At 38.8% G+C, this 144,179-nt stretch overlaps 4 protein-coding genes across 15 annotated transcripts in view; 2 read left to right on the top strand and 2 right to left on the bottom strand.

The window, feature by feature from the left end:
* Window positions 1-7,520: 7,520 nt before the first annotated feature.
* Window positions 7,521-64,068, top strand: rad50 (RAD50 homolog, double strand break repair protein). Its single transcript, XM_079835672.1, has 26 exons — window positions 7,521-7,627; window positions 7,893-8,047; window positions 11,117-11,200; window positions 11,379-11,530; window positions 11,873-12,058; window positions 12,682-12,886; window positions 16,519-16,647; window positions 17,331-17,496; window positions 20,555-20,748; window positions 22,184-22,390; window positions 22,479-22,661; window positions 27,922-28,079; window positions 30,730-30,905; window positions 31,392-31,629; window positions 32,879-33,068; window positions 35,149-35,275; window positions 37,121-37,314; window positions 45,452-45,562; window positions 45,729-45,821; window positions 45,916-46,029; window positions 47,494-47,621; window positions 47,808-48,032; window positions 62,757-62,842; window positions 62,955-63,097; window positions 63,195-63,328; window positions 63,452-64,068. Exons 2-26 carry the CDS (start codon window positions 7,919-7,921, stop codon window positions 63,636-63,638), a joined length of 3,939 nt encoding a protein of 1,312 aa, XP_079691798.1. The 5' UTR covers window positions 7,521-7,627; window positions 7,893-7,918; the 3' UTR covers window positions 63,639-64,068.
* A 2,286-nt stretch (window positions 64,069-66,354) lies between these two features.
* On the top strand, window positions 66,355-67,449 carry il13 (interleukin 13). Its single transcript, XM_079835110.1, has 4 exons — window positions 66,355-66,543; window positions 66,650-66,700; window positions 66,875-67,030; window positions 67,112-67,449. Exons 1-4 carry the CDS (start codon window positions 66,409-66,411, stop codon window positions 67,214-67,216), a joined length of 447 nt encoding a protein of 148 aa, XP_079691236.1. The 5' UTR covers window positions 66,355-66,408; the 3' UTR covers window positions 67,217-67,449.
* Window positions 67,450-102,399: 34,950 nt separating this feature from the next.
* Window positions 102,400-105,101, bottom strand: pou4f3 (POU class 4 homeobox 3). Its single transcript, XM_079834403.1, has 2 exons — window positions 104,804-105,101; window positions 102,400-104,542 (listed from the first exon to the last, which is right to left on the bottom strand). The coding sequence occupies exons 1-2, from the start codon at window positions 104,897-104,899 to the stop codon at window positions 103,637-103,639; spliced, it is 1,002 nt and encodes a 333-aa protein (XP_079690529.1). The 5' UTR covers window positions 104,900-105,101; the 3' UTR covers window positions 102,400-103,636.
* A 28,773-nt stretch (window positions 105,102-133,874) lies between these two features.
* Window positions 133,875-144,179, bottom strand: part of rbm27 (RNA binding motif protein 27) — a 53,389-nt gene continuing 43,084 nt past the window's right edge. For all 12 annotated transcript variants that reach the window (XM_079835652.1, XM_079835653.1, XM_079835650.1 and 9 more), the window contains 4 exons: window positions 142,135-142,332; window positions 136,285-136,368; window positions 136,030-136,170; window positions 133,875-135,894 (listed from right to left, as the gene is read on the bottom strand). In XM_079835652.1, the coding sequence (XP_079691778.1) occupies window positions 135,805-135,894; window positions 136,030-136,170; window positions 136,285-136,368; window positions 142,135-142,332 (513 nt within the window). In that variant the 3' untranslated portion in view covers window positions 133,875-135,804. The remainder of the gene's footprint in view (window positions 135,895-136,029; window positions 136,171-136,284; window positions 136,369-142,134; window positions 142,333-144,179) is intronic.

Consider the following 144,179-nt stretch of genomic DNA (forward strand, 5'->3'; position numbering starts at 1 on the left):
GTATGTCCCTCTTTGGCTAATGTACTTTCAAGATGGAGGGGCAACATGGCGACCACCGTTAGATCCCATTACCTTATGTATTTTCAATGGCATATTATAAACTTACGAGAATACTTTATTACTTGAAAGAAGTAAATATATACATTAATGAGCACATATATTTTTGAAAGAACTAAGTGTTTTTAGCTAAGAATAGACTAAAAAAGTTACACAGTGTAGCTTTAAAGTGTGTAAATAAATTAATCTAGTGCACCAAAATCACATCAAAGAGAAAGCTTTTCAAGTTATGGTCACACATTATTATTTATTGCAACATTATTAAATAAATCACTTAGTAACATGAGGTCAAAAGCACTTATCAATATTAGATTTCAACTTTTAGGTTGTCCTGTAAAGCCATTCACTGTATAAAAGCATTAGATAGACATTTAAACAGTTATTTAATGCAATCATCTAAATAGAAGTCAAAGTAAAGGAATCAAAAGTCACTGCTGGTTATACATTTGGACATCCAGTCCTGGAAAAATGTGAAACATCGACGGATGAACGTCAACTCTTGATTAATCAAATTAATCTTGCGAACCATGACTTTGTCTTTTAGACAGTGTTCTCCCATCTTGCAAAACAACATAAAGGGAAGAAAAATACACGTACCTGAATACATCATTGGGCCAAGTTCAAGACATATATGAGAGAGAGAGAGAGAGAGAGAGAGAGAGAGAGAGAGAGAGAGAGAGAGAGAGAGACTTGCTTACCGAATTCTGCAGAAGAAATCTGATATTGTGCTGTAAGAGTCTGAGGGCAGTGCGTGATTCGACAGCTCCGTCTTGATCAGTGAATTCTGCTGAAACTAATGTCTTCAGAAGCTCTTGAGCAATGAACTCTTTACAGCTGCACATCTGAAAGAAAGCAGGCCAAGTCTTGCTCATATAGGGTATGCATGTGATGTCACCGTCACTGCGGATACGACCATTGAGTGGCAAGCATTGGTTTTCAGCTGCGAAAAACACACAAAACACATCCAAAAAGGGAAAGAACTTTGAGATTGACCGTATAAATAAAGTTAACAAGAAATCCGAGGTATATTTTTACAGACTGCTGAAAGTTATACGGAAAAGAGACGCAAATGGATCGCTGCAATTCACAGAAGCAACTGGACTCCATTTTGTGTCAATATGCTGAATTTTGGGGTAAATCATACAATATATAACAATACAATATATAGGCTATTGACAACTCATCATATACATATTTACCATCATATATTTTGCATAATTAGATGTTTTTAAATAAACGCTTCTACAAACATTTGTGAAAGAATGGGTTGCTCTCAGGAGCTCGGTAAATTCAAGTATGATACCGTGATTGGTTCCATTTGTGAAATTTCCTCACTGCTAAATATTCCACGGCAATGTTCCCTCTAATTTCTTTTCTCGCTGAGCAAAACTTTTCTCTATTGGGCGGACATTTTGGTCACCTTATCCAAAACATTCTTTATGCTTTATATCTCCAGACCTGTAACTTTAATGTGCCATTTCTATTTCATTTAACCCTTGATATAACGCAGTGATAGGCTATATTAAATAATTTTGAATTACATATTATTTAGAAGTCACGAAATTAAGCACATTTTAGTTTTTTTACAGTGCTGTCAAACTTTTTAATGGCAAGTATCCCTAAACGATCCCCTTGTGAGATAAATTCTTAATTAGACTTACAATACAATATAATAGCCTATAATATAATATAAAACTAATTGAAGTAGTTAAACTTATATATTATCAAGGGAACATGTGACCTGTTTTATAGTTATCTAAACATCCCTGAAACCCAAACCACACACAGATCTATTTCAACTGACGTGTGTTATTGAGGTGTTTAGAGTTTGCACACTACACTTGTGGTGGGCGTGTAACTTTAAATGTCTTTTTTGTTACCGTGCTGTGCCCATCATCCATTATTTCCGGCATTTTATTGTTTCTGCGCGGCTGAGGCATCACAAGTGCGCAGCTTAGAGGGAACATTGTTCCACGGTCAACTGTTAGTGGTATTATAACAAAATGGAAGCAATTGGGAACAACAGCAACTCAGCCACGAAGTGGTAAGCCACGTAAAATCACAGAGCGGGGTCAGCGCATGCTGAGGGTCAGTGCGCAGAAGTCGCCAACTTTCTGCAGAGTCAATAGCTACAGACCTCCAAACTTCATGTGGCCTTCAGATTAGCTGAAGAACTGTGTCTAGAGCTTCATGGAATGGGTTTCCATGGCCGAGCAGCTCATCCAAGCCTTACATCACCAAGTGCAAAGTGTGGGATGCAGTGGGGTAAAGCACACCATCACTGGACTCTAGAGCAGTGGAGACGTGTTCTCTAGAGTGACCAATCACGCTTCTCTGTCTGGCAATCCGATGGACAAGTCTGGGTTTGGCAGTTGCCAGGAGAACGGTACTTGTCTGACTGCATTGTGCCAAGTGTAAAGTTTGGTGGAGGGGGATTATGGTGTGGGGTTGTTTTTTAGGGGTTGGGCTTGGCCCCTTAGTTCCAGTGAAAGGAACTCTTAATGCTTCAGCATACCAATATATTTTGGACAATTTCATGCCCCCAACTTTGCGGTAACAGTTTGGGGATGACCCCTTCCTGTTCTAACATGACTGCACACCAGTGCACAAAGCGTCGGTCCATAAAGACATGGATGAGCGAGTTTGGTGTGGAGGAACTTGACTGGCCTGCACAGAGTCCTGACCTAAACCCGATAGAACACCTTTGGGATGAATTAGAGCGGAGACTGTGAGCCAGGCCTTCTCGTCCAACATCAGTGCCTGACCTCACAAATGCGCTTCTAGAAGAATGGTAAAAAATTCCCATAAACACACTCCTAAACCTTGAGGAAAGCCTTCCCAGAAGAGTTGAGGCTGTTAGAGCTGCAAAGGGTGGGCCAACTCCATATTAAACCCTACGGATTAAAGCTACACTGTGTGATATTTTTCCCCATCTAGCGGTGGACTTGTATATGACCATCCAGTGAATATTAGTTTCTGTTCCTCTCAGTTCCGATTTCGTTTTAACTCCTACGGTGGCCGATTTAGCCCAAGATTAATATGGCTTCCAGTTCGACCTCGTCCACATTCGACACGGTGCTATCGAGTGTTAAAACGCGAAAGGCGAAGCTTGAATTTACGGGTATGTCCCTCTTTGGCTAATGTACTTTCAAGATGGAGGGGCAACATGGCGACCGGCATTCGAACCCCTCACCCGTATGAATTTTCAATGACATATTATAAACTTATGAGAATACTTTATTACTTGAAAGAAGTAAATATACATTAATGAGCACATATATTTTTTGAAAGAACTAAGTGTTTTTAGCTAAGAATAAACTAAAAAAGTTACACAGTGTAGCTTTAAGAATTTAAGTGCATGTGCATGTAAAAAGGCAGGCGTCCCAAAACTTCTGGCAATATAGGTAAGTGCTCATCCGGATTTAGACCTACCTATATTGTATTTAAAAAATTCACAGGCAAATTTGCATTATGTATTTCCCCGGCATCGAAATCCGGCTCATCTAAATGTCAGAAAACACGATTCCTGGCTGCATGTCAGTCTCCATGGATCACTGGATCTTTTGGATCTTCAAGTACAACCTTTAGTTTAAACTGATAATACATTTACTCGTGTTTTTGCAGTTTTCTCTATTAAATCCAGTCATGCAGCAGCTCTTCTGTCTCTCAGTCTGGCTGAGGGGTCGTGATCCGGCGGGAAAGTGACGTCAATGCATACCCTCTATAGTCTATACAGTATGTGATATCTCAAACACTTCAAATTTCATATTTCAGCCGAAACTCACCTCTCCGCTTTCAATATGCACATTCGGCATGTATATCGGGTTCATGTCCTTTAAAAAAAGCAGAAAATTACAGTGTGGGTCTTTAAGAAAATAAGGTTTGTGTATAATGTAAATGCACAAATTTCAAGGGACGACTGACAATCTTTTTTAAGTGTGCGTCTAAATCTGCTCCCTAGTTCAGTAGTCAGGGCACTGATCAAGGAGTCGGCCATTTTAAAGGCTGTCTTTCCAGTGCACTGAAATGTTCGCTCCCTACAAAGTCCCACAATGCACCGTGAAACCAGAGTGCATCGATGGTCACTCTTTCATTAATGAAAGTGCTGAAGCGCGAAACATAAATCACATGAGCCAACTCACTACACATAATGACACGCGATAGATGTTTTTAAAATACAAACCATTATTAAATTATATTTCAGCACAAACATACATCACTAGACAGGTAATGAGCATATTCTAGCTGAATAATTTATGAACGTCAGAAATGTTTCACATATCAAAGTGTTAATCATAATTTACTTTAAATTTCATTAAAAATATAAAGATATCAGCTCTGCTTTTGTTCATAATTGTACAATGAGGGCGTTGTCACATCAGTGTCCCAATGTGTAGTGAGCCAGTGTCCTTTACTGTCCTTAGTGCCCCAATTCATGTACACAATAAACTGATTCACGAGCTCGGGAGCTAGGGAACCGATTGAGACACACTCTGAGTAAGACTGTCATGTTTATGTTCATTAAGCATGTTACTTACAAATGTGAAGAGATGTGCATAATCCATGAGGTCTCTGAGGTGGTAAAGTGCCTCACGTATAGTGTCATCCCCCTTACCCATGTGCTGCAGTGCTAGAGAGAAAAACAGCACAGTACGAACAGTTTTTTGAGACCTATATATATGTGTGTGTGTGTGTGTGTGTGTGTGTATGCTATATCTATCTATCTATCTATCTATCTATCTATCTATCTATCTATCTATCTATCTATCTATCTATCTATCTATCTATCTATCTATCTATCTATCTATCTATCTATCTATCTATCTATCTATCTATCAACTACTTTAAAATTAATTTGGTCTTGGCAAACTTATATATATATATATATATATATATATGTGTGTATGTGTGTATGTATGTATGTATGTATATATATAATAATTATACACCATACACACACATATATTAATCACAATTAATCGTTTGACAGTAATATATATATGTGTGTGTGTATGCATGTATGTATGTATGTATATATATATATATATTTCTGTCAAACGATTAATTGTGATTAATATATGTGTGTGTATGGTGTATAATTATTATATTATATATATATATATATATATATATATATATATATATATATATATATATATATATATATATATATATATATATATATATATATATATATATATATATATATATATATATATATATATATATATATATATATATATATATATATATATATATATATATATACACACACACACACATATATATATTACTGTCAAACGATTAATTGTGATTAATATATGTGTGTATGGTGTATAATTATTATGTATATTTGAATACATACATGTATATATTTAAGAAATATTTGCATACGGTATATATTTATATATATTATAACTTATTTTGGATGTGATCAATCATATTATATATATATATATAAATAAATATATATTCTTTATTCCTGTGATGGCAAAGCTGAATTTTCAGGGTCATTACTCCAGTCTTCAGTGTCACATGATCCTTCAGAAATCATTCTAATATGCTGATTTGCTGCTCAAGAAACATTTATGAATATTATCAATGTTGAAAACTTTTTTTGTGGAAACTGTGACACACTACCATTCAAATGTTTGAGGTAAGTAAGATTAAAAATAAATGAATAAATAAATATTAATAATAATAATCATTTTATTCAGCATGGACACATTAAAAGTGATAGTAAAGACATTTACAATGTTACGAAATATTTACATTTCAAATAAATAATATTATTTTGAACTCTGTTAATCAAATAAGTTGTTTCCACAAAAATATTAAGTAGCAAAAAAAAAAATTCCAACATTGATAATAAAAATAACCAGTTTTAATAAGTGAGAACCAATAATAATTGATAACAATTAAATCATCTACACTCTAAAAAATGCTGGTTTAAAAACAACCCAAGTTGGGTTTAAGATGGACTAACCCAGCGATTGGGTTGTTTTAAGCAAACATTTAACCCAACCACTGGGTTAAAAACAACCCAATTGCTGGGTTAGTCTATTTTCAACCTAATTTGGGTTGTTTTTAACCCAGCATTTTTTAGAGTGTATTAGAATGATTTCTGAAGGATCATGTGACTGAAAACTGGAGTAATGATGCTGAAAATTCAGCTTTGATCACAGGAATTAATTACAATTAATTAAATAACAAACAGTTATTCTAAATTGTAATGATATTTCACAATGTTAAATTTCCCCCCCAGCAAATATATGCAGCATTGGTGAGCATAAGACACTTCTTCATAAAAAACATTTACATAATCTTAATTCTTCCACTGTGGGTTCTTGATTTTATCATATCCTCAACCTCGTGACTCTACTCACTCTCTTCAGCTGGAATCTCATTTGAGCCTCTTCTTTTCCACATTATGTGAGACTTGATGATCTCCGTTTTCTATAAATCTACTTACAAAGCAGCAACCAAAGTCAAAACTGAGCATCCTTATATTAAACAGCAGCAAAACACCTCCACCATGTGGACGGATTTGGTAATGACGACGACAATAATCGTTAAATGGGAAAATGTGCCTGCCGAATGAATGTGAATATAAACAAAATATGCTGCTAAATATTCTCAGTTACATTTTAAACAAATATATAACTTCAAAACCGATATGAATTTTCCCATGTTGTCGTTTGGTCGTCAAATGTGACTCCACACACCAGAATATGCACTTCTCACCTGTTTCACATGGCCAGTAAATAAATATGAAATGATATTGACCCTACTTTGGAGTACTTACAGACAAGAAACATCATGAGAGGGAAGATTTGAGCGATTGTGGGTGGAGGTTTGCAGGTCTCTGAACACCGCGAGCCTCTGAAATCCTTGAATACGCAAACACGATTCGACCCTTTCACACACACACATGCTTAATGCTCTTCAGCCACATCTACAACCAAACTTTGGTAGTGTTCATGTTGAATCTGTTAAACGAACTGACAGTTTCCTCAGGAAAGTTGCATCTCGTGACATGAGCATTTGATATGGTTTGAGAATGTGCTGCTAGTAAACCACTAGGCTAGTTCTGAGGCGATTCATAACTACTAATCTAATCTTGCGTTGGCAGTGTTTAAAACAGCACACTACTTCAACAAATCCTGCTTTAATGTAGGCTATAATATGAATAATACTACAAAGTTCCCGTTTTGATAATTCAGCTGTCCTTAAAAATCTAAATAAGTGCATGAAATTGTATTTTTGTAGTCATTGCTTCGAGGGAAATATGTGAATATAATTTATTTTTCAATATTATTTAATTATAAATACAATTAAGGGTATTTTATGTATTCGTTATTAAATTAAAATAATCGCCGTTAACATTTTTTTTAAAATCATTATTAAATTGCATTGTGGGATATGTAGTTTCTAGATGATTCTCGTGACGCTGAGTTGAATGCGGAAGCACGTCACTGCGCCGACGCGGGAAACACACGACTACCTGCCTGCCTGCAGTCAAAACAAACTAGTACAGTTTACGCGGAGTTTACTGCGTTGTTTATCCTGTGTGAGTTATACTAATAAAATGTCATGCTATTTTATAGCTGTGTTAATGTATTTATTGTATTTTTGATAGCCCAGCTGCACTCTAGAACGACCGTGTTTTAAAACCACATATATTCCTTTTGCCCAAGTAATAATTTTTACTATTTTATTAACTTCACCGGCTTTCAGGACGAAATTGACCATATCATTTTTAAGTTCTGTTTTTTAAAATGTGAATTTTTCATTTTGTGCACTGATAATTAATTTGATGTTTATATAATTTCAAGGCTACAAGTCAAAGCACTGGTCCAAAATGTCAAAGATTGAGAAGATGAGTATTCTGGGAGTGAGGAGTTTTGGAGTTGAGGATAAAGACAAGCAAGTGATCTCCTTCTTCAGCCCTCTCACGGTGCTTGTGGGACCTAATGGAGCTGGAAAGACGGTTTGTATATTGCTGTGTGTGTATAATTTAATTGCAGGTAAATTTAGAAGAGATTTACACACGGCTGCGCACTAATTTGACAGGAGTGTTAAGTCACCATGAAAGCAAAATTGCCAATTATTATAAATAATTTATCAAAATAACTTCCCCCTCCCTCTTGCAACAGCATCTCTTCTCTGATGATGTGGTTACTGGCGTGAGGGCGGGGCAACCTGTCACTCACATGTGATCCACCAATAGAGACAGAGCGACACACGTCACACGAATTTTGTGAAGTGGTTTCCTTGTCATTTCTGACTTATAACAAAAAACAGAACAATGTCTAAAAGCTGATGTGTGACAGGGTGTACAGCATACATCCACTTTTGTCTCCTTAAACGCTCGTTTTTTTGGGTCGACAGCTTATAAAAATGTAGTTCTGGTTGTTTTTTTTAGCTTGTTTGCTGTACACCCTGTCACATAGCAGCTTTTAGACATTGTTCTGTTTTTTGTTATAAGTCAGAAATGACAAGGAGACCACTCTTAAAGGGTTAGTTCACCCAAAAATGAAAATTCTGTCTTTGAAATTTATGAAATGAAATTTACTTACCCTCATGTCGTTCGACACCCGTAAGACCTCCGTTCATCTTCGGAACAGAAATGAAGATATTTTAGTTGAAATCTGATGGCTCTGAAAGGCCTCCATTGGCTCAATGCACGGTTCACTCTCAAGACCCTTAAAATGTACTAAAGACGTCGTTACAAAGTCCATCTCACTACAGTGGTTCTACAATAACTTTATGAATCGGCGAGAATAGTTTTTGTGCGCAAAAAAACCCTAAATAACGACTTACACAGTGATGACGATTTCAAAACAAGGCATCATGAAGCTTCGAAGCGTTATAATTCAGCGAGCCAATGTGCCAATGGAGGCCTTTCAGAGACATCAGATTTCAACTAAAATATCTTCATTTGTGTTCCGAAGATGAACGGAGGTCTGACGGGTGTCGAACGACATGAGGGTAAGTAATTAATGACAGAATTTTCATTTTTGGGTGAACTAACCCTTTAACGCAATACAAAGTCAATGGAGAGGGATTGTTTTCCCTCCCTGGGTGGGCGTGGCCTAAATGTGCTCTGTCTCTATAGCAAACCGCAACCGTCCAATCACGCCATGTCATAATTACCATAATTAGGAGAAATTCTACTCTGAGCTGTTTCTGTGGCAACACTATATGTGATATAACATATTACATATGTTCCATATCACAGCTTTCAGAATATTCAGATTTTACACAATTATGGTTGGGTATCGTTTGGGTTTTTTACGATACCGGTGCCAAAACGATGGTGGATGACATTAAAGAATGGCTTTTTAATGAATTGTTTTATTTCATTATTTAAATTGAACAATTTATTAAAAGTTTAAAGTATAATTAAATATGTAAATATAAATAGATACAAAACAAAATTTGCTAAAATTCACAGTAAAACTAAAGCCACCTTACCCAACTACAACAGGCCTAAATTAACACTAAATAACAGTTGCAGTAATAACAGCAGTAGTCTGTATTTTGGTGTGCTACAAACTAGCTTCAAGGTTCAGCTTTATTTTGCAGAAATATGAACATATTCTTTGGCTAAATATTTTAGAACGCATCGCCTTATTGTTTCCATGGCAACATGTCATGCTTCTCACGTGACACACAGCATCCGCAATAGCACTGTATGACAGATGTATCGGGGTTATTTCCTTTTTTATTCAAAATATTCACAAACTTGTTAATTTTGTCATGAACTATCTAATACTCTGATTTTCAAATATGTGTGAGTGAATGTGTGTTAGTTGATCTATAATGCGCGATGAGCAGCGCCATGTAAGTTGAGCCGCAATTGACCTATCGGTAAGCCCCGCCCTCCTTAGTTACTGTTGCTAACTTGGACAAACAAACGGAGTTGCTATATCTTACAATGACAGCTGTCAGTGTGAAAACCTTATCCCAAGATGTTTTTGACACAGAATGTAGTGTATATCCCGTCCGAATGAAGACAAAACTTTACTGACGGTTTATCAAGTTTATTATGTCCGACAATATTAGCGACAATTCTAGCGACTTTTTGGACATCAGCTACTTTGCAAATGTCGCCAGTACTGTCCTGCGAGCGCGAGGTCTTGTTTTCTCCCTGCCATCACACCTCTCTCTGCGTCTAACCTGTTCAGTGTTATTTTTTTAAACAAAAATTATTATTTAATGAAAAACCGAAAAACCGCAATTCACAAGCGCGTATTGAACCGTGAATGCCGTACCGAACGGTTCAATATTATATTGAGAATTGTGGCATCCCTAGTATTTATATATTTATTTATATATAGATTTAGCTTTACCCGTTATGATTTCCATTCTTCTCTTGTGTTTATCACTTATTTTACTCACTATCACAGAGCTTTAGTTTATCCAGTTTCAGACATCTCTCAATTCAGATTATTTTACACATATACAAATTTTGTAATTCACTATATCATACTAGTTCTATTGTATGACAAAAAGATATAGGAAATCAGAACATATTTACTGGACAGTTGGCTGTATTATATTAGTTTAAAATACAGTATGTGAGCGGATTTGGAGAAAAAGCACATTGGGCAGGCAGAACGCAAGGATGACGTGGTGACGTCACGGATATGCTAATTGACACACAATCTAGCAACATTTAGCGACTTTTTGAGCAGGCTTTAGCTACTTTGCTTGGAAAATAGTTGGCAACACTGGTTCCTAGCCATATCGGCCAAGAAAATCACAACTTTTCATTTTCCTTCGGTCTTAGTACACGATGTCACTAAAGAAGAGTCAAGTTTTAAATAGGAAAAATATCAAAACTCTTTGGTCATTTTTTTGAGGGAGATGCTAACGGTCTAATCAGATTCAATGATCTATGCTAAGCTATGCTAAAAGTGCTACTGCCAGACCCGGAGATCGGCTGAATGGATTCGAAAATGGTAAAACTCAACTGTTGAGCTGGAAAATGAGCCTATTTTCAAAAATAGGGGAGTGTTCCTTTAACAGACTATTTATTTTTATGAATTTCCAGACCATCATTGAGTGTCTCAAATACATCACTTCAGGAGACTTTCCACCAGGAAGTAAAGGAAACACCTTTGTCCACGATCCCAAAGTAGGTCCCTGACGGGAGTGATTCAAGTAAACAAATATAAGCTGTTAATGAAATCTTCTGAGTTGCAGGTGTTTTTGCTGATCTTATTCAACTTTTGCAAACTTGGTTCATAATGTCCATGCAAGAGTATGACACTTTGTTTTTATAGAGTTTTATAGATAATGCTGGTCTGTTGTAGGATGCTCATGAAACGGATGTACGGGCGCAGATCAGACTCCAGTTCAGAGATGTGAATGGCGATGCTGTGGCAGTCCAGAGGTCTATGCAAAGTACACAGAAGGGCAAGAAAACTGAGTTCAAAACCCTTGAGGGTGTCATTACCAGAATCAAGTAAGTTGTCTCTTACTAGTCTCGTATGCTCACCAAGGCTGCATTTATTTGATCAAAACTACAGTAAAAATAGTAATAATGCAAAATATGATTTACTGTTTTAATATGCAGGGCTCTAGACTCAATTTTGTTAGATGTCGACCTTTTTAAATCTCTTTCATTTGATTGATTTATGTGAGGAGGTTGTAGACTGTTGTTTTAAATTAGTTATTGTGGAATTCATGAGGTTTGCAAAAAAAAGAGACTCCCCCTTGAGCCTTGAAAAGTTAGCATTATGGTCCCTGTGTGAATAACTTGTTTGTTTGTTTGATATTAATACGTCTTGACCTCTCTTGATGTCAGGCATGGGGAGAAAGTGAGCCTGAGCTCTAAATGTGCTGAACTAGACCGTGAGATGATCGCATCCCTGGGCGTCTCCAAAGCTGTTATCAGCCATGTCATCTTCTGCCACCAAGAGGAGTCCAACTGGCCTCTCAGTGAAGGGAAAGCCCTCAAGCAGAAGTTCGATGAGATTTTCTCAGCCACAAGGTATTTTTATCTGGACAACAGCTTTCTCACAGAAGCTTCGTCATTAAAAGGGTCATATTGTGCGTTTTATTGTTGTTCTTTTTTCCCCTGAGGTCTGCATATGACCCTTTTGGTACAATTTGCATTATATTTTAGTTTTTCATTTTACATCCTCTCTGACCCGACGGTCTCCTTCACATGCTTAATGGGCAACAGCACTGAATGCTTTCTTATTTTTTAGTCTTGTCAGCTTTGTAGCAATAATGCTTTTGGTGTGCAAAGGATGTTTTTGGTTTGGGTTCATCAAGCCATTTTATCTCAAAAGAGCTAGGAAAATTATTGTCCACATGACAGCATTTAAATTAAGTTTTAATCATTAATATGGGTTTAAAAAAAATATATATATATATATGTAGAGTAGATTGTCAGTAGATTGCGCATATTGTCAACTCCCATCTGCGCTTTTTTGGAATTGCGCTCTCACACTAATTTGCCCTGTTTAGTAAATCTGGCCCTAAATTTGTAGTTATTCAGGGGTTTTTGTTCAAGGATTTGCACATTGGCTTGTCCTGTGGTGCATTTACTCATATTAAGCTGGCATCACAAATGAATGGCTCAAAATAACCACAACCTTTTGCTTGAAGGTACATTAAGGTATTGGACACCCTGAAGACGTTGAGGCAGAGGCAGGCCCAGACTGTTACTACCTGCAGGATGGAGCTCAAGTACCTAAAACAGAACAAAGATAAAGCCCAAGAGATTAGAGAGCTGCTGTCCACTAAAGAGGCTCAGCTGTCTTCCTCCAAAGAGAGTGTCCAACGCATCGAGAATCAGATTGACCCTATGGAGGTGAGATGCCAAGACACAGATGCACAGATGCATCTGTGACGGCAGTTTGTAGGCTGATACAGAAGTCTAAAAGCCAGGGGTATTTTCTGTGGTATTTCAGAATAGATGTTTTCCATTTTTGGCAATTGATTGTTTTGTATAATGAATATTTACCATTTTGTGGTTACACTTTACAATAAGGTTGTATTAGTTAACATTAGTTAATGCATTAGTTAACATGAACAATGCCTGTAGCTTTACTGTTTTTGTAAGGTTATCTTACTGTATATATTTACATTAGTTTACGTAGCAGTTGACACACACTAAGGATGAACATTTCTAACTCACCATCTTACTCTAAAGATAAAAATGCTGTTGTGTACCTTATCGACATTATTAAAGGGATAGTTCACCCAAAAAAGAAAATTAGCCCATGATTTACTCCGAGGTGGTACTATTTAAGCGAACTATACCGAACCTTACCATGCAGTGGAAACGCACCAAAACAAGCTCTACCGAACTGTACCTTGCAGTGGAAACGCGTCAAAACAAGCTGTACCGAACTGTACCTTGCAGTGGAAACGCGCCAAAGCGAGCCGTACCGAACTCTACCTTGCAGTGGAAACGCACCAAAACAAGCTGTACCGAACTCTACCTTGCAGTGGAAACGCACCAAAACAAGCTCTACCGAACTGTACCTTGCAGTGGAAACGCGCCAAAGCGAGCCGTACCGAACTCTACCTTGCAGTGGAAACGCACCAAAACAAGCTGTACCGAACTGTACCTTGCAGTGGAAACGCGCCAAAGCGAGCCGTACCGAACTCTACCTTGCAGTGGAAATGCGCCAAAACGAGCCGTACCGAACTCTACCTTGCAGTGGAAATGCGCCAAAACGAGCCGTACCGAACTCTACCTTGCAGTGGAAATGCGCCAAAACAAGCTGTACCGAACTGTACCTTGCAGTGGAAACGCACCAAAACAAGCCATACCGAACTCTACCTTGCAGTGGAAATGCCCCAAAACGAGCCGTACCGAACTCTACCTTGCAGTGGAAATGCGCCAAAGCGAGCCGTACCGTACTCTACCTTGCAGTGGAAACGCGCCAAAACGAGCCGTACCGAACTCCACCTTGCAGTGGAAATGCGCCAAAACGAGCCGTACCGAACTCTACCTTGCAGTGGAAACGTGTCAAAGCGAGCCGTACCGAACTCTATCTTGCAGTGGAAACGCGCCAAAGTCAGCCGTACCGAACTCTACCTTGCAGTGGAAACGCGCCAAAGCAGGCCGTACTGAACTCTATCTTGCAGTGGAAACGCGCCAAAGCGAGCCGTACCGAACTGTACCTTGCAGTGGAAACGCACCAAAACAAGCTGTACCGAACTGTACCTTGCAGTGGAAACGCACCAAAGCGAGCTGTACCGAACTCTACCTTGCACTGGAAACGCACCAAAACAAGCTGTACCGAACTCTACCTTGCAGTGGAAACGCACCAAAACAAGCTGTACCGAACTCTACCTTGCAGTGGAAACGCACCAAAACAAGCTGTACCGAACTCTACCTTGCAGTGGAAACGCACCAAAGCGAGCCGTACCGAACTGTACCTTTTAGTGGAAATGCGCCAAAGCGAGCCATACCGAACTGTCACATGCAGTGGAAATGCGCCAAAGCGAGCCATACCGAACTGTACCTTGCAGTGGAAATGCGCCAAAACAAGCTGTACCGAACTGTACCTTGCAGTGGAAATGCGCCAAAGCGAGCCGTACCGAACTGTACCTTGCAGTGGACATGCGCCAAAACAAGCTGTACCGAACTGTACCTTGCAGTAGAAATGCGCCAAAGCGAGCCGTACCAAACTGTACCTTGCAGTGGAAATGCGCCAAAACGAGCCATAACGAACTGTACCCTGCAGTGGAAATGCGCCAAAGCGAGCCATACCGAACTGTACCCTGCAGTGGAAATGCGCCAAAGCGAGCCATACCGAACTGTACCCTGCAGTGGAAATGCGCCAAAGTGAGCCGTACCGAACTGTACCTTGCAGTGGACATGCGCCAAAACAAGCTGTACCGAACTGTACCTTGCAGTGGAAATGCGCCAAAGCGAGCCATACCGAACTGTACCTTGCAGTGGAAACGCACCAAAGCGAGCCATACCGAACTGTACCTTGCAGTGGAAACGCACCAAAGCGAGCCGTATCGAACTGTACCTTGCAGTGGAAATGCGCCAAAGCGAGCCATACCGAACTGTACCTTGCAGTGGAAACGCACCAAAGCGAGCCATACCGAACTGTACCTTGCAGTGGAAACGCACCAAAGCAAGCCATACCGAACTGTACCCTGCAGTGGAAATGCGCCAAAGCGAGCCATACCGAACTGTACCCTGCAGTGGAAATGCGCCAAAGTGAGCCGTACCGAACTGTACCTTGCAGTGGAAACGCACCAAAGCGAGCCATACCGAACTGTACCTTGCAGTGGAAACGCACCAAAGCGAGCCATACCGAACTGTACCTTGCAGTGGAAACGCACCAAAGCGAGCCATACCGAACTGTACCTTGCAGTGGAAACGCACCAAAGCGAGCCGTATCGAACTGTACCTTGCAGTGGAAATGCGCCAAAGCGAGCCATACCGAACTGTACCTTGCAGTGGAAACGCACCAAAGCGAGCCATACCGAACTGTACCTTGCAGTGGAAATGCGCCAAAGCGAGCCGTACCGAACTGTACCTTGCAGTGGAAACGCACCAAAGCGAGCCATACCGAACTGTACCCTGCAGTGGAAATGCGCCAAAGCGAGCCATACCGAACTGTACCCTGCAGTGGAAATGCGCCAAAGTGAGCCGTACCGAACTGTACCTTGCAGTGGACATGCGCCAAAACAAGCTGTACCGAACTGTACCTTGCAGTGGAAACGCACCAAAGCGAGCCATACCGAACTGTACCTTGCAGTGGAAACGCACCAAAGCGAGCCGTATCGAACTGTACCTTGCAGTGGAAATGCGCCAAAGCGAGCCATACCGAACTGTACCTTGCAGTGGAAACGCACCAAAGCGAGCCATACCGAACTGTACCTTGCAGTGGAAACGCACCAAAGCGAGCCGTATCGAACTGTACCTTGCAGTGGAAATGCGCCAAAGCGAGCCGTATCGAACTGTACCTTGCAGTGGAAATGCGCCAAAGCGAGCCGTACCGAACTGTATCTTGCAGTGGAAAAGCGCCAAAATACAACCTTTATTGTAAAGTGTTAGCAAAATACAAGCGGTGTGTAGGGGGTGAGCGATATACCATTAGACATGATTAATTGGTAGAAATTTGTCAGCTGGTAAAGATTTTGGACTCTGCTCACGTGACATTGCTGTGCGGTACAGTTGCGAAAACTTGCCATTTGCATGCGTTTTCAAGCATTGCGGTTTACAAACAAGTGACGGTTTTTTGTATTTTTTACATTTATGTATTTACATAGTATTTTTAAATAATCCAGTCATTTTTTCTTTTTATTTGATTAGTCTGACACCAAAAATGCACAAATAGAAGATAGATGAGCCATGCTCAGAGCTGTTGTAAAATACTCAAAATATGTGCTTGTAACTGACATCACTTGAATTTTAGCCCATACTCTTGTGCGGTCATGTTATGTATATTTACCAAACACACTTTTCAGAACCGACTGTATGACATAGACAGCAGCCTCAGCAAAGTAATGAAGTTGGATAATGACATCAAAGCTCTTGACAGCAGGAAGAAACAGATGGAGGACGATAACCAGGAACTAGAGGAAAAGATGGAGCAGGTAAACAATGTTTATAAGAAATAAAACATCAGTCATCACTGCTCTCAGTATTAGTCATAGTCTCTCAGTCTTTGTTGATAATGATCATGTTAAACCAGAGGAAGTGTTTTGCACAGAAAACGTACAGGATGTTCAGTAATGGATGGTTTTGGTTTATTTTCTGCTGCTGTTTTTAATCAGATGTTGGAACAAGGGATTTGTTTCTTATATTTGTCATTTGTTTTATATTGTTTAAAAATAAAAGAGGGGTCCATCTGCTACGTTTTCTTACTAAAAGCCATTACATTTTCTTCATTTATCTAAAGATTCTTCTAGACCACCAGGGATGTGTTCGTTCTCAACTGTATTCCCATTGAAGTAACATTAATGTTGATGCTTTGGTCCAGTGGTTGTGAAAGATTTGAGTTCATGTCTCAATTGATTCCTCCCCTATTTCTCTCCCCAAAGATTTCTTCTTAAATTGTAATAAAAAAGAGACAACCTTCAATATAAAAAAATTCCTCTGGTCTGGAGAAATATAGAGTTGTCTGCATAACAATGAAAAGTAATACCCTGTTTCCTAAAAATATCACCTAAAGGGAAGCATTTAAGGATAGAAAAACAAAGGGCCTATGACAGAGCCTTGCACAACACCGTTTGTTCATTGCTTGGGGAGCCTTGACTCTGTGTTGTGTTGTTTTTAGGTGTTTCAGGGCTCAGATGATCAGCTGCAGGACATGTATCAGAACCACCAGCAGACTGTCAAAGAGAAAGAAAGGAAACTTACGGAGTGCCAGCGAGAGTTTGAACGGGCCGGCCGAGAGTGCCAGAGGACGAACCGCATCAAATCTGATCTTCTAGTTGAGCAAGGTAGCCCAATGCTCCTTTGCTCTTAATTTATTTTTATGTGGTGGTGGATATTAGGGATGCTCTGATCAATCGGCCGATAATCACATTCTATGACTCGATCAGGAGTCTCTAAAATAAGTCGATTTCACCAACCGAGGACAAATTGATGACGTCAGACTTTAGCGCCGCAGTCATGTCAACGGTCACAAGAAACAATGTGCTTTTAAGCCTTGCGATTGAAGAAAAAGTGATTTGAATTTGCTCACACGCAGTAAGCAGCTCTATCGAGTGCTCATTCAACATATACGTTGAATGAGCACACACCTAGAACACATGCACATTATACATCGCTTGAGTGCTTATCTTACTGGGCTTGGATGGTCAAATATACACACACACACTATATTGCCAAAAGTTTTGGGATGCCTGCCTTTACATGCTAATGAATTTTAATGACATCCCATTCTTAATCTGTAGGGTTTAATATGGAGTTGGCCCACCCTTTGCAGCTATAACAGCTTCAGCTCTTCTGGGAAGGCTTTCCGCAAGGTTTAGGAGTGTGTTTATGAGAATTTTTTACCATTCTTCTAGAAGCGCATTTGTGAGGTCAGACACTGATGTTGGACGAGAAGGCCTGGCTCACAGTCTTCGCTCTAATTCATCCCAAAGGTGTTCTATCGGTCAGGACTCTGTGGTCAGGACTCTGTGCAGGACAGTCGAGTTCCTCCACACCAAACTCGCTCATCCATGTCTTTATGGACCTTGCTTTGTGCACTGGTGCGCAGTCATGTTGGAACAGGAAGGGGCTGTCCCCAAACTGTTCCCACAAAGTTGGGAGCATGAAATTGTCCAAAATGTCTTGGTATGCTGAAGCATTAAGAGTTCCTTTCACTGGAACTAAGGGGCAAAGCCCAACCCCTAAAAAACAACCCCACATCATAATCCCTCCTCCACCAAACTTTACTTTTGGCACAATGCAGTCAGGCAAGTACCGTTCTCCTGGCAACCACCAAACCCAGACTTGTCCATTGGATTGTCAGACAGAGAAGCGTGATTGGTTTCTCCAGAGAACACGTCTCCACTGCTCTAGAGTCCAGTGGCGGTGTGCTTTACTCCACTGCATCCCACACTTTGCATTGCACTTGGTGATGTAAGGCTTGGATGAGCTGCTCGGCCATGGAAACCCATTCCATGAAGCTCTACACACTGTTCTTGAGCTAATCTGAAGGCCACACGAAGTTTGGAGGTCTGTAGTTATTGACTCTGCAGAAAGTTGGCGACTTCTGCGCACTGTGGCCCTCAGCATGCGCTGACCCCGCTCTGTGTTTTCACTTGGCCTACCACTTAGTGGCTGAGTTGCTGTTGTTCCCAATTGCTTTCACTATGTTATAATACTACTAGCAGTTGACCGTGGAATATTTAGTAGTGAGGAAATTTCACAAATGGACTTATTGCAAAGGTGGCAACCAATCACGGTATCACGCTTGAGTTCACTGAGCTCCTGAGGGCGACCCATTCTTTCACAAATGTTTGTAGAAGCGTCTGCATGCCTAGTGCTTGATTTTATACACCTGTGGCCATGGAAGTTATTGGAAAGCCTGAATTCAATTATTTGGAGGGTTATCCCAATACTTTTGGCAATCTGGTGTATGTGTCATAATGCCCGTCTTTGCGATTATCTTCGTAAACACAGTATACCTTAAGTGAATGTAAACAGTGCATTTGGTGTGAAAGTGAAAGCAGGCTAATTACCCTGCTGCCTTCCTTGCCATTCATGTTAATCAAATAGTCTCTTATTACTCTTAACTAAATTACTTTTGTGAAGATTATGCACTTTTTTGTACATTTAATTAATTTATACAACTTGTGTTGTATTTCTAATTAATAGTTCTTGATGTTTAAGGCTCAAGTGTTGTTGGGGAGCAACTATTCAGTACAGCCGCATAAGTTTTAGATGAAAAGAGGAATAGACTCCCTCACCAAAATGCAGAAAAGCTCTAATTTATAACGAAAATCCTGCCTTGCCTACTTTTTTTTACAGTCTATCTGAACAAATATTCTTGTATTAGACTTCTCATTTTGTTTTAGGAGTTGCAGTGTATTTCTATTTGTTTTTGTTCTCAGTCACATATTGGACAATGTTTAATTACACATTATGGGTTGTAATTATGTTCAGTTTGACATTAAGTCTTGCAGGCTCTTTAATAAGCCAGAGTATCATAATATGGATAGTGTTTTGCATAAGACCTGCTTTTAAAGGCCAATTAAAATGTTCATTGTAAAATTATATTTGATGTGCTTATTTATTTGATTCTTAATTAAAATAACAATCCATTATTGTAAATAACATCTGTGGTATTACTTTCACTCTGGAAAAAAAGCACTGACATTCAACAGAGAGCTTAAGTATTACTTGTATTAAGCTTGAATGATTGGTATCGGTCGATCGGTCAAAAATTCTGATCGGAGCATCGCTAGTGGACATGTTCTCTATATATGCTTGAATGGTTGTTATTTTAGTATTCAAAAGAGTCAATAGAATTCCTTTAATAAAATAATGTCCTTTTTTAGTTTACATCACAACCTGATTTGCCACAGGAATGTGGTACTGGCCTACTGGGGAGATTCACTAGGATCTGCGGATCTGTTCATTTCTTCTTTGATTAAGTGGGAAAAAATATTTTAACCCCATTAAAGAACACAAGCACTTGATGTGGGAGCCTGCAGGCCACATGAAAGCATGCTCATGAACATTTTAGAAGTGCTTATATAAAGTGTTCTCATCTCGTGCTTTGGACAAATTTTTTTTGCTTTTATCTCACTTTTGGGCCTTCATTATTTGTTCTTTTTTTCATAGAAATTGATTTTCAGAGATGAAATCCACATTAAAGAATAAAATGTATTGTTGGCAAATTTTGATTTTATAGATTTGTTATTGCAGTCCTAAAGTACACCATACTTATAGACATGCACTAAAAACGAATAATTTGACATCGGAACGGGATTAAACATTAACATTAACGGGGAAAAAAAACGTTTCTCAGAGCTGTTCATCATCATTGTTTCTGTTCATTTGAAGGCCGCCTGCAGCTGGAGGCTGATAGGCACACACAGAACATTAAAAGGAGGGACACCCAGGTGAAGAGTTTAGCATCTTTCCTGGAGTTGGAGGGCTATGATCGGACCCCTCTTAACGAACGACAGCTCCAGAGCTTCCACAAACAAGTCAAAGAGAGACTGGACCAGGACACTGAAGCCCTCAACCAGACTATGGTAGATAATTAAACTGCAGGACATGTCATTCACCACCCAGGTCACACTTTTGCTTCACAATCATTTGATAATTACATTTATTAGGGTAGGGAAAAAGGTGTATGCTAATATATATATATTATGAAGGGGTCCAATATAGAGACCGATCTATCATACAGCCTATCATGCACCCGGCGCAATGCGACGCCAGGCTCAACGCAAGTGTTTTTTGCTAGTTTCAGCCCGAAACAGTTATCATTTTCACATCCAGCGCCATGTTGTTAAAATAGCAAATGCACTCGCGCCATCGGTTCACCCATGGGCGAGCTGGTCTGAAAACCAGGCGCATTGTTGGCGTGTTGCTATTTTAAGGAACTGAAAACAGTATTTATTTTGTTATTTAAAAGGCGTGTTAGTAATAGGCACCTATAGGCAGGTGCACAACGCGTGTACACTCTGCTTGTTACTCACACAGGGACGCACAACAGCACACAAAAATGCCAAATATTAAAAATAAAAGTGTACATAAAGATAAAAATGCCTACATATCATAATAGATGTAAGAGCCATTATGCTTTATTTATATGTCTGCTGTAGTTCCACTGTTAGACACCGGGTGGAGTGTGGGTTTAATGGATATAGGTAGCCAGAGAGGAAGTGAGGTCAGGTGTAATGAGGGAAGCAAACAATTTTTGACAAAATGAAGCGACAAAGGACCATCTTGTCACTTAGGCTAGAGGTGTTGTAGGGTTATCTGACGCGTGGGATCCAAAACATGACGCTTCCAGTCCAGTACTGCAATTATCACCTTTATTTGTCACAGTTACGATGCTCAAACACATAGTACTCTTCATACCCACTCCTGACACGGTCAAAAATTGTTTGCTTTCCTCATTACACCTGACCTCACTTCCTCTCTGGCTACCTATATCCATTAAACCCACACTCCACCCGGTGTCTAACAGTGGAACTACAGCAGACATATAAATAAAGCATAATGGCTCTTACAATAGATAATCATTGCATGTATTAGAATGACCTATTTGCAGTAATGACAAATGAAACAGGTTGAGGGTGTCTATATCCCGCCATGTAAATAGCGAATCCGCCAAGCTCAACTGGCTTTTAAAGGGAATGGGAGATGAGACTCTGATTGGTTTATTGCACGCTACACCCAAAACACACCCATGTCTCATTAGGAGAATACCAACAACCCTTTTGGACCATGCGGCAAGTGAGCAGACCGTTTTTTCCATCGTTAAACTAGCAAAAGTGGATTCGGACACGCCCTAACACCGTGTTTACACCGGACGCGACCGTTGACACGCCACAGCAGTCGTTGCAAAGCATTTGTCCTTCATGTTAGTACGTCATAAATAGAACGAGGCAACAGTTTACTGTCGGGATTTGTCATGTCATTTGTCATTTTTAATAATATATATATTTTTTTTTTTAGCATGATATGCAGGAGAAAGAGGCACAAAAGCAGCAAAGCATCGATGATCTCCGTGATAAGAAGACTGGTCTAGAGAGAACCATTGAGCTGAAGAGAGACATACAGGCCAAGAAACAACAGGAACTGAAGAACATCAAATCTGATCTCCAAAAACTGGAGGGCTCCTCTAGCAGACTGCAGGAGCTGGACACTGAGCTTCAAAAAGCGGTAAGACCTACACCACAGGCGACTTGCTTTGAGCATTAAGCCCAAAGTATACTAGCGTATGTTTGTGTTAATGTATGTGTGCCCATAGGAGCGTGAGCTTGATAATGCCACGCAGGCCTGTACTGTGGACAGTCTGAAGGCAGAAGTAATTGAACTACAGCGTGAGAAGACTGAACTGGATCAGGCCCAGCGCAGACTGGACCAGGAGATGGAACTGCTCAACACACACACCAGGGCACATGCAGAGATGGACATGCTCAAGAAGACCAAAGTGAGCTCACACATCATTCTCACCCACAGCTAGGGATGGGTATCGAAAAACAGTTCTATTTTAGAACCGCTTCCAAATTTCCCAGAACCGGTGATTCGATAACGCACATTTCGGTTCATGTGTGCGCATTTTAATGTGATTTTAAACCATTAAAGCTCAAAAGACTCGCGCAGAGTTTTCTTTGCTCTGCACACATCCAAATCGTGCACACAGAAAATGTGATTTTAATTTGATTTTAAACATTTGAGCCAAAGTTGACTCATGCGCTGTTTTCTGTGCTGCAGACACACACACATGCGCTCACAGCGGCTTCTCTTAGTGACTAGTGCGCAATCTTCCTTGTCTTTTTGCACAGCACATGAACGGACACATACACACAAAAATAGATCAAAATATTCTCGTAAACACAGTCGGTTATATCTTAATACAGTTGAAAAGAAAATATGAAAAAAATCAATTGATCTGTAATCAGTAACCAATGTAATGTGTAACAGTATATTGGATCTGTGCAGCTCTTAAAGTGATTTAATTAAACAAAAGACAACGAAATTCACTCGCTGTTCTAGACAAAATAACTTGTGTAATTATATTACTATATTAATACTATAGTAATAAAATGTAGGCTATAGTAATTAGGGGTGTAAGGGTACACGTATTTGTATCGAACCGTTTCGAACCGGTTCTGGATGCAATCTTTAACAGTTAACAGTCGGCTTGTTTTAAGTGCGGAACACACTTCAATCCGAGTTCCCACACGAACATATTAAGTATTCAGTCCATTTTATTACGAAATATCACGTCAAACGATAAATGCCGTTTTGACGCTCTTTAATGTGACGTGACTGTATAGGCGCTGTATAGACACGTCAGTTCAACTTCAAACGGCGGCGCGCGAGTGAACACTATCATCTCTTCCTAAAGAATAAACATAAATTAATATCTAAGGTATGCTGAGGATACATTACAACTTACTGAAATGTATCATATGTTGTATAATCGCTCAATCTGTGTTTCAACCGCGGAAAGACAATAAAACAGCTTGTAAACAATGTCACATAGCATCACATTTAACTGTTACCTCAGAAGTCAGTCAGTGTCCACAGGTGTTAGTTAGAAATCAACTCTTTTGCTAAATATATGCACTATATTAGCCTATATATTCATTATATTCTACTTAGCCTGTTGGTGATGTCTTGATTATTTAATGTATGTTTAAATAAATCTGTCATGACAGTGAAAGCCACTGTTTATAAATGATTATATTTCAACAACGAATTTGAGAAAAAAAATATATAATTAGATTTAGAAGTTAATGCAAAAACTGCCTTATGTGAAGCTTATGAGTGTTGATTATTATATCTAAACATAAATAGCAACTGAATTTAGGCTAATAGTTTGGGCTCTGTTGTTAACCTTTAATAGTAATGTGTAAGGGCTCCCTATATAGTTTCCAGCATTATCTTTAAGAAACTTTTAGTTATAATTGAATTAATTTAAGGACAGACACAATATTTTCAGTCAACCACTGTTTAATAAAAATAAATAAAAAGCGATTTTGTAAAACTGCTGTACCGAACCGTGACTTCAAAACCGAGGTACGTACCGAACCGTCAGTTTTGTGTACCGTTACACCACTAATAGTAATGTATAGCCTATTTTTTATTAATAAAGTGCAGCGTTATTTTACATTTGATAACATATTCTGTACCTTAATACCTGAAAATGTATTTCAATCGTATCTTTGTTCAATTGTATTTATTTGTGCAATTGCTAATTTGTTTATTTGTTCTTTTTTAATAGTATTAATAGTATTTTTATAGTATTTTTTTTGCTATGGTATTTTTAAACCATAGGCAAAAGTTCATAACCTGTTGATATTTGTTCATGGTATTCAGCTGCAGTGAAATGTTTTGCAATAAGACTTAGAATAAATGTGAATGATATCTAAGGTTTTTTTCTACCTTATTGGAATCAAAATTAGGAAAAGATAAGCAGAATTTAAATCATAAAACTTCAAACGATGCCCAACCCTAGTGTTGTGCATTTTTCTTTACCACTATTTTTTTATTAGTTGTTTAATCATAATCGAAACGGAATCGTTAGGTGGAATCGGAAAATCTATTGCGATTCCCAACCCTACTCGCAGCCATATCACCCTGTAGCCCAAGACTGGTTACCCACTGAAGCTAAGCAGGGTTGAGCCTGGTCAGTACCTGGATGGGAGACCTCATGGGAAATTCAGGTTGCTGCTGGTAGAGGTGTCAGTGAGGCCAGCAGGGGGCGCTCACCCTGTGGTCTGTGTGGGTCCTAGTGCCCCAGTATAGTGATGGGGGCACTGTACTGGAAAAAGTCCTGTGGTCATTCAAAATCCCATGGCACTTATCGTAAAGAGTAGGGGTTTAACCCTGGTGTCCTGGCCAAAGTTCCCTCCATTGGCCCTTATCAATCATAATCCCTATTCTTTTGAATTGCTCCATCACTCTGTCTCCTTTCCACGGATAGCCAGTGTGTGGTGAGCACTCTGGCACCATTATACTGTGGCTGCAATCCAGATGGATGCTGTACACTGGTGGTGGGTGAGGAAAGACCCTCTGATATGACTGTAAAGCACTTTTGGTGTACATTAGAAAAGGACTGTATGAATGCTTCATTCACTTATTCATCATCACTCATAATGTCAATTAGCAGCCCATCCATTTTGATAACACTTTTATGCCTAATTCTGAAACAAATGCAGGCAATATAAATAAAACAAATGCCTTCGGACAATAGAGGGGTGCAGAGATGACATCAGAACCTGGAGACTAATTCGCTGCTGGTTCCTTTAAAATTATATCCAATGGGGATTTATAATGAATAATATACATTTATGAATAAAATAAAACATGATACTGAACTGCACATATGAACAAGACATAAACATCCAGGATTCAGCTAATAATCTCGAGAGACCATAATATATCCTACAAAAATTGTTAAAAAAGTTATAGATGTGCATTAGTTTGCCAGCGCAATGCTTGCAGTATATAACTGTAACAACTAGATGTCAGCACAGTCTTATTTTGATTTCATGACCACCTGATATTCTCCAGTCTATTATTAACACTTCAGGTCGTCGTTTTTACATCACAAAAAAATACTATTTATAACAATAGGTCTTTTTTAAATGTTTTCTTGAGACATCAAAATAATTTATAACATTCCATGCTGTCAATGATGCGAAATCAAAATTTGAAAATGAAATTGTGAATCAAACATATAATCCATTACAAACATTGGATTGGATGATCATTTTTCAGATACATTTCTTTAATTTAATGATTTCTTTAAAATAATAATTTATTTAGGTCATATGCAATCTATAAAATAGTTACTGAAATTTTGTTCATACGACTTTTAAAAAGCAAAAGTGTCTAAAATTGTCAGCCCTATTTTGTTCATACTTTCATTTTGAAACATGCTATATATATATTTATATATATAATTTCCAAATTTTTTTTGTATGGAGTTGGGCCAACCTTTGCAGCTATAACAGCTTCATGTCTTCTGGGAAGGCTTTCCACAAGGTTTAGGAGTGTGTTTATGGGAAATTTTGACCATTCTTAAGGTTGAGGTCAGGACTCTGTGCAGGCCAGTCAAGTTCCTCCACACCAAACTCACTCATCCATGTCTTTATGGACCTTTGTGCACTGGTGTGCACTCATGGAACAGGAAGGGGCCGTCCCCAAACAGTTCCCACAAAGTTGGGAGCATGACATTTCCAAAATGTCTTGGTATGCTGAAGCATTAAGAGTTCCTTTCACTGGAACCAAGGGAACAAGCCCAACCCCTGAAAAACCTCACACCATAATCCCCCCTCCACCAAACTTTACACTTGGCACAATGCAGTCAGGCAAGTACCGTTCTCCTGGCAACTGCCAAACCCAGACTCGTCCATCGGATTGCCAGACAGAGAAGTATATGTATACAGAGAAGTGTATATATATATATATATATATATATATATATATATATACCAAAGAGTATTATATACATAGAGAGATATATACATACAGTGAGGAAAATAAGTATTTGAACACCCTGCTATTTTGCAAGTTCTCCCACTTAGAAATCATGGAGGGGTCTGAAATTGTCATCGTAGGTGCATGTCCACTGTGAGAGAAATAATCTATAAAAAAAAAAAATCCAGAAATCACAATGTATGCTTTTTTAACTATTTATTTGTATGATACAGCTGCAAATAAGTATTTGAACACCTGAGAAAATCAATGTTAATATTTGGTACAGTAGCCTTTGTTTGCAATTACAGAGGTCAAACGTTTCCTGTAGTTTTACACCAGGTTTGCACACACTGCAGGAGGGATTTTGGCCCACTCCTCCACACAGGCCAGAAACCTGACTGATCTAGAGAAGATCTGTCGCTGAGAAACACGGAGTTTGAGCTCCCTCCAAAGATTCTCTATTGGGTTTAGGTTTGGAGACTGGCTAGGCCACGCCAGAACCTTGATATGCTTCTTACAGAGCCACTCCTTGGTTATCCTGGCTGTGTGCTTCGGGTCATTGCCATGTTGGAAGACCCAGCCTCGACCCATCTTCAATGCTCTAACTGAGGGAAGGAGGTTGTTCCCCAAAATCCTGCAATACATGGCCCCGGTCATCCTCTCCTTAATACAGTGCAGTCGCCCTGTCCCATGTGCAGAAAAACACCCCCAAAGCATGATGCTACCACCCCCATGCTTCACAGTGGGGATGGTGTTCTTGGGATGGTACTCATCATTCTTCTTCCTCCAAACACATTTAGTGGAATTATGGCCAAAAAGTTATATTTTGGTCTCATCTGACCACATGACTTTCTCCCATGACTCCTCTGGATCATCCAAATGGTCATTGGCAAACTTAAGCCGGGCCTGGACATGTGCTGGTTTAAGCAGGGGAACCTTCCGTGCCATGCATGATTTCAAACCATGACGTCTTAGTGTATTACCAACAGTAACCTTGGAAACTCTTTTCAGGTCAATGACCAGCTCATCCCGTGTAGTTCTGGGCTGATTTCTCACCTTTCTTCATTCGTTCTTCATTCTCACAAGGCATTCGTTCTAGGCAGTATACGGAATATAGAGCACAGTAATATCTGGATAGAGACATCTAAATACTCAAATATAGCAGTTTTATGATCAGTGCTTATGCCAGACAGGGGCTTACAAATTGACACTTTTATCCAACTATAAAATCAATAGTTAATCTCTGCTTTGGATTCCAGATGGATAAAGAGGAGCAAGTGAGGAAGATCAAGTCGAGACACAATGAAGACCTGGTGTCTCTGCTGGGACACTTCCCAAGCAAGAGAGAGCTGGAAGACTGGATCTACTCCAAATCCAGAGAGATCAACTCCACCAGAGAACGGCTCAGCAAAATGAAGTCTGTGACACTTTTAGTGAATTTGTTTTTCCACAAACATTTGTATAACAGTAGGTGTTTATTAGAATAAGATAGAGAATGCCATAAATTATGTTATTCATTGAGAGGCTCTAAAATGTTTCATGCAGTTTTAATCAGAACCTAACACCCGGTTTCACAGACGAGGCTTAAGTCTAGTCTCAGACTAAAATGCATGTTTGAGCTGTTTTAACTGAAAGCAACTTGCACTGATTATCTTAAAATATGTCAGTGCCATTGTTTGGTCTCAAGATGCACACCAGTAATACTGACTTAATCTAGGCTCTGTCTTAAACTAGGCCTATATGTCTACATGATAATTGACACGCACGCATGCATTGACCCTGGTGTAACAGAAAACACAGACCAAACCACCCACAGACTTAAATCTTGTACATATTCAGTTTCGATTCCGGAGCAGGTCATTTTCAGGTCAGTGGGACATGCAGTGTAGTATTCAGACAATGACGTTTAGCGCCTTACACAGTCATGTCTAATAGTGCTGTCTAGACAAATATGGCGAAAAAAAAGTCATATTAAAGGGGTCATGACCTGCGTTGTTTTATTGTTTTATGATGTTTCCTGGAGTGCACTTATAATGTTAGAATGCTTTTTACACCAAAAATTGTCATCATTTATAAATAAAAGGCATTTTTCCTACCCTGATTTTAGCCCTCTGCTCTGAATGCTCTGTTTTAAGGGGCGTGTCTTCTGTGAGAGTTTAGTGTAAACACCCACTGCTGTGATTGGCTAACGTCTTGCCATTTGAAATAGTATTAGTCTCTCTTTTAGAGCGTTTTTACTATTACAGCTCTCATGGTTAACTAATCGTGAAAAGTGTTGCATTATATTTAGATCTAAGGCATTATATTTAGGTCTATGACATTATAGATCTATGGCATTATATTAAAGGGTTAGTTCACCCAAAACTGAAAGTTCTGTCATTAATTACTTACCCTCATGTCGTTCGACACCCGTCAGACCTCCGTTCATCTTCGGAACAGAAATTAAGATATTTTAGTTGAAATCTGAAGCTTCGAAGCGTTATGAATCAGTGAGCCGATTGATGATTCGGATCGCGTGTCAAACCGCCAAACTGCTGATTCGACTCGCTGATTCATAACGCTTCGAAGCTTCATGAGGCCGTGTTTTGAAATCGTCATCACTATATAAGTCGTTATTTAGGGTTTTTTTGCGCATAAAAACTATTCTCGCCGATTCATAAAGTTATTGTAGAACCACTGTAGTGAGATGGACTTTGTAACGACGTCTTTAGTACCTTTTAAGGGTCTTGAGAGTGAACCGTGCCATTGAGCCAATGGAGGCCTTTCAGAGCCATCAGATTTCAACTAAAATATCTTCATTTGTGTTCTGAAGATGAACGGAGGTCTTACGGGTGTCGAACGACATGAGGGTAAGTAATTAATGACAGAATTTTCATTTTTGGGTGAACTAACCCTTTAAGATCTATGGCATTATATTTAGATCTAGCATTATATTTGGATCGATGGCATTATATTTAGATCTATGGCATTATATTTAGATCTATGGCATTTTATTTAGATCTATGACATTATAGGTTTATGGCATTATATTTAGATCTATGGCCTTATATTTAGATCTATGGCATTATATTAAGATCGTGACATGAAAGGTTGCAGTGATGAACATTGGAGCCAATCACAGACGTGTTGAGCGCATGAAAGCGTCATTGCAACTCAGTTTGTGTACACTAACGAATGCTTTCATCTTCACTAACAGTGCAAACGTGATATAGTTAAGAGATTCATTGAATAAAACGGGAGTCACTGATATACTCTCGCTGTTTGATTGACAGGGTCAGCGCGCACCATCATGATAATTGTTATTATCAACAATAGCAAAGGGAGCTTTCTTTGATCGCTTTCTTTATAGAATTTAATAACAATTAAAAAAACAGATTATTTTCATCCTATTAAGAGAAACAACGCAAGTTGACGTTTAGTCACTGGTCTGATTTACTGACACACAGACAAAGAACATCTGACTACATTTCAGATCAGGCATTAGAATGAACAGTTACTTACATGTTGCATTACTGTCAAGCCCAGGCACTGCACAATATTTTGTAATCCTCAACGGCATGTTTATTGCTTGGTAGCTCGATCTGGTTTAGCACCATGTGGCTTATGTTACTTAGGCTACCTTTTCTATTGCATGTCATGTGCGAATGGTGGGCGGAGCTAAACAGGCAGTGATGAAGTAGGCGTTGATATTCTTCTGCAGAGGCTGTGCTTGTCTCCCTTTGACGTCATAGATCCCCACTTTGAAAAACCTGTCGTTTGCTGGGCCTGGTGTCAATAAAAGCTTTTATTGGACTAACAAGAAAGTTTTCACTTCTGAAACTTAAAGGATATTCTTATAGTATGATGACCGCTTGTATGTCAAAAGCTCAAGGAAAATTAGATTTCTCAGTTCATGACCCCTTTAAAGACTTCACACATTCAATACAATATTAATACATACTTTATTAGGATTTGAACCTACAGCCTTGGGGTTTTAATTCGATGTGTTTCGGACTTAATGATAAGTAAACTAACCATTATTGCTAGACAAGACGCTTGAGTTAAATTTCCATTTTTGTTTTTCATAGTAAGGAGCTTGCATCTGGAGAACAGAAGAAGACTCACTTAATGGCAGAAATCAAACGTAAGGAAGAACAGCTGGCCAGCTATGAAGAGAGGTTTTTCAACGTGTGCGGCAGTCAGGACTTCCAGTCGGACCTGAGCAAACTGCAGGATGAGCTGGAGAAGTGTTCTAAACAGAGAGGTACGGAAGTGTGTTCGACATTACAAGACATTTCAGATCCACACAAAATACACATTCTGTGCTGATTTTGGAGGTTTAAAATCTTCAGAATAATGCAGAATTCATATACATTTGGCAGAAAATGCAAATATGAGGACAAACCATACATGCATACATGAGGGATGCGTTTTGTGTTTAATGGCGTTTGAATTCTGCTGAAGTCTGAAGCTTTTCAGATGTAGATTCTGTGTGGGCCTGGTTGATGGTAAGTTATGGTTTGATGGCAAACAGGATATAGCCGGCTTTATGCCAAGTATAGCAATGACTGTGATATGAAGTAGTAAGCAGGGAGCGCTAATGTGGTAGCTGACAAAATGTTACCCACACAGATGTAGTCTGCAGCAGTTACATAACCCAGTATGTGTGCTAACTTTGAACATCCCTAGTTTCCTTTGTCTTCCATGTTTTTAATGTGATTATCAGTGTCTTTTTCTCTCCTCTGAGCAGCCATGCTGGCGGGTGCCACAGCCGTGTACAGTCAGTTCATCAGTCAGCTTACAGAAGAGGGCGAGCCCTGCTGTCCCGTATGTCAGCGTGTGTTCCCGTCCGAGGCTGAGCTCCAGGACGTCATTAATGACATGCAGTCCAAGCTGCGGCTCGTCCCAGACAAACTGAAGAACACTGAGCAGGACTTGAAGAGAAAAGAGCGCAGACGTGATGAAATGATGGCACTGAAGCCCATCAGGCAATAACAGTTTTTAATCTATCTGTCTGTCCATTCATTCATCTCTCTATTTATCTACCTGTCCAGTGCTCAATCTGTTTATCACTTTAACCATCCAGCCTTTACTTACTTACACCTGGAGCTGTGTAAGTAAGTAAACCGTCCATCCTCCTGTTTACCCCTTCATTACCCTATCCATCCATCTGTCCACTTGTTTACTCTTTCATTCCTCCATCCTTCCATCCATCCGTTCACCTGTTTACCCCTTGATTCTTCCATCATCCATCCATTCACGTGTTTACCCCTTCATTCCCTAACTATCCATCCTTCATTCCCCCATCCTTCCATCCACCTGTTTACCCCTTCATTCCCCCTTCCATCCATACATCTGTTTATCCCTTCATTCCCCCATCCTTCCATTCATTCATTCATCCATCCATCCATCCATTTTTTGCCCCTTCATTCCCCCATCCTTCCATCCATCATCCATCTGTTTATCCCTTCATTCCCCCATCCATCCATCTGTTTACCCCTCCATTCCCCTATCCTTCCATCCATCCATCCATCCACCTATTTACCCCTTTATTCCCCAATCTATCCACCTGTTCACCTGTTTACCCCTTCATTCTTCTATCCTTCCATCCATCCATCCATCCATCCACCTGTTTACCCCTTCATTCCCCCATCCTTTCACCATCCACCCATCCATCCACCTGTTTACCCCTTTATTCCCCATCCATCCATCCATCCATCCACCTGTTTACCCCTTTATTCCCCATCCATCCACCCATTCACCTGTTTACCCCTTCATTCCACACCCACCCATCCTTCATTCCCCATCCATCCATCCATCATCCACCTGTTTACCCCTTCATTCCCCCATCCATTCATCCATCCATCTGTTTACCCCTTAATTCCCCTATCCATCCATTTGTTCACCTGTTTAACCCTTCATTTTCTCATCCTTCCATCCATCCATTCACCTGTTTACCCCTTCATTCCCCAACTATCCATCATCCAACCGTTTACCCCTTCACTCCCCATCCTTCCATCCATCCGTCCAATTGTTTACCCCTTCATTCCCCCATCCTTTCATCCATCCATCCACCTGTTTACCCCTTTATTACCCCATCCATCCGTCCACTTGTTTTTACCCCTTCATTCCCCCATCCTTCCATCCATCCATTCACCTGTTTACCCCTCCATCTATCTATCCATCCATCCATCCACCCAATATTTTGATATTGACAAATAATTTTTGTACTGACAGAGAGTCCATAGTGGAGCTCCAGGAGAAAGAGCTGCCAGAGCTCAGAAATAATCTCCAGCGTGTGAATCGAGACATTGAGAAGCTGAAAGGAGACACTGAGGAGCAGGAGACCCTGCTGTGCACACTGATGTCTGAGGAAGACACAGCCAAGGCCTGTCTGCAGGACGTCTCCCTCATGGATCGCTTCCAGGTCTAAGCTCATCTCCAGTCAGCCCAAACACCACAAATAAAATCCATGTCAAAACAACACAACATATGTTTAAAGTCTTATTTAGTTAGCACATAGAACAGTCAGAATACTGCAGTATTCTTATTAAATACTGTAAGTTTATTATTTACTTAATCTTAAGTTTTCTGAAGTCATATGGTAGCTTTATAAAGAATAGAGCAAGAGTTAAGTGGTTATAAAGGTGGACAATGCAGGATTTTCACTTGCTATTTGTAAACACATTTAACTCGCGGCCAGAACACAAATTTGCAGCTGTTTTGCAGTTCATATTTTTTCATGCATAAATCATGCATAAATAGCATTGTGTATACAAAATAACAGTTACAGTAATAGTTAGATGACCGCTTGTATTTGCGAGCGTGTTTAGTCATAATCAGTTTAGCTCACTAATAAGCAATAATTACATGTGGTCATAAAAACATAATTACAATGTAACTACAACTATTTTGTGTCGAGACTGGACAACTTGGCCAAACTTCCCGAGCTTCAAACTCATATATTATAAAGTCCCGCCCTCACCTGTGCCACGTATTATTATTGGCTGGGGGTACACGAACACACTCACCGACCAAAGGGTGCAGCCTAGAAATGTCCCAGGCACAAGGCAGGGTAACTGTAGACACAAACACCACTGCACACTGCTAGTGGACCATAAATAATTACTGATAAGCATTGTTTTTGTATTAGTCTATACATTATTTTGTCAAAAATCCTGCATAGTACTCCTTTAAAGGGTTAGTTCACCCAAAAATGAAAATTCTGTCATTAATTACTCACCCTCATGTCGTTGGACACCCGTAAGACCTCCGTTCATCTTCGGAACACAAATGAAGATATTTTAGTTGAAAGCTGATGCTGAGAAAGGCTTCAGATAGGCCTCCATTGGCATTCAGTACATTTACACTCACAAGATCCATGAAAGGCACTTAAAACGTCGTTACAAAGTCCATCTCACCACAGTGACTCTACAATAATTTTACGATGCGACGATAATAGTTTTTGTGCGAAAAAAAAAATCAAAATAGCACCTTTATCCAACTTGTTCTTGTCTTCCGTGTGCCTCCACGACGCATGCGCGAGAATGTGACGTAGCGCCGGCGTTCGGGAATCCATGAAATGCACACTTTATCCCCATTTTGAGAACTACGGCGAGACCTAAAGCACGATCAATGTAGAATCCAACAGCTGAGATACGCGCGTCTTCCTCTGCTTGTAAACAAATCGCTTCTGGGTCATGTGTCTGAACGCCGGATCTGCGTCATATTCTCACGCATGCGTCGTGGAGGCACACACGGAAGACAAGAACAAGTTGGATAAAGGTGTTATTTAGATTTTTTTTTTGCGCACAAAAACTATTGTCGTCGCATTGTAAAATTATTGTAGAGTCACTGTGGTGAGATGGACTTTGTAACAACGTTTTAAGTGCCTTTTATGCGTCTTGGGAGTGTAAATGTACTGAATGCCAATGGAGGCCTATCTGAAGCCTTTCTCAGCCATCAGCTTTACACTAAAATATCTTCATTTGTGTTCCGAAGATGAACGGAGGTCTTACGGGTGTCGAACGACATGCGGGTGAGAAATTAATGACAGAATTTTCATTTTTGGGTGAACTAACACTTTAAGTCTTTCCAGGTCCACATGCTCCTTTATATCCCAAAAGCAAACAAACTGTGCTAATATACACTCATGGTGTGCTGTACTACTACCTGAAAAAAATCATGATCCTAACCTTTATCTCGATAGAAATCTTAGTTGGCCAGACAGTGATCAATTTTAATATGAATCATTAAAAATATTGGTGTCTGGGACTGAGTCCAGAGACCATTGTGTACCCCTCGTGTTTTTTTTTTGTTTGTTTTTTAAACCTTAGCGTAAAGGTGTGCTATAAATGATTAGTTCTCATAAATGGCTGTTGATATATTATTCTCACTTGAAATAGAGTACAAACTTGGACCCGGAAACAGTAATCGATGTTTCACAACTTGACAAGCAGTATTGTTATTCACCTGTGTGTAATCCGAATGTTTCCTGTTATATGTAGCTTGACCTGAAGGATGTGGAGAGAAGGATCGCTCAACATGCAGCCCGGCTGCAGGGAGTTGATCTCAGCCGCACCATGCAGCAGGTCAGCCAGGAGAAACAAGAGACCCAACACCGCCTGGACACCAGTACGTTCAGCAGCTTATGTAGAAAAAAAACTGCTTTTGTGAATCTCATGTGAACGTACACTCCTGTTCGAAGGTTTGGGGTTTGTAAGATTTTGTAAGAGTTTTTTGAAAGAAGTCTCTTATGCTCAGCAAGGCTGCATTTATTTGATCAAAAATACAATAAAAACATGTGGAAAATGATTATAACTATTTAAAATAATTTCTGTTTTATTATATATAATAGTGTAATTTATTAATGTCTTCAGTGTCACATGATCCTTCAGAAAAAGTATTAATTTCTTTTAAAAAACATCTTACTGACCCCAAACTTTTGAATGGTCATGTACATCATTTTAAACATTGTTATTTGTATATCTATATAATATATTGAATATCAAATTGTCTAATTGTATATCGTCACCTTAATTTCTATAGCGCTTTTCACAACACATTGCTTCAAAGCAGCTTTACAGTCATGATAAGAAATTAATTTTGTAAATAAATAATGTAAATATTATAATTATAAGTGAATCAGAAAAATTAAAAGCGCATTTACATTTTATTTTTTAAATAACAAGCATGATTTCATCTCTTAAATGTCTTTGTGTGTGTTTTGGTCATAATTTAGATTTTTTTAAAAATCTAATTTCAGCTTTTATCTCCTAATTAGGACTTGTAATCATAATTCTAGATTTTTTAATCATAATTTTGACTTTAAATCCAAAATTTAGAATTTTTATCTCAGAATAATATAATCCGGACATTTAAAATCATATTTTCAACATTTTATCTCTTAATTATGACTTTATGATAATTAAAATGAGTTGATCAGCAATATAGTTGAATACTTAATATACATATCTATATATATTATATCTATATAGATCTAGATAGACAGACGATCGATCAGATCAAGTCTGGGACACAGATCCGTCACTGATCTCCTTGCAAAAAAACCTAGATCAACAAATCCTAGATTAGCTCTAAACTTCGCTTAATTTAATCCTTATTGGTGCAATCCACCCATATGCCCAGTTTCACAGATGAGGCTTAAGACTAGTCCCAGACTAAAATGCATGTTTGAGCTTAACTAAAAGAAACTTGTACTGACATATCTTAAATTATAGCTGCGTTTCCACCACAGGAACTTTCCCCTGGAACTAGGGACTTTGGGGTGGTATTCGGTGTGTTTCGACCGCAGGAGCCAGGGTCTAAATAAAGTTCCCCCCTCAAAATGGCCCTGCTTGTGAGGTAGTACTTTTTCAAGGTTCAGGATCTTTCAGGGGTGGGACTTGACCGCTGAACATGCTGATTGGTTGAGTTCACGCCGCATTTTATTTAAACTGGAAAGTCTGTTGTGGTGCGTGCAGTAAGAGTTGTTTGCTATTCGAATCAACAATGGAGTTTTAAAGATACGACCGATGGACCGAACTCGAGGTTCAGGCTTTATTACGGTTATTTGCGGAGGACGAAATCCAGTGGGCTCTGGAAATTTGCACACAGTCCTACGTCACAGAACTAATATTCACGGTACTTTAGACTGCGATGGAAACGCAGACAGCAACAGGTCTGGGGGAAAAAGAGTTCCTGGGACAAATTGTTCCGGTTAATTTCGGTGGGAACGGGGCTTATGTCCTCAACTAAAAAAAAGGTCCTCAATTTAAGTCTGCAAGCATTGTTTATATATTTAAATGTTAATTACGAAGTATTAGCAAAATGCTGTAGAAAAAAAAATATTTCAGATGTAGCATGTCACACCTCAAAAAAAAAATCAACAAAGTATTCAAATACCCAAACACTGGTCAAATAATTTCTTTCACCTATATGTTTATCACTGTGTCTCCGTGTGATGCTCCTCGTGTGTAGCCTGCAGTAAGATCGAGCTGAAAAGGAAACTGATCCAGGACCAGCAGGAGCAGATCCAGGCCTTGAGGAGCAGTGTAAACGAGATTCGTGGAGAAAAGCTCCAGATCTCTAGCAACATGCAGAAGCGTCAACAGTTGGAGGAGCAGTGTGTGGAGTTCTCCACTGAAATCCAAACGCTCCACCGAGACATCCGGGTGAGGAGCACCTTTCCACTTTAATGTGCCTTTGATTCATAATGAGAGAACTTCCCTTTCTTAGGTTCACTGGAAACTGTGTCATTAGCTGACATTATCGAAACACCCTCCTGGTGTGATGATTGTCTGAAGCCTGTATAATCACACGGATTCATTGGCTGATTGTGCTTGCACCTGTCACTAAGCCATGTGTCACCAGTACTTTAAAAGGATGTGATCATGGCATCACTCAGATTTCTCTTATTACTAAAGACATGCAGTGAATAATTGGCACTGAAAAGGCATGAACAAGTTATTTTTGTGGCTGACCTTATTGCATACGCATTTGTCGGAGTTTCAGATGCAAAATTTTATGGGAGAAGACTATTTAAATCATTCAACGCAATTTACTATGGTTGGCGCTAGTCAATTTTATGTTATTTGCGCCATTATTTAACGTTCAAAAAAGAATGTCTTAAACCAGACGCTAATTTACTCTGCTCTTGGTAGATTGTGTTGGTCATTATGGAAATGACCCGGCTGCGTCTGTGTCCTTTAACCCCCTCGAGTCGGCGGTCGCACCGGCGCGATCGACTTACTTTATTTCTTATCAGTGCCAAAGAGACTCAAATAACTCGTTTTTTATCATTCAGGCAAGTGTTATACATCATTATAATCTGTTAAGTTTCTTTTTTTTTGTGTACAGTCACAATAAAAAAAATGTTGTGCTTTTTGCAAAATAATGAAAACAAACAAGATGTGCGATTTACAACCTCTCTCTCAACGATGTCTAATCTGATTGTCTTCAGAAAATTACCTGTAGCTTAGTGAAAACTTAGTGAAAAGAAACGCTGAAATGTCAGGTTTTAAATAATGTAAACTATATCGAAAACAAATATTCTGTGTTTATGTTATCTGTTTGAAAACAGAGAGATGTCAGTCGTTCGCGAGCCTCTTCATTATCCACTGATGCGAGCACACCCACAGAGCGTGCGTTCTTTAGAGATTCAAATACTGACGATCCATGCGCCAACATCTCCACTAGGGATGGGCGATATCTTATCGTTTGCGATATACCGGTAAAAATTCTCCCCACGATAAGAATTTGTCTTCCCGCGATAATAACGATAAAGCCTAGTTGATGGCGCGACCCATCCGCACAGTGCCGCCGCTGGCCGTCTTGATGCCCTAAGCGTTATTACTTTATGATGGCCGCGGTGGCTGCGTTCATCAATTTGTATAGCTGAACGGGGGTTGGTGAGAGAATTTTCTTGTGGTGCCCTACACGCAGCGCGTGATGGGACGGCACTGAATCCGCATCTCACGTGCAGAGCGAAAACAACTATGGCGGAAGCTGCGGAAGAGTTCATAGCTAAACGAGGGGCTACCTGAGGGCAATCTGAACCTGTACATACAGATGTATTTTCACTCGCTGAGCACTTGTACTGAGCGCTTAAGATATTCGCTCTTTCTCAATCGATCGGTAAATCATACTATTTCAGTTCAACTCAATGAATGCGCAGTGCATTTGACGCACAGTAAACTAGTGTGAGGCGCGCGACTGAGAGCGCTCCGTGTTTCACACACACTCAAAGAGAGAGCGAGAGAGTCTTATACCACACAGAATTGACGTGCTTCACGTAAACAATATCCTTTGTTGTATTTTCCTGCAAAATAATGACGTTTATTTGGAATTATTCAGCCTTTCATGAACAGGAAGAAACGAATGCACAAACGGGAATCTCATTGGCTGGAGTGCACCTATTACTGTGCCTGTTTTGATTTTAGCAAATCAGTTTGAATGAGCACTGACAACGTGATTAATATTCATGAACCCAGAAGCTCATTATTCCTTAGTGCAGTTTATTTTTATTAGTAGAAGAATTCTTGGTATTATCTTATCAACTCAAATTACTGAAATTCTATCATTTAATCATTATTTTCAACTTTTTTGTAAGCTGAAGACATTTTTGGGATAATTACTTTTGCTGTCTCTGCTATTTTTTACCACTGTTTACACCATGAGTGTATGAATAAATACAGAATCGGTTTACATTTAAACCTTGTCATTGATTTGAATTATTATTGTTTGTAGTGTGTGATGTTTTTCAGCACAGTTGCACAATTTAAACATTAACTGCACTTTTACAGAAGACAATTATATCTGCAACTTTTCCATTTCTGAAAAGGCTGGTGAGGAATTTTACATTTTAAAAAAAAAATGATGTATTTATTATGTATTATAGGAGCCTATTTGATGACATGTACGTTTTACTTTAGATCATTGTTTGTTTTTCTGAGACTCTCAAGAATGCATGCAGCTCTCACTTGTATCCAAAAACATGGGGAATGATACTACATTTATCGTCATTGATATTGTTATCTCAATAAATACTAGAAAATATCGGGATAATTTTTTAAGTCCATATCGCCCATCCCTAACGCCCACATCAACTCAAATATTATGAATATGAAAACCGGCGTCTGTACCTTTTGATTGTAATATGAGCGTCAGCTGCTCATTCATAAAAAACTCCTCTATGCTCGTCATGAAGACTCTACAAAACAACATCCCTCAGGGCTTTTAGTTCAAAAGTGTGCAGATGAGGAGAAATATTGATATAATTTCGTATGTCTCTGTCAAATTTCTATTCAGAGAAGTATTATTTATTCAATCTTTACCCAAAATACGCAGATGTAATCATTATGAGCGCTGGATACTCTGATTTGTTGTGTTTTCAGTTCATACTGGCACCCGGAGAATTGAAAATTGTACTTATCTACAACCCCAAATCAGAAAAAGTTGGGACAGTATGGAAAACGCAAAAAAAAAAAAAAAAGAAGTGATTTCTAAATTTACTTTGACTTGTATTTCATTGCAGACAATATGAACAAAAATATTTCATGTTTTGTCTGGTCAACTTCATGTCATTTGTAAATATGCATCCTTTCCTGTCATTCAGACCTGCAACACATTTCAAAAAAAGTTGGGACAGTAAATCCGCGTGCATCCGTTGTGTAGTATACTTTGAAAGACGCGCGGACAGGGCTGCACGCGTGACGCGTCCGGGCGCGGTAAGTGAAGTATACCCGGGCCTTTAAGGTGGGCAACAGTACGGGGTCTTCGTTGCCACACATTCTCTATTGCAGACAGGTCGGGACAGTCAAGTACCCGAACCCTCTTCCTCCGCAGCCAGGACTTTGTAATGTGTGCAGAATGGTTTTGCATTGTCTTGTTGAAATATGCATGGACGTCCCTGGAAAAGATGTCTTCTTGAAGGCAGCATATTATGCTCCAAAATCTCTATGTACTTTTCAGCATTAATGGTGCCTTCACAGAAGTGCAAGTTACCTTTGCCAAGGGCACTGACACAACCCCATAACATGACAGACCCTGGCTTTTGGACTTGTTGCTGGTAACAGTCTGGATGATCCTTTTCTTCTTTGGTCCGGAGCACACGGCGTCCATTCCTCCCAAAAAATACCTGAAATACTGATTCATCTGACCACAGTACGCATTTCCACTGTGTGATGGTCCATCCCAGATGCCTCCGAGCCCAGAGAAGTCGACGGCGCTTCTGGACACTGTTAACATAGGGCTTCCTTTTGACACAGTACAGTTTAACTGGCATTTGTGGATATAACTACGTATTGTGGTACTTGACAAAGGTTTGCCAAAGTAGTCCTGAGCCCATGTGGTGATATCGCTTCTAGATGAATGACGATTCTTGATGCAGTGCCGCCTGAGGGATCGGAGATCACGGTTGTTCAGCTTAGGCTTGCGCCCTTGTCCTTTACGCACTGAAATTCCTCCAGATTCCTTGAATCTTTTAATATGTTATGCACTGTTGAATGTGAAATATCCAAATCTCTTCCTATCTTTCTTTGAGGAACATTGTTTTTAAACATTTCAATAATTTTCTCACGTATATTTGTTGGCAAACTGGCGATCCTCGGCCCATCTTTGCTCCTAAAGGATTAGACCTTTCTTGGATGCTGCTTTTGTACCAAATCATAATTACAATCACCTGTTTCAAATCACATCATTATTTAACCATTTTACCTCATTACTAGCCCTAAATTGCTCCTGTCCCAACTTTTTTTGAAATGTGTTGCAGGTCTGAATGACAGGAAAGGATGCATATTTACAAATGACATGAAGTTGACCAGACAAAACATGAAATATTTTGTGTTCATATTGTCTGCAATGAAATACAAGTCAAAGTAAATTTAGAAATCACTTTTTTTATTTGCTTTTTCCATTCTGTCCCAAATTTTTCTGATTTGGGGTTGTAGTAAATTAATCTTGATTTAAGAATTTTAAATATTTTTGACTGGAAACAAGAAGAAATACTAAATAATAAGAGCATTGTTTGCAGTGTAGTCAAATATTTTGATAATTTAAAATATAATAGGCCTTTGTTGACTTCATTCTAAATAAACTACAAAAAAAATATTTCCTTTGCTCCTGTTGCTCCCTCTCAGTCACATACCTGAAGCTCATTCATTATGCGGCCCATTATGTGGCTCATTATGCGTTCTTTTGTCTCTCAGGTGTGATACCCAGCATTATGCATATGGCCTTTGTAAAGAAAAAAATGTCTTACAAAATGTAAATGAATATATTGTTTTATGTGAATGAGTAGGCTCAATGATTCTCACATCAGTTTGAAGCAAAAACTCTAGGCAACAACACCCATTAGTCAAAAGTCTTGTGGACACATATCTATTGTGTGTTTTGAGGGCTTAATTTACTTCGTTTTTTTTTTTTTAAACCATGCATAGACATTCTCTCAAAAATACAAGCATGTACATACATGTTGCTCAGATATATTTGTGCTGAATACAGTGTAATTTCACTTCTGCCATTAATGTGTTTTATAAGCAACTGAAAAAAGCACAAATGTCAGAGCATGTCAAAACTTCTAAAGGGCCCCAAAAGAGCTCAGACTTCTAGGAATTAATGTGTACGTCATCAGTAGATTGCACGCAGAACTTTCCACTCGCATGTGCCCTTTTTTGGTTTTGCGCTGTCATGCTAATTTGCCCTGTTTAGTAAATCTGGGCCTAAATGTTTAGGGATCCAATTGTTGAATTAGGAGAGAGTGGAGGCTATGGAGAGGGAACTAATAAATTTCTCAGCCGCTTTAGATTCTGAGGAGTTGTTTTGCTGTACCTTTAGCAGCCAAGAAGTGCATACTTCTTTATCCTGCAGTGAGTTGTTGAATTTTGTTTCTCACACTGTGGAAGCGAGCTCAGCCTCAGGCTCAATCAAAGATACATGAGTGATTCACCACTATCTTTATCTCTGAGATATAGGTGGTTTGGTTGAAGGTACACTTGCTGCTGCTCTCAGATTCAAACCAGAGATTTTGGTTTTGTTACGATCAATCTGAAGGATGCATTTTTGCATTAAAATGGTCAAGAGACACGTGAATATCCTTAGGTTTCGATATGGGAGGCAAAGATTGCCAGTTTTGTTCTGTTTTTTCAGAATCTGCCCTGGCTTTCCGTACATTCATGAAATGTATGGAAGGATTTCTGGCCCCATTGAGGCTCCAGGGCATGCAGGTTTTAAATTACCTCGCCCATTTAGATTTGGTTCTGATTTGCGGGGGCTTTGGTTGAGACTTCTCGCTTCTGAGTTATTTTAAAGCAGGGTATACGGTCAATGTGGGTTTGTGTCACCGACTATTAGGTCTTATGGTAGCTGTGATTCGGCTGGGCCTTCTCCCTATGGTCCATTTGAGTGGTGAATCAACAGTCAAGTTCCTGCTGGCGTACTTACACGCAGGTGCTATCGGATCAGTTTTGACCCAGGGCTTTCCTCCAAGTGCAATCTGTTGTTGCAAGATGATCAAGATAGATGCCTCTATGGAAGGCCAATCATCTCAACTGGCACATAAGTTGCCATCTTAAATTGTGTCCTATGTGTCTTCAAGTTTTGGCTTCTTGCATCGTGGTGCAAAGATTGACAGTTGGATCTGATTCACTGCCTGTGGGTGCCTAAGACATTTCCGTTCTTTACATGTTCCCTCACTGGATTTATCTGTGTCTTTGGAAGGTTTAACAGATTCTCCATTTGAGCCATTGGAATCATCTTCAGAGAAGTGTCTGATTGGCTCTGTCAGTGATTTACAGGCCTTGTCTGTGAGCCCTTGTATGGATTTGCTTCTGGTCTGGTGAAGGTCTTGTTGTGTCCAAGGATTCATACCCAAGGTTGCATCTACTTAATTTTGCTCCCAGGTTATGATGTTGCCCTTTTCTTCTCCACCCTTTGGGTTTTGGGATAATGTAAAAGGTGTAACATAGGCTTTGCCCAGTTAAGAGTATTTTAAGTTGATGTTGCTGCTATGTGAAAAAACTTTACTAGGGTTGTTGCTGCTTCCCAGGCTTTGTTTAGAGGAGCATCCTTGGAGAAAATTTATGTAGGGCTTCTCTACACACTTTTATCAGATTTTATAATCTTGATATTGACCTGACCCCCGGTTCCCAGGTTTTTTTTGCTTGAGCGGGGTGTCATTCATTCATGTTTGTCAGTGTTTCATGCTTGTGCAGTCACAGACTGATAAACCAGCAGTTACCTCATAGTGTGGAGCTGTGGTTTACTGTTCCCATAGCTTCAGCTCCTGACTCAGCGTTGAGTGAACCAATGAAAGGGAACCTCTTGGTTATTTATGTATTTATTCAGCGAGAATGCATCGAACTGATAAAAAATGACAGTAAAGTATACATTACGAAAATGTCCATTTCAAATAAATTCTGTTCTTTAAGCCCAAAGTGCCCAAATTACTAAGCAACCACTGAATAGAAAAACACAAAAAGGTATAATTTAAAGTGTAGAAACTCAGCTTTTTAAAGATTGTAACTCCTAACAAGTGCTGAGTAATCACTATAAAACAGAGACTACCACCTAGCTAAGAAACATTATCATATTTTTCAAAACTACTGCCTTGATTAACACAAAATATTTGTCATTTGAAAGCTTAGAGTCTGAACTTTACAATGTATGTGGCCAATTTGAGTAACTCCTAAGTATTGCCGAGTTATTTGCTGATAATTAAATAAAAAAATTCATAATTTATTTGGGGTGTGACGAGACACTTAGCTCACAAGACAAGACCCAAATTGGGTTCACGAGAACGAGACGAGATGTTTTCCCTGTATTTTTAAGAAATCCTCAATGACAAAATTGTCTGTACCTCCTAATTCAACTCCATTCCACAAATTGAACATAGAAATAAAAACGGTATAATGAAAATAAATAACTTTTCTTAGTCTTAAGTGCAACCATAATCAACCTCAATATTCAAAGTGCAAATAGAGAGCAAAACCGAGAACAGAGCTAAGAGGTGGTTACAGCTACACAGCCCAGCATAAGATACGTTTGATATTATGTCGCCTAATTGTGCCAATCACGGAGCTCGCATTTACTTTCGCTTTTGATTCGCGATTGCACAAACTCTGTGTATAGGGAGCGGCTGGTTCTGAGAGCTCCACGATATCTCGTCACACCCCTAAAATGTATGAATTTCTCTTTTTTCAACTATGTAAAAGGCTACATTGTTTCCGAATGCTGTGACTTTATTACTGTATGCTATCACCACAGAACATATCTATAGGAACTTCACCAAAGAATAATTATCTTCCTAACTTTTTTTCTTTTTCTAAAGTTATTGCATGAGAATGTCCATGAAAGTTTTCTATCAAACTAACACTACTGACCTTTTGACTCTCCTTGCTATAGTTTTGGAGTTGAGTCTTTACTTTTGTGTATGTCACTCAGAAAAAAACAACTCTGAAAATGCCTTGAGGGCTTAATCTGACAAAGTTCCACGATTTCCTCAAAAATGTTAAGCAGTACAACTGTTTTCAACATTGATAATACGGTAATAAGATATGTTTATTGAGCATTAAATCAGCATATTAGTATAATAGTATAATGGCTGCTGAAAATTCAGCTTTGCCATCACAAACGTACATAATTAGAACAGTTTTTCCACTTGAAAAACATTTTTTTACTGTATTTTGATCAAATAAATGCAGCTGTGGCAAGCACAAGAGAATTCTTTCAAAAACATCAAATCTTACCAAACCCAAACTTTTGAACAGTTGGTGTTATCATATTTTTACTGTTGTCATGATTTGTGTTTATTAGGATGCAAATGATCAGATGTCTCCTCTAGCTGCAACTCTGGAGAAGCTCCAGCTGGAGAAACAGGACCTTGCTAAGCGCAAGATGCAGAAACAGGAAGAAGGGCAAGAAAAGGTTTTTTTGCATTTGTGTTATAGGTTTTATGTGACTCATAAGTTATGTTTACTGTGAACTTATTCACCGCAATGTATTACATGAAAGGTTTTGGATTTTTACTTTAATGCAAGACAAAGTCATTGCTTATCGTTGGAGTTGACTAAAGCTTTATACTTTCTTTTAGATAAATGCAATCAAGGAAAAAGTTAAAAACTTGACCCTCCTTGAAAGAGAGATCCTCAAGTACATTGATGAGGGCAAAGACAGCTACAAAGAGGTACGGCAAAATGATGTGCAATCTCTTAGCTCTCATTTCCTAATTCATGTTTTATTTCCCCCATTTATTTTCTTTTTTACTTTTTCTTATTTAGCAAAAAGAAACTGAGCTACAAGAGGTGGAAAAACAACTACACGAGGCTGAAAAACAGCGAGAGAAGACCAATAAAGACATGGGCAACATCCGACAAGATATTGACACTCAGAAGGTCAAGCAAAGCTTCATGTGTTTTTGCTTTTGTTGTCGCATAGGCCTATTTTCTATATACTTCCAAAACTGTGCTTTTACACATTAAAATGCAGACTCGCACCCAAACAAAAACTAGATACAAATGTCAGCAGATTGCCTATGACATACATTTCTAATAATATTCAAACCTTTATAGAGTTGCAGTTGTGCAAGCAGGCACATATTGAGCCAAAATGTACAGAAACACAATTATTTATGGTGAGAAAGTGGTTAATGTCAGCATGAACCTCCAGCTTTGTTCAAACATTGTGGATTTTGTTAACCTATATCTGATTAATTAAGTGGCTGATGCCATATACATAGCAATTTTTGATGCAGTTTGTTGAGTGGTAATTTGAAATTGCAACCAGCTTGTCTGAAACAAAATATCAGACCTATAAATGTATAAAAACCTATAAATGTTTTTGTCTGGGACAAAAAAGAGGTTTTTAACGAGATGGCGGACAGCAGTGTGAGTAAAATAATACGTTTAACTCTGGAAAACCTGCACATAACCTTTTCACAGGAGTTTTGTTTTCATAGTTAGACAGAATTATTGTATCGTTATATTATCAGTATCGTGAGCCATGTATCGTATAGTGAGGTACAGGGTGATTCCCACCATTACTAAACATTTTGTCGTCCAGTGTTGGGGAAAGTTATTTTTAAAAGTAATGCATTACAATATTATGTTACTCCCTACAAAAGTAACTTATTGCGTTACTTAGTTACTTTTAATGTAATGTAATGCGTTACGTTACTTTTGCGTTACTTTTTTCTCACCTGGGCTGGGCTTGCTTATTTGTTAAAAGTTCTATTGGCAAATGTAAAGGCCTTTCACACCAAAAGTGAAATGAAGAAATTCTAATTCACGGCAGTACAGTAGAGGGCGCAGTTAATAAAAAAAATTCAGATGTTCAGCCATTATAGATTGAAGAACAATAGGATGCAGAAGAAGAAAGTTCAACACGCTTACTACAGCAATCATAAAAAAAAAAAAAGTATGGTTGAAGTAGATCATCAAAGGTCAGCAACAAAGAAATTGGTTATTAAAGTGAGATTAAATACAAAAAGTATATTTGTGTGATTTAATATATTTAATCATTGCAGGTTTGTGTAATATTCTGAGATTGCATTTCACTGTTTTTATTCATTTTGAGATGAATTACAGATTTTAACTGAATCAGTTTTTTTTTGCAAGTGAGATGAGTAAATGCATGCTCACATTTATTCTAAAAATACAATAACTTGTTACTTATTTGAACAAATTTAAAAGTAGTGTGTTACTTTACTAGTTACTTGAAAAAAGTAATCTGCTTATGTAACTCAAGTTACCCCAACACTGAGTGGTCGCAATGTGCTTTTTTTCCTAAAAATGAAGCATATTTTTCTGTTTTCCATTTCGATTGAGGATATATGATTGTGTGATTTTTGTTTTTAACAGGTTCAAGAGCGCTGGCTACAGGATAACTTGACCTTACGGAAGCGTGTGGAGGAGCTGAAAGAGGTGACCAGGACACGCGAGGCCTTGCTAAAGGAGATGGGCAACATGCAAGTCATGCAGTTGCGCAAGTATGGGATCAATTATACCTCTTACATACAGCTACCAAGTGCTAGCTAGGAAGTCCTGACACACTTTGACTAACTCTTACATTTTGCTCCTAATTATTTTAATGTCAACTAGTTTGTATACAGTTTAACAAAGTGTGAGAGTTCAGATCAGTATGTATCTTAAAGAGTGTATCTTTTTTTGTCAAGTGAGCGGCGCGAAGTGGAGCGAAAGTTGGATGACCTGAAAAAGAACCGCAGTGTGGCTCTCGGTCGACAGAAAGGCTACGAAGACGAGATCCTCCGTTTTCGTAAAGAGCTCAGTGAGGATCATTATTGCCGGGCTGAGGATCTCTACAGAGACAAAATGATTGTCATGAGAACAACAGAGTTGGCCAATAAGGACCTGGACATCTACTATAAGGCCCTCGACCAGTAAGTAGGTTTGGTTATCAGGGGTTTTCGGAAGGGTAGTTTCTGGTGGCGGTTTGTCTGAGTGTGTAGGTTTGGTTTTGATGTGGTTCGGCTGACAGCAACAATCAGCAACAGGCCGTGTGCACGATTACCTAGACTGAAGGAAGTGACTCAACCTTTTTGCGCTAATGGTGCAGTTGAATCATCACTGGCTGGTGGGCTTGATGTCACAGGGACTCCCCAAAAAGATGCTAAAACACTTACTGTTATAACCATAGCAATGGTTATCTTGCCTTGTTTAGGTGTTGATAGTATGAGTCAAATTTAGTGCTGTCAGTCAATTAAAAAATGTACTAATTAATCACACATTTTTTCTGTATATATTTTTATATTGTAATGATTTCACAGTTAATCTCCAAACTAATGTATAAACAACATAAAGACATTAGCCTATATTTTAAATGTGTTTAATGGCATCTTTTTATGAAGGAAGGCTAGTATCACAGATACCAAAACCAAAAAATTAATTTTTTTCTTAATTTTAGATATTAATTATATACATTCAACATTTCAGTAAAATTAAAAGCTATTATTTTTTTAACATTTGTTAAGCTTTAATAAAAATATATATAACTTATTTAAGTGAACTTAAAACAATCTTCACATAAACCCATTATAATAAATGCCACATTTACCTGTCCTTCAATATATCAGGGCTCAATGTTTTCTATTGACCCAGTCAGACCAGTTCAGATTTTTACTTGCTCTGTCAAAATGCACAAAAAGTTACTGTTTTCGTTGTTTTTGACCCATGTAACCTTGTAAACAGTGCTTTAAGATTTTCAGGTAGGTCTAACAGAAAGGAAATATACAGAAATTGAATAATCAAACACTTCACTGCATAAATTATAAATTAAATATAGATGAATCCTTATTAAAGCTACACAAGTTATTGTACTCAAGAACAGTGTTTTATTCTTTGATTATTCTTTAAGACCTGCTGCACATGACGCCGATCTGACACACATTTTCTCACCTTTTATCATATGTAGGTCACATACAGTGGTGTGAAAAAGTATTTGCCTCCTTACTGATTTCTGATTTTTTTGCATGTTTGTCACACTTAAATGTTTCAGATCATCAAACTAATTTAAATATTAGTCAAAGATAACACAAGTAAACACAAAATGCAGTTTTTAAATGAAGGTTGTTATTATTAAGGGAAAACTAAATCCAAACCTACATGGCCCTGTGTGAAAAAGTGATTGCCCCCTAAACCTAATAACTGGTTGGGAGTTGGGACACCCTTAGCAGCAACAACTGCAATCAAGCGTTTGCGATAACTTGCATTGAGTCTTGTACAGTGATGTGGAGGAATTTTGGCCCACTCATCTTTGCAGAATTGTTGTAATTCAGCCACATTGGAGGGTTTTCGAGCATGAACTGCCTTTTTAAGGTCATGCCACAGGATCTCAATAGGATTCAGGTCAGGACTTTGACTAGGCCACTCCAAAGTCTTCATTTTGTTTTTCTTCAGCCATTCAGAGGTAGACTTGCTGGTGTGTTTTGGATCATTGTCCTGCTGCAGAACCCAAGTTCGCTTCAGCTTGAGGCCACGGACAGATGGCCGGACATTCTCCTTCAGTTTTTTTTTTGGTAGACAGCAGAATTCATGGTTCCATTTATCACAGCAAGTCTTTCAGGTCCTGAAGCAACAAAACAGCCCCAGACCATCACACAACCACCACCATAGTTTACTGTTGGTATGATTTTCTTTTTCTGAAATGCGGTTTTACTTTTACGCCAGATGTAATGGGACACACACCTTCCAAAAAGTTCATCTTTTGTCTCGTCAGTTCACAGAATATTTTCCCAAAAGTCTTGGGGATCATCAAGATGTTTTCTAGCAAAAATGAGACAAGCCTTAATGTTCTTTTTGCTCAGCAGTGGTTTTCGTCTTGGAACTCTGCCATGCAGACCATTTTTGCCCAGTCTCTTTCTTATGGTGGAGTCATGAACACTGACCTTAACTGAGGCAAGTGAGGCCTGCAGTTCTCTAGACGTTGATATGGGGTCTTTTGTGACCTCTTGGATGAGTCGGAGCAGCGCTCTTATGCTGCGTTCACACCAAACGCGAATTGAGCGTCTGGCGCGAGTGATTTCAATGTTAAGTCAATGGAAAGGCGCGTTGACGCGCGTCTGGAGGTCCCGCGGCGCGAAGGACGCGAATCCGCCTCATTCGCGCGAATGGCGCGAATTGGACGCGAATTGAGCGTATTGCGCGATACGCGCGTTACACGCGAATGGTGCTTTTGTGCATTCACGCGTTTGAAGCGAATTCGCGTCTGACGCCCGAGTTGAAAAATTTGAACTTTGGCGTCAATTCGCGCCGCGTTAACCAATCAGGAGCCTGCTCGCTGCTGTCACGTGGTAAAGTGACGTGTATGAGAAACCCTGCATAAATTAAAAACAGTAGTATTGTGTCACAAAATGTAGTTTTAAGACGTTTTCAGGTGGGAATGTAGTTGTTTAAAGCTCAAATCTGTGGTTTATTTATAAAGAGAGCGCCTATTTAAAAAAAATAATCTTGTGTTTTTGGAGTTGTGAGATCCAGGCTATCACCGGGCAATCACTGCTCATAACCCCAGCGAGAGCAGCCTTTCCTCGGCCAGTCCTTCTGGCGTCTGCCGCTGGCTCTGATGTCCTGTAGTGGTTCGTCTTGTGTGGATCTAACGGGCGATCTTTGCTCTCATGAATATATAATTTGTTGTCTGCCAAATCGTTTTGACTGAGGGCAAAGAGAAGTTTCATAACTTTATATTTTAAGGATATTTAAACATACATGCAGTGAAGATAATGTAGGAGTTGCCTGGACCACATTTGTGTGGCTATTAATGCTTAATATATATGTTTAATGAAAATGAAAAGAGGCAGAGTGGTGTTTTATGACATATTTCTCCTGGAGTGCCTTGAATACGCGTCAATTTCGCTTCCAGCGCTCGATTTCTACGCGCGTCCAATTCTCTGCTGACGCGCGAATGCATTCAAAATGTACGCGCGTGAAACTAGACGCGGTAGACAAGATTTTGACGCTCAATTCGCGTTTGGTGTGAACGCAGCATTATGCTGCGTTCACACCAAATGCGAATTGAGCGTCAGGCGCGAGTGATTTCAATGTTAAGTCAATGGAAAGGCGCGTTGACGCGCGTCTGGAGGTCCCGCGGCGCGGAAGGCGCGTTACGCGCGGCGCGAAGGACGCGAATCCGCTTCATTCGCGCGTCCAGTTCGCGCGAATGGCGCGAATTGGACGCGAATTGAGCGTCTTGCGCGATACGCGCGTTACACGCGAATGGTGCTTTTGTGCATTCACGCGTTTGAAGCGAATTCGCGTCTGACGCCCGAGTTGAAAAATTTGAACTTTGGCGTCAATTCGCGCCACGTTAACCAATCAGGAGCCTGCTCGCTGCTGTCACGTGGTAAAGTGACGTGTATGAGAAACCCTGCATAAATTAAAAACAGTACTATTGTGTCACAAAATGTAGTTTTAAGACGTTTTCAGGTGAGAATGTAGTTGTTTAAAGCTCAAATCTGTGGTTTATTTATAAAGAGAGCGCCTATTTAAAAAAAATAATCTTGTGTTTTTGGAGTTGTGAGATCCAGGCGATCACCGCGGGCAATCACTGCTCATAACCCCGGCGAAGGCAGCCTTTCCTCGGCCAGTCCTTCTGGCGTCTGCCGCTGGCTCTGATGTCCTGTAGTGGTTCGTTTTGTGTAGATCTAACGGCCGAGCTTTGCTCTCATGAATCTATAATTTGTTGTCTGCCAAATCGTTTTGACTGAGGGCAAAGAGAAGTTTAATAACTTTATATTTTAAGGATATTTAAATATACATGTACTGAAGATGATGTAGGAGTTGCCTGGACCACATTTGTGTGGCTATTAATGCTTAATATATATGTTTAATGAAAATGAAAAGAGGCAGAGTGGTGTTTTATGACATATTTCTCCTGGAGTGCCTTGAACGCGCGTCAATTTCGCTTCAAACGCTCGATTTCTACGCGCGTCCAATTCTCTGCAGACGCGCGAATGTATTCAAAATGTTCGTGCGTGAAACTAGACGCGGTAGACGCGATTTTGACGCTCAATTCGCGTTTGGTGTGAACGCAGCATTAGGGTAATTTTGGTCGGCCGGCCACTCCTGGGAAGGTTCACCACTGTTCTATGTTTTCGCCATTTGTGGATAATGGCTCTCACTGTGGTTCACTGGAGTGCCAAAGCGTTATAAATGGCTTTATAACCTTTTCCAGACTGATAGATCTCTTTCTTTTTCATTTGTTCCTAAATTTCTTTGGATCTTGGCATGATGTCTAGCTTTTGAAGATCTTTTGGTCTACTTCACTTTGTCAGGCAGGTCCTATTTAAGTGATTTCTTGATTGAGAACAGGTGTGGGAGTTATCAGGCCTGGGTGTGGCTAGAGAAATTGATCTCAGGTGTGATAAACCACAGTTAAGTTATGTTTTAACAGGAGGGCCATGTAGGTTTGGATTTAATTTTCCCTTAATAATAACAACCTTCATTTAAAAACTGCATGTTGTGTTTACTTGTGTCATCTTTGATGATCTGAAACATTTAAGTATGACAAAGGGGGCAAACACTTTTTCACACCACTGTATGTATCACATCTCAAATCTTTACATTCTTTTAAGACTTCATTTAACTAATTTAAGACTGTACTTACGAGGATACTCAACAAAACAGGCATTTTGGCATACTTTTGTGTGTTGTCTGTTTAAGTGCTGTCTGAGGCGGCTTTGTGTGCACGAGTGTGTGTGTGTGTGTGTGTGTGTGTCACAGACAGGAGATTCACAGAAGCGCACCTGTACCTTTTGTGTCTTTTTGCGCTTGGATGGTTTAAAAGCATTTACATGAATAAGAGCGTGATCATAGAATGTAACCCAAGCCAAAGGATGACAAAAAAACAGATGCTGCGTTGATTTGTGGTAAATATTTGAACGTGTTAAACTGAAAAAATTAATTGCATGTATCAACGTGCTAATTTTGACAGCACTAATTGTAATATATTCAAAATTTGGTCCAAAATATATTACACAATACACATTTTTGTAGAAAAGTGATTATACTGAAACTACTGAGAAATCGTTCAACAGATGAGATTATACAAAGCAATTTACATAAGAGAACACAAAAACAAAAAAGAGCAAACAATAATCACATCACTGAAAGTTAGAATAAGCTAGAACATGGGGGAAAATGCAGAAAAGTGATTAAAAAAAAGAAGTAGGGCTGCAACGACGCGTCGACGTCGTCAATGACGTCGACTACGAAAATACGTGGACGTGCGTGAAATGCGTCGACTCGTCGGCGGCACATTATTTACGTTCTAGAATGGAACAGAAGATCTAGAATAATGGCGGCTTCTGCTCCCGGGCATAGTGAAAATGATCATTTATCATATAAAGCCAGACCGCGACATTCAAAAGTGTGGGAGTACTTTAAACAGAAGCCGAATAAAACTGTGCTTTGTTCGCTCTGTAATGCCGGTTTCACACTGCGCGCGGTGGCAGAGCAGGAGCTTTCACACTGCTAATCAGTGTTGCCAAGTCCCGTTTTTTTCCGCGGAATTGGGCTACTTCTACACTCTTGCCGCGGGTCCGCGGGTTTAAGCGATCCCAAATATGTGATATTTAGCCCCGGGAATGAGAATTTTATCAGGCAGCCCTGCAAAAAAAAAAAACATATTTAACCCCCCGAACGCGATGTTTATCAGAGAACCTCCCCGAAACGCGATTGGGCTTGTTTTGGGCTAGTTTTGAGTAACGAATGGGTGGGTTTTGTTGTGAAAACCTGGCAACCCTGCTGCCAGTGTTCTCTCCATGGTTCTCTCGCGCAGCTGAACCGTGGCGCGTGTTTTGCAACAGACGGTCACATTTTCCGGGGTTCTTCTCCGACCCCAGTACGTCTCGTGCTTTTATTTATTATGGGCTGCATATATCTCCTGTTAATGCGACCTGGTTCCCCTCTGTCCCAAACACATATGCATAATAACATGCTGTATATAGGTAGTTTGCATGATTAAAGTAACATTAAAGTTAAGATATATGGCTCAAAAACTTGAGCTTGTGATTCTTATCTAGTGGGGGTCATTTTTTAGGATTCTTTACCTAACTGAAGTCTCTGAGATCCTGACACCTTGCACTTCTGGAGACTCCAGGTAGGTTCAGCTGTGGAAAATGGTGGCGCTGGAGACTAAAGGGTTCCTGATGGTTTCACCCTTAATTCTTCACCTTAATTCTTAATTCTTTTGCAGTTAACCGGTGTCTTTTCTTCACCACCTGTTTTTGTCAGATCCTGCTGACCCAACGAGCGTTTCACTGTCCAATGGTCACGCCTTAACTGCAATGTCTAGTATTGCATTAGTATTGCATCCTTCTCATGGGCATTTAATACTTTTTGACTTTTCAGTCTGAGTTAAATCTCTTTTTTGGCTCAATTTATCTGTAAAAGAAAACATGCCTAATAATTCTGCACACCTGAATATAAGGTGTTTTTCATTTCCAGCCTTCATGAACAATTATATATCACTTATACATTATTAAATACTAAATCAATAGTAGTTATTAGGATTACTGTGGTTTGGAATTGGTCAAATGTGCCTGGAAAAAAAATATGATCAGAAAATCAACGTGCCTAATAATTCTGCACTCCCTGTATCTTCAAAATAGACGACTAGTTATACTATATTAAAACTATGCTGAAAGCTCCTGTGTGTGAACCTTTTGCAGATAAATACAAGTGCATTTTCGTTTACTATTGACACAAATCAATAAGTAAATCATACTCAACTACTATAGTAAACAACTTCCTAATTAGGCCTACTCTGTATACATTTTATGATGAATAGTATCATTATATATTATGTTTAAAAAGCTTCTTGTGTTCATATATTTCATTATAAAATGGCATACTATGTACACTACCCTTCCTGAAATACAATTAATATTATCATTCATTGATTTCATGTTAAAATAATAAACAAATTCACTACCCTCTTTGAAATATAATAATCAGTAAAAAAGAATCATAAGATTAATCCGGAAAAATAATCGTTAGAGTAGTCGACTAATCGAAAAAATAATCGTTAGATTAGTCGACAGAAAAAAGAATCGTTAGTTGCAGCTCTAAAAAGAAGACAGCATTATTTATTTGTAGGATATGCCTTTGATTGTTATTGTAATTTAAAGGGCTCATCACATGAGAAATCACATTTCTTTTGATCTTTTGACACATAAGTCTTAAATGGTCTTTGTACCATTAAAAGTCCTCCTCATTATAAACAAAGCTTTTAACCAAAAGCTATTTATATGGATATTGCGGGATCTGTGATGGGAAAATGCACTTGCATATGATATTTTTCCACACTAAATTTAGTTCCTTGTGGAACTATACTGGTTCAGATCAAATTGTAATGTGGATTTTTGCTTGCATGAACTGGCTAAGTGGATTTTTTTTTTACAATTTACATTAATTTGTCCTGTCCAAATTTTGCTAGTTCTCATTCTCTACTTTTGCTGTTCTGCACAAATACATAATTTCCTCAATATTGGTAAAGCAGTGAATTAATTAAATAATATTATTAATCATTATCATTAATCATAGTCTGGTTTCTGTTGAGGAATATACAGAGGAAGTCTTCATCATTGGTTTAGATCGCTATCATCTTCACAGAAATTACATCAGCAGGACCGTGGGTGTCTAAATCGTTCTGCTGTCATCTACCTATCTACAGTGCATAGGCCTTATCCTGACGTTTCCAGATGTTTGTCTTCAATTTCCTGTGTTTAAAGTCTGTCAACACTTTATTGTACAATGTCCTTGTTACACGTTACTTAATAACAGTAAATTGATGCATAATTACATGCAAATAACCCTCAACCAAATCCTAGTCCTACCCTAACCCTATAGTAATTACATGTTGTTCATTAATATTACTCCGTACTTAAATGTATAATTACACTGTAAAAGGACACAATAAAGTGTAACCGACTTTTCTTTACTTAATGATAGATCACAGTTGGCAGTATAGTCATTTCACTCCAAATATTAAATAATAAATGCTGGAGACACAGTTGCCATAGTGGTCTATTAGTTACTCATTACTGCTCCATTGTGAATATTAATAAATCATTAAAATAGCTTTTTGCATTATTGCATAATGTCTATTTTGGACTGCACTAGAAATAGCCTTTTTAGGCCAAATTGTGCAACTCACCTAAAACCACAACATATTATTCAAGGTTTCAGGGTTTGTCACATTGCTTCTAGCAAACACCGGATGTGGCCAATCATTGGATAACAACTACTTGATTTCTAATGTACGTCAGTATTAAAAGTAAAAAGTACTGATTAATTTAGCCATGGTTTAGCCAGCACTAATCTGTATGGAGGATTAAGCAGACACTTAATATGTGTTGATCTGCAAGTGAGAAATTGTTTTTTTTATTACCAAAACTTGTCATACATTGATTCTACTGATAATTACTGATAAATCAATAAAATCAGCTCCAGTGTTGGAAGAAGTTTCCAAGTTTTGACGCACATGGTTTTAATACTAGAAGATCCACCAACATGTAATTTCTGTCAAAACTATTTATCATTAAAGCATGTTTTATTAGATTGTGCTGGTTTTAACCCTGTGAGAATTTTTTTTATTTCAGTTTTTTATTTTTATTGTAAAAACTGATACAGTTTTACCATACATTTTCCTCGCCATAAAAATAGCCACAGGAGCTGGCATAGTGTTAAAAACAAACAAACAAACAAACAAAAACTGATAAATCAGTAACACCATATACCACAATATAACATATATATGTGGTATATATATATGTGGTATATGGTGGTATTGTGGTACATTATATTGTGGTACATTATATTGCGGTATATGGTGTTACTGATTTATATATATCTATATATATATATAGAGGTGGTATTTACATTTATATATTTACATTTATGCATTTGGCAGACGCTTTTATCCAAAGCGACCTACAGTGCACTTATTACAGGGTCAAACAAACAAACAAAAACTGATAAATCAGTAACACCATATACCACAATATAACATATATATATATATATATATATATATATGTTATATATATTTTATATTAAGGATATTTTATATCTTTTATCCAAAGCGACCTATATATATATATATATATATATATGTTATATTGTGGTATATGGTGTTACTGATTTTTATATATATATATATATATATATATATATATATAGAGGTGGTATTCACATTTATACATTTACATTTATGCATTTGGCAGACGCTTTTATCCAAAGCGACCTACAGTGCACTTATTACAGGGACAATCCCCCCGGAGCAACGTGGAGTAAAGTGCCTTGCTCAATGACACACTGGTGGTGACCGCTGGGATCAAACCAGCAACCTTCTGCATATCAGTTCAGTGGTTTAACCCACTGCACCACCATCTTCACGTATATATGTTGGGCCTTAGGCCTGTCGCACCTCCAACGGTGGCTGGGGTGTCCTCTTTCCTGAGGCAGGCCTAAACCTGACCGCATACCGCACGGCTTTGCTCCCCCTGCAGCAAAACTTAATTGAATGTTACTCCCCAAGCCTTATCTCGTTGTTTCAGCCAAAGCCAGTGGCTTACTTTCTCAGCTTCCTCATAGAGCTCTTTGGTGGATCTGCTCAGTGTGGCTCCCCGCAGTCCTAGATCCTTGAGCACATTCAGTGGAGCTATTCAATACTTTCCTTCTCCCTTTTTCTCCGTCTTCTGATCCGTTCTATCCTCCGGAGGTTAGCAAGGCGTCTTCTGATCTGATCCCAGAGAGCTTTCAGGCCCTCCTTCTCAGACTCCTCTGCCTTCCTCCAACACTTGCGGAGCGGCCTTCTGCTTGCCACCAGGTCAATGGTCTCTTTCTCCCTCCTGCCCTTTGATCTTATTGCGGCTTCTCTGATGGTTACCTCGCCATACCTGTTGCTGCATTCTTCATACAGGATTTCCCCAAACACGTTTAGCTTGGCTACCACTGACCCACACATGCCTTTTTCCAGCAGCCCGCTCAGATGTTCGTCCAGCTTTCTCCTCAGCCTAGTTGGCCTTTGGCCACTTGATCTTGTTCCTTCGGAGTGGGTTCTTCAGGTTCCTGGCCCTTTGGCTCAACTCCATTCTTGGGTCACTTGCTACTGGGTTCACTTCTTGGGGTTCATCAACATCCCTTTCTTCCTCCTCCTTCCTTTCCTCCTGCTCTAACTCTGCAACATTTTCCCCCGTTCTCACTGTGGTTGTCAACCCGGCCTTGGATCCCATTTGTCTGACCTGCCCTTACCGGGGCAATACAAGGTTGCATCAGGCTACCACCACCACACTTCTTCTTTCCCATGTGGATGTGAAGTCACCAAAAATATGTTGGCATAAAAACAGATGTCACATAGGGCAACATTTTGAGAACGCTATGCAAACATACTAGTTTTACATTAAACTGAAAGATTAAAACGCACATCAAATCAGTTGACCCGTTCTTCTCACCATGATACCATCAGCTGACTGTGCAGAAGAGGAAAGGAAGTGTGGCAATCTGATAGGACACACCATGCTGAGTTGCTAGATTTCGCCTAATATCAATTCTAATAAAAGGGTGGGAAAAAACCTATTTGTCTAAATGATAGTATTTGCTCACATTTTATCTAATTATTCTCTTACAAATAGTTCTAATAAATCGGAACAGTGTTTCTTTGTTTACTTTAATTGCCAGTGTATTATTTGTTAAATGTATGTATATGCACAATATATATATATACACACACTCCTTGGCAAAAGAAAATGGCTAAACACTAAACCTTTAATTGTCATAACCACAAATTATTTGTCAGGAAATTAGCAAATTTGTGAGCAAATGCACTACTTAAAATTTGCTCTAAGAAAAAAAACATCAAAGACCGAATGAAGTTTTTGGCAGAATATGGGAAGTTTGATTCAGTGGTGATTATGTGGGGTAATGAATCTCAAAGAAACACGAATTGCATGGTGATGCTACATTTATTATAATATTTAAAAAAATAAATAATATAATAATAATTGCTTCTCTACAACAGAGTGAAGCATGGAGGAAAAGGTGCATTGTGTGGGGAGCCTTATTAGCTGCTGGTATTGGTGAGCTTGCTTCACTGTGGAAAGTTATTGCAGTGAAAATGCTGCAGAATGGCTTTGTTTCCCACAAATGAAAAGTTGGTATCTATACAGAAATGATCAGATGTTATTTTTCAAGTCAAGCAAGAAGTGGCTTGAGAAAAAGTCCATCAGGCTCATGTTCATGTTTTTGGCTCACTTTTTTTTTTGCCCAGGATAGTGTATGTTTGCTAGGCATGTATGGTTCATATGTTCATTCACAGGTTGGTTGCATTATCCTGTGGTATTGCTTTATTAGTGTATATGTTACCGGCAATGTGTGAAAAGCAGGTACAGTTTTTAGGCAAAGTGTGAAATTTATTGTGATTACGTTGCATACTTTTCCTAGGCATTCTATACATTGCCTAGGTATTATACAGAATGACATATAAGCCCTAGGCATTCTATACAATGCCGGATTTCACACATTGCCGGTAACATATATTTGAGATGCACCAATATTAACATTTCAATTATATCAAAACCTAGTTAACCCTAAAAAGGGCAAGACCATAAAGATAAATAAAAAAATTTATGTATTGCTATTTCCCATTTTCTTAGGACACAAATAATACAATTTAATGATTTAAAAACATGACTTTTAATTTTGATTTTAATGTTTGTATCTCGCACGATACGTTGCCCGTTTGGGGGTATAAATTCATTGGGGGAAAAAGGCTTGTTTGGCAATACATGTTACAACATTTTAGCGCATTTTTAAAACATTTATTCTCTCATAACTTAAACTAAACATTCTTTGTAAAATTCTGTTGAACAATAAGTATAATGCCTATTTATGAATATATTATTGCCTACTGTATCATATTTAATACACACATTTCTAGGGCTTATAAATGATCAATATGACAAAAACTTTGCTGAAAAACCTGTTGTACACAATCTTCTGTCCTATGATTGATAGTTCAGCCATTTTTTGCCATGTTAATGTAAATGTCAAATATGACACAGCAGGCTTTTATCTCTCAGTTATCATTGATTTGCAGTGAATTCCAGAGGTGTCAAAAGTGTTCACATTCATTACTCAGGTAGAAGTATAGATACTGGGGTTTAAAAATACTTCTGTAGAAGTTGAAGTATCAACTCAAGCTTTTTACTCAAGTAAAAGTGTAAAAGTACTGGCGTCAAAACTACTTAAAGTATAAAAGTAAAAGTAATGTAAGGGGGAAAAATGCCATTAAAGGGGTAGTTCACCCAAAAATGAAAATTCTGTCATCATTTACTCACCCTCAAGTTGTTGCAACCGATATGAGTTTCTTTGTTCTGAAGATTGAAGAATGTTTGTAAACAAGCAGATTATATGCAACCATTGACTGCCATAGTATTTGCCCCTACTATGGCAGTCAATGGTTGCTCTATCTGCTTGTTTACAAACATTCTTCAAAAATATCTTCAGAACAAAGAAACTCATACAGGTTTGGAACAACTTGAGGGTGAGTAAATGACAGAATTTTCATTTTTGGGTGAACTATCCCTTTAAGGACAAAAGATTAGGCCGCGCCACAGTGAATACATTTTTCTAAAGGCCATAATGACTATAATGTTATATTAAAAACTTAATGTTGAAAAGTTTTAGATGCACTTGGCTACGCGTTTCAGCCGCATATATTCACATTGAAAATGAACGCATTTTAGGACAATGCTAATACATTAAAGAACCATATACTACTGAGCATTAATGTGTTTCATGGAGCGGAAGATTTGATGACTAGTTGCCTATAAATATTGTAAAGGTGCAAAAAGTCAAAATTCAGAGGCATGTTATCAATAACCATTTTTTGAATGTGTGATTAGTGTGGCCAGATTTGGTAGACGATTTCCAGCCCAAAAACCTCACAAAATGTACATTTATACCAAATGGTCGCATTTTGCGACTAAAATTTGAGAGTGTGCGACTGAATTTTACATCCAGTCGCACATGTGCGACCAGTAAATTTGCCTGCTGTCGGTACTGGAGAAATTAAGAAAATACACATACTATTTATAATTGATAGACGTTATATCTGTCAAATTCTATCTTTTCCAGCCGTTTCTATATGAGATAATATTAAACCATTTGTCCGTGATGCATTTTCGCTATTCGCAATCCAGAAGAGAGAGAAAGCGAGCGAGCTCTCTCACGTGGAGCTACAGCGAACACAACACCACAGTCAGCTTAATGAGTGACGATGGCCAAGAGAACTACACAAAAGTTTAGTCTGCTTAAACTTTAGGGATGTGCTGTGATATTAAAATAAATTTATTTTCGATTTCGGCTTCCAATAATTATAAATGAGGTAAAACTATTCCTATAGCCGTGTTCCGTCGAGCTCATCCTTCCCTTCACAGCTGCCCTGTCATTTCTCCTTAAACCTAAACTTAACGTCAGAATGAGTGATTGTTGTAAACTGCAGTCTCTACTGTTGCCAAACTGCGGGATGTGTTTGATAATAAAGAGCTATTAAATGTACAATAATCCGCACAAGGGACGCTGTTTTCAACTTCAAGGCGGCTTATGCATGTGTGCTACGAAATGGACCGACTTGCACAGTAGACTTTGTGTGCGCGTCTAAACCATCAAATAAACAAATAGCCTGTGTCAAAATGACCGGATTGGAGAGTAGTTACTTTAACAGTTTATATCGTAAATGGGCGTAAATAGTTTGGAGAAATAGGAGAATATGATATTTTTAGTTCTGCATTCGGTCTTAAAGGCGCAGCGTCTAATAAACCTGCTGACGATTGAGCCATTAACTCGAAACGAACAAAAGGCAAAGAGAAAATATTCACATCTCTTGAATGAATAACTTCAGCTTTTATAAACATTAATCTATCAATTTATACAGTGAAAACTATGCAGTGTTATTTTATATTTCATTACTTTATCAGATTTCTTTGTAGGTTTGTTCTTTCTAAGTAATATTAATGTTAGCAGACCTTCCGAATGCCTGCACACTATTTTTTCATTAAAAAAAATACAGTATAATAAAAAGAACTGATAAGAATGCCGTTAAAGTACCGGATCGATAAGCAGTATTGGTAAGAGTTGTAATACCGTTAAAACCTTAACAATACCCATCCCTATTTGTAATACAGTGGAAATTAGTAGATTTGGTTAGCATGTTGATTTACGGTGTGCGCCCCTACATTTTCTGGTTCTGCCCCTAAAATTTTCAGTTGGGGGCCACTGTGCTCCTAGTGAAAAAAGTTAGTCTGGAGCCCTGTGCTGTTATAGCTGCAAAGGGTGGGCCAACTCCATATTAAACCCTACAGATTAAGAATGGTATGTCATTTAAAGTTTATTTTTAATAGATTTGCAAAGATTTCAAACAAACTTCTTTCACGTTGTCACTATGGGGTATTGGTTGTAGAATTTTGAGGAAAATAATACATTTGATCCATTTTGGAATAAGGCTGTAACTTAACAAAATGTGGAAAAAGTGAAGCTTTGTGAATACTTTCCAGATTCACTGTATATGAATATTCATGAAGCTATTATTATTATTATTTTTTTTACAGAACAATAATGAAGTTTCACAGCATGAAGATGGAGGAGATTAATAAAATCATCAGAGATTTATGGCGGAGCACATACAGGGGACAAGGTCTGCCTTTAAACATGTTTGTCTGCAGTTACGGCTTTGTTTGCATGACTCTGCTCAAGTCCTGCTTGATATATAGTGACCTTTTACCAGTATGTCTCCTGATCTCCCACAGACATTGAGTATGTAGAGATTCGCTCTGATGTGGATGAGAATTCCTCTGCTGGCCTGAAAAGAAGGACTTATAACTATAGAGTGGTAATGGTCAAAGGAGACACGGCTTTGGACATGCGGGGACGTTGCAGTGCTGGACAAAAGGTCAAAAAGAAGCTACGTGCATCTTGGCATCTTGTGTTTCTCTATCACACCAATGAAAAGTAATCACACAAGGTGTCTTCTGCATGTTTGTCTGTAGGTTCTCGCCTCCCTCATAATACGGTTGGCTCTGGCTGAGACGTTCTGTCTGAACTGTGGGATTCTGGCGCTGGATGAGCCCACCACCAATTTAGACAGAGAGAATATAGAGTCCCTGGCACACGCACTGGTGGAGTGAGTCTTTATTTACAAAACATAAAAAACTAAATGTATTTACAGCAAGAGCAACATGACAAAACGAGAACTTTTATTTGCCATTTGCCACTTTTTCCAACTAAAAGATGTTTGGTTTCTTAGAATAATCAAGAGTCGTTCTCGCCAACGCAACTTCCAGCTGCTTGTCATCACCCACGACGAGGATTTTGTCGAGCTCCTGGGACGATCCAACTATGTGGAGCATTTCTACAGGATCAGGAAGAACCAGGATCAGTGCTCAGAAATCTCAAAGTGCAGTATCAACACACTCAACTCCTACCTGCACTGATGCATCAGATCAGATGAGAGAAGAAAGACTGTTAGTCTATATTCAGAGGTGACACAGAATCAAAGCTCAATGTATTAGACAGTTGATAGGCATGATCTAAACATAAGGCATATCAGCCTTCCCTGTAACTCCCCGAACCAAATCACAATGTTCTAAGCAAAACCATGCTTGCATTAATTGCCAAGTTAAATTGAGTACAACAATTAACATAAGAATGGTTTCGCAAAAAATGTACACGCAAATTTGTTCTGTTGTTCCATGAAAGGCACGATGTTGTTCAACTTGACTAATATTAGCTTGTACATTTAGTTGCCTTTTTTCTGAAATATTAAAAAAATCTTTCTGAATCATTATCTAGTTATTTGTGACCTCATGTCATGATCTGTAATGGTGGCATCACAAAATATCTGGACTAGGGCTGTCGATCGATAAAAAAAATAAAAAAAACGAATAATAGTTAAGGCTTCTATAATTAATCATGGGTAATTGTGCCTAACATTAAAATTAGTAATTTGTTTACATAAAGTTATGTGATAAATAAATGCGAAAACAATATAAAGACTGTATGTTAAATATTTGATATTTGATTAAATGGAATCTTTTTACTAATTAAGATCAGTATCACTGATACCAGTGTATTTATGTGAGGATTGATCATATACTGTAACACTAGCCAAAGGATGTGGGGAAACACATTAGCATATCTACTAAGTGACAGATGCTGTGGAAATTGTGTTATGAACAGCAAATACAGTCATGCTCATAATTATTGGGTTGTACTGTTATTTAATGTGATTTTGGATTGTTCTGCTGACTAAACACTGCAAAAATTTCAGTAGACAAAAAACAAACAGACAAATTATAAGTGATCAAGGAGCTTTACGCAGCTTTTTATAGCGGATACCATTGAAAAACGTTATTTCTATCCGTCACAGCCTCGCTTTCATACCTGTCACTGCTCTGAATAAAGTCTATAATAAGATTTCTAGCAGAAGCGGTCAGGTTTTGATTTTTATCTGTTGGCTAGAATCCATGATACCATGTATCTGAACAAGGACCTCCAGCAAAAAAATAGACCTACAACGTTAAAGATTCAGCCGTATATTTAACTGTGGGCATGGGGTCTTTTTATCCCTGTTTGCACCAAACCCATCTGGTGTGTTTGCTGCCAAAAAACTCTTTTTATATTTTCATCTGACCACAGAACCAGGTCCCGTCTGAAGTTTCAGTCGTGTCTGACAACTGATTATACTGGAGTTTGTTTCTGGATGAGCAAGGAGGATTTTTCCTGAAACCCTCCCAAACAACATGTGGGGATATAGGGGTTGTTTGAGTTAAAAAAAAAAAAATTGGGCTTTGTGACTCCAAGACTCAACTAATCTCTGTGATTCTCCATCTGTGATCCTTGGAGAGTCTTTGTCCACCCAAACTCTCCTCCTCGCCGTGCATTAGGACGATATAGACACACGTCCTCTTCCAGGCAGATTCGTCACATCTTTAATTGATTGGAATTTCTTAATTTTTGCCCTGATGGGATTTTCAATGCTTTAGCCGTTTTCTTACAGCCACTTTCTATTTTGTGAAGCTCAAAAAACTATATTCTTTGGTTTTACTCATTTTGATGAGCCTTTGATGGCCTTTGTGTTTCCTCATATCTATACCTCTGTGAAACAAGTCATGGCTGGACAAAATGGAAAAATGTAAATATGAACAGGAATTTACTTCAGAGATATTTTATTCATAAGAATTTCTAGGGGTGCCAATAATTGTGGCCAACATGTTTTGAAGAAAAACATTTGTTTCATAATGTTGAAATAAATGTTTCAGTGAAAGTGAATTCCCCTCACTTTCAATTGTTCTACTTCAATGAAAGGTTATAATTTAGTTTTTTTTTTTATTTAGTTTTTTTATGAAAGATCAGAAAGATCAACAATGCAGATTTATTTTCACAGCCGCCATTGCTCATATTTACCAGGGGTGTCAATAATTCTGGCCATGACTATTAATCGCAGAAAGTATAATTTTTCCCAGCCCTAATTTGAATGCTTAAAAAAAAAAGTCTTTATCAAAATATCAAACCAAGTTGCATTATTTTAAAGAAATAAAGCAACAAAATCTAATGTATTAAGTTTTAAATTATTTAAAAAAGACATACTGTGAAAAAATGAATGAACTGTTTTATATCTAGGACGTGAGGGGAAATGACTTCATACATTCATTCACTAAAAAGTTTATAGTTTAATGTAATTAAGGTAATAGTTTTGAGAAAAAATGTTTTTGGTTTGAGCATACATTTGAAATGTTATTATTAATCTGACCTTTGATGCCGTCATCTGTATGACTAATTATATGCACCAAGCAAGTACGAACACATGCAGATTTGCAGCAAAAAGCTATCAGTATTGATCGTTTGATTTTGCAATAGTGAAACTTATTTGCACAAGCAAACATAGTGAAGATGCGGCCTTCAGCACCCCATCTAGAGGCTCCAAATCATTATCTTTCTTGGCAGTTTCTCAGTGTCAGTTCCAGGAAATCAGGACAATATGACAGACATTATCAACCACATCTCAATCAAGATATTCAGTGAGCGCTCCATAATCAGCCAATAAACGGTGCTTAGCTTACGATGCAAAAAAAACCCTACATAGCCAAGTCTTGCCTTTTTGAGAGCGTATATATATACACCGCGTACAGCAGAGGGGGAATCAGGTATCTCTGGCCTTCAAACAACCAAAGTCTTGAGAAATCCAAGCAGACAGAAAAAATTATGAAGACTGTACTACTGCTCGTGTTCGCTGTATTGGTCTCTGGTAATCCTTTGAAAAATAATAAAACGCTTTTATTGGGAGAGTTACTTGATGAGCTGAACACCGCACTGAGCAGACTCCCAGAGGAGCCCGAGGTAAGATTTAACTTTAGTATGGTAATTATAGTAAGCCAGATTGGTCTATACTTTCAGATACTGAACAGAGCATGATTGCAATATTCATTTGACCTGTTATGTCTAGGGGAAAGAAATCCGCTTGAAAGAGCTGAAAGGGAATGGCGTCTGCCCTAAGGTGAGATGATGACTACAACACTGCAAATTGATTTTTGTGGGCTTAAGCTAGTCTCTTATGTGGAAGCATTTATGAGGCTGAAGCATGAAATATTTTTCCAGCTTTTATAATGATGATAATTGAATTCAAAGGATTTGAGCCCTGGTCTTACCTGTGATTTCAATATCTTTGCAGCATATGTTCTGCCAGGCTGAGGATCAACTGCTGAATATTTCTGGGCTTACCAAATATGACGATTTCCGTACAGATGGCAGACTAATGTTGAATTTAAATGCGTATAACAAGCTTCCTAAGGATAACAAGCATCATGAGGATAACAAGCATCATGAGGTAAGTTGAACTCTTGAACACCTCCGTTCAATACCTCCATCTTACCGGAGTAGAATAACCGTGATGTTTCCTGTCTCACAGAAGATCTGCGAACCTGTTCATAAAGACACAGATAACATCCTCCTGCATAACTTCTTGGTAGAGCTCAAAAAATGTGTCCAGAATGCATTCAGCAACCTCAAGTAAAAATAAGTTATAAAAGATTGTATTTATTTTTTTGGTCTTTATTTTATTGTTTTGTTTACATCAACTGTAGCAGTATATAACTTTGTACCTGAAGAAAATGTGCAGAAATGTATTTTTTCATTCTTAAATATAGTCTGATGTATTTTGTGAAACAGATTGTGCTGTATTTCTGTCAATGGTTTAAAATGTGATATATTTTTTTTTACCTGCAATAAAACGTCAATTTATGGAGCATTACTGAGGATCTTTTTAATTTTTTGTCTAAATGGTTGGGTTTAAGAAAAGCACATTCAAAATAAAATGCATTATTATTATTATTGTTGACTGTGCAGAATATTGACCGATGGATTAGGTGATCTCACAATATAATAACAGCAACTATATTATTTATTTATTAGGCGTCTATATTTTATTGATGTAACTTGTGCTCAAAATAATAATTTTATAATGCTTCTTAAAGGGTTAGTTAAGGTTAATAAAGGCCTACTGAAGCAAAGTGGCACGTTTGTGTACGAAAAATATCCATATTTAAAACTATAGACTAAATAACTAGCTTCTGGCGGTTAGAGGTACGCATGTCGACTTGTGCTAAAAGAGTCACATTATACCCTGGAAAAAAAAAAAGTTCATTATGTTTAACTTTTTTTGAATTGTGTGTGCACATTATAACCCTCGTCATCAAAGTGAAAATAACATTTTAAAATGTTTAAAAAATGTAATTACTAGAATTACAGGGTTGGAAAAGTCTCCTGATTTAATACTTTGAAGAGCCACGTTTTGCTTCAATTACAGCCATTCACATTTTTGTATGTCTGTGCTAACTTTGCATTGGAGAATATTTGCCCATTCCTCCCAGAACTGCTCAAGTTCAGTCAGATTCCGTGGTGAGTAGCTATGGACTGCTGTCTTCAACTCCATCCACAGATTTTCTATTAGATTTAAGTCAGGGCTCTGACATTCACCTTCCTATCATAAAGCATTACGTTGTTCTTATGGCAGTATGTTTAGGATCGTTGTCGTGTTGGAAGGTGAATGATCTGCCCATCTTCAGCTGTCTAGCAGAAGGACGCAGGTTTTCCTCAAGAATTTGGATGTGCTTGGCAGCATCCATATTCCCATCAATCCTGAACAATCGCCCAGTCCCTGCTGAAGGGAAACACCCCCACAACATAATGCTGCCACCACCATGCCTCACAGTACATATGGTGTGTTTTGGGTGGTGTGCTGGGTTTGCTTTTTACATAATGTGTACGTACAGCTCAAAATTAAATTTTCAGGGTATAATGTGACAAGGTGTCATGGATTTTCAGAGAGTACTTTCTATAGGCACATGTGAAGTGCCTGACCGAACCCTTTAAGGTTTTATTTAACCTTTTATTATAAGAGTGTACAAAACGACAATTATTAAAAGGAATCTTTGTTAGTTGCGTATATCATCTGCAATCTTAATATTTAATGTACATGCCCTCTACAAGACAAAAGATGCCTTTTTGCTAGTTAACACACTGATTAATAGTCATGCATGGAGCAATTAATCATTCATTTATTCATTCCATACATAATGTATGCTTGTTAAATATTTCATGATATATGTTCACTGTTAATAAGGGATTAGTGTTTTTTTCTTGAGGGTGTTGTCTGTGTTCCAAAGGGCATATATCATGTGAAATGGATCACAGAGGCTTTGATACACCTTGATCAAATTCTAGTATTTATAGTTCAATGGTGCATTTTTTTCCCATACTGATAGAGAACAGAAAACAATCACACCTTATATGCCTTTAGTGTTGCTTTATTCAACTCCTCTGTTGAAATGTACAGTTCATTTAGTGTAAACATTGTGTCAGTATGCGTGTTCCCTGGGAATCAAACCAATGTCCTGGGTGTTACCAGTTGAGCTACTTTTAGGAAAAAAATTGTCTTAGAATTAGCCTTCAAAACACGTTCACAACCGTGTATAGCAATGCCCTGACAACAACACAATATCTCAAAGTCCACCTGTAGTTATTAATTTTATCCCTTAAAACTCATCTTTGATCACCAAAATGACATTTAAAGTTTTTTTTGTGTGAGGAAAAAAAAATGTATTCATGCCACAAAATAGCTTGAATGTAACTACACCCTTGCTTCATTTAGTATACTCGGATTCATGAATATGCAAATTAGCCCAGCCTCCACTCACACAGAGATTCACTCTGTGAAATTTACGGAGGTACACCAAAGTCCCTTTCTATATCTAGTCTTTTGGGTAAACGCTGTACAATGACGAGTGGAAATACAGGTTTAATTCAGCCATATATGTTTGAACCAGAAACTGATTCAGAAGAAGTGGAAGAGTGAATTATACAGGCTCATATACAAGTCGATGTATCAGAATTGAAAATGTTATATATCGCTCTCTTTAATGTTGGACACATAACGGTAATTAATATGATTATTATCAAACAGCTAATTTAGCTTTTAAGGAGAAAATACTCAGCAATTGTGTTGACTTATGAATTTGCACACGGTTTGTCTTAAAGCATATTGAAAAAAACAGAAAAAACATATAAACATTAAAAACTTGATTTCACCACAAGGGGTCTTTAACATTGTGGGACCAACTTCTTCATAGTTCTATTCTGTTCTAGGGATGAAACGGTATGGAAATTTCACATCACGATTATAGTGACCCAAATTATCACGGTTATCAATATTATCACATTTTTTTTTCAAATGAGATGAAAGTGTTCAAAAAGAACAGATGCACACACTTAAAACATTTCAACAAGTTTTATATTTGAAAATAAACAAACAACAAATAAATCAAGCAGCTCTGTGCACTTTTCTGTGGGATATCCTTCCTTATAATGGCCGTTGTCAATAGCAACGCATAAGTAATAATCATTTGGTGTAAATATAATCTCTAATATTATCTCTGTAAATATATTCTCAAGCAATATTCTCATCAGTGTTCAGCAATGATGCCTTTCAATCTAGCATATTTTGTGTAAGAGTCCAAACAGTATCCTAGTGAAATAATGCATATCCATATTTCCATATGATTTGACTGTTTATTTTATTAAATATCAAAATGTGTGCATCATACCTGACACCTAGAATGAACACTTTACAGTCAGTTTTATGACTGTCATTCTCTTCAAATGCTATTGAAGTTTGAAATGTGTATAACGTTACCAATGTTGTATGTGACTAAATTATATATTATTGAGTTATGCCAGTCAAATCAGATGCGCTGTGGTTCTGCTGTGTTTGTTTGAAACTATTTTCGCTTCTGAAATAGAACATAAACAGTCAACCACGGTATGATGAGTGAATCTCCTGCACACATCCCACGTTTTGAGTGCAGATTTCAGTGAGTGAGAGCGGCGCGCGCTCTGAACAAAACTCCGGCTAATCTGAATGCCTCTGATTATGAGACATTGCATTCATAAACATGTGTGAGTGGTCATTAGGGCTGGACAAAAAAATAGATTTTTCGATTATTGGTTTTTAAAATGTGGTCAATTCAAAATCGATTATCAAGGCCAAGAATCGTTTTTTTTTTTTTTTTCGGGGGTTTCCAGTCGATCCTGCCCGGTATCGCATATATGCTTGTCGTTAAGATAAAATCGAATGGCAATCGCATCTAAGTTAGTGACTAAATACAATGCATCATCCGGGGCATGAATCAAAGCTCCCTGGAGGAAAAAGCCTCCATAAAAACGGACAGAGTCTGAATGACGGGCGGCTAAATCGCAATAAATGATTGTCCTTTACTGAAAATTTTTGAAAATCATCCAATATCCTTTTTATGTTTTAGAATAAGTGCATCAAAATATCCATAAAAACTAAATTGTATTGTATTTAACATAATTGTATGCATTTGAAATATAGAGATGGGTTCTGTTTTAATGTAGGCCTACCCAAGTGTATCTAAAATAAAAAGAGTTTAATATACAGGTTTGTGGCTCTTAATTTCTTTTTAATTACCCACTTGTAAACTTGTTCACTGTTCTTTTTTATAAATATAGTAGGCTATTTTAATTAAATCTATAGTCATTGAGTTGAATCGAATTGAGAATCGAAATCGAATCGGTTTGAGAGCTTGCGAATCGAAATTGAATCGAATCGGAACATCTGAATCGATACCCAGCCCTAGTGGTTATAATGCGCAACGCGATTATAACAGAAGGCTTTTGAGAAGACTATAATATGTTCAACCGCCAAAGTGGCTAGTGTCGTGTGCAGCCGAAATAACGTTAACTTACACCCACAATGGCGGTTGTTAATGTCAAGCCCTGATTATTATCCCTTAAATGTCACCCTAGTCTTGTCTGAATTTGTTCGTTCGCTTCACGTTATTATTTCCCAGACGTAGTTTTGGTATTGAGGTCAAAGTCCACTTGCCTTGCATCCGTAGTTTTGAAGTGTTTCCCCTATTACAGCGACTTTCTTCTGGCATGTTCTGCAGACAGGGTGACCATCTTCGATTAAGTTTCCCTCAGGACTTTTGTAAAAGCCAAAATATGACCACGCCTCAGATTTGGTCCTTTTAGAAGTCTGAACAATCCCTCGAGTGCTGTCACTGCCATCTGCCATTTCTTCTCATTCAAAAACAGCGGTGCGCTGCGCCAGACTGACGCTGACTGGACAAGATTTACCGCGAGTTTTCAAAATCGTGATAATCATGCGGTTTTAATGATAATTACATTTTAAACGATATTACTAACCGTCACTAAATTTTATCGTGGTTTATCATGAAACCGGTAATCGTTTCATCCCTATTCTGTTCTAGTGAAAATTGTCATTTTGCTGCTGTTTAATAGTAGCCAGACCCACATTAAGATGTTGGGTCTGGGAACACACCATTGGCAGGGCTCAATCCAAGAGGCGGGATAAACGGTTGTCTTTCAAATTCCCTCTGCACGCAATAGTACAGCGCTACAACCAACCAGAGCTACGAAGAAGGTGAAGCGGAGCTAGTTGATAGATTAAACTTTCGCAGTATCCGGTCGGCAAAACTCCAAACACATCTTCCTTTTTTAAGAATGATTTCAGTGCCGTTCTTTGTTCTTTCCCCAAAGAAAAGCTTAACTCCAAGTCTTCCAGAGTCGCAGACAAAGCCGATTTGAAAGACCGCTGTTCGCCAGCTTCTTTGTTTACCAGTAGCACGTGGCGTGATATAAAGTCAGAATTAAATGATATAAAGTCAGAATTGCGTGTTATAAAGTCAGAATTGCGTGACATAAAGTCAGAATTGCGAGATATAAAGTCAGAATTGCGTGATGTAAAGTCAGAATTGCATAATATAAATTCAGATTTGCAAGATATAAAGTTGCAATTGCAATTTATAGTCAGAATTGCGTAATATAAAATCGCAATTTTGATATAAAGTCAGAATTGCGTGTTATAGTCAGAATTGCGAAATATAAAGTCGCAACTGCAATTTATAGTCAGAATTGCGTGATATAAAGTTGCAATTACAATTTATAGTCAGAATTGCATGATATAAAGTCTGAATTGCGTGATATAAAGTTAGAATTGCTAGTTATAATCAGATTTGCGAGATATAAAGTCAGAATTGTGAGATAAAGTCAGAATTGCGTGTTATAAAGACAGAATTGTGAGATTTAAAGTCAGAATTGCGAGATAGAAAGTCAGAATTGCAATTTATAGTCAGAATTGCGTGATATAAAGTCGCAATTGCAATTTATAGTCCGAATTGGAGTTATAAAGTCCGAATTGCGTGATATAAAGTCAGAATTGCAATTTATAGTCAGAATTGCGTGATATAAAGTTAGAATTGCGAGATATAAAGTCAGAATTGCGAGTTATAATCAGATTTGCGAGATATAAAGTCAGAATTGTGAGATAAAGTCGCAATTGCAATTTATAGTCAGAATTGCGTGATATAAAGTCGCAATTGCAATTTATAGTAAGAATTGGAGTTATAAAGTCAGAATTGCGAGATATAAAGTCGCAATTCCAATTCATAGTCAGAATTACGTGATATAGTCATAATTGCATGTTATAAAGTCAGAATTGCGAGTTATAATCAGATTTGCGAGATATAAAGTCAGAATTGTGAGATAAAGTCAGAATTGCGAGATATAAAGTCAGAATTGCGTGATATAAAGTCAGAATTGCGAGAAATAAAGTCAGAATTGCGAGATATAAAGTCACAATTGCAATTTATAGTCAGAATTGCGAGATATAAAGTCAGAATTGTGAGATAAAGTCGCAATTGCAATTTATAGTCAGAATTGCGTGATATAAAGTCGCAATTGCAATTTATAGTAAGAATTGTGTGATATAAAGTCAGAATTGCGAGATAAAAAATCTGAATTGCATGATATAAAGTCAGAATTGCGAGTTATAATCAGATTTGCGAGATAAAGTCAGAATTGCATGATGTAAAGTCAGAATTGCATGATGTAAAGTTAGAATTGCAGATATTAAGTCTGAATTGCGAGATATAAAGTCAGAATTGTGAGTTATAATCAGAATTGCGAGATATAAAGTCAGAATTGCAGATATTAAGTCAGAATTGTGAAATATAAAGTCAGAATTGCGAGATATAAAGTCATAATTGTGAGATAAAGTCAGAATTGCGAGTTATAATCAGATTTGTGAGATATAAAGTCAGAATTAAGAGATATAAAGTCAGAATTGCGTGATATAAAGTCACAATTGCAATTTATAGTCAGAATTGCAAGATATAAAGTCAGAATTGCGTGTTATAAAGACAGAATTGTGAGATTTAAAGTCAGAATTGCGAGATAGAAAGTCAGAATTGCAATTTATAGTCAGAATTGCGTGATATAAAGTCGCAATTGCAATTTATAGTCAGAATTGGAGTTATAAAGTCCGAATTGCGTGATATAAAGTCAGAATTGCAATTTATAGTCAGAATTGCGTGATATAAAGTTAGAATTGCGAGATATAAAGTCAGAATTGCGAGTTATAATCAGATTTGCGAGATATAAAGTCAGAATTGTGAGATAAAGTCGCAATTGCAATTTATAGTCAGAATTGCGTGATATAAAGTCGCAATTGCAATTTATAGTAAGAATTGGAGTTATAAAGTCAGAATTGCGAGATATAAAGTCGCAATTCCAATTCATAGTCAGAATTACGTGATATAGTCATAATTGCATGTTATAAAGTCAGAATTGCGAGTTATAATCAGATTTGCGAGATATAAAGTCAGAATTGTGAGATAAAGTCAGAATTGCGAGATATAAAGTCAGAATTGCGTGATATAAAGTCAGAATTGCGAGATATAAAGTCACAATTGCAATTTATAGTCAGAATTGCGAGATATAAAGTCAGAATTGCGAGATATAAAGTCGCAATTCCAATTCATAGTCAGAATTACGTGATATAAAGTCAGAATTGCGTGTTATAAAGACAGAGTTGTGAGATTTAAAGTCAGAATTGAAAGATATAAAGTCAGAATTGCGAGATATAAAGTCGCAATTCCAATTCATAGTCAGAATTGTGTGTTATGAAGTCAGAATTGCGAGATGTTAAGTCAGAATTGCAAGATATAAAGTCAGAATTGCGTGATATAAAGTCTGAATTGCGTGATATAAAGTCTGAATTGTGAGATATAAAGTCGCAATTGCAATTTAGTCAGAATTGCGTGATATAAAGTCAGAATTGCGAAATATAAAGTCGTGATTGCAATTTATATTCAGAATTTTGTGATATAAAGTCTGAATTGCAAGATATAAAGTCGCAATTGCAATTTAGTCAGAATTGCGTGGTATAAAGTCGGAATTGCGAAATATAAAGTCGTGATTGCAATTTATAGTCAGAATTGCGTGATATAAAATCGCTATTGTGAGATATAAAGTCGTGATTGAAATTTATAGTCAGAATTGCGTGATATAAAATCGCTATTGTGAGATATATAGTCGCAATTGCAATTTATAGTCAGAATTGCGTGTTATAAAGTCAGATTTGCAAGATATAAAGTTGCAATTGCCATTTATAGTCAGAACTGCGTAATATAAAATCGCAATTTTGATATGAAGTCAGAATTGCGTGTTATTGTCAGAATTGCGAGACATAAAGTCGCAATTCCAATTTATAGTCAGAATTGCATGATATAAAGTCAGAATTGCGTGTTAGGAAGTCAGATTTGCGAGATATAAAGTCAGAATTGCGTGATATAGTCGCAATTGCAATTTATAGTCAGAATTGCGTGATATAAAGTCGCAATTGCAATTTATAGTCAGAATTACGTGATATAAAGTCAGAATTGCGTGTTATAAAGTCAGAATTGCGAGATATAAAGTCAGAATTGCAAGGTATAAAGTCAGAATTACGAGATATAAAGTCAGAATTGCGAGAAATAAAGTCGTAATTCCAATTCATAGTCAGAATTAGGTTATATAAAGTCAGAATTGCGTGTTATAAAGTCAGAATTGTGAGATATAAAGTCAGAATTGCGTAATATAAAGTCTGAATTGCGTGATATAAAGTCTGAATTGCGAAATATAAAGTTGCAATTGCAATTTATAGTCAGAACTGCGTAATATAAAATCGCAATTTTGATATGAAGTCAGAATTGCGTGTTATAGTCAGAATTGCGAGACATAAAGTCGCAATTCCAATTTATAGTCAGAATTGCATGATATTAAGTCAGAATTGCGTGTTATGAAGTGAGAATTGCGAGATATAAAGTCAGAATTGCGTGGTATAAAGTCAGAATTGTGTGATATAAAGTCGCCATTGCAATTTATATTCAGAATTGCGTGATATAAAGTCGCAATTGCAATTTATAGTCAGAATTGCGAGATATAAAGTCGCAATTCCAATTCATAGTCAGAATTACGTGATATAAAGTCAGAATTGCAAGATATAGAGTCAGAATTGCAAGATATAAAGTCAGAATTGCGTGATATAAAGTCAGAATTGCAAGACATAAAGTCAGAATTGCGAGATATAAAGTCAGAATTGCGAGATATAAAGTCAGAATTGCGAGATATAAAGTCAGAATTGCGTGATATAAAGTCAGAATTGCGAGATATAAAGTCGCAATTCCAATTCATAGTCAGAATTGCGAGATATAAAGTTGCAATTCCAATTCATAGTCAGAATTATGTGATATAAAGTCAGAATTGCGAGATATAAAGTCAGAATTGCGTTATATAAAGTCAGAATTGCGAGATATAAAGTCAGAATTGCGAGATATAAAGTCAGAATTGCAAGATATAAAGTCAGAATTGCAAGATATAAAGTCAGAATTGCGTGATATAAAGTCTGAATTGCGTGATATAAAGTCTGAATTGTGAGATATAAAGTCGCAATTGCAATTTAGTCAGAATTGCGTGATATAAAGTCAGAAATGCGAAATATAAAGTCGTGATTGCAATTTATTGTCAGAATTTCGTGATATAAAGTCTGAATTGCGAGATATAAAGTCGCAATTGCAATTTAGTCAGAATTGCAAGATATAAAGTCAGAATTACGAGATATAAAGTGAGAATTGCGAGATATAAAGTCAGAATTACGAGATATAAAGTCAGAATTGTGAGATATAAAGTCGTAATTCCAATTCATAGTCAGAATTAGGTTATATAAAGTCAGAATTGCGTGTTATAAAGTCAGAATTGTGAGATATAAAGTCAGAATTGCGTGATATTAAGTCTGAATTGCGTGATATAAAGTCTGAATTGCGAAATATAAAGTTGCAATTGCAATTTATAGTCAGAACTGCGTAATATAAAATCGCTATTTTGATATGAAGTCAGAATTGCGTGTTATAGTCAGAATTGCGAGACATAAAGTCGCAATTCCAATTTATAGTCAGAATTGCATGATATAAAGTCAGAATTGCGTGTTATGAAGTGAGAATTGCGAGATATAAAGTCAGAATTTCGTGGTATAAAGTCAGAATTGTGTGGTATAAAGTCGCCATTGCAATTTATATTCAGAATTGCGTGATATAAAGTCGCAATTGCAATTTATAGTCAGAATTGCGAGATATAGTCGCAATTCCAATTCATAGTCAGAATTATGTGATATAAAGTCAGAATTGCGAGATATAAAGTCAGAATTGCAAGATATAAAGTCAGAATTGCAAGATATAAAGTCAGAATTGCGAGATATAAAGTCAGAATTGCAAGATATAAAGTCAGAATTGCAAGATATAAAGTCAGAATTGCGTGATATAAAGTCAGAATTGCAAGATATAAAGTCAGAATTGCGAGATATAAAGTCAGAATTGCGAGATATAAAGTCAGAATTGCGTGATATAAAGTCAGAATTGCAATTTATAGTCAGAATTGCATGATATAAAGTTAGAATTGCGAGATATAAAGTCAGAATTGCGAGTTATAATCAGATTTGCGAGATATAAAGTCAGAATTGTGAGATATAAAGTCAGAATTGCAAGATATAAAGTCAGAATTGCATGATATAAAGTCAGAATTGCGTGTTATGAAGTGAGAATTGCGAGATATAAAGTCAGAATTGCGTGATATAAAGTCAGAATTGCAATTTATAGTCAGAATTGCATGATATAAAGTTAGAATTGCGAGATATAAAGTCAGAATTGCGAGTTATAATCAGATTTGCGAGATATAAAGTCAGAATTGTGAGATATAAAGTCAGAATTGCAAGATATAAAGTCAGAATTGCAAGATATAAAGTCAGAATTGCATGATATAAAGTCAGAATTGCGTGTTATGAAGTGAGAATTGCGAGATATAAAGTCAGAATTGCGTGGTATAAAGTCAGAATTGTGTGATATAAAGTCGCCATTGCAATTTATATTCAGAATTGCGTGATATAAAGTCGCAATTGCAATTTATAGTCAGAATTGCGTGATATAAAGTCGTAATTGCAATTTATAGTCAGAATTGGAGTTATAAAGTCCGAATTGCAAGACATAAAGTCAGAATTGCGAGATATAAAGTCAGAATTGCGAGATATAAAGTCAGAATTGCGAGATATAAAGTCAGAATTGCAAGATATAAAGTCAGAATTGCGTGATATAAAGTCAGAATTGCGAGATATAAAGTCGCCATTGCAATTTATAGTCAGAATTGAAAGATATAAAGTCGCAATTCCAATTCATAGTCAGAATTGCGAGATATAAAGTTGCAATTCCAATTCATAGTCAGAATTACGTGATATAAAGTCAGAATTGCGAGATATAAAGTCAGAATTGCAAGATATAAAGTCAGAATTGCAAGATAAAGTCAGAATTGCGAGATATAAAGTCAGAATTGCAAGGTATAAAGTCAGAATTACGAGATATAAAGTCAGAATTGCGAGAAATAAAGTCGTAATTCCAATTCATAGTCAGAATTAGGTTATATAAAGTCAGAATTGCGTGTTATAAAGTCAGAATTGTGAGATATAAAGTCAGAATTGCGTAATATAAAGTCTGAATTGCGTGATATAAAGTCTGAATTGCGAAATATAAAGTTGCAATTGCAATTTATAGTCAGAACTGCGTAATATAAAATCGCAATTTTGATATGAAGTCAGAATTGCGTGTTATAGTCAGAATTGCGAGATATAAAGTCGCAATTCCAATTTATAGTCAGAATTGCATGATATTAAGTCAGAATTGCGTGTTATGAAGTGAGAATTGCGAGATATAAAGTCAGAATTGCGTGGTATAAAGTCAGAATTGTGTGATATAAAGTCGCCATTGCAATTTATATTCAGAATTGCGTGATATAAAGTCGCAATTGCAATTTATAGTCAGAATTGCGAGATATAAAGTCGCAATTCCAATTCATAGTCAGAATTACGTGATATAAAGTCAGAATTGCAAGATATAAAGTCAGAATTGCAAGATATAAAGTCAGAATTGCGTGATATAAAGTCAGAATTGCAAGACATAAAGTCAGAATTGCGAGATATAAAGTCAGAATTGCGAGATATAAAGTCAGAATTGCGAGATATAAAGTCAGAATTGCGTGATATAAAGTCAGAATTGCGAGATATAAAGTCGCCATTGCAATTTATAGTCAGAATTGCAAGATATAAAGTCGCAATTCCAATTCATAGTCAGAATTGCGAGATATAAAGTTGCAATTCCAATTCATAGTCAGAATTATGTGATATAAAGTCAGAATTGCGAGATATAAAGTCAGAATTGCGTTATATAAAGTCAGAATTGCGAGATATAAAGTCAGAATTGCGAGATATAAAGTCAGAATTGCAAGATATAAAGTCAGAATTGCAAGATATAAAGTCAGAATTGCGTGATATAAAGTCTGAATTGCGTGATATAAAGTCTGAATTGTGAGATATAAAGTCGCAATTGCAATTTAGTCAGAATTGCGTGATATAAAGTCAGAAATGCGAAATATAAAGTCGTGATTGCAATTTATTGTCAGAATTTCGTGATATAAAGTCTGAATTGCGAGATATAAAGTCGCAATTGCAATTTAGTCAGAATTGCAAGATATAAAGTCAAAATTGCGAGATATAAAGTCAGAATTACGAGATATAAAGTGAGAATTGCGAGATATAAAGTCAGAATTACGAGATATAAAGTCAGAATTGTGAGATAAAGTCGCAATTGCAATTTATAGTCAGAATTGCGTGATATAAAGTCGCAATTGCAATTTATAGTCAGAATTACGTGATATAAAGTCAGAATTGCGTGTTATAAAGTCAGAATTGCGAGATATAAAGTCAGAATTGCAAGGTATAAAGTCAGAATTACGAGATATAAAGTCAGAATTGCGAGAAATAAAGTCGTAATTCCAATTCATAGTCAGAATTAGGTTATATAAAGTCAGAATTGCGTGTTATAAAGTCAGAATTGTGAGATATAAAGTCAGAATTGCGTGATATTAAGTCTGAATTGCGTGATATAAAGTCTGAATTGCGAAATATAAAGTTGCAATTGCAATTTATAGTCAGAACTGCGTAATATAAAATCGCTATTTTGATATGAAGTCAGAATTGCGTGTTATAGTCAGAATTGCGAGACTTAAAGTCGCAATTCCAATTTATAGTCAGAATTGCATGATATAAAGTCAGAATTGCGTGTTACGAAGTGAGAATTGCGAGATATAAAGTCAGAATTTCGTGGTATAAAGTCAGAATTGTGTGGTATAAAGTCGCCATTGCAATTTATATTCAGAATTGCGTGATATAAAGTCGCAATTGCAATTTATAGTCAGAATTGCGAGATATAGTCGCAATTCCAATTCATAGTCAGAATTATGTGATATAAAGTCAGAATTGCGAGATATAAAGTCAGAATTGCAAGATATAAAGTCAGAATTGCAAGATATAAAGTCAGAATTGCGAGATATAAAGTCAGAATTGCAAGATATAAAGTCAGAATTGCAAGATATAAAGTCAGAATTGCGAGATATAAAGTCGCCATTGCAAGATATAAAGTCAGAATTGCAAGATATAAAGTCAGAATTGCAAGATATAAAGTCAGAATTGCAAGATATAAAGTCAGAATTGCGTGATATAAAGTCAGAATTGCAAGATATAAAGTCAGAATTGCGAGATATAAAGTCAGAATTGCGAGATATAAAGTCAGAATTGCGTGATATAAAGTCAGAATTGCAATTTATAGTCAGAATTGCATGATATAAAGTTAGAATTGCGAGATATAAAGTCAGAATTGCGAGTTATAATCAGATTTGCGAGATATAAAGTCAGAATTGTGAGATATAAAGTCAGAATTGCAAGATATAAAGTCAGAATTGCATGATATAAAGTCAGAATTGCGTGTTATGAAGTGAGAATTGCGAGATATAAAGTCAGAATTGCGTGATATAAAGTCAGAATTGCAATTTATAGTCAGAATTGCATGATACAAAGTTAGAATTGCGAGATATAAAGTCAGAATTGCGAGTTATAATCAGATTTGCGAGATATAAAGTCAGAATTGTGAGATATAAAGTCAGAATTGCAAGATATAAAGTCAGAATTGCAAGATATAAAGTCAGAATTGCATGATATAAAGTCAGAATTGCGTGTTATGAAGTGAGAATTGCGAGATATAAAGTCAGAATTGCGTGGTATAAAGTCAGAATTGTGTGATATAAAGTCGCCATTGCAATTTATATTCAGAATTGCGTGATATAAAGTCGCAATTGCAATTTATAGTCAGAATTGCGTGATATAAAGTCGTAATTGCAATTTATAGTCAGAATTGGAGTTATAAAGTCCGAATTGCAAGACATAAAGTCAGAATTGCGAGATATAAAGTCAGAATTGCGAGATATAAAGTCAGAATTGCGAGATATAAAGTCAGAATTGCAAGATATAAAGTCAGAATTGCGTGATATAAAGTCAGAATTGCGAGATATAAAGTCGCCATTGCAATTTATAGTCAGAATTGAAAGATATAAAGTCGCAATTCCAATTCATAGTCAGAATTGCGAGATATAAAGTTGCAATTCCAATTCATAGTCAGAATTACGTGATATAAAGTCAGAATTGCGAGATATAAAGTCAGAATTGCAAGATATAAAGTCAGAATTGCAAGATAAAGTCAGAATTGCGAGATATAAAGTCAGAATTGCGAGTTATAATCAGATTTGCGAGATATAAAGTCAGAATTGTGAGATATAAAGTCAGAATTGCGAGTTATAATCAGATTTGCGAGATATAAAGTCAGAATTGCAAGATATAAAGTCAGAATTGCAAGATATAAAGTCAGAATTGCATGATATAAAGTCAGAATTGCGTGTTATGAAGTGAGAATTGCGAGATATAAAGTCAGAATTGCGTGGTATAAAGTCAGAATTGTGTGATATAAAGTCGCCATTGCAATTTATATTCAGAATTGCGTGATATAAAGTCGCAATTGCAATTTATAGTCAGAATTGCGTGATATAAAGTCGTAATTGCAATTTATAGTCAGAATTGGAGTTATAAAGTCCGAATTGCAAGACATAAAGTCAGAATTGCGAGATATAAAGTCAGAATTGCGAGATATAAAGTCAGAATTGCGAGATATAAAGTCAGAATTGCAAGATATAAAGTCAGAATTGCGTGATATAAAGTCAGAATTGCGAGATATAAAGTCGCCATTGCAATTTATAGTCAGAATTGAAAGATATAAAGTCGCAATTCCAATTCATAGTCAGAATTGCGAGATATAAAGTTGCAATTCCAATTCATAGTCAGAATTACGTGATATAAAGTCAGAATTGCGAGATATAAAGTCAGAATTGCAAGATATAAAGTCAGAATTGCAAGATAAAGTCAGAATTGCGAGATATAAAGTCAGAATTGCGAGTTATAATCAGATTTGCGAGATATAAAGTCAGAATTGTGAGATATAAAGTCAGAATTGCGAGTTATAATCAGATTTGCGAGATATAAAGTCAGAATTGCAAGATATAAAGTCGCAATTCCAATTCATAGTCAGAATTGCGAGATATAAAGTTGCAATTCCAATTCATAGTCAGAATTACGTGATATAAAGTCAGAATTGCGAGATATAAAGTCAGAATTGCAAGATATAAAGTCAGAATTGCATGATATAAAGTTAGAATTGCGAGATATAAAGTCAGAATTGCGAGTTATAATCAGATTTGCGAGATATAAAGTCAGAATTGTGAGATATAAAGTCAGAATTGCAAGATATAAAGTCAGAATTGCAAGATATAAAGTAAGAATTGCATGATATAAAGTCAGAATTGCGTGTTATGAAGTGAGAATTGCGAGATATAAAGTCAGAATTGCGTGGTATAAAGTCAGAATTGTGTGATATAAAGTCGCCATTGCAATTTATATTCAGAATTGCGTGATATAAAGTCGCAATTGCAATTTATAGTCAGAATTGCGTGATATAAAGTCGTAATTGCAATTTATAGTCAGAATTAGAGTTATAAAGTCAGAATTGCAAGACATAAAGTCAGAATTGCGAGATATAAAGTCAGAATTGCGAGATATAAAGTCAGAATTGCGAGATATAAAGTCAGAATTGCAAGATATAAAGTCAGAATTGCGTGATATAAAGTCAGAATTGCGAGATATAAAGTCGCCATTGCAATTTATAGTCAGAATTGCAAGATATAAAGTCGCAATTCCAATTCATAGTCAGAATTGCGAGATATAAAGTTGCAATTCCAATTCATAGTCAGAATTACGTGATATAAAGTCAGAATTGCGAGATATAAAGTCAGAATTGCAAGATATAAAGTCAGAATTGCAAGATAAAGTCAGAATTGCGAGATATAAAGTCAGAATTGCAAGATATAAAGTCAGAATTGCAATTTATAGTCAGAATTGCATGATATAAAGTTAGAATTGCAATTTGTAGTCAGAATTGCGTGATATAAAGTTAGAATTGCGAGATATAAAGTCAGAATTGCAATTTATAGTCAGAATTGCATGATATAAAGTCAGAATTGCAATTTATAGTCAGAATTGCGTGATATAAAGTTAGATTTGCGAGATATAAAGTCAGAATTGTGAGATAAAGTCGCAATTGCAATTTATAGTCAGAATTGTGAGATATAAAGTCAGAATTGTGAGAGAAAGTCACAATTGCAATTTATAGTCAGAATTGCAAGATATAAAGTCCCAATTCCAATTCATAGTCAGAATTACGTGATATAAAGTCAGAATTGCGAGATATAAAGTCAGAATTGCAAGATATAAAGTCAGAATTGCAAGATATAAAGTCAGAATTGCGTGATATAAAGTCAGAATTGCAAGACATAAAGTCAGAATTGCGAGATATAAAGTCAGAATTGCAAGATATAAAGTCAGAATTCCAAGATATAAAGTCAGAATTGCGTGATATAAAGTCAGAATTGTGTGATATAAAGTCAGAATTGCAATTAGTCAGAATTGCGTGATATAAAGTCAGAATTGCGAGTTATAATCAGATTTGCGAGATATAAAGTCAGATTTGTGAGATAAAGTCGCAATTGCAATTTATAGTCAGAATTGCGTGATATAAAGTCGCAATTGCAATTTATAGTCAGAATTGGAGTTATAAAGTCAGAATTGCGAGATGTAAAGTCAGAATTGCGAGATATAAAGTCGCAATTCCAATTCATAGTCAGAATTACGTGATATAGTCATAATTGCATGTTATAAAGTCAGAATTGCGAGTTATAATCAGATTTGCGAGATATAAAGTCAGAATTGTGAGATAAAGTCAGAATTGCGAGATATAAAGTCAGAATTGCGTGATATAAAGTTAGAATTGTGAGATATAAAATCAGAATTGCGAGATATAGTCTGAATTGCATGATATAAAGTCAGAACTGCGAGATATAAAGTGAGAATTGCGAGTTATAATCAGATTTGCGATATATAAAGTCAGAATTGCGTGATGTAAAGTCAGAATTGCGAGATATAAAGTCAGAATTACGAGATATAAAGTGAGAATTGCGAGATATAAAGTCAGAATTACGAGATATAAAGTCAGAATTGTGAGATATAAAGTCGTAATTCCAATTCATAGTCAGAATTAGGTTATATAAAGTCAGAATTGCGTGTTATAAAGTCAGAATTGTGAGATATAAAGTCAAAATTGCGTGATATTAAGTCTGAATTGCGTGATATAAAGTCTGAATTGCGAAATATAAAGTTGCAATTGCAATTTATAGTCAGAACTGCGTAATATAAAATCGCTATTTTGATATGAAGTCAGAATTGCGTGTTATAGTCAGAATTGCGAGACTTAAAGTCGCAATTCCAATTTATAGTCAGAATTGCATGATATAAAGTCAGAATTGCGTGTTACGAAGTGAGAATTGCGAGATATAAAGTCAGAATTTCGTGGTATAAAGTCAGAATTGTGTGGTATAAAGTCGCCATTGCAATTTATATTCAGAATTGCGTGATATAAAGTCGCAATTGCAATTTATAGTCAGAATTGCGAGATATAGTCGCAATTCCAATTCATAGTCAGAATTATGTGATATAAAGTCAGAATTGCGAGATATAAAGTCAGAATTGCAAGATATAAAGTCAGAATTGCAAGATATAAAGTCAGAATTGCGAGATATAAAGTCAGAATTGCAAGATATAAAGTCAGAATTGCAAGATATAAAGTCAGAATTGCGTGATATAAAGTCAGAATTGCAAGATATAAAGTCAGAATTGCGAGATATAAAGTCAGAATTGCGAGATATAAAGTCAGAATTGCGTGATATAAAGTCAGAATTGCAATTTATAGTCAGAATTGCATGATATAAAGTTAGAATTGCGAGATATAAAGTCAGAATTGCGAGTTATAATCAGATTTGCGAGATATAAAGTCAGAATTGTGAGATATAAAGTCAGAATTGCAAGATATAAAGTCAGAATTGCATGATATAAAGTCAGAATTGCGTGTTATGAAGTGAGAATTGCGAGATATAAAGTCAGAATTGCATGATATAAAGTCAGAATTGCAATTTATAGTCAGAATTGCATGATATAAAGTTAGAATTGCGAGATATAAAGTCAGAATTGCGAGTTATAATCAGATTTGCGAGATATAAAGTCAGAATTGTGAGATATAAAGTCAGAATTGCAAGATATAAAGTCAGAATTGCAAGATATAAAGTCAGAATTGCATGATATAAAGTCAGAATTGCGTGTTATGAAGTGAGAATTGCGAGATATAAAGTCAGAATTGCGTGGTATAAAGTCAGAATTGTGTGATATAAAGTCGCCATTGCAATTTATATTCAGAATTGCGTGATATAAAGTCGCAATTGCAATTTATAGTCAGAATTGCGTGATATAAAGTCGTAATTGCAATTTATAGTCAGAATTGGAGTTATAAAGTCCGAATTGCAAGACATAAAGTCAGAATTGCGAGATATAAAGTCAGAATTGCGAGATATAAAGTCAGAATTGCAAGATATAAAGTCAGAATTGCGAGATATAAAGTCAGAATTGCGAGATATAAAGTCGCCATTGCAATTTATAGTCAGAATTGAAAGATATAAAGTCGCAATTCCAATTCATAGTCAGAATTGCGAGATATAAAGTTGCAATTCCAATTCATAGTCAGAATTACGTGATATAAAGTCAGAATTGCGAGATATAAAGTCAGAATTGCAAGATATAAAGTCAGAATTGCAAGATAAAGTCAGAATTGCGAGATATAAAGTCAGAATTGCGAGATATAAAGTCAGAATTGCGAGTTATAATCAGATTTGCGAGATATAAAGTCAGAATTGTGAGATATAAAGTCAGAATTGCGAGTTATAATAAGATTTGCGAGATATAAAGTCAGAATTGCAAGATATAAAGTCGCAATTCCAATTCATAGTCAGAATTGCGAGATATAAAGTTGCAATTCCAATTCATAGTCAGAATTACGTGATATAAAGTCAGAATTGCGAGATATAAAGTCAGAATTGCAAGATATAAAGTCAGAATTGCATGATATAAAGTTAGAATTGCGAGATATAAAGTCAGAATTGCGAGTTATAATCAGATTTGCGAGATATAAAGTCAGAATTGTGAGATATAAAGTCAGAATTGCAAGATATAAAGTCAGAATTGCAAGATATAAAGTCAGAATTGCATGATATAAAGTCAGAATTGCGTGTTATGAAGTGAGAATTGCGAGATATAAAGTCAGAATTGCGTGGTATAAAGTCAGAATTGTGTGATATAAAGTCGCCATTGCAATTTATATTCAGAATTGCGTGATATAAAGTCGCAATTGCAATTTATAGTCAGAATTGCGTGATATAAAGTCGTAATTGCAATTTATAGTCAGAATTAGAGTTATAAAGTCAGAATTGCAAGACATAAAGTCAGAATTGCGAGATATAAAGTCAGAATTGCGAGATATAAAGTCAGAATTGCGAGATATAAAGTCAGAATTGCAAGATATAAAGTCAGAATTGCGTGATATAAAGTCAGAATTGCGAGATATAAAGTCGCCATTGCAATTTATAGTCAGAATTGCAAGATATAAAGTCGCAATTCCAATTCATAGTCAGAATTGCGAGATATAAAGTTGCAATTCCAATTCATAGTCAGAATTACGTGATATAAAGTCAGAATTGCGAGATATAAAGTCAGAATTGCAAGATATAAAGTCAGAATTGCAAGATAGTCAGAATTGCGAGATATAAAGTCAGAATTGCAAGATATAAAGTCAGAATTGCAATTTATAGTCAGAATTGCATGATATAAAGTTAGAATTGCAATTTATAGTCAGAATTGCGTGATATAAAGTTAGAATTGCGAGATATAAAGTCAGAATTGCAATTTATAGTCAGAATTGCATGATATAAAGTCAGAATTGCAATTTATAGTCAGAATTGCGTGATATAAAGTTAGATTTGCGAGATATAAAGTCAGAATTGTGAGATAAAGTCGCAATTGCAATTTATAGTCAGAATTGTGAGATATAAAGTCAGAATTGTGAGATAAAGTCACAATTGCAATTTATAGTCAGAATTGCAAGATATAAAGTCGCAATTCCAATTCATAGTCAGAATTACGTGATATAAAGTCAGAATTGCGAGATATAAAGTCAGAATTGCAAGATATAAAGTCAGAATTGCAAGATATAAAGTCAGAATTGCGTGATATAAAGTCAGAATTGCAAGACATAAAGTCAGAATTGCGAGATATAAAGTCAGAATTGCAAGATATAAAGTCAGAATTCCAAGATATAAAGTCAGAATTGCGTGATATAAAGTCAGAATTGTGTGATATAAAGTCAGAATTGCAATTAGTCAGAATTGCGTGATATAAAGTCAGAATTGCGAGTTATAATCAGATTTGCGAGATATAAAGTCAGATTTGTGAGATAAAGTCGCAATTGCAATTTATAGTCAGAATTGCGTGATATAAAGTCGCAATTGTAATTTATAGTCAGAATTGGAGTTATAAAGTCAGAATTGCGAGATGTAAAGTCAGAATTGCGAGATATAAAGTCGCAATTCCAATTCATAGTCAGAATTACGTGATATAGTCATAATTGCATGTTATAAAGTCAGAATTGCGAGTTATAATCAGATTTGCGAGATATAAAGTCAGAATTGTGAGATAAAGTCAGAATTGCGAGATATAAAGTCAGAATTGCGTGATATAAAGTTAGAATTGTGAGATATAAAATCAGAATTGCGAGATATAGTCTGAATTGCATGATATAAAGTCAGAACTGCGAGATATAAAGTGAGAATTGCGAGTTATAATCAGATTTGCGATATATAAAGTCAGAATTGCGTGATGTAAAGTCAGAATTGCAGAAATTAAGTCTGAATTGCGAGATATAAAGTCAGAATTGTGAGTTATAATCAGAATTGCGAGATATAGTCAGAATTGCAGATATTAAGTCAGAATTGCGAGATATAGTCAGAATTGCAGATATTAAGTCAGAATTGCGAGATATAAAGTCAGAATTGCGTGATATAAAGTCGCAATTGCAATTTATAGTCAGAATTGCTTGATATAAAGTCGCAATTGCAATTTATAGTCAGAATTGCGTGTTATAAAGTCAGATTTGCGAGATTTATAGTCAGATTTGCATATAAAGTTGCAATTTATAGTCAGAATTGCGTAATATAAAATATCAATTTTGATATAAAGTCAAATTTGCGTGTTATAGTCAGAATTGCGAGACAAAGTCGCAATTCCAATTTATAGTCAGAATTGCATGATATAAAGTCAGAATTGCGTTATGAAGTCAGAATTGCGAGATATAAAGTCGCAATTCCAATTTATAGTCAGAATTGCGAGTTATAAAGTCAGAATTGCGAGAAAATAAGTCAGAATTGCGAGATATAAAGTCGCAATTCCAATTCATAGTCAGAATTACGTGATATAAAGTCATAATTGCGTGTTATAAAGTCATAATTGCGAGTTATAAAGTCATAATTGTGAGATATAATCAGAATTGTGAGATATAAAGTCAGAATTGTGAGATATAGTTAGAATTCCGAGATATAGTCAGAATTCCAGATATTAAGTCAGAATTGCGAAATATAAAGTCAGAATTGCGAGATATAAAGTCATAATTGTGAGATAAAGTCAGAATTACGAGTTATAATCAGAATTGGGAGATATAGTCAGAATTGCGAGATATAAAATCAGATTTGCGAGATATAATGTCAGAATTGCGTGTTATACAGTCAGAATTGCGAGATTTAAAGTCAGAATTTCGAGATATAAAGTCAGAATTGCGTGATATAAAGTCAGAATTGCGTGATATAAAGTCGCAATTGCAATTTATAGTCAGAATTGCGAGATATAAAGTCAGAATTGCAAGATATAAAGTCAGAATTGCGTGATATAAAGTCTGAATTGCGTGATATAAAGTCTGAATTGCGAGATATAAAGTCACAATTTAGTCAGAATTGCGTGATATAAAGTCAGAATTGCGAGATATAAAGTCGTGATTGCAATTTATAGTCAGAATTGCGTGATATAAAATCGCTATTGTGAGATATAAAGTCGCGATTGCAATTTATAGTCAGAATTGCGTTATAAAGTCAGATTTGCGAGATTTATAGTCAGATTTGCAAGATATAAAGTTGCAATTTTAATTTATAGTCAGATTTGCGTAATATAAAATCGCAATTTTGATATAAAGTCAGAATTGCGTGTTATAGTCAGAATTGCGAGACATAAAGTCGCAATTCCAATTTATAGTGAATTGCATGATATAAAGTCAGAATTGCGTGTTATGAAGTCAGAATTGCGAGATATAAAGTCGCAATTGCAATTTATAGTCAGAATTGCGTGATATAAAGTTGCAATTGCAATTTATAGTCAGAATTGCGAGTTATAAAGTCAGAATTGCGAGATATAAAGTCAGAATTGCGAGATATAAAGTCAGAATTGCAAGATATAAAGTCAGAATTGCGTGATATAAAGTCTGAATTGCGTGATATAGTTAGAATTGCGAGATATAAAGTCAGAATTACGTGATATAAAGTCAGAATTGCAAGATATAAAGTCAGAATTGCGTGATATAAAGTCTGAATTGCGTGATATAGTTAGAATTGCGAGATATAAAGTCAGAATTGCGAGTTATAATCAGATTTGCGAGATATAAAGTCAGAATTGCAAGATATAAAGTCAGAATTGTGAGATAAAGTCAGAATTGCGAGATATAAAGTCAGAATTACGAGTTATAATCAGAATTGAGAGATATAGTCAGAATTGCGAGATATAAAATCAGAATTGCGAGATATAAAGTCAGAATTGCGAGATATAAAGTTAGAATTACGAGTTATAATCAGAATTGAGAGATATAGTCAGAATTGCTAGATATAAAATCAGAATTGCGAGATATAAAGTCTGAATTGCTTGATATAAAGTCAGAATTGCAAGATATAAAGTCAGAATTGCGAGTTATAATCAGATTTGCGAGATATAAAGTCAGAATTGTGTGATATAAAGTCAGAATTGCGAGATATAAAGTCAGAATTGTGATATAATGTCAGAATTGTGAGTTATAATCAGAATTGAGATATAAAGTCATAATTGCGAGTTATAGTCAGGATTGCGAGATATAGTCAGAATTGCAGATATTAAGTCAGAATTGCGAGATGTAAAGTCAGAATTGCGAGTTATAAAGACTGAATTGCGAGATATAAAGTCAGAATTGCGAGATATAAAGTCAGAATTGCGAGATATAGTCAGAATTGCAGATACTAAGTCAGAATTGCGAAATATAAAGTCAGAATTGCGAGATATAAAGTCAGAATTACGAGTTATAATCAGAATTGAGAGATATAAAGTCAGAATTGTGAGATATAGTCAGAATTGTGTGATATTAAGTCAGAATTGTAAAACATAGTCAGATTTGCGAGTTATAATCAGAATTGCGATATATAAAGTCAGAATTGCGAGTTATAATCAGAATTGCGAGATATAGTCAGAATTGCGAGGTATAGTCAGAATTGCAGATATTAAGTCAGAATTGCGAAAAATAAAGTCAGAGTTGCGAGATAAAGTCAGAATTGCGAGATATAAAGTCAGAATTGCATGATATAAAGTCAAAATTGCGTTATATAAAGTCAGAATTGCGAGATATAAAGTCAGAATTGCGAGATATAGTCAGTATTGCGAGATGTAAAGTCAGAATTGCGTGATATAAAGTCAGAATTGCGTTATATAAAGTCAGAATTGCGAGATATAGTCAGAATTGCGAGATGTAAAGTCAGAATTGCGAGTTATAATCAGAATTGCGAGATATAGTCAGAATTGCGAGTTATTCAGAGGAAACAAGCTTCCATACAAACGCCCCCTTGCTTTCATATGTGCTTATAGCAGTAAAATGTAGACCAGTGTCCCATAGTGGGAGCTCAAGAGAACATGTGGAGTGATATATACACTGCATGGGTGCATGTATTATTCAAAGGCAATTCAAGAGCCAAGTGTGCACACGTCCCACAATCCAGCACGCTTAAAGGGGCGCGAATGATCAGATACCTGTGCCTATCAGCCACAGGGTCAACTCTATTACAGTTTTGGTGTCACATAGCCTGGACTTACTCTGGGTTTAAAAAAAAAAAAAAAAAAAACAGTGTCTTTGCACATAGCAGGTATATGTTAATGCAATTCCACTGACTCTTCACCAGTACAGTCAGACATTAAGTGATTCAGGATTGCACGTAGCAATAAATGTTACAATTGTAACCAAAAAGGATTTTTTATTTTCTCATCTTACGCAGGAACTTCTTTCAAACATTTTGTAGATTACTTCAGAATTAGCTGTTCTATCTATATTTGGTCTTCGTTAAATTATATTACAATTTTAAGATTGAAGTTTTAAAATCTCCCTTTGACTTGCATTGATATGTTCAGCATTAAAATACGATAGGTATGATTCTATTATATTCAGTGTTGGGGAAAGTTATAATATGTGTTACAATATTGCATTACTCCCTAAAAAAGTAACTAATTGCATTACTTAGTTACTTTTTATGGAAAGTAAAATGGAAATGCATTTGCGTTACTTTTTCTCACCAGGACTGAGCTTTCTTGTTTGTTTTTTAATAACAAACCATTCCAAAAGTGAAATGAATAAGCCTCAGGCTGAAGGAAATGTAAATTCAGACCTGTACAGTAGAGGGCGCAGCTCAAACAAACCTTTCAGCAATAAAAAGAAACACAAATGTGATGTTAGTCTTAAGTCATTTTTACTTATTAGTATGGTTGAATTGGTTAGGTAACTGTAACCCTCATCCTTCCCTCGGGTCATTTTGACCCGAAACTCATTTAAAAATAAATAAATACAAATTGAGAGTTCATTGGAGTGGCATTGGACTTTTGTCACACTTGAACCACGAATGCACATAAAAATAAATTGACTGGAAATTTTAAAAAGTAACAAATCCTTCCCTCACGGGTCAATTTTACCCCCTTAGAACTGAATGGAATGCGAGGAATGCTTCAGTACACATAGAAAAACCTAAAAATGCTCAAAATTCAAACTAAAAATGCTAAACCTTTACCAAAAAAAATATTTTATAATGTCTACATGTGTATCTGAATGCATACTGAAGAGAAACTGACTTTAGGACCCAGTGGAACAGCTCGTTTGCTCCATATAGAGCTGTAAGGCCATCTAGTGGCATGAGTTATGAAATATCATCTTATATAATTTTTTTCCCCAAGAGGTCAGCAAAGACACCCAATGTAAGGTATTTTGAGCTGAATTAAAAGGGTTTTGCATGAGTTATTGTTATAAAGTTGAAAGAATGTGCTTAAATTACTATTTATTTATTGATAAAATCTAGTAATTTAAAGGTAAATAAAATAAAAATTAACTAAAATATATATAAAAAATAGATAAAATATTAACAAAATTAAATAAAATAAGCTTTCTTGACAAAAAAAAAAAGATTACGTATAATTTTAGGGCTTCAGGTAATTTTGACCCACGAAGGAAGGATTTGTTTTAAAGTGTGATTAAATACATGTACAAGTATATTTGTGTTATTTCACATTTAATTATTACAGGTGTGCGTTTTTATCCATTTTGAGGAATACTGAATCTGTTGTTGTGCAAGTGAGATGAGTAAATGGATGTTCACATTTAGTCTAGAACTACAGGAGAGCTGTCAGTCAATAAATGGGAAGTTAAAGCAACTTGCGTTACTTATTTGAAGGTTCAGCTCATAGGACTTGATGTTAATATCCCTTGTAATCAGCACTTCCTAGTTTTTAAGTGGGGAGAGGGGTAAGAACGTCATCAGGGTCTTCAGGTGGGCACCCTCCTTCACCAGTGTTTCGTTGATAGGCCCACGACACCTCCAGAGGGCTCAACGGCAACACCTGGCGTCCCAGGTGAGCCCCCTTCTGCTTTTACCCCTCCTTGTTGTTCTTTGCAGCCCAGTTAGGATCCTTCCTCTTTATCCATATCCACCTGCTGCTTCGCTCTGCTGCCTCCGACATTGATCTGATGGCTTTCCTGAAGGCCTGTCCCCGAACTCCCACTCCATTCAGGAGCCTGGCTATGGATGTGGCCACAAATCCTCTGCAACCAACCTCTACCGGAAGTACCTGTGTACACCAGCCTAGTTGTTTTGCCTCCAAAGCTATCTCAGTGTACTTCAGCTTTTTCCGTTCATACGCTTCTCCTATTGCAGCCTCCCATGGTACAGTTAGTTCCACGATGAACAGGGACTTCTGTGAAGATGACCACAGAACAAGATCCGGCCTGAGATTGGTGTTTAAAATCTCAGGTGGAAACTTGAGTTGCTGATCTAAGTCCACTTGCATTTTCCAGTCCCGTGCGGCATCTAAGAGGGTGCTTTCCAATCTTGCGGTTGGTTTTGCTGGGCACTGCCCTGCTGTCACGAAGGGGATAGTGGATGAGTGACCGGATGTTGGGTGAGGGAGGGCATTGATGAAGGATCGCCTTCCTTCCAGAATGACTGCCAGTTGGCGAAGGACCTGGTTATGCCTCCAGGTGTAACGGCCTTGGGACAGACTGGTTTTGCAGCCGGTGAGGATGTGTCTGAGAGTTGCTGGGGTTTGGCAGAGAGGGCATGCTGGATCATCTCCAAACCACTGGTTAAGGTTCTTAGGTGTAGGAAGAACATCGTAGGTAGCCCTGATGAGGAAGCTTATTTGGCTTCCTTCCATCTCCCACATATCTCTCCAAGTGAGCTTACGGTGCTCCAGGTTTTCCCAGGTAGTCCACTGGCCCTGCTTGGCTTGTGCCACTGCCTTTGTGCTTCTCTCTGCCTCCTGTTGATGCCGGACCTCAGCAACTACTAGCTTTCTCCTCTCTGCAGATGTTGCCTTGTGCCATGTAGGTCGACTAGTCCCAAGTCCAAGCCCGCCTCTTCCTTGCTGCACTTGTCCCACTATGTCTCCATGTCTGAGAGTGAATTGTGCTTGCTCTACTGCCTCAGCTGGGGTCCACTTCCTCCCAGTTGCCAGTCTGGGAGGAGCTGTTCGTATGACTGCATCTTGAGACTCTGCCAGGGTCATGCTCAGCCTCACTTTGGTGCACTTGTATTCTTCGGTGAGGCTAGAGATAGGCAATTCCAGTGCCCCGTTTCCGTACAACCCGATGTTACTGAGGCAGCGCGGGAGTCCCAGCCACTTCTTGATGTATGCACTGACTGTCCTCTCCAGCTTCTCAACTTTGGAAATAGGGAACTCGTACACCGTTAGAGGCCACATTAGGCGGGGGAGCAACCCAAACTGCAGACACCACAGTTTCAACTTTCCCGGAAGTGAAGTCTTATCAATACTGACAAGGCCTTTGATGGTTTCTTCCCTCAATTGGTCACACTGCTCTGCGTCTTTGAGACTTGCATTGTACCATCGTCCTAGGCTCTTGACAGGCTGCTCTGAGACCAATGGAATGGGTGTTTCATTGATATTGAACCTCTGGTCGGTAAGCTTTCCTTTGATGATGGATATGCTTCTGGATTTACTGGGTTTCAACTTCATCCTTGCCCATGTAATGTTGGAGTGAAGCTTCGCTAACAGGCGTTTGGTACAGGCGATGGTTGAGGTCAAGGTGGTCATGTCGTCCATATATGCGCGAATCGGAGGTAGCCGCTGTCCATCCTGCTGACGCTCCCCTCCGACTACCCATCTAGATGCCCTGATGATCACTTCCATTGCCATGGTGAAGGCTAGAGGGGATATGGTGCACCCTGCCATGATACCCACTTCCAATGATTGCCATGAAGTTGTGTATTCTGTGGTTGTTATGCAGAATTGCAAATCTTTGAAGTAGTTTCTGACCAGATTTGTGATGGTTTCAGGCACATGAAAGAAGTTGAAGGCTGCCCATATGACTGAATGGGGGACGGATCCAAAAGCATTGGCCAGGTCAAGGAATAAAACATGCAGGTCTCTTCCTTCCCTTTTTGCAGATTGTATTTGATGCCAAATCATGCTTGTGTGTTCAAGGCATCCTGAGAAACCTGGTACCCCGGCTTTCTGTATCGACGTGTCAATCAAGTTGTTCTGTTTAAAGTAAGTATTCATTCTTTGAGCAACGATGCTAAAGAAGATCTTGCCTTCAACATTTAGGAGATTGATTTGTCGAAATTGGTCAATGTTTGATGCATCCTTCTCCTTGGGAATTACTACTCCCCCTGCCCTTCGCCATGCTTTTGGGATGTTTTGTTTCTTCCATGTCACCTTCATTAGCCTCCACAGAAACCGCAAGACACCTGGGGTGTTCTTATACAACCGGTAAGGAACTCCATTTGGTCCTGGTGCAGAGGCTGCCCTTGCCTTCCTTACTATGTTGTCAATCTCAGTCCACTTTGGGGGGCTGTCATCGAACTGGTGATCTGGTTGGGGAATTGGCGGCATGTCTGATGGGATCTCCCTTTGCTCAAGTCTTTGCTCGTCTGAGTGTGTCGCCTTCAGGTGGTGCTCCAGCTCCTTCTTTGGTACCTTAAGAGATCCGCTCTTTTCCCTTATAAAAAGCCCTTTTACAAATTTGAAGGGATCCTTGTAGAAGGATGTTCTTGCCTTCTCCTTTTTTCTACGTTTAGTTCTGAGGTTTTCTGCTCTCCGCAATCTTCCGAGGCGCCCCTTTAGCTCTACTTGCAGGAGGTCAATGCCTTCTCTCTCTTCCAGTGACGATTTCTTCCATCGTTTCCTCAAATCCCTCCTCTCTTTGATAAGGTGCTCAATTTCCTGTTGTCTTCTAGACTTGGGAGGGGTTGGTGTTTCCTTCCTTTGCTCTTTTGTTCCGAATCTTTCTGCCCCATAGAAATAGATCAGATCACTCATTTTCTCCAGTTTCTTCTCCGCTGTTCCTCGGATTCCTTCCAGGATCGCGCCTAGGTCTGCATCGACCGTTACCCACTCGTTCTTGCTGCTGGACTTTGGCCACTTTACTTGGGGTCTGCGGCCTTGGATCTTCTTCTCTATAACAGGCCGTGACTGGTTTTGTCCCAGGTTCTCAGATGTGTTGCTTGAATTACTCTCAGCCATTGGGGTACTGATGCTCATTGGACTGTGGGTTGAGTCCGGCCGCTGAGCTTCACTCGCCTGATTTGACCTTTTTCTCAAAAGATAATGGTCAATGCGAGGTCCCGACCTTGCCTCCTTCAAGCACTTCATCCGCCCTTGATGTATTTTAAGGCCTCTGGTAGATGTTACCTTGGACCAGCCACAGCTGCATGTTTGGAGTTCTTGTCCTGCAGCTGATGATGTGAGTGCCATGCTGATTATTCGCTTTGTCGTTGTCATGTTCTTTCCAGGGTCCGTTACCGTGTAGTCAGTTAACGAGTCATCTTCCGCCCCCGCTCTCGCAGACTCAAGGGGTATTTTTCTCTTTGGACTTTTTGTAGCCATGAGGGGTGACTCCTATTCACTTATTAGGGTGACGGAGCCTGCCGTCATGGATAGCTAGTCCATGACAGCCCCGTTGGGGTCTTTTCCTCCTGTCAGCTGTCTTTCCACGCCGTCACATAGTCTTTCCCTAGTTGTCAGCTGCACTTTCACAGCAGTCATTGGATTTCTCCAAATTATCAGTTCAGCTCATAGGACTTGATGTTAATATCCCTTGTAATCAGCACTTCCTAGTTTTTAAGTGGGGAGAGGGGTAAGAACGTCATCAGGGTCTTCAGGTGGGCACCCTCCTTCACCAGTGTTTCGTTGATAGGCCCACGACACCTCCAGAGGGCTCAACGGCAACACCTGGCGTCCCAGGTGAGCCCCCTTCTGCTTTTACCCCTCCTTGTTGTTCTTTGCAGCCCAGTTAGGATCCTTCCTCTTTATCCATATCCACCTGCTGCTTCGCTCTGCTGCCTCCGACATTGATCTGATGGCTTTCCTGAAGGCCTGTCCCCGAACTCCCACTCCATTCAGGAGCCTGGCTATGGATGTGGCCACAAATCCTCTGCAACCAACCTCTACCGGAAGTACCTGTGTACACCAGCCTAGTTGTTTTGCCTCCAAAGCTATCTCAGTGTACTTCAGCTTTTTCCGTTCATACGCTTCTCCTATTGCAGCCTCCCATGGTACAGTTAGTTCCACGATGAACAGGGACTTCTGTGAAGATGACCACAGAACAAGATCCGGCCTGAGATTGGTGTTTAAAATCTCAGGTGGAAACTTGAGTTGCTGATCTAAGTCCACTTGCATTTTCCAGTCCCGTGCGGCATCTAAGAGGGTGCTTTCCAATCTTGCGGTTGGTTTTGCTGGGCACTGCCCTGCTGTCACGAAGGGGATAGTGAAAAAGTAACTCAGATATTTTGTTGTAAATTTTAAAAAGTAATGTGTTACTTTACTGGTTACTTGGAAAAAGTAATCTGATTACGTAGCTCGTGTTAATTGTAATGCGTTACCTCCCCAACACTGATTATATTTATCATTTTAAAATTTGTTCTTACATGCATTTAGTTGTATACTGACTTTTGATATGGCAAAGCATGTCCTATAGCTTAGGCTACCTAATAGTTGTATGATAATTATCATAAATGAATCAGTTAATCACTGTTTTAACACAAATACTATTTCATTTGATTTTCTCTTTTATCAAAATTATATTATCGCTCACTATGCCTATTACTTTATCACTCACTATCCTTACCTTTTTTATAAAAACTTTTATATGGTTTTACAAACTTTTTGTCAACACTTATTCTGAAAAATAGTTAATAAAATAATTTCACTCGAAGTAGATCTTATTAGTACCCGTATAATAATAACACTATAAAACAAATGTCTGCTGTGTTTAATTTAAACTGAAAGATGATTTGTGTCTGTCTAAAACTGTATTGCAGTCTCATTCCATTCATTTAAAGTCAACATGAAATCAAAATTGATGATTCTTATCTTTTTTAATGGAATAGTGCAGAATTTATCATAAATTATTTATCCATGCATATCTTTCTTTTTTTTAATGTGCCTTCATTATTTATCCATACATATCTTTCCTTCTTTTTTTTAAATTTCCCCCTTATATTCTTTAATCAAAATAACTTTAAAATAGCCCCTCCCTCTTGTTGCAACATCTCTTCTTCGATGATGCGTTTATGGGCGGGGCAACCTGTCACTCACACGAGATCCATCAATAGCAAACCACAACCATCCAATCAATTCCCAGTGGACAAAATCGAGTCCCGCTTTACATTTTTTCTTATTCAAGCCATTTCACTTGGATATATTGGTGCGTTCAAGTCGTAAAAATCATATCTACGAGTTAAACATGTGAACGCCACCACAAAGTCTTAAATACCAGTGGGAAACTGCAGGATTTTCTTTGAGCCCTGATCTAGATTAGATTAGATTGAGATTAGATTCGTTTATATATGATTAGAGCCCCGATCTAGATTAGAAACAAGGTGGAATACTACAATACATATGAATTTAGCAGTGACACTGTCAGGCTTTTTTATTTAGCCTACAACAAAATAAGCTAATTGCCTGCACTAGCATTTTCAAATAACAACATAAAATGTAACAATATAAAGTTTACAGTGGCTTTATAAATTGATTAAAAACATTTAAAAAGCAAAACACACCTGATGCACTTTCTTTGTTCTTCATTTTAAGAAGAGTTTAAAAACATTGCTGTATTTTTGGGTTGGCCTAGTTAATTAAGAGAAGGTACGCCGCCATCTTGCTCCGACGAAAGTGACTTGAATGCACCTGATGTCGACTTCCCAACTCGTAAATACGAACTTCCCAGGAGAATTTGAACACACCGAGTGATTGGGACTCTTTTCGCCATTGAGATGAATTGGAAAAAGTATCCAAATCAACCGGAATTTACCCTACCCAGACAGATATTGTCGCCCAAATCCGGCCCACATCTGGTACGTGTGGAACTATGTTGCTGTCTAGTTAGGGAAGAAAAGACTATCAATTTCACGAATTTAGAAATAGTTTTAATTACTTTACTTTTTTTTTTTTTTTTTACATATTAGGGTTTTAACTTGCTACATAAATAGGCCTACTTTATTGATACATAACCTTTTGTTTGTTTCAGTTTGCCTGTTTTGCCCTAGTATTTAAGAAAATGTGTTGATTATCATATCATATTCGAGAGAACAGCTAAATGTGGCGCTTTATTTATTTATTGTTTAATGTAGTAGGCTACAAACACTTTTAATATAGCCCTAGACATTGTAATGTGACATTTTAACCCGATCTCATAATAAAACGTAACTATTTTACGCTTTCGGGTGACTGAAACGTAGGCCTATACGTTTGAGGGTGTAAAGGTAACTTTGAAGATCCACCCTTAACCAGTAGGGTAAATACGAATTAGCCACCAATTCGCCAAAACGTAAAATAGTTACGAATTGCCATGTTGAGAGTGAGCTTGACATTAAAGAGATTCTAACACAACGGAGTCCGTTGAAGACGCGCCCAAATTTCACCTCTGAAGGACGGCCTCAAGTTTCCCGGTAACAATATCCCCTTGGATAACCCCGTGAGTTATCGCTTTGAGACACCGCGGGCAAATGCCTAAGGTGGCTTGGCGTGTGATGATGATAGGAACGGACTAATAAAGCACACCGGGTTCGCTGTCTGCCTCCGCATTGGCTACATTCTCATGTGTTGCTCCTGGCACTGTATGAATAATTAAAGCGCCGGTGTCTTCACTCTGCCATTCTCGTAAGCAGACTCGGAGTGTCGGCGAAAGAACAACCGCTTGTCCCGCAGAGGGAGAGGGGGTTCGCCACATCTTCCGGGCTGCATGGCCTCCACCCTCATTCTGTCAGATCTTCTTTGCTCTGAAATAAAAACATGAATTCACTTTCTCTCTCTCAGACATGCATGTCTCGCAAGCTCAAGTAGGCTAGGCTACTATAAAAACAAAGGTAGTCCTTTAAATAGCCATTTTAGAGTGTATTGCTTCGAACATTCTATCTAGAGTTTTTAGTGGAATTTAAACCCGTGAAAACGTTTTTGCTTGGTTTTTTAGAAATACTCCACTTATGCTAAATGATTCCTTCAGAAATTATAGGTTATTTTATATTACATTATGTCAACAAGGCCCAAAACAAAACGCCCCTTAGGATATAAAATAAGAAACTGAATGAAAATCATTCAGAGGCTATAGTTCCCTTGTGATTTCACTGAACTGTCGAGTTACTCCAATCCATTTCGAGTTATTCAGCGATATTCCGGATTATACGAAACAAATAGAAGCAGGTGTGTTCAGGTGATTATTAGAACATGAGTGTTTCATGGGTTCCAAATTATTCCAAACGAAATCCCTTTCGAATGTTCGATTGGGGAAAAGGTGACGCAACGCCTTATTGACGCAAAAGACTCATTCTTCGAACATTAACCTGAAACATGCCATAGGCTGTTCATTATGACACATGAGTTGCTGGCCTATAGGCCTCTACCTTTCAGTAGATCATCAATAATTCAGTCCCCACCACTGGCCACATGCCCCTGCTCTGTGCTCAACTTAGATTGGTTTACACCGTTGTTAGAGGGTTATGATATATGCATAAAAAAAAAGTATTACTGCTCTTAATTATTCATGAGTAAATGTAACCCTCCTTCATAATCCCATTGGTTTAACTGGACTGATGATTATTTTGGCAATTAGGAAAGATTATAATTTAGGCTGGGGAAAAAAGTACTATTAGTATAACTTTGTTACTCTACGTATTTAATTGCTTTGGACAAAAACTTAAAATAAAAGTACATTTTGAATAGGCGTTAGAACTTAATATTTAATACATGATAAAACGAATTTGTGCAACGTTACATTTGTCATGCAATTACCCAGTTATTACAACAACAACAACAAAAACAAAATAAAGAAAAATACCCGTGTATTGATGCTACATTTGAGCATTAGTTAGGCTATTTTATTTATATATGTAGCCGATGCATTTTCAAACCTTTGCGGGTGTTTTTTTTTTTTTTTTAACTAAGACGTTTAAATAAAATAAAACACCTTACACAATTATTTTTAACATTACATAAAAACGTGATTAATCATCATAATTGTGAACTGTTCGGATCTAAAATTAAAACGATGAATTTAGTCAAACTGAAACGTGTTATCTATATATCAAATGTATCAACCTTTTTACTTTTAATTTCACGCCGCGACTTAAATAATACTCGTCTTGTAAAACTTCCTCGATATGATATCTATCTATTTATAATTATCATTTTGTATACAGTTGGCTAAACATAAATCTACAACGACATTTAGCAGGACTTCACAATTACTTCTTGAAACATGACAGTGAACTGGAATGATCATCGTCTTACCTGAACAGCGACTCTTCCTCCTTCCCTTGAGCCTGTAAGAAGCGTTTCCTGACTAACAACTCTCCCTTCAGCTCTCTGCCTGTTTTATACCAATATACAATTAATATTGCATCGTCATTACTTAATAATTTCAAATCCCTCACTGCACAAAGCCGTGACAGACATTTATTATTAAGCGGTGGCTCAGGCTCATAAGTTGCCAACCAGAGTTAGAAAATAGGAAAAAAGACTTAAAGTTGGCTTTAATTTATTTTTTTGTTGTCTCCATAAATGTTCTTTAAATTGGGTGGCGATTGGTCTATATTATTTCATTAATGTTTAATCACAATTGAACTGAAGCTTATTAATAAAACATCACAAAGTCTTAAAAATTAATGATATTACAATGATTTTGACGCTATAGTTGCTTTCGTTGTGTAGCCTATAGCTAGTTTATGTAAGATGAAAATTGTGCAATCCAAGTGCGCATATACATTTCACATAATATGTGTATTATATCTTATAAAAAACGTGATATGAAACAAGACACGTTGTCTTTTTTTAAGTGTAGTTAATATAATAAAAAATAAAACGTCCACAGAGGTTTTGAAAAAAAGCAACAATTTATTAAATAACATTCAAAGTCACACATTGAAGTTGTAAAGTGAGAGTGATTGCAGTGGCTACATTTATGCAAATCAAATAGCAGCATTCTTTACACCATCAGTTTTTGCATATTAGGATCACTTCAACTGATGATCGAAAAAATATAAATATAAAATATATTTCGTGACAGTTTGTGAGAACATGTGATTTCCACCATTTATGCAGTCACATCGGACAAGACATTCAAACGAATATTACAAACGCTAGTACATCATTTTCAAAGGACATTTCATGTGATACTATAGTAACTTGTGCGCAAATTGTATAGTAATATAAATAAGTCTTTAAAAACCAAAAAACACACGTACACACTTCAAAATATAATTTCACGTGTGATAATACTGAAACAAAGGTTTTTTTAGTAGCCGTTCAGTTAATCTCCTGGAAAATGTATTCAAAGTTTTTTAAGGATTCAACAGTATTGTAGTGCTAAATGAATATTGATTTTGTTTTACTAAAAGAATAAATCATTTACATTAAGATGCCCATGTTTGCTTTATAACCATAACGCTGTGTAACCACACTCAGCTTCATAAAATAATTACACATTAAGTGCTGCATGTTTTTCATTAGTGTTACTTGCTCGTATAGCTAATACAAAGTAACATGAACTCTGTAAAGTAAGATCAATCAAATTAAAATAGGTCACAGTGTGCGAATTATTTAATGGCCTTTTGTGGGTTGATTGGGGGGTTGAGAAAATTCTGTCACTAGCTCTCGGGTTGAGGTTTCTCGACCTCGCACAAACCAATAAAAAATAAAGGTTCCAAAAGAGGAGGTTGCCATGGAATAACCATTTGTGGTTCCTTAAAGAACCTTTCAGTGAACAGTTCTTAATAGAAGCTTTTTTATAGTGTCATTTTAAAATTCTAAAGAACCTTTTTGTGTAATGGAAAGCTTCCATTGATTCTTCATGGAACCGTAGACGCCAATAAAGAATTATCCTGAGACACAAAAATACATACTTTTAAGATCCTTCACACAGAGACCGTTTGTTTAGACTGTTTTGTGAATGGGAGCCGAGCCTTTATTAGGGCTACAGACCCCCTGGAATAATTCGCACACTGTTTACATCAATTGGAGGCCGTATGAAATGTCTTTATGAAGGCTTATAACGATTAAGAGAAGATATTTAGATCCCTGTGGTGTTCCTAAAATGTCTCCTTTGCTCTAACAGCACTAGTGCACTGCTGAATATTTCATCCGTTTCTGTTTTTGCCGTTGATTGCAGAACCAAACCCGAACCACGTTCTTCTTTAGATCCAACTTCTCCGCGATTGCCGCGATTTTCTCCGACGACGGTCGCGGCTGGATGGCGAAATACGCCTCGAGCGATCGCTTCTCCGGAGCCGCGATGGATGTTCGCTTTCGTTTCCTCTCGTTCCCGTTAAAAAGCTCTGGTTTCCCGTTTTTCTCCCGGTAAGCGGCTTCAGCCTCCTCCAGCCAGGCTTGGAGGACGGGTTTGAGGGCGATCATGTTGTTGTGGGAAAGGGTCAGGGACTCGAACCTGCAGATGGTGCTTTGGCTCAGCGAGCCGACCCCCGGGATCTTCAGGTTGGCGAGGGCAGAGCCCACATCCGCCTGGGTCACCCCGAGCTTTATCCTCCGCTGCTTGAACCGCTCCGCGAACGCCTCCAGCTCTCTGGGATCGGACTCCACGTCGTTGACGCACGCCATCCCGTTGTGGACCGACAGGCTGTGCGGGTGGCCCATGGCCATGGCTTGGTGTAAGTGGCCCATTTGCAGGTGGTGCTGGTGGGCTTGAGTGGTCATCACCGACGGATCCGGCGGCGCACCCATGCCGCTGACCGATAAACTCGAGGAAATGTGGTCGAGCAGATCCCCCTCCAGGGTCTGGTGGCTGAGGTGGTGGTGGTGGTGATGGTGCGAGGGGAGGTTGGACGACGGGTGGGATATGGGCACTGTGGACGAAGAAGAGGTGCAGGGCACGCTGCTCATGGTATGGTAGGTGACGTCCGTCTTGAAAGGGTGACTCTTGCCGTGAGACACGAGGTCAGCCGCCGCCAGAGCTTCAGCGCGGGCCAGCAGACTCTCATCAAAGCCGCTGAATATATTGCCCTGGAGCTGCAAGGAAGAGCGCGCATATGGAAGTCAGTGGGGAATTGTGTCAACTCTGGATTAAAGAACATTCCCAAGCACCCTCCTCAAAGCACAGGTCATAAAAATTAATATGAAAGCAGCAGCTTTGCTTGGATAGGCATGTAGGTGAGAGAGAGAGGGAGTCAGAGGAAAGAAAGGAGAGGCTGGGGAGGGAGGGATGGAAGCTGGAGCAACTCAAAACACCTCAAAGTGACAGAATGGAGACGAATTTAGCGTGAGACGTACCTGCGGGGCAGGTAGGCACACCCGCCGCATGCCCTCGGAGCTCGGGTGCAGCGCAGGGTGCATGGAGAAGTGCTGCTTGCCGTTCATGGCCATCATCTTCGTTGCGCACCTTGCAGGTGAGTGGACCTGACATGGAGGCGACGCGGCGCTCTGGCTCGACGCTCCTCGTGTGTGCTGTTTCCATTGGCAGCGCCTCCCGGGCTCTCCCCCCCCCCACCTCCAACCTCACACCGCCCTCCCGCCTCCACCTGTTCCTGTGTTCAACTTACTGCTTAAGCTTCTGTACCACATGAAAAATGCTAGCCAGTATTTCAATACTTTACATCGGAGGCAACGGGATTATTAAAAAAAAAAAAAAAAAAAAACTTTATAATAATAAAATATATTTAAATTTTTAATTATTATTTTCTATTTATTTGACATGAAATAAAATATATTGTAATTGATTTTCGTCAATTTCGTGTTAATGTACTTTATTTTAAAACGTAAATGGAATTAATAATACAATGTTATTGTTAGCCATTATTATTATTTTCATTTCGTAATTATTAGTGTTCAAAAATCATTAAAAATGTTTTAATGCGTTATATGTATATATATATATATATATATATATATATATTACAATAATCATGTTTTTTCCAAATTCTAAAATGAAAAACTGTAGATTTAGACGGTTTGTTCTTAGTTCTTGTTCTTATAGAACAATATAGAATTATAGAAATTGTAATCTGTAAATTATATATTACATAATAAATAATGATTAGGTAATTCTTGGTTTTGTATTGTCAATATCGTATCTCCTGATCTCTATAATCTCAGAGTATCAAATATAATGAATAATCAAATAATTAAATTACATGTTAGCTTAAATTATTTCCATTTATTGTGATGTCATCAGAATAGGCTTATGCTGTGTAAAATGGGTAACACTTTACAGTAAGGTTTCATTAACTACTTTAGTTAACATGAACAAAACTTATACAGCATTTATTAATCTTTGTTCATTTCAATATTTACTAATACATTATTAAAAGCAAATGTATTTGGTAACATTAGTTAATGCACCGTTAAAACAAACAATGAACAGCTGGATTTTTATTAACTCACAATGAGCAGTACATTTGTTACTAATCTTTATTAATGTTAGTAAATGCATAAATAATGTTAACATATTGTAAATATTTAGTGTGTTAGTAAAATACTAAATTAATACAGTGCCAAAAATCCCCATATGATCACATTAGCGTGGAAGGAAAGTCTATGCACGAACTTTCACCTTGGCTGACCCCTAATGTTCACTGGCTGTGGAGAGCTGCTCTCACCTGCCCTGTCACGGCTTGAGCCATAAGACACAAAAACACTTTAACAGCTTTATTAAATATGGAGATTCATGAAGCTAAAGCTGGTTGCTATTTGTGAATTATAATAGACGAAATAAAATACAAAAGTTGCACTAGCAAAACAAACAAAAAATCTTTAGAATCATTTTTTGATGAAATCCTTTTATATGAGCACCACTGAATTCCCCAGCATTGGTTTGGTGAAAAAATGAATGGCCACTGGAAGTAAACACCTGTTCTTCTTCCGTGGCGACTATGCCGGTGGCTGCAGAAAGAGAAGCCAGGCAGTGCAGTGACACAGATGCACCATCCGATCCCATCCACCTCTCCTGTTCCCCCAGACGCTCAATTATTTATCTGCTATGTGGCGGGCATCCATTACCTCTCTGGCATTTTCTCATTCATTACGCAGATTAACAGTGCATACTCTCTTTTTTTTTTTTTTAAGTCTTGGCAAAATTGTAAACAGTCTTGTTGTGCCAACTGTGTCATGATATTCCCTAATCTTGCTTATGATACCTTCTATGATAAAGTCATGTCCCTATCCTTGTGAGATAAAGTTTCAAGTCATGAATATTTTACAAGCATAACCTAAAAATGCCCCATTCATAGCCCATCAGTTCATCTTGATATACATGAACGGTTACTTTTTCCGCAAAGTGTTTGTGTAATCTTAAATTGAGCGTCAAAATAAATTGAATGTATTGTTTATTCTTTTCTATTTGTGGTAAAAAGCTTTTTTGAGAATCTAAATATGAAAAACTATATACATACACATTTAGCCATGTTGCATTTCCAGGGCACTTGAGATTTGCCTTTCTGTTGGTTTAGTTGAATTAATGTCCATAATTAAGTGTTTTATTATTTGACAAGAAAAAGAGTAGGCTACCTTTGTAATATATATATATATGGTGTAGTATTAATACTCTTGTTTACTAGACATATATACAAGATATAATGACCTAATGGCGATTAGGATTTGAGCGAGTTTGACAAGGGCCAAATTGTGGGGTGTTGCCGGTCTGCAGTGGTCAGGATCTATCAAAAGTGCTCCAAGGAAGGAACAGTGGAGAACCGGCGACAGGGTCATGGGCGGCCAAGGCTCATTGATGCACGTGTGGAATGAAGGCTGGCTTGTGTGGTCTGATCAAACAGACAAGCTACTGGAGCTCAAATTGCTCAAGAAGTTAATGCTGGTTCTGATAGAAAGGTGTCAGAATACACAGTGCATCACAGTTTGTTGCATATGGAGCTGCAGAGCCGCCGACTAGTCAGGGTGCCCATGCTGACCCCTGTCCAACGCCGAAAATGCTAACAGTGGGCACGTGAGAATCAGAACTGGACCACGGAGCAATGGAAGGTGGCCTGGTCTGATAAAACACATTTCTTTTACATCACGTGGATGGCCAGGTGCGTGTGCGTTGCTTACCTGGGGAACACATGGCACCTGGATTGCACTATGGGAAGAAGGCAAGCCGGCGGAGGCAGTGTGATGCTTTGGGCAATGTTCTGCTGGGAAGCCTTGGGTCCTGCCATCCATGTGGATGTTACTTTGACACGTACCACCTCCTTAAGCATTGTTGCAGACCATGTACACCCTTTCATGGAAACAGTATTCCCTGGTGGCTGTGGCTCTTTCAGCAGGATAATACGCCCTGCCGCTAAGCAAAAATGGTTCAGGAATGGTTTGAGGACTTGGCCTCTAAATTCCCTAGATCTCAATCCAATGGAGCATCTGTGGAATGTGCTGGACAAACAAGTCCGATCCAAGGAGGCCCCACCTCACAACCTCAGGACTTAAAGGATCTGCTGCTAACATCTTGGTGCCAGATACCACAGCACACCTTCAGGGGTCTAGTGGAGTCCATGCCTCGATGGGTCAGCGCTGATTTGGCAGCAAAAGGGGGACCAACACAATATTAAGAAGGTGGTCATAATGTTATGACTGATCAGTGTTTATATATTAAACAACCAGTGATTTCCCAGAGGTTAGCCTTTTTTTGTGCTCTAAAGTAAATTTTTCTTGATGGCTGCAACAACAAACTTCCACCTTCACGCTAATCAAAAGCCTTTGCTACTTTTCTCTGTGTACCAATGACCTGACATGCATGCGTGAATGACGTATGAAAACAGTCCAACAACTCTAAAATATGAATCATTATTATAGGTTTCTCAATGTGTATCAAGGTAAAGAAAACATACAGGAAGCCATTTTGTTGTAATGTGATAAAACAATAAACAAGGTAATTATATGACAGACTGAAACATAGAGTTGGCCAATGTCCGGCCCACTGGTACGTGTTGAATGCTTATGTACCAGATCTGGCCCGGCACTATCCTGCTGTCTGGGATATACACTCACCTAAAGGATTATTAGGAACACCTGTTCAATTTCTCATTAATGCAATTATCTAATCAACCAATCACATGGCAGTTGCTTCAATGCATTTAGGGGTGTGGTCCTGGTCAAGACAATCTCCTGAACTCCAAACTTAATGTCAGAATGGGAAAGAAAGGTGATTTAAGCAATTTTGAGCGTGGCATGGTTGTTGGTGCCAGACGGGCCGGTCTGAGTATTTCACAATCTGCTCAGTTACTGGGATTTTCACGCACAACCATTTCTAGGGTTTACAAAGAATGGTGTAAAAAGGGAAAAACATCCAGTATGCGGCAGTCCTGTGGGCGAAAATGCCTTGTTGATGCTAGAGGTCAGAGGAGAATGGGCCGACTGATTCAAGCTGATAGAAGAGCAAATTTGACTGAAATAACCACTCGTTACAACCGAGGTATGCAGCAAAGCATTTGTGAAGCCACAACACACACAACCTTGAGGCGGATGGGCTACAACAGCAGAAGACCCCACCGGGTACCACTCATCTCCACTACAAATAGGAAAAAGAGGCTACAATTTGCACGAGCTCACCAAAATTGGACAGTTGAAGACTGGAAAAATGTTGCCTGGTCTGATGAGTCTCGATTTCTGTTGAGACATTCAGATGGTAGAGTCAGAATTTGGCGTAAACAGAATGAGAACATGGATCCATCATGCCTTGTTACCACTGTGCAGGCTGGTGGTGGTGGTGTAATGGTGTGGGGGATGTTTTCTTGGCACACTTTAGGCCCCTTAGTGCCAATTGGGCATCGTTTAAATGCCACGGCCTACCTGAGCATTGTTTCTGACCATGTCCATCCCTTTATGACCACCATGTACCCATCCTCTGATGGCTACTTCCAGCAGGATAATGCACCATGTCACAAAGCTCGAATCATTTCAAATTGGTTTCTTGAACATGACAATGAGTTCACTGAACTAAAATGGCCCCCACAGTCACCAGATCTCAACCCAATAGAGCATCTTTGGGATGTGGTGGAACGGGAGCTTCGTGCCCTGGATGTGCATCCCACAAATCTCCATCTATATTGGGACACTCCTCCAAATCATTGAATTCAGGTGTTCCAATCACTTCCATGGCCAAAGCTGTATAAAATCAAGCATTAGGCATGCAGACGCTTCTACAAACATTTGTGAAAGAATGGGTCGCTCTCTTGTCTGGCTATCACCAGACTAAGCTCAATCTTTTAAGATTGAACATTGGTCTGGAGAGTCTGCTCTGTATTTTCTACCGCACAAGAGGAGTGATCAACGGGCATAGTTCAAATGACGCTGTACGAAATTGGATAGTCCTTCAATCAATCAGACCAACGTTCCATTGCTTCTCTATCTGTCATTGTGTTAAACCTGCCAATAGAGCGCCATGTGGATAAGCCGGTTTGTGATTGGTCCCGGCAAATTTGTAACAGAAGCATGATAAAAAATATGTACAGGTTTCCAGCCTGAGCTGCAGGGCGAAATCAAATCGCCAGCATATCGGGCTGTAAATCCATTCGTGAAATTTCCTCAGCAAGACCAAGGCATTTTGGACAATTTCATGCTCCCAACTTTGTGGGAACAGTTTGGGGATGATTCCTTCCTGTTCCAACATGACTGCATTCCAGTGCACAAAGCGTCGGTCCATAAAGGCATGGATGAGTGAGTTTGGTGTGGAGGAACTTGACTGTCCTGACCTCAACCCGATAGAACACCTTTGGGATGAATTAGAGCGGAGACTGTGAGCCAGGCCTTCTCGTCCAACATCAGTGTCTGACCTCACAAATGCGCTTCTAGAAGAATGGTCAAAAATTCCCATAAACACACTCCTAAACCTTGCGGAAAGCCTTCCCAGAAGAGTTGAAGCTGTTATAGCTGCAAAGAGTGGGCCGACTCCATATTAAACCCTACAGATTAAGAATGGGATGTCATTAAAGTTCAAGTGCATGTAAAGGCAGGCATCCCAAAACTTTTGGCAATATAGTGTATTTCGAATATTCAGAGTTTGCAAGTTGTAATTACGAGTTCTACGATAAAAGTGAATGCTTGGTACAAGTCGAATCTCAGATAAGGCTACTTACAAATTGTAGTGGGTTACTAATTCCAAATTACATGACAAAAATTGTAGTTAGTTTTGACATATCTTTTTAACAAAAAGAAAATATATTAGGTCGAAGAGGTTACATTAAATGCCTATTAACTGTAGGCACTAGTATGCATACAAAATGCAAAATATAAACAAAAAAGTTAGGGAATCTCTGCACTGCATGCAAATATGAAATGACGTGAATTTGTACTAATGTGTTTGAAAGACAAAAGCCTTCCAAAGACAGTAATGCATGATTAACCCTCTGGGGCTCTTCGGTCATTTCTGACCCGAATGTTAAAAATCGTAGCTTCATCGGAATGGTCCGAAACTTGGTGACTTTATTGGTACTTGGTATATGAACACCAAAACATTTTTTTCTTTTGTGCATACAATCTACAAATCAGTCAGGATGCAGAAAAAAAGGACTCAACAGTGAAGGGGTGAATCTCTAAAACATCAAGAGTGCAAAACAGACAAAGAAACTCTCACACACACACACACACACACAAAAACACAATTAGCTTTTGGAATGGCATGCGTTAATTTGTGTGTGCATGTGTTTTTGTGTATATAAGTGTGTGTGTGAGTTTTTGTCTGTTTTGCACTCTTGATGTTTTAGAGATTCACCCCTTTCCTTTTTTTCTGCATCCTGGCTGATTTGTAGATTGTATGCACAAAAAAACGAATTTCCTATGGGGGTCATTTTTGACCCGAACGTCCTGAGTGTGACTATTTTTTTTTACGACCACTTAGACTTTTCAAATCCTGTCCCCAATTCTTTTGGGTGTTAATATACCAAGTACCAATAAAGTCACCAAGTTTCGGACCATTCTGATGAAGCTACGATTTTTAACATTGTTTTATAAAACGCAAGATCCACTATAGTGGTAAAAATGTGCTATTGCATATTGCTATTGGCACCGATCTCATTTAAAAAATTGCTTTCATGAGGCCTAGGCTTGACTCTAAAATGAAATACAGCTTTAATAAAAAAAAAAATTATATATATATATATATATATATATTTTTTTTTTTATTTATTTTTTTTTTTTTTTTATTATTATATTCAATGGGAAAAAATAGGTCATAATTATTGCATAAATATTAATTATAAATCATAAAATGTTCTCAAAACACCAAAAAAGAAAATAAAAAATATTATTGAACAAAAATATATTTCATTGATTTTACTCAAATATTTTTGAAAACAGTCCAAGGTCCTGAGTGTGACCCATAAATGAAGAACCCCAGAGGGTAAAATGACTCACTGAGTGATAATTCATATAATAATTAATGTGTTCATCAGTTGATCGGGGGCCCGTTTCAAAAAGGAAGTTAAGTGAAAACTGTTAAAGTATGTTAAACCAGAGAAAGCAGGGTAAATCAAGCCCGTGTCTGAAAGAGAGCTAACTTATACGCAGAGTCAGTCTACTCAGAGTTGATTGAACTACCTCAATTCAGCTGTTCTGAAACCCAAAACTCAGAGTTTCCCATCTCAGGGTAAGTCAACTCAGAGTTCAAGTTTAAACTCAGAGTTGGTTGAACCTCCTTATTGAAACAGGCCCCTGATATGCAATGTTGAGAAAACACTTCTTAAAAGTGAAATGATGTATTGTAAATCCAGTGGTCAAATGCTGTGTGGATCTCAGTGTTCAGAAACTAGTGGCTGTTCTGTGTGTCCACAAATCTGGAAGACCTTTGAACGTATAAGCATGAGACATTTATAGAAAGGAACATTTTAAAAACAATCAATTAATTATGAATCTATTATGTAATTATCTAATTACAAGTTCTTAATTTTTGGAATCTCATTATGTAATCCAGATTAAATGTAATCAGCACTGTTTGTTACGTTTAGGTGTGTGTTACTTGAAAGACAAAAAATACTTGTTACATTTAAAAGTAATTATTATGATGAGTACAAGGAAATTGTTTTACTTACTTGCTTAATAATATTATTTTGTTAACACTTTACAATAAGGTTCCATTATTAAATGTAAGTTAATGCATTAGCTAACATTATAAAATGGTTTGTTCCAGTCCTTGATTCTGATTGGTCAATAGCTGTGTTTTATTCATGAGAAATCACATTAAATGCCTATACAAAATATAAAAATGTTCTAAACATATTTTTCTAACATTATTCTCATATCTGTTTTACAGAGGACAAGTTATAGAAAAAAAAATAGCTTGGAACCTAACAATTGACTGGTATACTGAATATACAGGTGCTGGTCATATAATTAGAATTTCATCAAAATGTTGATTTATTTCACTAATTCCATTCAAAAAGAGAAACTTGTATATTATATTTATTCATTACACACAGACTGATATATTTCAAATGTTTATTTCTTTAAATTTTGATGATTATAACTGACAGCTAAGTAAAATATCTCAGAAAATTAGAATATTACTTAAGACCAATACAAAGAAAGGGTTTTTAGAAATCTTGGCCGACTGAAAAGTATGAACAGGAAAAATATGAGCATGTACAGCACTCAATACTTAGTTGGGGCTCCTTTTGCCTGAATTACTGCAGCAATGCGACGTGGCATGAAGTCGATCAGTCTGTGGCACTGCTCAGGTGTTATGAGAGCCCAGGTTGCTCTGATAGTGGCCTTCAGCTCTTCTGCTTTGTTGGGTCTGGCATATCGCATCTTCCTCTTCACAATACCCCATAGATTTTCTGTGGGGTTAAGGTCAGGTGAGTTTGCTGGCCAATTAAGAACAGGGATACCATGGTCCTTAAACCAGGTACTGGTTGCTTTGGCACTGTGTGCAGAAAATGAAATCTGCATCTCCATAAAGTTGGTCAGCAGCAGGAAGCATGAAGTGCTCTAAACCTCCTAGTATACGGCTGCGTTGACCTTGGACCTCAGAAAACACAGTGGACCAACACCAGCAGATGACATGGCACCCCAAACCATCACTGACTGTAGAAACTTTACAGTGGACCTCAAGCAATGGGGATTGTGTGCCTCTCCTCTCTTCCTCAAGACTCTGGGACCCTGATTTCCAAAAGAAATGCAAAATTGACTTTCATCTGAGAACATAACTTTGGACCACTCACCAGCAGTCCAGTCCTTTTTGTCTTTAGCCCAGGCGAGACGCTTCTGATGCTGTCTGTTGTTCAAGAGTGGCTTGACACAAGGAATGCGACAGCTGAAACCCATGTCTTACATACGTCTGTGCGTAGTGGTTCTTGAAGCACTGACTCCAGTTGCAGTCCACTCTTTGTGAATCTCCCCCACATGTTTGAAAGGGTTTTGTTTCACAATCCTCTCCAGGGTGCGGTTATCCCTATTGCTTGTACACTTTTTTCTACCACAATTTTTTTCCTTCCCTTTGCCTCTCTATTAATGTGCTTGGACACAGAGCTCTGTGAACAGCCAGCCTCTTTTGCAATTACCTTTTGTGTCTTGCCCTCCTTGTGCAAGGTGTCTATGGTCGTCTTTTGGACAACTGTCAAGTCAGCAGTCTTCCCCATGATTGTGTAGCCTACAGAACTAGACTGAGAGACCATTTAAAGGCCTTTGCAGGTGTTTTAAGTTAATTAGCTGTTTAGAGTGTGGCACCAGGTGTCTTCAATATTTAACCTTTTCACAATATTCTAATTTTCTGAGATACTGAATTTGGGATTTTCCTTAGTTGTCTGTTATAATCATCAAAACTAAAATAAATAAACATTTGAAATATATCCGTCTGTGTGTAATGAATGAATATAATATACAAGATTCACTTTTTGAATGGAATTAGTGAAATATATAAACTTTTTGATGATATTCTAATTATATGACCAGCACCTGTATATATATATATATATATATATATATATATATATATATATATATATATATATATATATATATATATATATATATATATATATATATATATATATATATATATATATATATATATATCCAACATTTCTTGGTTTCATTTTCTTCTTACCTGAGTCCTCTACATAGGGCATATAAAATATTAATAATTAAAAATAAATAAATAAAATCTATGGGTCTCAGGAAGATATGGGAGACGTTGATGTGTGCAAGTGTCTGTGTGGAAGTTCTTCCAGTCCCAGGGTTACAGGTGCTGTAGATGCTCAGTGTGATTGTGCTAAACTCCTGACTTCTAACATAATTTAACTGCTTGACAAAAATGGCATTAATGACGCAGCTTCACGTACTTCTGTAATTTATTTGCGTAAAATGATTTTAACGCGCTAAGGACTTTAAATTAATCGCATGCGTTAACGCATTAATGGTGACAGGCCTAATATATATATTCACCCTAAAGGAGGGAACGGAGACGTTACGTCGATACTGACGTTAACGAGCCAATGGATATTGGCCAGTGAGACTTGCATGCCGAGCCACCTCCCACTCCCCTACCAACACATTACCTGTTCATACTAAACACACGTGAAGAAGACAGCTCAGTCCACAGCTCTGCAGTTGTCTGCCAGAGAGGCACTGCACGCCAACGCCCAGGAGGAAGCAACACATCGAGTGGAGTGAGCCCTCATTCTGAGGTGAAGCCCTCCTTCCGAGATGAATTGCGCGAATGAGACACACCAATGCAAGGGCTGGGTCTGCCTCCTCTGGGGGCAATGCTTGCAAGTTCAACACCTCGTCTTTAAAAGGCATGGTGGGAACTTTGGGCACATATCCGGGCCAGGGGCCTAAGAATCACGTGAACTCAAGGCACGATTCGCTGACCAAAAATGCGGGCAGGTCCCCCACCCTCTTGAAGGAAATGTCTTTAGAGACAGGATCTTAAGTCCAACTGACTCAATGGGAGCTCTCTGTACACCAAAAAAGGACCCAAAAGGCCCAACCATCAAGACCTGCTCCTCGTTCTCCCTGACCTTGCACAGTGTCTGTGTGAGCAGGCTCACTGGGAGGAAAGCATACTTACGTAGGCCTTGTGGCCAGCTGTGTGCCAGTGCATCCGTGCTGAGGGTCCCCTCGGACAGGGAATAGAACAACTGGCAGTGGGAGGACTCCTTGGAGGCCAACAGGTCTACTGTGCATCCCCTGAATCAACTCCAGATCAGCTGGACACCTGGGGGTGTTGTCTCCATTCTCACGGGTGCATGAGCTGTTATGAGAGCACATCGGCCTCACGATTGAGCTTGCCGGGGATGAGAACAGCTCGAAGCAACTTGAGCCACTGCTGACTCCAGAGAACTCCACTACATGCTCCATGTGAGTGGCACCCGAGGATCACCAGGGTAGTAATAGACGTACTGGGGGAGTAGCGAGGACCGCTGGAGAAGAATAGTGTCGCGAAGTAGAGGCAGTGAGTGTGGTGTGACACTTACCTGGCTCTGTAGGACTGGAAGCAGCATGTCCTCGAAATGCAAACTCCCTGCCTGTGGTCACAGAAGGGGTGGCTGGGAGGGAGGAAGCGGGCGTTGCTCACTGCCAGAGCACGCCCAGTATGGTTCAGAGGCTGAAGACACTGCTCTTTTATTGAGAAAGTGAGTACCCACCGAAATAAAATGAAACTCAAACAAACAAAAATAAAATTAAACTGAAGATCCTCCACCCAGCCTTCTCCAGGGGTAGGAGTGGTACATTCACCATCTCCTGGTTCAGAGGGCCGCTCAGATGGACGCATCAAGGGTTTATGGGCTGTGTTGCCTTCTTGATGGCGCGGCCGGGATGATGACTCTGGTCAAGCTGGCTTGTGTAGAAAGTGGACTTTGTCGACGTCCTTCATCTCAGCCAGGTCCAACCAGAGATGGCGCTCCTGGACCACCAAGGTGGACATCGTCTTGTACCATGACTCTGTTGCACAGAGGGCAAGGTCAGTTGCCGTGCACAGTTCCTGCATCAACCCTGGCTCAGAACTTCCCTCGTGCAGCTTTTTGAGAGCTTTTTCCTGATTGACCTGCAGCATGGCCATGGCATGTAGGGCAGTGGCGGCCTGTCCAGCGGCACTGTAAGCCTTAGCAGCCAGGACTGCTTTTATCTCACATATCTTGAACAGGATATGCAGGTCATTACCCCAGGTGGCAACACTTTGTGGGCATAAATGGACCGCAACTGAACGCCCCACCTGTGGAATCTCCACATAACGCTTGGCAGCTCCGCCATCGAGGGTAGTAAGAGTGGAGGAGGCTGCAGAGCAGCTTTGAGCATTAAAAGGTGCCTTCCACGACTTCTGAACCTCCTCATGCACTTCCGGGAAGGCGGAACGATTCAGAGTGAGCAGTCACCCCAGAGGTGGGAAACTTAGCATCGTCATCTTCTCTAGGGGACAATAACCTACTCTCCGATGCAGCGATCCAGTGCATACAGAAGCACACAACGACAGAAAGACATCTTTATAAAGACGCTCGCCGCTTGCTCTTCCAGGACATCTGCTCTCACACATCGAAGCGCTGAAGGGGTGAAACGCTGCACTTCTCTGTGCACTGCTCTCTCACGAAGCGAATCACAGCTGGATCCGCCCTTACACCGGCAGGAGAGATCTCCTCAGGAATTGTGTTTCTTCACAACAGGAATCCACTTCAGGTGAAAGATGACTTGAATGAGTGATCACTGTTCACAACCACTTTCTCCGAAATAAAGTATGAATGAGTGAGTGCGAGCCGGCCTTACATACACATATGAGTTACCACTTGAAGGTGATTGGGCTCCCAGGCGAGACCCCAATATGTCCGTATTGGCGTAACGTCGAACATGACTGACTGAATGGGAACTATTTTTTAGCAAAAGGATAGCATTTAATGAATTTACTTCGAAAAATAAAATAATATACATTTTGGGTTTTAATACTTATATTGTGTGTTAACCGTTTTATAAAAGAAAGGTACTCAAGGTTGATAAACCAGATTAAAGAGTCTTGATGTAGTTGAACAATGAAATAACATTTAATAAACACTATAGAAACCAAACAGAGATACATACCAGCACGAAACATTAACTCAAGACAAAGAACAGACAAAGATTTAAATAAACAAAATGACAAGGGGCTGAATGAAGGACACGTGTAGGTGGTTAGTCGACATGGTAACAAACAAAGGTAACAATGGGAACAGGAACTAAAATCACAGGAACTGAATGCCGAAAAATAAAGACAAAAGAACATCAAAATAAAAGTCCTTGTACACAGAGACTCGTGCCAATGTGATAAGGGCCCACAGCGGCCATTGTAAGTCCACAAGACCAAAAGTGCACATGAAGTGTGCCATTTGGGACAGGGCCTAGGTAATGCTTTAGAAGCATTTTTCATTCTTTTTTTTATGTGAACTACATTAGTAGCTAAATTCAATGTTAACAAATGGAACCTTATTGTAAAGTGTCTCTGTTAAATTTAATTGATGATTACACAATTTCACATTTAAAGTAATTAAACAAACCTTTTTTAATAAACATATGTAACAAAAATGGAAACAAAAATTACAGGTGCATATGGACAGACATCCATATTTGAAATTGACCCTATAATATTTGCATTTTGTTATTATTGGTGAATTTTTACATAAAAGGAAATAAGAAAATAACATTAAAACGACTTTTTTGGTTTATTGAAAATACAATAATACTTGTTTTTTCATTCTCATTGATCCTACTGTTTTTAGTTTGGTTATTATATGTGAATGTAACTTACAGTGCAAACTAATGCATAATTGTTTTTAAAAGCAGAAACAAAAACCAAGTCATGGTAATCTGTAGGTACTGCAGACGAACCAAACAAACATGTGTTAAACAAACCAAACAGACGAAAACCAAATGGTGACTATGTGTCACTGGGCCTTGACAGCCAAATCACCTGACTGATGCTTCTGTATCATCAGGTCTCACATTGCATGCACGGAAAGATCCGCCTCATCGTGACTTCACAAGTCTCTAACTCTGATAGCTGTGCATCTGCCCACATCATCTCAAAGCCTCCCATTGTCATCTAAAAAATAAAATAACACACAGATTTATTATTTAACGGCTGCGATGGTATTTGCGGGCTTGTCATCAGCCGGCAACAACATGGCAGTGATTTCAGGCGACATGATTTATTGATTTGGTTTTGGTGAGATGTGACAGGAGTTTGCTCTTCTGCAGGCATTATAGCTGTGATCTGCGAAATGACCTCGCCGTTGTCGTCAGTATGTTTGCTCCATCCATTTCCATTCGTATCCAGGCTCCAAGCAGGCTCTGAGTGCTTGTCGCTCCAGCAGCAAGGGATGAGAGAATGACGAGCGGGTAAAGCTGGTGGTTGACGTGCCGTCCCGCGGGGCAATCAACACTGCTTGCATTAAATCAAATAGACTCTGAGTGTTTTTCACTTGGCTTCCCAAAGTAAGGGATGGCTGTGCATTATTCATGAGCATTTGAATATGTCAAAGCCACTGAAGCCAAATTAACTTTTACACTGTGTTGAAAGTTTGGATAAGATGGGCGGGATTTGTTGCACAAATATAAGGCCTCGCCACAAAACTCAAGGTTATGAGCGGCAGCGGAATAAAAACATTGCTCCAACAACAAACCTATCATTTGATTTTAGTGGTAGTTAATGGTTTTTGTTTTGTTGTTTTTTTGTTGTTTCACATTAAGCAAAAGCATTAAGTGGCTATAATGAACAAATGTTACATGCATTACTAAATACATTAGATGGTTCAGCATCATTCATTAAAATGTGTCCAATATCATGGAAAATGTACACAATAGGTATTGAAATGTGTAATTAGCTGGGCTCCAAAAATATTTTGCACCCTATGAGCAAAAATGACAGTTTGTATTAGCTATTTCTTATCTTAGTTCTTCATTCCAAATAATTACCTTTAATTAGTCAAATAGGTGAAAGAAAACTTTTTCTGGAATATTACACCATTATTGGCACCCCTTTATTTAATACTTTGTGCAACAGCTCTGGATCTTCTCCTATAATGCGTAATAAGGTTGATGAACATATGGCAAGAGATCTGAGACCATGCCATCATCCAGAATCTCTCCAGATCCTTCAGATTCACATATTTATGCTTGTGGACTTTCTTCTTCAGCTCATCCCACAGGTTTTTGATGGTGTTTGGGTCAGGGGATTGTTATGTCAATGGCAAAAACCTTCATTCTGTGGTCATTGGACTGTTCTGTTGTTAATTTTGAGATGTGCTTTGGGTCATTATCATGCTGAAAGATTCAACCACAGCCCAGTTTAAGCTTCCTGACAGGGTCAGTCAAGTGTTCAAATGATCCTCCTTAGTGTGCGTGGGGCGAATATAGACACACATCCACTGCAGGTAGATTGTCACCATCTCCAGTTGATTTAAACTTCTTAAAGGTCCCATGGCATTGCATTTTTCTATTATTTTATAATGTTTCCTGAGGTGTACCTATATTGTTAGTATGATTTTTACATCAAAAAATGTCATAATTTAGAAATAAAAGGCATTTTTTTATACTGTTATTACCCCTCTGGGTGAATGCCCTGTTTCAAGGGGCGTGTCTGCTGCAAGACTTCAGTGAAAACACCCACTGTTGTGATTGGCTGACATCTTTGCATTTGAAATGAGTGTTAGATTATGTTGCGGAGGGGGCGTGGTTTAGCGAGGCACTGCATGCATTAGAGAGAGACTGACTGCCACTCGTAAACCAGAGACGGAGAGCTGGAGGAAGTTTTATTGTACTGAGTTGTTGAGAGCGCTGTGCTGTTAGCGCAGGCTTATTTTGTTTGTATCTGAGAGTTCTGAATAAACAGTCCCAGTCACGTCGACTCTGTCTTCTTCCACCTTATTCTACAAACTTTGTAACACATGTAATGTACCATTACAGCCGTCGAGATGAACGAATCGTCAAAGTGTGGATTATAACATTATTTTATGATCTATTCCTATCACATGAAAGGCTGCAGTGATGAGCACTGAGTAGACAGACAGTCTGTTGATCGCGTGAATGCAGTGATCTCATCATTGCAATGCGTTCTCTCTCACAAAATGCTTTCACCACAACTAACAGCAAACAGGACATCGAAATGAATACAGTAAGAGCTTCGCTGTGCTGCATAACAGCGTCATTAATTATAATGGTGGTCTTTTGTGCAGATACACTCGCACCGTGTGATTGACAGCTCCAGATATTATAAAGAGTGTCCTTTGATCGCTCTCTGTAGTTTAATCACTTAAAAAAACTGATTTGTTTCATGCTACTAACAGAAACGATAGTTTTAGTCACTGGCTTGATTCACTGATGCATTATGCTTAGGGCATCAAGATGGCGATCATTAAACGATCTAGAAAGAAAGTCTGTGTGAACTTGAATGATTAGCTACACATCAGAAATCACTGATCACAGATCAGGCATTAATGAACACTGTTACTCACTGTTTGTCGCGGTGCTGTCGAATCCATATCGTAAATTCTGTTTGTAAAGCCTGTGCTGACATAAACTGAATCCATTTTCTCCGAATGCTCTGGGCGGGCAAAGCAGAGGAAGGGGAGGTAACCTTTCCTGGTATGACGTCATAACAGGAAAATTCCAGATCAGTTCTTCTGAGCAGTCATTTTCTCAAAGACAGAGAAAGACAGCCAGAACTCGGTTTACACCCATCAACATTTTTAGCCACTAGGGGGCAATATTCAGGCTAGGGGAACTCATATTAATGTTAAAAAACCTCATAAAATGAAATTTTCATGCCATGGGACCTTTAATTATTGGCCACATAGTGGAAACGAGTATTCCAACAACTCACTGATCTTGACTGATCTGAGCCATTTCATGATTTGTGCAGCTCAACATCATTACTGTATTCTCTGGTCTTTCCCATAGTGATTGATGACTGTAGGAATTTGGCCTGTGTGTCACTTCATATTTAAACAGGAATTCATGACTTATCACTTAAAGGGATAGTTCACCAAAAAAAAGGAAATTCTGTCATTAATTACTCACCCTCATGTCGTTCCAAACCTGTAAGACTTTCGTTCATCTTCAGAACAGAAATTATCTTTTTGATGAAATCTGAGAGCTTTCTGTCCCTCCACTGACAGCTAAACAACTACCACTTTGACGCTTCAAAACCTTCATAATTTAATGAACAGATTTAATTTAGGCTTTTATTCAGATTTAAACATTGAATGAACTTCATTGGTTCTTGCTGAACCTCAAACGTGCTGCGTAACACGAGAATGAACCTCATTGGTTCTTGAGGAAGCTCAAACATGCTGCGTAACACAAGAATGAATCTCATTGGTTCTTGCTGAAGCTCAAACGTTCTGCGTAACACGATAATGAACCTCATTGGTTCTTGCTGAAGCTCAAACGTGCTGTGTAACACAAGAATGAACCTCATTGGTTCTTGCGGAAGCTCAAACGTTCTGTGTAACATGAGAATGAATCTCATTGGTTCTTGCTGAAGCTCAAACGTTCTGCGTAACACAAGAATGAATCTCATTGGTTCTTGCTGAAGCTCAAACGTCCTGCGTAACACGAGAATGAATCTCATTGGTTCTTGCTGAAGCTCAAACGTGCTGCGTAACACAAGAATGAATCTCATTGGTTCTTGAGAAACTCAAACGTGCTGCGTAACACGAGAATGAACCTCATTGGTTCTTGCTGAAGCTCAAACGTGCTGCGTAAACCGAGAATGAATGTCATTGGTTCTTGCTGAAGCTCAAACGTTCTGCGTAACACGAGAATGAATCTCATTGGTTCTTGCTGAAGCTCAAACGTGCTGCGTAACACGAGAATGAACCTCATTGGTTCTTGCATGTCAAGTGAACATGCTTGAGCTTCCGTTTACCACAACTGATGTGTGAGTTGATGAATGTTTATGTGAATAAAAGCCTAAATTAAATCTGTTTATCATATAATGAAATTTTCTCTTCAGAAAATGCGGACTAAACCACTCAATTCATATGGATTAGTTTTACCATCTCTTTATGACCTTCAAAAGTCAGTGTCAAAGTGTTAATATCGTAGCTGTCAACGGAGGGACAGAAATCGCTCAGATTTCATCAAAATATATTCATTTATGCTCCAAAGATGAACTAAAGTCTTATGGGTTTGGAACGTCATGAGGTTGAATAATTAATGACAGAATTGTCATTTTTGAGTAAACTATCCCTTTACATGTTCCTAATCACGAAGGTGAACTTAAAAACATATCTCATGAATCTGAATAGACTTAGATTTTCAGTTGTCTACTGCGGCAATAATTGCGGCACACATACACTATACTGCCTGTTTTGTATTTGTATTTCCTTTATTGTCCACCGAGGTGGAAATTTGTCTTTGGCTCACCAACACATAAAAACTCTTAAACATATTTTTGTTTGCTTGAGGGGTTCTATAACGCCTTCCTGATTTCAAGGGCTCAAATTGACTAAAGAGAGGGTGAGAGCTGTCTGCAAGGATACCTCTTGCCCTCTTCTTTTCAACATAAAGTTGTCTTAAGGGCTTCTGTGGCCTACCAACTATTTTACTTGCCATAGACAATTCTGTTCAGTTTGTTCTTAGATCTACAGTTTAAATGATCATACCAGGCAGGTATGCTCTTGAACATGTCTCGTAAATGAACCAAAACTCAGCAGGCTACTTGCCTCACAGACATGAGAAATATGTGTATAGAAAGCAAATGTCCACTTTAATACGAAACAAATGATGTTTTACTAACAAAGTTCGGGAGGAACACATTCAAATGATCTATCCAATTATCACATCATTTAAACCAGCTGTCAGCAATCAGCAATCAACATGTCTACCCAATCAGCACAAGGGAAGGACTACATAAATACCCAGTCAACTCACCAAAGTTCTTTGACAGTTTCCCAGCATTGGACAGGTTCCCAGCTTTTGGTCTTCTAGTTGTCTGCAGAATGTCAGAAATCCAACTCTACCCCTCTGACGATAAGTCCCTCATCTCCAGGGAATTTTCACCTCATACACCAGATGTCATGAGCATCCATGCTCCACCAGATGCCATTTCTCAAACTCCGGAACCAATACGTGGACGTCAGCCCATGCGGGCGCTTCTCGTACTCCACGACGCAGAGGATTACCTTCACCTCCTCCAACAAGACACCAACCAGCATCTCCAGCATCTTCTTACACCTCAGCCCATCAGACAATTCCAGCAATAGAGAAATGGACCGTCTTAAGCCTAAGACAAGCGCTCATCAGAGCAGAGGTCCATTTCTCCCGAAAAATGACCAAGGCACAGTTATATGCCTTGTACGTGTCTCTTCAATCTTCAACCCCTCTTCCCAAATCGACTTCTCTCTCCAAGAAGGGTAAAGCGAGCATGAGTCGCAAAGCTCCATCTTCACGTCCACAAAAAATTCTCTCTCCTTCATGCGCAAGTCCAGGGCCTCCTCGCGCTTCTGGCCGTGGCAGTAGGCCGTCAGCAAGTTTGGGCCGCGCCCCGGACTCCGCGTCTGCCAGGCCTAATACTCCTCTTCCTTCCGCTCTGCCCGCAGGCAGCTCCTTTAATGCAAGTATGACTCCGCTAGAAGTACAGACTCGGCCGCCGCAAAATTCTCGCACTGTTTCCATTCCTCCTCCCTGTCTGTGGCCTGCAGCCCCATCATCAGACCCTAGCGCGAGGCTGCCTCCGCTAGCCGTACAGGCTCAGACGCACTACTTTCCTTCCCAGCCTGTCTCATTTTCTAATATCTTTTTTCCCTCACAGGCTCCAGGGACCGACCCGAGCGTGAGGCTGCCTCCGCTAACGGCGCCGGTCCAGATGCCTTACTTTTCTTCTCAGCCTCCTTCTTTTCCTAACTTTCTCGCTCCTCCTCAGGCCTCAGGGGTCGATCCGAGTGTGAGGCTGCCTCCGCTAACGGCTTCTGCCCCAGCTTCTCTTCCTCCTACTATTCCCCAACCCAAAACTCCCTTCACCCTGTCCTCAGCAACTCCGTTGCCCATCCCACCAAACGCAACAGCTTTGGAACCCACTCCCGTCGCCCACAACATCAGGACCCAAATTCTATCAGGTGTGGACGTGGATTTATCCTCCTTGTTATCTCTACTTCCTCCGTCCGCTTCAGACCGCCAACTTGACGTAGGTGACTTCTCAGTTACTTTAAAAAATTTGCCTGTTAATCCATCTCGCCTCCTTTTTTTCACTGAATTCTCTATTGCCTTTAATCGCTTCAGCGAAATTATTTGTAGCGCATTTCCCCACAGGAGACGAGAGCTGAGTGATTATCTCGCGATAATTGCAGAGCTTGCGCTGTCTTACGGGGGATCCCATTTCTACACATATCACAAACTGTTTTCAGCAAAATGCGCTGTGCGTGTTTCTCAATGGAACCAGTGTCCTTACTGGGGTGCTCTGGATACAGAGCTTCACAACAAAGTGTTCTTGGGCTGCCGTAATATATCTTGCGCAGTCTGCAGATCACTCGCCCACTCCACCATATCATGTCCTTTGGTTAACCCTTCAATTCCCCCTTGTCCAGTTCCTTCCCAGGAAAGATCCACTAGTTATGTCCCACGACCAGTGCATTTCGACTCTTCAACCAAAGATTTCAAGAAAATCAATTTCAACTCCCGCGATCAAGTCTGCATCAATTTCAACTCGTGGGGATGCGCACGACAGCGGTGCTGTTTCCTGCATATCTGCAATTACTGCGACGGTGCTCATTCCCGCACCATTTGCCCTGTTAAAAGATCACAAAATAAAAATTCAAAAAATTTCTTGTCGACTCCTGTGAATATTTCTCGTCTGTCGGCCGACTTGTCTCACCACCCTGACGTTAACTTTAAGGAGTATTTGCTGTCTGGTCTCGAGCACAGTTTCAAACCCGGAGTGGAAAGCCTACCTACGCAGAACATTATTTGCGATAATCTTCAGTCTGCTCTCGCCGAACCAGACACAGTAAGCCTCTTAATCAAAAAAGAAGTGGAATCAGGTTTCATGATTGGCCCTTTTGACATACCCCCCTTCGATTTTTTCCGTATTAGCCCTATTGGAGTGGCTACCAGGAAATTCTCGGGAAAAAAGCGATTAATAATTGATCTCTCAGCCCCACACAATTCGCCTTTTCCAAGCATAAATAGCCTTATCTCGCTTGAGGAATTTTCTCTTCATTACCACAACATTGAGCAAGCAATAACGTTGATTAAAAACGCCGGCCACGGTGCCTGGCTCGCAAAAGTCGACATAACTTCTGCATTCAAAGTGATGCCCATACACCCGGACTCATGGCACTTGTTTGGCATACGCTGGCACGGGAAGTGTTATTTTGCCGTCCGCTTAACTTTCGGTTGCAAAAGCAGCCCTAAGATTTTCGACATGCTTTCCGAAGCTATTTGCTGGATCCTATCTAATAACTATTCAATTCCGTACGTGATTCATCTGCTGGACGATTTTCTAATCATCTCGCCTCCCGAAGCCATTCCAGCCGCACATCTTCTCATAGTCCAAAAAGCTTTCGCTGAGCTCGGGATCCCAATCGCCCAAGATAAAACCTTGGGTCCAGCCACGACCATTGAATTCTTGGGCATTAACTTGGATACAGTACATTTCCAGGCCTCATTGCCCAAAGAGAAAATTGACAGGATAATACTGATCGCATCCGCCCTCTTAGACAGTCCAAACTGTTCTAAACGCGAACTGTTATCTTTGCTCGGTCATTTAAACTTTGCGATGCGCATAATCCCGCAAGGCCGCCCCTTCATCTCTCATCTCCTCTCCCTTGCGTCTTCATTTCACTCGTTAGAAGATCAAATCTCATTAAATAATTCATGCTGCAACGAGCTTAGTTTATGGATAACCTTTCTTAAACAGTGGAACGGTATTTCCTTTTTCTATAACAATCTGCTCGCGCTCCCTTTCGATATCCAACTGTTCACTGACGCAGCTCCCTCCATCGGTTTCGGTGGTTTTTACCAAGGTCGCTGGTTCGCGTCTACATGGCCACCTCAGCTTTTGGATGCACAGGAGTCTGCAACTTCCTCAGCGATGTTCGAACTATACCCTCTTGTAGTAGCAGCCTTCCTGTGGGGTAAAGAATGGTCTGCCAACAGCATCGTAGTGCACTGCGACAATGAAGCAACAGTACATTGCATTAATAAAGGTCGTTCGCACTCGCCTGCGCTGATGCCTCTCCTAAGGCGCCTCATTTGGATTTCAGCATGCGATCAATTTATTATAACGGCCAAACATATCCCCAGATGCAAAAATCAAATAGCTGACTCTCTCTCTCGTTTTTCTTTTCAGTGATTCAAGCTGTTGGCACCAGAGGCGGACCCATTCCCAACCCCAGTACCTCATTATTCAGAGTTGATATTCCCATAAACCATTCACTGAAATTCCTCCTAAACACTTCACTCAAGCCCTGTCACTCGGTTTTGGTTCCAAATCTTAAATCCTTAAATCCATTTTTTATTCAATCAGACATATCCACTGCCAATACAATCATTCCAATAAATGGAAATTTCCTTTCTCCACTGCCGCAGCAGTGATGTTTACTCTGCTCCCGCAGGAGCTCAGCTCTTCTGACTAATTCTCCACCGCAGCAGCGTTGATGTTTACTCTGCTCCCGCAGGAGCTCAGCTCTTCTGACTAATTTCTCCACTGCCGCAGCAGTGATGTTTACTCTGCTCCCGCAGGAGCTCAGCTCTTCTGACTAATTCTCCACCGCAGCAGCGTTGATGTTTACTCTGCTCCCGCAGGAGCTCAGCTCTTCTGACTAATTTCTCCACCGCCGCAGCAGTGATGTTACTCTGCTCCCGCAGGAGCTCAGCTCTTCTGACTAATTCTCCACCGCAGCAGCGTTGATGTTTACTCTGCTCCCGCAGGAGCTCAGCTCTTCTGACTAATTTCTCCACCGCCGCAGCAGTGATGTTTTTTCTGCTCCCGCAGGAGCTCTGCTCTTCTGACGAATTCTCCACTGCCGCAGCAGTGATGTTACTCTGCTCCCGCAGGAGCTCTGCTCTTCTAACTCATTTTTTCACTGCCACAGCAAGTGATGTTACTCTGCTCCCGCAGGAGCTCAGCTCTTCTGACTAATTTCTCCACTGCCACAGCAGTGATGTTTACTCTGCTCCTGCAGGAGCTCAGCTCTTCTGACTAATTTCTCCACTGCCACAGCAGTGATGTTACTCTGCTCCCGCAGGAGCTCTGCTCTTCTGACTCATTTTTTCACTGCCACAGCAAGTGATGTTACTCTGCTCCCGCAGGAGCTCAGCTCTTCTGACTAATTTCTCCACTGCCACAGCAAGTGATGTTACTCTGCTCCCGCAGGAGCCAGCTCTTCTGACTAATTTCTCCACTGCCACAGCAGTGATGTTTACTCTGCTCCCGCAGGAGCCAGCTCTTCCTACTAATTCTCCACTGCCGCAGCAGTGATGTTACTCTGCTCCCGCAGAAGCTCTGCTCTTCTGACAAATTTTTTCACTGCCACAGCAAGTGATGTTACTCTGCTCCCGCAGGAGCTCAGCTCTTCTGACTAATTTCTCCACTGCCGCAGCAGTGATGTTTACTCTGCTCCCGCAGGAGCTCAGCTCTTCTGACTAATTTCTCCACTGCCGCAGCAGTGATGTTTACTCTGCTCCCGCAGGAGCCAGCTCTTCCTACTAATTCTCCACTGCCGCAGCAGTGATGTTTACTCTGCTCCCGCAGGAGCTCAGCTCTTCTGACTAATTTCTCCACTGCCGCAGCAGTGATGTTTACTCTGCTCCCGCAGGAGCCAGCTCTTCTAACTAATTCTCCACTGCCGCAGCAGTGATGTTTACTCTGCTCCCGCAGGAGCTCAGCTCTTCCTACTAATTCTCCACTGCCGCAGCAGTGATGTTTACTCTGCTCCCGCAGGAGCTCTGCTCTTCTAACTAATTCTCCACTGCCGCAGCAGTGATGTTTACTCTGCTCCCGCAGGAGCTCTGCTCTTCTAACTAATTCTCCACTGCCGCAGCAGTGATGTTTACTCTGCTCCCGCAGGAGCTCTGCTCTTCTAACTAATTCTCCACTGCCGCAGCAGTGATGTTTACTCTGCTCCCGCAGGAGCTCTGCTCTTCTAACTAATTCTCCACTGCCGCAGCAGTGATGTTTACTCTGCTCCCGCAGGAGCTCTGCTCTTCCTACTAATTCTCCACTGCCGCAGCAGTGATGTTTACTCTGCTCCCGCAGGAGCTCTGCTCTTCCTACTAATTCTCCACTGCCGCAGCAGTGATGTTTACTCTGCTCCCGCAGGAGCTCTGCTCTTCCTACTTATTCTCCACTGCCGCAGCAGTTATGTTTACTCTGCTCCCGCAGGAGCTCTGCTCTTCCTACTAATTCTCCACTGCCGCAGCAGTGATGTTTACTCTGCTCCCGCAGGAGCTCTGCTCTTCCTACTAATTCTCCACTGCCGCAGCAGTGATGTTTACTCTGCTCCCGCAGGAGCTCTGCTCTTCCTACTAATTCTCCACTGCCGCAGCAGTGATGTTTACTCTGCTCCCGCAGGAGCTCTGCTCTTCTGACTAATTCTCCACTGCCGCAGCAGTGATGTTTACTCTGCTCCCGCAGGAGCTCTGCTCTTCTGACTAATTTCTCCACTGCCGCAGCAGTGATGTTTACTCTGCTGCCGCAGGAGCTCAGCTTCGGACTTATTTCTACACTGCCGCAGCAGTGATGTTTACTCTGCTGCCGCAGGAGCTCAGCTTCGGACTTATTTCTACACTGCCGCAGCAGTGATGTTTACTCTGCTCCCGCAGGAGCTCTGCTCTTCTAACTAATTCTCCACTGCCGCAGCAGTGATGTTTACTCTGCTCCCGCAGGAGCTCAGCTCTTCTAACTAATTCTCCACTGCCGCAGCAGTTATGTTTACTATGCTCCCGCAGGAGCCAGCTCTTCTGACTTATTCTCCACTGCCGCAGCAGTTATGTTTACTCTGCTCCCGCAGGAGCCAGCTCTTCTGACTTATTCTCCACTGCCGCAGCAGTGATGTTTACTCTGCTGCCGCAGGAGCTCAGCTTCGGACTTATTTCTACACTGCCGCAGCAGTGATGTTTACTCTGCTCCCGCAGGAGCTCTGCTCTTCCTACTAATTCTCCACTGCCGCAGCAGTGATGTTTACTCTGCTCCCGCAGGAGCCAGCTCTTCTAACTAATTCTCCACTGCCGCAGCAGTGATGTTTACTATGCTCCCGCAGGAGCTCAGCTCTTCTAACTAATTCTCCACTGCCGCAGCAGTGATGTTTACTCTGCTCCCGCAGGAGCCAGCTCTTCTAACTAATTCTCCACTGCCGCAGCAGTGATGTTTACTATGCTCCCGCAGGAGCCAGCTCTTCTAACTAATTTCTCCACTGCCGCAGCAGTGATGTTTACTCTGCTCCCGCAGGAGCTCAGCTCTTCTGACTAATTCTCCACTGCCGCAGCAGTGATGTTTACTATGCTCCCGCAGGAGCTCTGCTCTTCCTACTAATTCTCCACTGCCGCAGCAGTGATGTTTACTCTGCTCCCGCAGGAGCTCAGCTCTTCTAACTAATTCTCCACTGCCGCAGCAGTGATGTTTACTCTGCTCCCGCAGGAGCTCAGCTCTTCTGACTAATTCTCCACTGCCGCAGCAGTGATGTTTACTATGCTCCCGCAGGAGCTCAGCTCTTCTGACTAATTCTCCACTGCCGCAGCAGTGATGTTTACTATGCTCCCGCAGGAGCTCAGCTCTTCTAACTAATTCTCCACTGCCGCAGCAGTGATGTTTACTCTGCTCCCGCAGGAGCTCTGCTCTTCTAACTAATTCTCCACTGCCGCAGCAGTGATGTTACTCTGCTCCCGCAGGAGCTCAGCTCTTCTGACTAATTCTCCACTGCCGCAGCAGTGATGTTTACTCTACTCCCGCAGGAGCTCAGCTCTTCTGACTTATTCTTCACTGCCGCAGCAGTGATGTTTACTCTGCTCCCGCAGGAGCCAGCTCTTCTGACTTATTCTCCACTGCCGCAGCAGTGATGTTTACTCTGCTCCCGCAGGAGCTCTGCTCTTCTAACTAATTCTCCACTGCCGCAGCAGTGATGTTTACTATGCTCCCGCAGGAGCCAGCTCTTCTGACTTATTCTTCACTGCCGCAGCAGTGATGTTTACTCTGCTCCCGCAGGAGCCAGCTCTTCTGACTTATTCTCCACTGCCGCAGCAGTGATGTTTACTCTGCTCCCGCAGGAGCCAGCTCTTCTGACTTATTCTCCACTGCCGCAGCAGTGATGTTTACTCTGCTCCCGCAGGAGCTCTGCTCTTCTAACTAATTCTCCACTGCCGCAGCAGTGATGTTTACTATGCTCCCGCAGGAGCCAGCTCTTCTGACTTATTCTCCACTGCCGCAGCAGTGATGTTTACTCTGCTCCCGCAGGAGCCAGCTCTTCTGACTTATTCTCCACTGCCGCAGCAGTGATGTTTACTCTGCTCCCGCAGGAGCCAGCTCTTCTGACTTATTCTCCACTGCCGCAGCAGTGATGTTTACTCTGCTCCCGCAGGAGCCAGCTCTTCTGACTTATTCTCCACTGCCGCAGCAGTGATGTTTACTCTGCTCCCGCAGGAGCTCAGCTCTTCTAACTAATTCTCCACTGCCGCAGCAGTGATGTTTACTATGCTCCCGCAGGAGCCAGCTCTTCTGACTTATTCTCCACTGCCGCAGCAGTGATGATTTACTCTGCTCCCGCAGGAGGTCAACTTCTGACTTATTTTTCCACTGCCGCAGCAGTGACGCCTACTCTGCTCCCGCAGGAGCTCAATGAGCACATTCAGCCTACGCATTGCATTTTTTGGGGGGCTATCAGTAATGTTACGGCTGCTGTCCTGCATTGGTTGCAATTTTTGGGGAGTACTCTGGGTTCGGGCCAAATACCGAGCTCGGAGCCCTCTCCTCGGACAGCACGCCAAATACGCATACTACCACGCATACTATTATGTATACTATATTTACTATCTGATTATTTGTAAGTGTGAACTCGTGAAATTATGTTTTACTAACAAAGTTCAGGAGGAACACATTCAAATGATCTATCCAATTATCACATCATTTAAACCAGCTGTCAGCAATCAACATGTCTACCCAATCAGCACAAGGGAAGGACTACATAAATACCCAGTCAACTCACCAAAGTTCTTTGACAGTTTTCCAGCATCCCTCCACCACCCCGTCTTCCTCACACTCACCTGGTTACTTCCTAACCAGAGATACGGGGGGAGTACTCTAGGTTCGGGCCAAATACCGAGCTCGGAGCCCTCTCCTCGGACAGCACGCCAAATACGCATACTACCACGCATACTATTATGTATACTATATTTACTATCTGATTATTTGTAAGTGTGAACTCGTGAATAAGAAATATTTAAGCAAAGCGCAGTGTTCACGCGAGCAGCTCATGAGATTATGCTGCTTCATCTCTGCATGTGCTGTGAGTTTAATGCATTTTTAAACTAATCCTGACTTTTGTTTCTTAGTTGTAGTATTAGTTCTTACTTTGCTAAATATCTCTTAGTCTAATAAAGTAATGATTTTTAAAAAAAAACACATATGCTTGATCAAGGGCCCGACCCGCGGATAGTGGCGGGAATTATCGGCTCTATAGAGCCTGGCTAAGAGTTGTTTTGGGCAAACTGCAATATGTCCTTTTCTCTCGTTTGTCTCCCTACCTGATAATTTTCTGTCCCATGTGCTGCTCCTGCTTGGTTGGGTGGCAATACTGAAGGTTGTAGATTGGGCAGAGTAGAGATGGACATCATAGAGTGAGCTGTGCACTCCTCATCTGTGGTCTTTCTCAGGTACTCTCGAAATACTAATTACTGTTTTTAGGACCCCGCATGCTCCCTTCCATAGGCTGCTCCCTAAAAGAGTCTCTATAGGTAATCTTGGCGAAGCACTAGTGAAGCATAACCGAGGCTATCCACCTTACAGCTCTGCTCCTGGGCCTGTCCAGCTGAGACAGGAGGTAAGGTTTTGCCCTAGCACATGTCTTTAGGGAGTAGTGACTATGCAACTTTTTTGCACAAATCACAAATATGCACCTTAGACACTCTAGCCTAGTCCCGTAGCGTCGCTTCATGCTATGCCCTCTCTGTTTGAGCATATTCACAGCTTAGAGAGGCAGGCATTCCTTCAGCATGGCATAGTGGGTATTGAATTCCACATAGCATAACTTCAAGACGCACCTTCGAAGTCCCACATCGAAAGGGAATGTCTCAGGTTGCGTATGCAAAACGGTTCCCCGAGAAACTGCGTCTCGTTGCCATGTCTCAGGCTTGACTGCGTGTCTCCTTCAGACAAAAGAGTTGATGGCGTGTAACTCAGGTGGCATTTTATACTCACGGGCGCTCAGCACTGAATACTGCCATGTTCCCCAAACCTGAACCATTTCATATGATGTTTTAGGCTATATAGCTCAGTAAAAATTAATCAAATAACTACATTAAAATGCAGATATGTTGCGAGTATTTTATATATTAGTAATCTTCTGTAATCACTCCACTATTGTCACAGATGTGTAACTACACACACACATTCACCGATCAGTCATAACATTATGACCACCTTCCTAATAGTGTTGATCCCCCTTTTGCTGCCAAAACAGCCCTGACCTGTCAAGGCATGGACTCCACTAGACCCCTGAAGGTGTGCTGTGGTATCTGGCACCAATATGTTAGCAGAAGATTCTTTAAGTCCTGTAAGTTGCGAGGTGGGGCCTCCATGGATCAGACTTGTTTGTTCAGCCGATCCCACAGATGCTCCGTTGGATTGAGAGCTGGGGAATTTGGAGGCCAAGTCCTCAAACCATTCCTGAACCACAAGGCAGCGTGTATTATCCTGCTGAAAGAGCCATAGCCACCAGGGAATACTGTTTCCATGAAAGGGTGTACATGGTCTGCAACAATGGTTAGGTAGGTGGTGAGGACCCAAGGTTTCCCAGCAGAACATTGCCCAAAGCATCACACTGCCTCTGCCGGCTTGCCTTCTTCCCACGTGATGTAAAGAAAACGTGATTCATCAGATGAGGCCTATTCTCTCCAGTGCTATTCTCTTCACCGGTCATAATGTAATGCCTGCTCAGTGTATATATTCAATGTCTTATCAAATGAAGACTTTAAATTATGCATCTATACAGATATTGACTTTCAAAAACTCACTAATATGACTATTCCCGGTCTCTCCTACATGCAAACAATTAAAGGAGAAAATCTCTTTTACTCATTTAAAGTGTCTTGGTAAACCTCATAATTAAAAATGACTTAAAAAACAACCAAATATTAGCAGTCCAACGATAACATCTGCTACTTAAAAACACTAAATATTATATTACGTTCTTTGATTATGCAGCTCAATCAATCACAAAGAAAAACACACAAACAACTGTTTCAGAGGGGAATAATTATCGGAATGGATCTTTTTTTTCTTCCTTTTTTCTCTTTTTTTTTTTTTACTGAGACTTCTTTTTCCTTTTTTGTTTGTTGCGAATCGTTTTACTTTCGGCCAATTGAAACTCCATCTTTTTTTCTCTCTCTCTCTCTCTTCTTAATATTCTTGTTGCTCACCCCCATTCCGTTATCTTTATTGATTAGCAAACATGCAACTGTTAGAAATTCATTTTACAAACAAAAAACTGAAAAATACATCCATAGATATTTCAATTTATAAACAGTAATAAAGTCAAAATCTATTTACGCTAAATGTATGACTTTGTACTAATGTGGTGTAGTAAAACGCTTGTACAAATGAGCAAAATCCATTCTTTAAATTCACACACACAGTCCCGAGTCCTTCTATTAGACTCATGTACAAAACCGACATTAAGACCTGCCAGACCTTAAATGAACAACGGAGTTATTGAGAAATCATTGTGGAGATTATGAGAATAATATGTACAATCGATCGGGAAGAGCGGGCAAACAGAATGGCAAAGTCACGTGCTATTAACCGTCACATCAACAGCATACATAGGAAAGTTTTACACTGGTCCTTCATTAAAAGGAACTATAAACTTATATCTTATTTTAGCAAAGTATGTAAATATGAACATTAAAAAAATATATATGCAAACATACATATATTTTCTTTCTTTTTTTCAAATGAACACACGCATACATATGCCAGCATGCCATTGGATAATATTTAAGGTTACAGAAACGGGTACGTTTTTCACCCATTTCTGCAGGACCAGGCTTTTGAAATGAGTGGAGTGTCAAAAAACAACAAAACAATCAACCAGAATCTTCTTTAAAGCATGGTGTAATTATATAAGACTGTGTTTTTAAGTCATACGCCAACTTAAATAAGCCTCTAAGAGTTATGAATGCGATTCGTTCATTCGACTTGCTAAAATAATGGAGAACAGTCATTACCACTGCAAACATTTACAAAATATACACAAAAAAGGGGGGAAAAAAGTCACAAATCTCATAAAACGTCAGGTGTACACTGACGATATAAGGCGTAAATGAAGTGTAAATCAAGATTGAATACATTCACAACACCTCTGTTCATATTCTACCTCAACTAACAATAATCCTTTTCTCAGACCATCATCCAAAGCTCTTTTTGGTTTTGGAGAAATAAATATGAACACCGACACACTGACCAAAATGAAGTGTGCCACATATATCTTCTATAGAGTCCATATTTACAGGAAGTGGCACGTTAATATTGAGAAGGAAAACTCCACCTCGGGATAAATATTGCCTAAACGTTAGAGAGCAGATACAAAAGTGTTTTGTTGTTTGCTTTTTTTTTTGAAAATGTTTGACATCACGAGGGCATTTTGTTTCTTCCCAAAGGAAGAAATGCCTTTAATGGGAACGATGCCAAAAGAGTGCATCCATCGGGACAGTTTCTACCAAAGTGCAGATGAGGTTTCATGTGAAATCATATTAAACTGGGAAAAAAAAAAAAAAAAAATGAGTGAAACAATTTAGGTATTTAAAAAAAAAAATTATTATTCACAGTAGTCACAAATGTTGTGAGTTACTGATATCTGCTCATGCACAGTGAAACAAAATGTCTCCCAGCGGAAACATTTCGCATTCAATCTCAGCAAAAGTGAGAGTTTGATTCATAAAGCAGAAATTTCAGAGTGACAGAAACACTGCAAGTCTCCACAGACGTCGCACATATTCTCCTGTACGGAGAACGCGGTTTCTTTCTCCACCTCCCGAAATACTGAAAAGCGTCTTTAAAAAAAGAAATAGAAAGACTCTTTGTCTTATTCAATCAAATATACTTAAATTAGCCTTCACAAACAGAAACTAAAAATGAGTGTCCTTGAACAAAAAGTGGTGCCGTTTCCCCTTCCTCATCGCCTCCATGAGCGGCTCTCGTACTCATCTTCTTCATCATCATCTTCTTCCTCTTCCTCTGGAAGCAGAAACGGGCTGACTGGCTCCTGGAGAGGACGAGAAAAGATCAACATCATTTAAGGTTCAACTAAGAAATGTAATATTCATATAATATATTTATATAATAAATGTGTGAACCTTTGCTGGACTTAAAACACTATATAGTTATGCCGTGCGATTACCGTCATTACATGGACTCCTGCAGCGTTGACCTCTTCCTTTGACTCTTCCTCTTCTGGTTCAGTGGACACAGATGGAGTTTTAGGTTTGTACCATTGGATCTGTAGAATTCGACCTTTGAACTTCGCCCCTTGGTTTGCAGCCTGAAAAAAAAAGAGAGAGATTATTTAGTGTGGTTAAAGTTGACTAATGTCTTAAAATAAAAATCTCAACTTTAAAACAAACAAAAAAACACAAGAACTAAAAAGCCACAGTACATTTTCTGCTTCACTGCGGGTTTTGAAGGTCATGATGACACTGGAAGCATCATGGTCACGAAGATCCTCGATCTCACCAAATCTCTAGAAAACAAGACACATGGACTGAGCTAATTAGGTACTAACTTATCAGATAGACAGACAGACAGACAGACAGACAGATGACAGACAGACAGACAGACAGACAGATGACAGAAAGACAGACAGATGACAGACAGACAGACAGATAGATGACAGAACAGACAGATAGATGACAGACAGACAGACAGATCGATGACAGAAAGACAGATAGATAGATGACAGAAAGACAGACAGATGACAGACAGACAGACAGACAGATGACAGACAGACAGACAGATAGATGACAGAAAGACAGATAGATAGATGACAGAAAGACAGACAGATGACAGACAGACAGACAGACAGATAGATGACAGACAGACAGACAGATAGATGACAGACAGACAGACAGATAGATGACAGAAAGACAGATAGATAGATGACAGAAAGACAGACAGATGACAGACAGACAGACAGATAGATGACAGACAGACAGACAGATAGATGACAGACAGACAGACAGATAGATGACAGACAGACAGACAGATAGATGACAGACAGACAGACAGACAGACAGATGACAGAAAGACAGACAGATGACAGACAGACAGACAGACAGATAGATGACAGACAGACAGACAGATAGATGACAGACAGACAGACAGATAGATGACAGACAGACAGACAGACAGACAGACAGACAGACAGACAGATAGATGACAGACAGACAGACAGACAGATGACAGACAGACAGACATATAGATGACAGAAAGACAGATAGATGACAGACAGACAGACAGATAGATAGATAGCTGACAGATAGATGACAGACAGATGATAGATAGATGACAGGCAGATAGACAGATATATGACAGATAGATAGCTGACAGACAGATGACAGACAGATGACAGGCAGATAGACAGATATATGACAGATAGATAGCTGACAGACAGATGACAGGCAGATAGACAGATATATGACAGACAGACAGATATATGACAGACAGACAGATAGATGACAGACAGACAGACAGACAGATGACAGACAGACAGACAGACAGACAGACAGACAGACAGATAGATAGATAGATAGATAGATAGATAGATGACAGACAGATAGATGACAGACAGACAGATAGATGACAGACAGACAGATAGACAGATAGACAGATAGACAGATAGACAGATAGACAGATAGATAGATAGATAGATAGATAGATAGATAGATAGATAGATAGATAGATAGATAGATAGATAGCTGACAGACGGATAGATATCTGACAGACAGACAGATAGATGACAGACAGATGACAGATAGATAGACAGATATATGACAGATGACAGACAGACAGATAGATGACAGACAGATGACAGGCAGATATATGACAGATAGATAGATAGCTGACAGACAGACAGACAGACAGACAGACAGATAGATAGATAGATAGATAGATAGATGACAGATACATAAATAGCTGACAGACAGATGACCGACAGATAGATAGCTGACAGACAGATAGATGTCAGACAGACAGATAGATGACAGATAGACGACAGACAGATAGATAGCTGACAGATAGCTGATAGAGAGATAGATGACAGACAGACAGACAGACAGACAGACAGACAGACAGACAGACAGACAGACAGACAGACAGACAGACAGACAGACAGACAGACAGACAGAAAGCTGACAAATAGATGTGGGGCAAAAAAGTATTTAGTCAGCCACCAATTGTGCAAGTTCTCCCACTTAAAAAGATGAGAGAGGCCTGTAATTTTCATCATAGGTACACTTCAACAATGAGAGACAGAATGAGAAAAAAAATCCAGAAAAGCACATTGTCTGAATTTTTAAGAATTTATTTGCAAATGATGGTGGAAAATAAGTATTTGGTCACCTACAAAAAAGCAAGATTTCTGGCTCTCACAGACCTGTAACTTCTTCTTTAAGAGGCTCCTCTTTCCTCCACTCATTACCTGTATTAATGGCCCCTGTTTGAACTTGTTATCAGTATAAAAGACACCTGTCCACAACCTCAAACAGTCAGACTCCAAAACCACTATGGCCAAGACCAAAGAGCTGTCAAAGGACATCAGAAACAAAATTGTAGACCTGCACCAGGCTGAGAAGACTGAATCTGCAATAGGCAAGCAGCTTGGTGTGAAGAAATCAACTGTGGGAGCAATTATTAGAAAATGGAAGACATACAAGACCACTGATAATCTCCCTCGATCTGGGGCTCCACGCAAGATCTCACCCCGTGGGGTCAAAATGATCACAAGAGCGGTGAGCAAAAATCCCAGAACCACACGGAGAGAGATGAAACCAAAATAGAACTTTTTGGTAAAAACTCAACTTGTCGTGTTTGGAGGAGAAAGAATGCTGAGTTGCATCCAAAGAACACCATACCTACTGTGAAGCATGGGGGTGGAAACATCAAGCTTTGGGGCTGTTTTTCTGCAAAGGGACCAGGACGACTGATCCGTGTAAAGGAAAGAATGAATGGGGCCATGTATTGTAAGATTTTTAGTAAAAACCTCCTTCCATCAGCAAGGGCATTGAAGATGAAACGTGGCTGGGTCTTTCAGCATGACAATGATCCCAAACACACCACCCGGGCAACGAAGGAGTGGCTTCGTAAGAAGCATTTCAAGGTCCTGGAGTGGCCTAGCCAGTCTCTAGATAGAAAATCTTTGGAGGGAGTTGAAAATCTATGTTGCCCAGCGACAGCCCCAAAACAGCACTGCTCTAGAGGAGATCTGCATGGAGGAATGGGCCAAACTACCAGCAACAGTGTGTAAAAACCTTGTGGAGACTTACAGAAAACATTTGACCTCTGTCATTGCCAACAAAAGGTATAAAACAAAGTATTGAGATTAAATTTTGTTATTGACCAAATACTTATTTTCCACCATAATTTGCAAATAAATTCTTTAAAAATCAGACAATGTGCTTTTCTGGATTTTTTTTCTCATTCTGTCTCTCATAGTTGAAGTGTACCTATGATGAAAATTACAGGCCTCGCTCATCTTTTTAAGTGGGAGAACTTGCACAATTGGTGGCTGACTAAATACTTTTTTTCCCCACTGTAGATGACAGATAGATGATAGACAGGACAGATAGATAAAAGACAGATGACAGACAGACAGATAGACGGATGACAGACAGATAGATGATTGACAGACAGACAGATAGATAGATGACAGACAGATAGATGATAGACAGGACAGATAGATGGATGACAGACAGATGATAGACAAGACCGATAGACAGATGACAGACAGATAGATGATAGACAGACAGATAGATAGATGACAGACAGATAGACGGATGACAGACAGATAGACGATAGACAAGACAGATAGATAGATGACAGACAGACAGACGGATGACAGACAGATAGATGATAGACAGACAGACAGATAGATGACAGACAGATAGACGGATGACAGACAGATAGATGATAGACAGGACAGATAGATAGATGACAGACAGATAGACGGATGACAGACAGATGACAGACAGATGACAGACAGATGATAGACAGATAGATCGATAGACAGATGACAGACAGACAGATAGACGGATGACAGACAGATGATAGACAGGACAGATAGATAGATGACAGACAGATAGACGGATGACAGACAGATAGATGATAGACAGGACAGATAGATAGATGACAGACAGATAGACGGATGACAGACAGATGACAGACAGATAGATCGATAGACAGATGACAGACAGACAGATAGACGGATGACAGACAGATGATAGACAGATAGATAGATGACAGACAGACAGATAGACGGATGACAGACAGATGATAGACAGATAGATAGATGACAGACAGACAGATAGACGGATGACAGACAGATGATAGACAGATAGATAGATGACAGACAGACAGATAGACGGATGACAGACAGATGATAGACAGATAGATAGATGACAGACAGACAGATAGACGGATGACAGACATATGCTGCTCCTGTAGCCTACCCCTGAAAAAAATTCACTGAAAACAACTGAAAACTGAAAAAAATGTTAACTGAAATATTAACTTAAGGACAACTGAGAAAGACTGAACACAAACAAAATGCCCCCCATAAAGAAAATCCTATTCTGCAAATTACAAACCGCAGGTAACGTTAGTAAAATATGCAGCCGAAAACGGTAATCGAGCAGCAGAAGTTTGGAGTGAGTGAGAAACTTGTGAGGGACTGGCGAAAAGCAAAGGTTACTTTAACTGTAATGAAAAAAACAATGAAAGCTAATCGCGGACTGAAAGCAAGATGGCCCGAGCTGGAGGAACGAGTCCACAGATGGGTGCTTGAACAACGCTGAACGCTCTGCCGGGAGAGACTCAGCTGAGCGAGACAAATGCTGCCAGTGTGAATGCACAGCGGGTGGGCGGCTCCTGCTCTCTGCACTGCTTCTGCCCTGACAACGCTTGCACGCGCGGTGTGAAGCCAGCAGGGGCGTAGTTTATTGAGGTAACCCCCCAATATTCAAATCCATCACTTACAACCCCCCCCCCAATATTTCAACATGAAAATCACAGTAGATCAAATTAAAAATATGTAGAATTCATTTATTTTGTAACAAAAATTGTGTTCCTAATCAAATATGAGTTTGTCATAATAAATCGGACAAAAAATACTCCCCCTCCATTGAACCGATGTTTGAATGGGAGAGCACACGGGTAACGTTAGCGCCAAAAATGAAGAGAAGCGCTGCTACTTTATTTAACTGATGGTCAGAGAGGGATGCAAAAAATAAATAAAGCATGTACTGAGAATGAGGTATGAGAATATTGTGTAATAGCGAAGTACACACCACATAGGCTATATTTTAGCTAGCTAATCCATTGCCATGTATTTAGCTATAACTATCAGTATAACAAGTTACCAAAGCAGCCGTCTGTTTTGCTAGTTCATTTTTCAATAGTGTCTGTAATTATCAATGATTTACAGTGGTTCAAGAGCCGATGTGTTCCATTTAAAAAATAAAATAAAATGCATTAAGGTGGAATGTAAAAATCACAAAATAAATGTCTAAATGGTGTCTCTTTCATATTTTTATATGTTGAATTTGTAATCAGTTAAAGCATGTAGATAGATAGATAGATAGATAGATAGATAGATAGATAGATAGATAGATAGATAGATAGATAGATAGATAGATAGATAGATAGATAGATAGATAGATAGATAGATAGATAGATAGATAGATAGACAGACAGACAGACAGACAGACAGACAGACAGACAGACAGACAGACAGACAGACAGACAGACAGACAGACAGACAGACAGACAGACAGACAGACAGACAGACAGACAGACAGACAGACAGACAGACAGACAGACAGACAGACAGACAGACAGACAGACAGACAGACAGACAGACAGACAGACAGACAGACAGACAGACAGACAGACAGACAGACAGACAGACAGACAGACAGACAGACAGACAGATAGATAGATAGACAGACAGACAGACAGACAGACAGACAGACAGACAGACAGACAGATAGATAGATAGATAGATAGATAGATAGATAGATAGATAGATAGATAGATAGATAGATAGATAGATAGATAGATAGATAGAAATTATCCAATAACAATACACATAAAAAATTAAAATAAAATTGGTTGTGTTATATAACGGTGTTATAATCCAGTATAATGCGACTTATAGTCCTGAAAATACGGTAGATAGATAGACAGTGCACGATTATATCTCCATATACTCTGTCTATTTAAAATCAAGTCTTACCACGAAATGCGGCATGAGCTCCTCCTTCTCTTCCTGTGTGAAGCCAATAATAGAGAGGGCTCGAGGCCGGTGGTCTACCACCATGTGATTTCCTCCACCACGCCCCCTGAGGCTCCGCCCTCGGCCCCTCCCTCTGCCTCGAGTTGGTGCCGCTGGTGGTTTGCCCCGGCCCGCCGGTATCAGTCCCAGCCGTGTTGCCTACATGAGTTGAATACAGAGGGTGGATGAGTGAACAAAACTTATAACAACTAATAATACGGAGTATAATAAAATATATATACATACACACACACACACACATATATGGAGGAATGGGAATAGTGAGCTCTTCTAAACTTCCAAAAAGACCTTGAAATGAGTCTAACCTTTACCCTGTGTTCAGATTAAAAAATAAAAAGCCAAAGAGTGACAAAAGCCACACCAAACGCTGATCATTTCTCTTTCATGCCCTGAACAGTCTTTCAGCCAGTGTAGTCTCTTCCCTCAATCTCGCTCTCATTTCTTTACATGGGAGCTGCTCAAACTTTAATGGAATGAAAAGCATGAGCATGAGGAGAGGGATGCGTGTTGTTTTGGGACTGCACCTTGGGGTTTGGGAAGTGCTCAGATTTAAATGTGCAAGAGATGAAGTGTAATGACATGCATATTTCACACCAGCTCATTTAAGCCCTGTTCCAGCCGTGATGTTTCTGTTGTCGCTCTTGTTTTAGGAACGCTAATGTTAGGGCTGAGTGTGAGACTGTGTTTGGATGAAATGAATTATGCTGGTTCGGGTTGGGTACATCAGTGTCTTTTGCTTGGTTAAAAAAAAAGCTGAAAATAAAGTACGGCGTCTTAGCAACTAGCACAGATTTCATTTTATGTAGGACCAAGCAGAATTACAAAAGTATTGAATATTTTAAAAGTTTCCAAAATAAATCGCCCCATCTGCCACAGAAGTAAAAACGGGACAGTCTTTGCAAAACAGTGAGGCCTGTCGGGTAATAGGGACATTTTTGGTACTATAAAATTAATAATTAAAACAAATAAAAAATATTAACTCCGAATTCAAAAGAATACATTCATACATTTTATTGTATATGTATAATTTCATATTTTGCATATTTTCATTACCCAGTGCTCTACAGAATGACGATTTCAGTTGCATTTGTGCCTCAGAAATTACTGCGTGCGACTGTGAAAAAGGATTTAGGAGCACCAGTGCAACTGACCCGATCAGGCCCGGCTCTACGGGGGTGCACCCTCAGTTTAAACTAGCAGGCTATTGGCCAAACAGAGTTTGCAATCTGGCGAGAGCGTGGAGAGAGAACATGTTTTTGCAGCGTTGAGCAATGTAGCCAATCACAGACATATCCGTTGATTTCTTGAATGCAATGGCCAATCAGAGGCGTTTAAGTTAAACAGTGCTGTTCAGTGCGGAGTTATGCAAGCTCACGAATCCTCTCATTAAAACAAAGTACAGACACAATGTAAATAAGAGATTCAGTGTAGATACACGTCATTGAATATAATGGAAGTTTGTGAGATCGCAATGAACTGAGACTGAGTGACAGCTTTGCAAATGTAATATTGATTTTATACAACAATTCAATAAACATGAAGTTAATATAAAGTAATTTACATTTTAGAAACACTATTGTCAGTTTTTGCTGCATTTCACCAAGGAAAATAGTTCCAAACAAAATCACAGCTGAACTGCTGCACATCTCCGAGCAAACACAACAAGTGTTTTGTTTATGAATGAATCTGCATTTTCAAACAAATCTAGTAGTGAGTCAATGATTCATTGCCCCATTCATCTGTCCGTCAAATAACGTGCTCCAAACGGCTCTGGTGGTTAATAATGGGGTTAATAAGAATTTAGGCTAATAGTTTGGGCTCTGTTGTTAACCTTTAATATGAATGTGCAAGTAAGGGCTCCCTATATAGTTTACAGAAATATCTTTAAGAAACTTTTAGTTATAATTTAATTCATTTAAGGACCGACACCATTTTTTTCAGTATAATAAAAAATAATTTTGTAAAATTGCTGTACCGAGCCCGTA

The sequence above is a fragment of the Gobio gobio genome (assembly GCF_949357685.1).
Source record: "Gobio gobio genome assembly, chromosome: 14".
NCBI classification, from domain to species: domain Eukaryota; kingdom Metazoa; phylum Chordata; class Actinopteri; order Cypriniformes; family Gobionidae; genus Gobio; species Gobio gobio.

Bases quoted from the DNA above. Each gene is read 5' to 3' on its own strand.
- rad50 (XM_079835672.1), top strand. From the start codon at position 7,919: ATGTCAAAGATTGAGAAGATGAGTATTCTGGGAGTGAGGAGTTTTGGA. The intron at 8,048-11,116 runs GTTTGTATATTG...ATGAATTTCCAG, and splicing joins CTAATGGAGCTGGAAAGACG to ACCATCATTGAGTGTCTCAA. The intron at 11,531-11,872 runs GTAAGTTGTCTC...TCTTGATGTCAG, and splicing joins GGTGTCATTACCAGAATCAA to GCATGGGGAGAAAGTGAGCC.
- il13 (XM_079835110.1), top strand. From the start codon at position 66,409: ATGAAGACTGTACTACTGCTCGTGTTCGCTGTATTGGTCTCTGGTAAT. The intron at 66,701-66,874 runs GTGAGATGATGA...ATATCTTTGCAG, and splicing joins GGAATGGCGTCTGCCCTAAG to CATATGTTCTGCCAGGCTGA. The intron at 67,031-67,111 runs GTAAGTTGAACT...CCTGTCTCACAG, and splicing joins AGGATAACAAGCATCATGAG to AAGATCTGCGAACCTGTTCA.
- pou4f3 (XM_079834403.1), bottom strand. From the start codon at position 104,899: ATGATGGCCATGAACGGCAAGCAGCACTTCTCCATGCACCCTGCGCTG. The intron at 104,543-104,803 runs GTACGTCTCACG...TCTTCCTTGCAG, and splicing joins TGTGCCTACCTGCCCCGCAG to CTCCAGGGCAATATATTCAG.